Source organism: Cricetulus griseus, chromosome 2, assembly GCF_003668045.3.
Source record: "Cricetulus griseus strain 17A/GY chromosome 2, alternate assembly CriGri-PICRH-1.0, whole genome shotgun sequence".
NCBI classification, from domain to species: Eukaryota; Metazoa; Chordata; class Mammalia; order Rodentia; family Cricetidae; genus Cricetulus; species Cricetulus griseus.
The window spans coordinates 434,847,701-434,956,028 of record NC_048595.1 but is presented as its reverse complement, the minus strand read 5'-3'; the positions used below and the strand labels follow the sequence as shown (position 1 = coordinate 434,956,028).

Genomic DNA, 108,328 nt, shown 5'->3' with positions numbered 1-108,328 from the left:
CATTCTCCTTTTTTTCTTGTTTCTTTTTTTATTTAAATTAGAAACAAGCTTCTTTTACATGTCAATCCCAGTTCCCTCTCCCTTCCCTCCTCCCCTGCCTCCCACCAACCCTATATCCCAACCCTTTTCTGCTCCCCAGGGAGGGTGAGGCCTTCCATGGAGGAATCTACAAAGTCTTTCATATCATTTGGAGCAGGGCCTAGGCCCTCCCCCATGTGTCTAGGCTGAGAGAGTATCCTTCTATGTGGAGTGGGCTCTCAAAGTCCATTCGTGTACTAGGGATAAATAATGATCCATTACCAGAAGTCCCATAGATTGCTCAGGCCTTCAAACTGACATCCTCATTAAGGGGGTCTGGAAAAGTCCTATGCTGGTTTCCCAGCTATCAGTCTGGGGTCCATAAGCAATCCCTTGTTCAGATCAGCTGTTTCTGTGGGTTTCTCCAGCTTGGTCTTGACCCCTTTGCTCATCACTCCTCCCTCTGCAACTGGATTCCAGGAGTTCAGTTCAGTGTTAGCTATGGGTGTCTGTTTCTGCTTCCATCAGCTACTGGATGTAGGCTCTAGAATGGCATATAAGGTAGTCATCAATCTCATTATCGGAGAAGGGCATTTAAGGTAGCCTCTTGAGTATTGCTTAGCTTGTTAGTTGGGGTCAACCTTGTAGATTTCTGGTCATTTCCCTAGTGCCAGAATTCTCTTTAAACCTCTAATGGCTCCCTCTATTATGGTATCTCTTTTCTTCCTCTCCTCTATTCTTCCCCTGACTAGATCTTTTTGCTCTCTCATGTCCTCCTCTCCCTTCCCCTTCTCCCCTTCTCAATCTCCTAACTCCCTTCCCCCTCCCACCAAGCTCCCAATTAGCTCAGGAGATCTTGTCCCTTTCCTCTTCTTTGGGGGACCATGTATGTCTCTCTTAGGGTCCTCCTTATTTCCTAACTTCTCTGGAGGTGTGGATTGTAGGCTGGTACTCCTTTGCTCTGTATCTAAAATCCATATATGAGTGAGCACATACCATTTTTGTCTTTTTTTGTGACTGGGTTACCTCACTCAGGATGGTTTCTTCTAGTTCCATCCATTTTCCTTCGAATTTCAAGATTCCATTGTTTTTCCTGCTGAGTAGTACTCAATTGTGTAAATGTATCACATTTTCTCTATCCATTCTTCAGTTGAGGGGCATCTAGGTTGCTTCCAGGTTCTGTACAGCACACCCCTTAAACAACCATAATATTATCACATCAATAACTAAGAACAAGGTCTTGTGATAAGCATCTAAATGCCACAAATGTATCAGTTAGTGCAAACTCAGCTGCCAGCACATTGGTGGCCTGTTAGCTGATGTTCAGCACTGAAGGAAATGCCCAGATTCCATGAAGGACCAGGGGGTATTCAGATGTCACTGTTTTCTTATCCAAGTTCTGAATTCCATTTCCCTTCCCCCTCAGATTGTAGATTGAGAGGGGGAATCTTCCATGACGTATAACCGTGGCTGTACCTTAGAATCTCCTGATAAATATCTAGAAGTTCCAATACCCAGTGAATTCCAAGTCAGTTATATCAGACTCTCCATAGAACAAACTTACTGGTGCATGGCAGAGCCTCTTGCATATTCTTTGTGTAAATATGCTTTGTAGTCACTGTATTATTTTATTATTGTTTTATTCTTCTCTCTCATATATTACATCCCAACCACAGTCATTTTGGCAAACTGCACAGAATTAGTAGAATAATAAGGCATACATTGAAGTCTTTATTGAGACTTAGGGACATTATGGAGTTTGTGCCCAGATCATAAATGTAATTTGCCACATAGTGGCTTCAGGAAAGTTCTTGAGGGAACTTCTGCCATCTTCGAGAATGGCAGGAACTCTGTTGATGAAGTGACCCGAGACGCCTAGGGTTATCTTTTACAAACTGATATTGTTTCTTGAGAACAAATCAAAATCTCAGTCCTGATATTAAATGCTCCCCCTCCCCTTTGCAGGGTTACAGGAAATTTGAATTTTAAATGGATGTTTTTGAGGCCCTGTTGTTTCTTTATTGCTTTCTCTCCATGTGTGATGTATTCGTGTGTGCATGTTCATGTGTGTGCCTATTCTTGTGTGGGTGATCAATAGCCACAGAATGTGTGTGATGACATCCCTGAGTGTGGGTCTTCACCTTCCACCTTGCCTGGGAAAGGGCCTCTTACTCTTTCAGCTTCTGTACTTCCAGGGATTCTTCTATCTACAAATCCCGTCTCACTTTTGGAGTGCTGGGATTACACATATACACACCTGGCTCCTCATGCGTCCCAGGGATCCAAACTCAGATCCTCACACTTCCACAGCAGGTGCTTTCCCACTGAGCTGGACCCTCAGCCCAGCTCCCTGGATTTTGATGGGAGAATAGACTGGGGTCTATCAGCACTGGAGAGTAAAGCAGTCGGTGGGATGATGTTTCTGACCCAGCAGCAGAAGGGAACAGGACATGATACAAGAAGGAGGAGGCAGATCTCCTGAGCCTGACATCTCGTTCACCCCCTGGATCTGGAATCCTTTTGTGCTTCACTGGTGTGGATTAACTTCTCCAGGGTGAACTCTTACCCTCTATAACATCCGACTAATCCTGGTACCAGCCTCAGGGAATTGTAGGAATCTGGTAATCCATCAGAAGTCTCTTGTTACAAGATCTTCATGTAACCACCACGTGCTGTGTTCTGACTAGACTTGCATAAGGAGTACAGATGGACACAACGAGAAATGGTGGCATGGTTCAAAGCGGCTCTTCTGAGCTCAATACTAATGAAGAAGAACCAAGCGCAGCGCCATATTGCGCTCAGGTCGGTGTACTTTCAAGGCACCTCAAAGGCTTCCCTGGCCTTCACAAGACCAGCAGCTTTGGCACAGCCAGGAACTGTTAGGACGTGGGATCTCAGCAGCTACCCAGACTCAGCAAAACAGCATGTGATTGCCCAAGATCCAAGATCTCTAGCTGATGCTCTTGCACGTGAAACCTGGAGATGCGGCTTGTTTGAAAGCCAAATTTAAGCACGTGCCCGTATTCTGAGGCCAGAAGAAGATGCCAAGTGTCCTGCTCTATCATGTTCAACTTTATCCCCTTGAGACAGCATCTATCACCAAACTTGGACAAGGTTGGAGCCTAGAAAACCCCAGGAATTCTGTTTCTGATTTTAACAGTATTGGGGTTGCAGGTGTAGGTGTCCAACCTGGCTTTTATGTGGGTGTGAGGGATTTGAACTCAAGTCCTCAGTCTTGTCAGCAGGTTGTTTTTAAAACTTATTAAACAATGTCACTAGCCCTGGTTATAAAATATGTGTGTCTGCTTTGCCAATTTTCAATGTAAGCCCCACTAGGGAGGAGTCCTTTTGGGGGCTGTGCCGTTTCCCCTTAGTGAAATAGATGATTAAATGTGAACAGCTTATCAAGTCCACATAGCATTCACTCTCAGGTCTACTTCTTCGGAAGTCCATAAACTTCCATGGTCTCTACTGCACACACAAGCATATGCTTCTGCTTTTGATGAGACACATGGAGTTGGGTTGCCCATGGCTCCTCTAATTTCCCCAGCTCCCCTCTTAGTCAATTCTTATCATCAGTTAGACTATGGGTGTGTGTGGGGGGGGTTAGAATCCCAGAGTCATGGCCCCTTATGCCAGTTCTTGCCCCTAACTTCTCTGCTGTCCTTTTAAGGCCACAGCTTCTGCCCAGTAGAACTGGGTTCCCAGTTCTATTATCCAGAGACTACGGTTGCCTTCTGGCTGATTTCTTTCCTTATAAGTTCTCTGAAATCCACCTTTGATGCTATTGTCAGAATTGCCATTTAAAATTGCACACAGGGTTGGGAGATGGCTCAGCTGGTTAAAATGTTTGCTATGTGAGCATGAGGACTGGAGTTTAGATTCCCTGGAGCCCACATAGCAGCCAGTGAATATATCAGTCTGCCTGTGCTCCTAACACATGGGAAGTGAGTACACAGATTCCCTGGCTAGCAGACTAGCCCCAACTTCACCAAAATGAGTGAGCTCTTGTTCAACAAGGGATCCTGCTCCCATATATAGGGTAGAGACGCAATTGCAACCTTGGGCCTGCAAATGCTCCTACACACATACAAATATGCACACACATGTGCCACACACATATTAAAAATTATAAAATATAATAGCCACAGATGATAGACAAACAGTAATGATAGTTACTTCAATAAATCAGTTATGTTTTTCTTCATCATCTGTAGCATGAGTTAGTGCAAACAAGAGTCAAGTAGATATTTCTTGAGTTAATAACCATAGATATTTACCTAGTACATAAAACATATGCTGATGACACCAGAAATAAATACTTCATCAATGCCAACCAAATTTATAGAAAGTTACCTCATATTTTAATGATTTATTATATTTAATGAGTTTAATATACAAGTCATTCTTCATTCTTGTTGTGTATATAAACTAAATTTAGTATTTTGTTCTTATACTATTTATTTTTATTGCAAATGTGCAATATAGACTTCTTTCTAGCTTTATTTTTTGATTTTACCCCCAATCCTTTATTTTCAAAGTTCATAACCAAGGAACAAGCTTTCTTTAATTATAATTATGGAACTCTTTTCTAGTGACATTTTCAACTGCCAATTATTTTGGCCATGCTGTCCACTTGTGCATATATTGATCATGCCCTTGACTCTCTTCAGCAATGACCATTGTGTGTGGTTCATACTGAATGTGTTGCTAAGGTGCACAGTGAACTATGGGAAGCCTACGACTCTGAACTCTAGGGTTTTATTTTAATCTATCTTTTACATGTATGTATTGGGGGGGTGGTGAGCCGAAGTACCTGTGTCGAGGCCAGAGGACAAGTTGCCAAGTGTTCTCCTCTTCCACCATGGGGGCTCCAGAGATCAAACTCAGGTCATCAGGCTTAGTAGGCAGCTCATTTATCTAGTACGATGTCTCCATCCCTGAAGCCCAAGATTGAGCTATGCCCTTAAATTTCTTGTTACATTCCTGAGTGGCCAAGCCATTCAATGTGGAGTGCCTTCCCAGGTCTCTTCCTTAAAGAAGAGACCTGTAAGGAGATCCCAGGCTCCTGGGATGAACTCCTACAGGAAGCCAGGATAACTTAGAAGCAGGGAGAAGATCGGGTACAGCCATAGGAAAAAGACATAATGGAGTTCCTAGGAAAGAAAAGATCTTGCACGAGCCCCGTTATTCCTCCCCAAGAAAAAGCTCTCCTACTGTCCAGAGATGGCCATTTACCCCACCTCAGCATTTCTGCCTAAACTTAAGAGTGCTTTCGGACACATTTTATAAAGTCTTTCTTTTGGCTTAAGCACTTGACTATTGCCCTCCTCCTTGTTTTATTTATAGAGTGCCTTTTGACCTCTAAAATATTCATATTCCTAGACTTGAATTCCAAATGCAAAGACTTCTGCAGGAGAACTCCGGCTTTCTGAGAACCACAGGGAACAGACTGTGTTTGTGGCACTGTGCCACTCCATTTATAATTGGTTTTCTGTGTTCCAGAACTCTTTTCCTTCCAGAGAGCAACTTCCCGAAACTCACTCACAAAGTTTCACAAAAGATACGAAGTCTTCACAAAGCCCCTGGACTAGAACTTACTGCACCGTTAGCCTCTGTAATCGTGATAACTACTATTTGTTATAATGGGAAGGTTAAGAGTCATGAGAAATAAAAGAGGAGGGAAGGTAGAGGGAGAAGAAGAAAGAAGAGGAGGAGGGGGAGAGGGTAACAGGAGACGATGGGGGAGGGCAGAGAGGTCCCTTGCCTCTTACCAAGTGTTTCCTTTGTGTTTTCAGGATGAGCATGAGTTACCTCTGTAATCCTACCCAGAGCTGCCCACAGTATGCTTCCACATTAAACGAAGAGTCACCCTTCTGTATAATTCCCTTTCCTTGATGTTTGAAAAGTTTCTAAGCCCCACCCACAGTACAAGCCCATAGGTCCAACTCTGAAGGAGGCAGAGACAGAAGGATTACATGATCTCAGGAGTTTGAGATCAGCCCTGGGCATCATAACAATACCACTAACTAACTAACTAACTAACTAACTAACTAACTAACTAACTAACTAACATCTCATCCCAAACTAACTAGCTTGCTAGCTACCCATCTCCCCCTCTCCCATCTAAAAGTCACTGTAACCCTTCCATTTTAAATCAAATAATCTCTTAATCTCTTATTCTGGCCAGCCTCACTTTCGAAATCTATAACCTTCTCCAACTGTTGGGAAGATTTTTTTTCTAGTTTCTATTTCTATTTAGGAAGGAAAGAAGGGAGTAGAGAAGGAAGGGAGGAAGAAAGGAATGGAGAAAGGGATGGGAGGGAAGAGTTATTGAACCAGACACTGGACGGGGCACTGGTTTAGACTCATTTTGGCTCCTCAGTTATTAATTTTCTATACTGAGAAATCTTGAGCTCAGAGGAATTATGGACTTACATAGGGCTATACTAACTGAACATATGTTTTAATTACTGAATGAATTGACTGTGTGATGGTAGTGAATTCCTGAATCCCAACCTTTCTAACTCTTATCCCCTAAACTATTAGATGCAAGGTCTGCATGGAGCAAAGGAGACTATACACAAGAACCATAGAGACTTTCCACTTGGGAAGTCAGCTTCCCACTGCCCTTGGTGACGGCCCTGCCTGAGGAATCAGCTGATGTTGTTGCCAGAGCTCATTCCACAGGCAGATCTCAAAAGTCTGAAAGCCCCAGAGAGCTCAGATAAGTGCAGTTTCATGGCCAGGAAGAAAACCCATAGATTCAGGGAAATCTGGAGGTTAGAACTTTGAACTAATGATGCCACTCTGATCTTGGAGGTCAGAGTCCAGTCTGGCTTAGACAATTAGCTGTGCCTTCTTATAACATGTACCATGTTGTTCCTAGATGTGGCACTGCTATGGTTACTGCCAAGTTTTCTGTTGATAGTGGGAGGTGGACCTCACAAAGGAAGTGATAATAGAAGGCCATGTTGCCAGAATAGTGGTTGAGCTGAGATAGGCTGCACTTGTCTCTGGCTTAACAGACCTAATGCCAGTGTCATTTAAGGACTGCAGCGTTCATACACTGCAACTAGGTCTACAGGGTAGGAGAGGTGGGGTGGGCTGGCTCTAGGCCAGGGGCATTCTGTTCCAGCTGGAATTGAGAGTAGCTCTCAAGAATTTCCTTGAGTAGATGTCAAGTTTTTCCCTTTCAGAGAACATGAAGCTGCAGCCACATTCCGAGGGTCTTTGGACCACACAGACTCATGACCCATATGAAAAATCGTGTGTGGAATGAGGTCGAAAGTTTTCACTAAAGAACTCAAATAAACCATGCTGTTTTTTTGTTTGTTTGTTTTTGAGGGGGTGTGTCTTGGAATAGAATCAGCTTAAATAAATGAAATCAATAGGACTGGATGGAGCTTGTTCTGTTAGGTAAAACAGGCCTGACAGAGAGATGCACACCAAGCTGTATGCCAATATATTTTGTGGGTATCATAGACACTAAGCACAGAAGATGGGGATGGGCAGAGGCTGGTCAGTGGGTGGTGGATCCTATTTGAGAAGAGTAAGAAGTTCTAATAGCCACATACAATAGTCTGTGTATGTAGAGACATCGCAACGATGTGTTTTTATACATCTGAACATTACACAATGCATGTGTGTACTAACACATGGCTCCCAATTGACACATATTACTTCCATGTTTCAAATGTATTAGTGGAAATAAATTTTAATTTAAAAATGATTACATTTTATTTATTTAACTGTGTGTGTATGTGTGTGTGTGCGTTGTGCAGGGGATGCCTTTGTATGCCTGTGGAGATTAGAAGACAGTTTTGGTGGGAGTCACTTCTCCCACCATGTCGTTCTTAGATTAAACTCAAGCTTTTAGGCTTGGCAACAAATGCCATTATCTACTGGACCATATTTCCAATCCTAGATTTTTTTGAAAGATGAAAACAGAAACAGGTGATTAACATGTATATTGGGAAATGGTTAACTCCATCCATCTATGCATCCATCCATCCATCCATCCATCCATCCATCCATCCATCCATCCATCCCCATCCATCTTGATTCAGGGCTTCATGTAGCCAGGCTGGCCTTGAAATCATCCTGCAATCAGGATGTACCTTGACCTTTTGGTCCTCCTGCCTCTATGTTCAATGTACTGCGATTCCGGGAATGCACTATTACATCCTACTTATGTTAGGCAAGCACTCTGCCAATTGAACTACATTCCCAGCACTGATCAAATTAGCACTTAACGGGGGAGGTCTAGGCCATGAAAGGAAGTTCTCTAGTAGACTGAGGTTAATAAGGCTCCCCTACACATAACTAAGAGTGTTTTCCTACTCTTTGAGAACTTCTTTTAATTCCAAAATATTATGTGTATGGGTGTTTGCCTAAATGTATGCCTGTAAAATACATGAATGCAGTGCCTGAAGAGGCCAGAAGAGGGTATCAGATCCCCGGCACTAGAGATAGAGCTGGTTGTAGGTCACTGTGTGGGTCCTGAGAGTTGAACCCCAATCTTCAACTTCAAAAGAGCAGCCAGTGCTCTTAACCACCAAGCAACCTCTTCGGCACCACCCTCACCCCTTTTAGATAAAAGCTCAAGCATTGAAGATTCTAGTTTGGAAAAAGGAAAAATAGTTGTTCACACAATCAGAATGGTTAATCGCCAGAAAGAAACTTCTGACAGTCATCGCATCGGGTGGAAAGTACATGTACTCAATGAGTAAACAGGAAATTATCTCACAGAGAGAACAAAGCCGGGGCACTTAACAGAACTCACAAATTTAGTGTCACCAATGGAGGAAAAGACATAAACTCCTATAAGCATTTTGTGAGTAGAAAAGTCCAAGCCTTAGCTCCTTGTTCATCTGGTTCTCAACCTTGGCTACTCGCCCACATTGATGAGAGCGCAGCAGGGTATTGTTCCAACTCAAGAGCCTGTTGCAGAGAAAACAAATTTCCCATGGTGCAACTCATGGAAATCTGGAAGATCTTGGATCTGGTTCCCAAGTTTGGAGCATTTGGAAAACATTGAGCAGAGACTCGTAAGGCGTCCCAGGGGAGCTGGAAACCAAGAAGTCCTATTTAAAAACAAATGAATTGGAGTTAATAATCACAAGGAGTTAGCAAGATAACATGGTGGCATTTGCTGATGGCACATGCTGAACGGACTTTTGTTTCTATTTGGAGGCGGGGGAGCCTGGAGACATATCAGGGGTCTGCAGTAAGCTGGTGTTTGGAAACGGATTTAAGTGCTGATATGCAATCTCTGTCTTGGAGGGCAAGCAAGCCTCCTACGAGAGTGGAATAGCCTTAGAACCTTCAGGAAGGAGAGGGCTTTCCATTCAGCTTGTTGGCACAGGCCCAAGAAATCACCTGGACACAGGAAACCGGCAATAAGACTACCGGAAGGAGGGGGGCAGCTTCCTTCCTCTCAGGAGATCATCGACTCTTGTTGCATCTTCCTCTCCAACAGCTTTTTGTGACTTCTTAGCAGATTTGTTTCCTCTGAATTCGGGGTTACTCTTCACCTGGGCTGTACCCTGGGCCATCTCTTGATGCATCTTCCTTCCTCCACTTCTTTTCTTCTTAGTGTGTTTGTTTCTGCTCTTCCACAGATCTTTCTCTGTAGTATATTCCCCAGCCTGGAGTCTGGGTTCTCTGTCACAGAGGCACGTTTTGGGTTGGGTTACCTTGAGTCCAGGGTTTATAGTGATCCTTCCCATAGGGCCGAGGAAGTGGAATCAGATAATAGAAAACCTGACCATGCTTTCATGTGGTGGGGATGAAAGTGGGACCCCGATGCCACCGTGGTGAGTGTGCCTTTTATCAGCAACAGTCAACAATGGCAAAGCATTTTGGTCAAAAGACATGGTAACTTCTGCAGAAATTGACCATGTAGAGGATCAGCTAACATTGTTTGCATATATACTAGTGTCATAGCATTTCAGGCTGTTTGAGTTATGGTCTTTGCAGCAGCAATAAATTCAAACATAAACATAGTGTCTCATCTAGTGCCACATAATATCAGCCATTAATGTAGGATGTTAAGTTAGGGGGCGGCTGTTTTGAGAGACAGGTAATTGTTTCTATGTATTTGGAAGCTGGACCAAATACTTTAATGTGCTTTACAATGGATATATATATATATATATATATATATATATATATATATATATATATATCCATGAAGACAGAAAGTCTTTGTGTAGTGCATTTGTGCACAGGTAAGTGTACACCTATCCACGATCTGCTCCTGGTAGAAAGACAACTTCTTCCCTTTGGCAGCTCACTTAGAACAGGTCTTCACACAGAAGCACATATATCCCAGGGAAACAAAAACTACTTCAGATTTATGATGTAACTCTTTTTGTGGCAAATAAAAAGAATCAATATCTGGATTCTCAGCTGTGGTACGTATGTATTCTTCCTCAGAGCCCTTCTGTCTTTGATCAAGATTCTCACCTCTCTTTTCACAATTTTCTGTCTTATACTTTTCAAGAGAAGAACACACTGTCTGGGCTAGTTAGTTTTAACCTTAAGCCAAGCACAACCTAGAATCACCCAATATGATGGTTTCTTTTGAGGAATTGCCTAGGTCATGTTGGCCTGTATAAAAGTCTGTGGGGGACTATCTTTATTGTTAGTTGATGTAGGAAGACCAAGCCCACTGAGAGGTGCACCATTCCTTAGGTGGGAAATCTTATCAGGAAAGAGTTTAATGACAGCAAGCAGGAAGCATGAGTACATCCATTGTCTTTGCTCTTGACTGCTTCTGTGACTTCTCTGCAGTGATGAACCATATTCTGGAATTGTAAGTGTAATAAACCCTTCTCCTCAATGGTTGTTTTGTCAAGGTATTTGATCACATCAACAGAAAAGAAACTGGGTTACTCTCATCCCTGGGCCATCCCAGATATCCCTAGGGTTCACCAATCAGCCAGACAAGCCTGCTTGGGAAACTCCAGGCTAATGCTAAACTCTTTTTCAAGGAACAAGACTGATGGCACCCAAGGAACAACACCCGAGTTTGACCTGTGGCCTTCACATGCACACACATGTGCTGGTGCATATAAGGGTGAATGCTACATAAATATAATTTCATAATAAAAACTGAGCATTGTAAATTTCCATTAAATTTTCCATTAACATTTTTACCTGTTGGTGGTGAAAATTGGACTGTGGTGGCATTATAATGCACTGGGCATTTCTAAAATGATGCTGGAACAGTTTTATTTGGATGTCTCCAGAAATCATCCATCCAAGTGTATTGAGAAACTCCAGCTGTTACGACAGTAGTCAAACTCCAGATGTTAGGACAGTAACAGGCACAGGCATCCTTCTTCCGCATTTTAGTAGTATTACTCTATGAAAACTTTTTCACAGTGTGCCTAACTGACTGTGGAGATTAACTGCATCAATTATTTTTTAGAAATTATTTATTCATGTATTTTAAGGTACGAGTGTTCCATCTGCATGTATCCCTGAATGCCAGAAGAGGGCATCAGGTCCTCTATAGATGATGTGAGCCACCATTTGGGACTTGAACTCAGGAAGAATAATAGTCACTATTCCTAACTTCTGAGCCATCTCGCCAGGCCCTGCACCAATTATTTTTAATTTAAATATAAATATCTTTGTTTTTTTCATAGTTTTGGGCAATTTCCAACTTGTTTACAATATTGAGTATAATTAAAATGATTCAAATCAATTTGTATTTTCTTTCTGAAATAATAAGTCATTTAATTGAGATTCATTTCTAGAATGTAACTTTAAATCAAAAGCTATCTAAAACAAGCAGTTTGGGGATGGGAAAGATCTATGTATTCTCCATAATTGTATTTCTACTTGGTTTTGAAACTATCATGGAATACAGTTCCCCCACCCACCAGGGACACTGGTCTTCAGTTGACACTGTGGATTTATTTGCCCAGCTTTCATCCAGAAATTGAAAAATAGCCTTTGATATCAGACGTGCCTGATTCCCTTCTCCTTACCAGTTCCCACAAGGACAGGAGCTTAGAGGGGCCAAACTTTTAAAAATGAGACATCTCCATTCTTTGAGATTTTTAGATTCAAAGAGATTTTAGATCAAAGTCAAGAGTTCTTCAGGTTAACTTTAAAAATATGTCTTCTCTTGTTCACAAATAAAATTCAAAAAGCAAGCCCACCATTCTAACTCATCTAAAGTGTATCACTGAGTAGACCCAGATAAAGTCATGAGGCATACCATGACCATTCTCTAATACCAGAACATTGCTGTCATCTCCAAGGCAACCCTGTACACCACAACTTTCCACTTGCTCCTACCCATGACACTTGCTAATCTATTTTCTGCCTCTGTGGATTTACCCACAGAGGGAGCACATTTGTCTATGTGCTTTTGACATTCACAATGATTTCAAGGTTTGTCCATGAAGCAGCACAAATCCATGAATAATTCTTTTATTATTGTGTAATAATATTCCATTGCATTATGTGATATTTTGCTTTTCCATTAATCAATCATTTTTTTCAGTTTTGGTTGTTATGGATATTCATGTATAAGTATACCATGAAATATGTTCTCACAAATCTTTTCCATTTTTCAAAAATTATTACATATAGAGGACTGGAGAATAATTCAATTTCTATTTTATTTCTTTTTATCTTTTAAAGTTAGTTTACAAGGGGTTGAAGAGATCACTCAATGGTTAAGAGCACTAACTACTCTTTCAGAGGACCTGAATTCAATTCCCAGAACCCACATGGTGGTTGGTAACTGTTTCTGACTCCAGCTCCGGGGGATCAGATGCCCTCTTCTGGCCTCCTTGGACACTGCATGCACATGGTGCACAGACCTAAGTGTAGGCAAAACACCCATACACATAAAACAAAAACAAAGGACAAACCTTTTGTAAAGATAGCCTACAAAGTCACTGGTTTCTTTATGGTATTTTCATGCATTCCTCATCTTCACCCTTCACCCTTCCCTGTTCCTCTTTTCTATGTCTCTGCCCCTCCCCACCATACCCTCTTGCCCCTGGTAGGATATTTTAATCTCTAAGGATGTTTATTCAGTATGACAAGCACTAAGAAAAGATTGCTATGTCAACAGATGTTGGGGTTGTTTAGAAAATGTTTTCATCACTGACAGAATAATGGAAGTCGTTACTCTCAATTTTATTGCACCCTGTTGTTATGAGAGACATATTTGTATTTCAAACGTGCAGATTCTAACACAGGACACAGACTCCCCACTTTCCATGAGAGTCTTCTGGCAGAGAGGAGAAGACTGGAGAAGTATTTTGGACCCAGAGGTCACCAGGGAAGGTACCTGTGCTCCAGGTCTTCATGAGGTGCTTTTTCAGATGGACCAAGCCCTCAGTCACAGGCCCCTGGTGAGTATCCTTGGTGTGAGCATGTCTTTACGGAATAAGTTCTGCTGCCATTTAAGACACATCCTGACTTTTAAATACCAACATCTTTCCCCAAATGCACCCACATCATGACAGAACATAAAGCTGTACTATATAACCAAAAGCCCCTGCTATCCTACTTGCTGGATTTGAACAGCAAATGCATTAAATGTCCAGAACTTGAGAGTTCCTGAAGCCAGTGGAGTGAGGACAAAGCATTTTCATGAATGCAACCAGCAGGTTCATGACCTCAAAGATGTATACATCCTAATTGTTATTAATATGTCATTTATACGAGAAGAGGAATTTATAGTTGCAAATGGAATTAGGTGATCTTGAGTGGGAGAGGGGATCTTGAACTATTCAGATGGACCCAATGTCATCACAAGGATTCTTAGATGTGATAGGAGGAGGGAGACCAGCATCAGTGAACAAGACATCACAGCAGAAGCAGAGACCACAGAGCACTAGCTTTGGAGATGGAAGGAACCGTGAGTCAAAGAAGATGGACACTTCTAGAGTCTGAAAAGGGAAAGAACCAGACTCTCCATGTTCAGGAACACAGGCAGCAAAGACCTTGATTTGAGTCAGTGAGATGCTCCAGCTTTGGTCTCTTAATCAGGATCACACTCAGATGAAGATAGAAGTTTCTGTCTCACCAGGTCCTGCAGCCCTTTAGTCCCAAATAAACACACAGAGGGTTATATTAATTATAAACTGTTTGACCTATGGCTCAGGCTTCTTATTGGCTAGCTCTCTCTTAATTATTAACCCATTTCTATTAAACTATGTATTGCCATGAGACTGTGGCTTACCTGTAAATGCTCCAGTATGTTGCTCTTTTGGCAGCTACATGGGAGGGTAGTGAGTGAGTCTCCCTGGTGACTCACTCCTGGTCCCTCGTCCTAGAATTCTCCTAGTCTGGTATCCCTGCCTATACTTCCTTCCTGGATACTGGTCATTCAGCATTTATTTATCAACCAATAAGAGAAACACATATTCACAGCATACAGAAGGACATCCCCCATCACCCAGACACAATGCTTTGTTGTTGCCTATAGTATTTCTGTTACTCCACGAGAAAGAACTAGAGTGTGGAGAAAGTAGGTTCACTGTTCACTTAGCACATGATTCCAAAGGGGGAAAGGCTACATGAGCCCAAGCCCAAGGCCTGGTTCCAGTTCTCCTGCCACCAAGGGTGGAGGTGGGGATAGTATAGTACGGCCAGGAGCACAAACTCACCACAGATGCTCAAGAACCAAATGAAATAATGTGCACTGAAGGCCTTTGATGGAAAGATGGACACCCCAGCAAACATTTGCTTGGCCTCTCTCCATCATGTCCTCCCTCTTGTTAGCATTTGTTTGTAAATAGCAACAAAGACCTGGGGGGGTGGCTGTGGACCACCTCCACCTCACTTTTCTTAATAATTCCACATTATTCCCACTCACCCCAGGCATTGTTCTCATTCAGGCAGCTTTCCATCTACCACTCCTCCTTGCAAGGGTCCCATTAAATGACTACTCAGATACACTGGTCTCGGGTATGTTCCCAACCACAGCTGCCTCCCTCTCTCTTTCCTCTAGCTTTCCAGAGAGTCATCTCAACTCCATTCATTCAGGCCTCAATCTCACCCTGGGTACCCCTATGGAGTCCAGCATCAGGAACTTCAAAATATCCACACCAAAGGTCTTTAAACATGTTTTCCCTGACTGATAAGAGAGGCGAGGCAATGATGTCAGCCAGAGAGATTATGACATTGACTGTGTTGAATGGTAGCAGTTAGGAGTGAGAACCAGCCTTCTGGGAGATGGTGACATTGACTGTGTTGAATGGTAACAGTTAGGAGTGAGAACCAGCCCTCTGGAGTTAATACTGTTTAGCTTGTTTCCCATTAAAGCAAACACTTACTCTATATTTTTGCTTTTTCACAGGTCACTAATATTTATTCTCTTTACCATACGATATGAATATGGGGTAAGTATATGAATTCATTCAGTACATGGAAAATTTACTTTGTTGAATATATGATTCTTTGCATGGACATATGATTTATATGTTTTTAGAGTTTTTTAAACTAGTCAGTCTCTGGGGCTCAGCTTTCATATCTGTGAAATGGATGTTGAGATAAGACACAGCCCTGGGCCACTTTGATATTTTTCCAATCAAAGCTGCTTATAAAATTGCCTGGGTGTTGGAGAGGTCTTTATCTTAAAATAACCATAGCCCTTCCTTAAATTCTTTTTTATTTGGAACAGAAAAGAAGTAGCTGGGCCATTTCAAGATTTAACCAAGAAATAAAAGATTCAGTCTGGATGTTTTTTAGCTGCAGAGAAAGGCCAGCCTGTAACCAGCCCTCTTTCTTCTGCTCCCTTGGGAAAGAATCAAATTATGAACCCAACCTCAAAGGTTTCAGGGGTGTCCTGTTAAGGGATGCCTGCCATTTGGGTCAAAGACCACTGGAGTGACCGAGATCTGCCCTACGAAAGTCCCTTGATTACCACAGACTTTTGTAAAGTAACTCAAATAGAAAATTATCTCTACTCCCCTTTTCCCAACCTGGGTCAAGGAATGAGAAGCCCTTGGTTCTTGGTTCTCCCAAGTTACTTACTCTTTAACCCAGCTAAGACTTAGTCCCAGTCCTGTGTTAAGCAGAGAGAGTGAGACTTGTCCAGTTTAGTTAATGCACATTTGAGAATGCCCCCTGTGATGCTATCTTGGGAGCATTTTTTTCTAGTTAATCTTACCTGAGTCTTCCAAGCTTATTTTTGTGTTGCATGTACTTAATTTTCTATTATGAAAGTTTGCATCATCCTAAAATTCACTCCCCTTGCTCCTTATATTCTTGTGAGTGAATGTGATTCCCCAACCAAAGATAGTACAAGCCTGGACTCTCCCATCAGCTTGTGGTGCAGGGAGATTCTTGAGTCTTCACACAGGGAGCAGAAAGATAACTTGGATTTAAAGGGAAGTTGTGAATTGACACAGTACCTGTGGAAAACAGTTTGCATTATCTACCAGTATTTCAAATGTACATTCTTTGGGAGGCAGGGATGCATTTTATAAATCTGTCACATATTTGTATTCTGTCATGTGCAAAGATGAATGCACACGAGTATTGACTGCAGGGTGCTGCTCTGCAGCTGAGGAAGGGCATAGCCTAAGTATTTACCAGCAGGGAGTGGGTGCTGCATGAGTTGGACAGCGGCGAGAACATGTCAAAATGAATGAGAAAACAGTGACTATGTGAAAATGGCCAGGTACTAGGCAGCCTGCCACTCGAGTATCAATGAAACAATCCAAATCACCAACAGTGGGGGTGCATGTGGTTGAATAAGCTTATTAATACCTAGATAGCAATGTAAAGAGATGGATCCTCGGAGGGTAGGAAACTTGAGGCCAGGACATAAAGACAAAATGTTCTCTAATATGGTATGCTTTTCTACAGCTTGATGTTTTGGTTTTATATCTGTTATTTTTTTTCCAAAAAAAGAAGGTGGGTACAAATACCGGGTAGAGTTAATTTTTTAGAAGTTAATGCTTTCCTTTCTTTGATCTTTTCTATGCATTAAGCATATGTTTTATGACATCTGAGGTAGAGAAGGGTGACTTCTCTGGTTTGGGGTTTTTTTTGTTTGTTTGTTTTTTGTTTTCCCTTCGAAGAAAAATAAGTTGGCTTGGGTGTAGGTGTATTCCCATTGAGTTTATGATTGTAGGTGTGCTCCCAGTGAGTGTGTGAGTGTATGATCCCAGTGAGTGTGTGAGTGTGTGTTCCCAGTGAGTGTGTAAGTATAGGTGTGTTCCCAGTGAGGTTTTAAGTATGGGTATTGTCTTAGGGTTTCTGTTGCTGAGACGAAACACCATAACCAAAAAAGCAAGTTAGGGAGGAAAGGTTTAGTTGGCTCATACTTCCATATCACTGTTCATCACTGAAGGAAGTCAGGACAGGAACTCAAATGGGGCAGGATCTCAGAGGGAGGAGCTGTTACAGAGGCCATGGAGGGGAGCTGTCTACTGATTTGCTTCCCGTGACTTGCTCAACCCAACTTCTTATAGAACCCAGGACCAGCAGTCCAGAGATGGCACCACCCACCATGGTCTGGGCCCTCCCTCATTCATCACTAATTGAGAAAATGCCTTACAACTGGATCTCACTGAGGTATTTCTTCAACTGAGGCTCCTTCCTCTGATAACTCTAGCTTGTGTCAAGTTGACACACAAAACCAGCCAGTGCAAGTATATTCTTAGCCATTGTGGTTCAGGCTATGAATGTTTAATTGCCTGTGGTATTTATTGGTAAATGAGTCTTCCATGATTATCCCCAACTCAGTAGAAAACCATGCTTTACGCTGTGTGTGTGTGTGTGTGTGTGTGTGTGTGTGTGTGTGTGTGTGTGTGTGTGTGTGTTTGCTGAGTATGGAGGCCAGTAGACAAATTCAGATGCTGTTCTTTAGTCATCACCCACTTCTATTTCTTTTCATTTATTTTGGAGACAGGGTCTCTCCTTGTCCTGGAACTTGCCAAGTAGGTTAATATGGCTGCTTAGCAAGCCCTGGGGAATCTGCTAGTCTCTACCTCACCAGGACTGGAATCACAAGCCTCTACCACCACATGTTTTGTTTGTTTGTTTGTTTGTTTGTTTGTTTTTTGTTTTGTTTTTTACATGGAGTCTGAGTGTCACACTCTGTATCTCCTCATCCAGTACAACATCGTTGTGAAGTTCAGACTCTTCCTTTGCAAGGTCCCACTCCCCTTTCACGTGTCAGTGCATGTCTGTGGTGATATATTATTTGTGATTTATTGAAGCTTGCCTGAGGATTCAGAAAACAAAGTCAGCCACAAGCTATAGAGGTCAGGCAGTGGTGATACACACCTTTAATCCCAATAGCCATATTAGCTAGGCAGTGGTGGCACAAACCTTTAGTCCCAGGACTCAGGATTAAGAGGTAGATGGATCTCTGTTAGTTTAAGGCCACACTGACTACACGAAATTGATCCAGTCCTGAAAGAAACAGCTCACACAAAGGTGATCTCAATACCTGGGATCACAGGCCTTTAATCCCGGCACTATGGAGGTGGAGACAGGAGTGATACAGTTGGGAAGAGAAAGAAATAAAAGCAGGAGGAGATAGGAACTAAGAGCTTTTGCCTTTGAGGATTTGTGGAAACAGAATTGTCCTTTCACCTGGGTAGAGGTAAGATCTACTGGCTTGGCTGCTTTGCTTCTCTGATCTTCAAGGTGAGCTTTAATAAATCATAAATAATATCACCACAGGTGTCTCTTTGTTAGAATCTGCTTATCTATTTTAAAATGACTCCTGAAAAGTAATCCTGCCTCACATATTTCAGTGATGCTTGGCAAAAATAAGCAAATATCAAATAAATATCCTGCCTTGGTTATCAAGGCATCTAATCTACTGACTCCATTTTTCATTATTATTTTGGTATTTCACTGAAGACAATAATGAATTCTGACCTTAAATGAATCCAAATACTCAGACTAGCTACTGTGCTTGCATGGTGTCTCAGCCAAGCCTGGGCATTTCATTCCTAACCTTTCAGAATTTTGAATTCATGCATTTACAGATAACAATGGTAATTAAAACTCAAGAGTCATACATTCCTGAAATTTCAATCTCATTTATTTATGTGTGGTTTATGTGGTGTGTGTGTGTGTGTGTGTGTGTGTGTGTGTGTGTGTGTGTGTGTGTGTGTGTGTGTTCATACACATGCCTGGGGAGGATAAAGGTCAGTGCTGAGTGTATTATTTCTATTATTCTCCACCATTAATTATCAATCTGGAGCTCACTAATTTAGCCATATACCTGTCCAACAAGCCTCAGGGATCCCCCTGTCTACACCCCCTCGGCACTGGGATTGCAGGCCTGCACTGCTGTGCCAGCCTTGTACATGGGAGAGAGAAACCAGAACCCAAGTCCTCATGCCCACGTGACAGGCACTTAAAGACTGGCCTGTCTCTTAGCCCCTCAAACCCTCAGATTATTCAATGCTTTTAATGACCCACAAGACCTTTGTTCATAAAGATGTCTTTTTCCTTTAATGCTTGAAGATACTGTCTCTTTGATTCTGACTGAAAATGTTCCTTTTTTGTCTTAGAGTTAGGGTTTCTATTCCTGTGAGATACCATGACCATGACAACTCTTATAAAGGAAAACATTTAATGGGGGCTCATTTACAGGTCCAGAGGTTTAGTCCATTATCATCACGGTAAGAACCGTGGCAGCATGCACACAGACATTATGTTAGAAAGGTAGCTGAGAATTCTATATTTAGTTTGGCAGGCAGCAGGAAAAGAGAAACACTGGGTCTGTCTTGAACATTTGAAACTTCAAAACCCACCCTCATTGTTACACTTCCTCCAGCAAGGCCACATGTCCTAATCCTTTCAAATAATGCTACTCCCTATGTGCCTATGGGGGCCACTTTTATTCAAACCACCTCACTGCCCCTTAAAGGAAGTTGAGATTGAGTGATTAAAAAAAAAAAAAACCCTCTTGTGTAGACACTTTGTCTTTTATCACTCTTACCCATGTTTATGGACATATACATGTATTTGTTTGTGCTTATGTGCATATTTATAAGTAATATGCATAGTAACATGCTTGTATTCCACCTACTTACTGGTCTTCTACCAGGATTGTAACTATTGGCTTAGTGGCTTTCTTCCTTTTTTCCTTTCTTCCTTTCTTCCTTTCTTCCTTCCTTCCTTCCTTCCTTCCTTCCTTCCTTCCTTCCTTCCTTCCTTCCTTTCCTTCCTTCCTTCCTTCCTTTCTTCTTTCTTTTTTTGGGGGACAGTGTGTCATATAACCTAGGCTGGCCTTGAACTTGACCTGATCCTCTGGCCTCTACCTCCAGAATGCTGTGGTTAGAGATTAGCTAATCTCTATTTCTTTCATTTTATGTTAGTGTGTGTTCAATGACTTAAGCTTAAAAGGTGTATCAGTTATGCAAGCAAGCAAGGTTGGCATAGACAAAGTTTGTCTCTGTGCTTTCTTGATAGTCTTATTTCTGCCACTACCATCTAACTCCCCTTTCCCACCTGAGCCACAGCCTTGGTGGGTGACAGCAGGCACTTGAAGCTTGCTGGTTTTGTAAAGACTGCACATATGGAAATAGTAGTTCTTGGACTACACTTAGTACTGACGTGGCTGATGATGCTGGGGCTAGATAATGTGGACGTGCAATGGACGACAAGGTGCTATGTATCACAAAGGGCAGGGACATGCTTGTGTGAAGGTGTGTGTGTGTGTGTGTGTGTGTGTGTGTGTGTGTGTGTGTTGACTTTTAGAGAGAGTTAAAGTCCATTAAAGCAGGAAAAGGCCCAAATGACTCAGGTTCAGGAGCTTGTGACTGAGGGACACATTAGAGGAGCCACCTTGGAGAACCAGAAAATTGCAGGAAGGAAAATTTACATCCACATTGCAAGACTTATTGGAGAATTGTCCTAGGAAGGATTCTTTTGGTGAGGATCCCTTACCCTGGCTGATCTTGGAGACACAAGGGGGCTGTGAGGAGAAAGCCAAGCTTCCCATTGAAACTAGACTTTGTCTGTGCGCAGCTTGCCTGACTGCGTATTTACACCCTTAGACTGTTTGCAGCTTGGTACTGAAGTCTTCACAGGAGAGAAAGCCTCTAGATGATTCTGGCTCTGGTGGCTTCTGAATAAGGTTCCTTTTTCTCCAGTGTCTCCAGGGTTGGAGGGTCTGACCCATGCTATAGTACCCCAAGGATTGTACCATGGTGCAGGTGCTCCTCCTTTTTGTGTGCCAGTACTACTGACTGAAGCCAGGTGTGATAGTGTGCTGGTGAAGCTGAGGCAGGAGAATCAAAAGTCAGAGGGCAGCCTGGCTCCGTAGTGACAACCTGTCTCAGAATAAATCCATTAATATTTGATTTTCCTGGATCGAAAGGTAAGAAATGCCCCCTGGGGTTTGTACATGTTGGGATTGTGGTATTGTGTACTCTATGAACTGAGATGAGGACAGATAGACTGAACAAGTGGCTTCACTTTCCAGAGTGGCAAGAAATATGGCAGCCCTTGTGGAGGAAGAAACTGCTCTGTCTGCCAGTGTTTTCCTGAAAAGGGATCGCGGGTGAGTGATGCAGAAATCAACACTGACAGCCTTGATTTCACACCATTCTGAATATTTCCACAGCCTCGGAGCCTTAGCACATGTTAGTAGCCAGGGGTGCATATCTTCTACCGTGAATGGTTCTTCACGTTCTTAGAAAAGTTTACAATTCATTTAGACTATGTGTGATGCTGGACAGTCTGGGCAGTGCAATTCACCCCGTATTTTCTACAACACTAGGGTCATGAATTGTCCTATGAAGAAAAGTCTATAGTGTCTGTCCCTCTAGGTCACCTCCTCCAAGGTTTATTGTTTATCAGTGTTTTAAAGGCTCTGAGAAGTGTGTGCAATAAAAAATAAAAAACACTGTTTAATTTGGGTTAAAGTCATCTTTCCAGATATTTGACCATAATTCCCTTGCATTCATAGCACCCTACTGAAACTCAATATTCAAGCCAAGGCAATAGCTATACATTTCATGCTCCATACTTGCCAGGGACTATTCTACGTGCTCAGAATGCCTCCCTTAGCTCATCAATCCTTACCTTATATGCACCAGTTGTGCTGTGCAGAAGATTGAACCAGAGGCCAGTTTCTAGCTTAAAGCTACTCATGATAGTTCCAACTGTACTCTTATCTATTTTGTAAAGCATGAGTCCACCTTGGCCTCTGCCTTTCACATCTCAGGAACATTTCCCTGTACACTGACAGCTGTGAATTCATGCATGCTGAGGTTCAGATGAAGCAACCCTTTGCTTCAAAACCCTCATGTTATTTTTTTGTGGACTGTAATATAACTCTTTACATCTTAGACACACATAGCTGTGTATTATTTAAATATGAAGGGATCGGGTTGGCTGTCTTCCATAAACTTTGGATACTTTTGAGGCTGAGTCAGTGATTTGGATGTAGTAGTCTTCATGCATTCCGGCTACTGAAACAGATATAGGGCACTGGGGCCTCAATCAACTTAAATCTGTTTCTCACAGTTCTGGAGGCTGAGAATCCAAGATCAAGGTTCTACTAGTGAGAGCCATTTCTTGGCTTGAGGATGGTGTCCTTGTGGATTGGAGCGAGAGAGAGAGAGAGAGAGAGAGAGAGAGAGAGAGAGAGAGAGAGAGAGAGAGAGAGAGAGAGAGAGCACTCTCTCGGGTCTTCTCAGAAGGGCTTGATGTTGATGATCAGGTCATCTCCCAGACATTCCATCTCCTACTCTAGACGTACTGGAGCTTGGGATTTCAACACGTGAATAATAAGGGGCCTAAGCAAACATTCAGTCCAAATGACGTCCATGTCAGTCCCACAGGGGTAGTCATGGCACTCAGAGCATGCCAGTCTTTAGGGCAAAATATTTTCTTTCTCTCATTCCAAGGCTTTATTGCTGTACTCATTGGTCTTTAGAAATCTGAGTCCACTTAATTCTGTGGTTCTTTATTGGGGACCATCTTGTTTCACCCACCTTTCTGGGGACATGTTTTAGTTATCACTGCCGGGTGAATGGGGGCTACTGGGGTCTAATTGTTGAGACCTACAGCATGGCTCAGCTTCTTGCAGTGCAGGGTCCATTCTACACCAGAGGTTGATCCCCAACACCAGCAGTGCACACCTAGAGATGTCCTGCTCTCAACTCAACAGCTCAGTGGGATGGGTGTGGTTGTTTTTGTTTCCATCTGACAGTATAAAGAACCCAGATCAGAGCCAACAAACCACGGCCAGGTGCCTGGCGTCACCTCCAGCACTGGCTCCACAGGCATGGAAAGGTTATTGCACTTAGGTTCCAACACCTGGGTCTACTGTCATTTTATGAGCTCAAGTGGGTCCTTCCTGAGATCAGCCTTTTTGCATGTGCTGCCTGGCTCCTGATTCCATTTCTTAAGTGTCTCCATGATCACAAGCCAGTGACTATGTACAGAGTGTGCTTTTAAGCCTCCCCCAACCCCCACAGCTGTGTGTGGATTGTGAGGGTTCCCGAGGCTGAGTTGTACTCTGCTCTGTGTGTGTCCCTGGTAGTGGGTGGCCAAGGGGACTGTGTGTGCAGCCCCTGCAACCTTGGCCTCACTGGGTGGCTGGAATCTTCCTGTGAGGGCTTCAGGTGTGGGTGACATTATTCCAGCAGAGACCGTGGGAGGAAGGAAGATATGTCAGTGGGGGGATGGAGACGTAGCCACCCGGTTCTTAGCATCCAGCCAGGCTCTTGAGCTACAGTGGCAGCTCCAGGTGGAATGACACAGAATTCCAGGGGCTGGAAGTGTCTCACTGAGACTACTCATCCCATCTAGGGAAAAGCTGGCACCCCCAAGAAGGAAACTGTTCCTCTCCTGTGGGCTCACTGGGTGGTTTGTTCAAACCCTACCCTAGAATGGTTTGATCTGAAGTAATTTTTTTTTTTTTTTTACTCCTTGATAATACATGTATATAATGAATTCTGGTCACGTTAGTCACCATCCTATGCCATCACACCAATCACCCCATTCTCTCTTTCTCCCCCCTCTCTCTCATGTGTGTTTTTAATGTGTGTGTTTCACATAAGTGATTCATTGGACTTGATTAGGGTTTCTCGTATGAGTGTGGGTGGAAGATCAGTGGTTATATCACTGAAGAAAATGACTCCTTCCCAGCAACCATCAATTACCATGAGTTCCTTAGAGAGGAGTAGTGGCATCATGAGCTCTTCCCATCCTTATTCAACAACTTTTTGTTGTTGTTGTTGTTTTGTTTCAAGACAGGGTTTCATTGTGTAGCCTGGCTGTTCTGGAATTCATTTTGTAGATCAGGCTGGCCTTGAACTCACAAACATCCACCTGCTACTGCCTCCTGAGTGCTGGGATTAAAGGTGTGCAACATTACCACCCAGCTTTGGTCAACATCTTGTATCATAGGTTTTCATTCCATAACTATGGCTTCTGGAGGAACATTATTCACCCATACAGGGTGCTAAAGCAATTCTTGATAAGCAAAATTGGCATCTTGGCAAAAGAGTTGTTGTTAGCTCTTTGAATCTGGAGCTACAGTGAGGTAAACCAGGGACAGATAGGTGCAGTGGTCCAGAGACCATGGCCTAGCCTCTTGTCTCAATCAGTTTGAGTATGGCTGTGGCTGAACCCCTTCATTATATCCTAAGTATGTACTTGTCATAGGGTCATGAAAACAGCCTCTTGACTCACATCACACACCTTAGAGGGACAAGTTGTTGCTCATTGGTTCCCCTTCAGAGTAAGAGTATTCTGTTGCACTGCTTTGAGCACATTACAGTAGGCAGTCTACAGGTACCAATCAACAGATTAAAACGCAGACTCCGATACAGAGAGAATTCAGGAGCTACGCTGGCACACTGTGGATCCATATGGAACCCTGTTGTTTTCATGTTAACAGTGACTCTCTCTTCTGCACCTAGACTTCTTATCTCACATACAGGCACTGCTTTGAAGTATGTAAACTTTCACAGTACAAATCCCTGTAAACTTCAGCTGTGGCCAGAGATGAGCATCTTCATAGCAAGGTGACTCTGACCACTGTGGCTCTAGGAACTCCCCAGGCCTGTGGTATTGGATGGGGGTGGGAGATGGGGGTACACCCACCTGATGGATGGCTTGCAGGTTCAAGCTAGGAGAAAAAGGTTTGTCTAGAGGGTTAAAGTCATCCCTTAGGGTGATGGTATCCCCTGGTTCTGGGATGTCAGGTGTGACTGGAGAGCTATTGAGTTATTTCCTTACATGATCTACAATTCTTGCCCATCTCCTCTCCAAACTTTCTGTTAATCTCTGTAAGGAGGCAAATGATATAGAATTGGACAGGATTTTAACTTAGCCCTTGTCACTCTGAAGGGAAGCAGTGCATGTACTTAGTGGTTGCCTGTTGCTAAGGAAGATGAAGTCATGTCCTTACAAACCAGGATGGGACCTTTTATGAGTTCTGGGTTAGTGACATGGATGGTAATATTAATAGTTTATCTTTCTGTAGCTTATTTAAAAAATAGGTGAATGTGTTTTCTCATCTGAGGGAGTCAAGTAGTCGTGAAACCAACAAAGCTTTGTGATGTGGTTTTTGGTACAGGGGGCAAGTGGCCTTAAACTCACACTGTCTTTAAGTTTTGTAGTTTGAAACCCTAATCAAATATTAATGAGTTTCTCTTTCCTCTGGATTGTAAACACTGAATATGTTCAGTACAACATATCCTTACACTGTCACCGATCCATCCCTTATATTTTTATCAGCCTGCATCCTAAAAAGTAGAATCTCCTTGGGGAGTTTCAATTATTGTTAGTATTTCTCATGTCAGTAACTTATTTGCACACACAGTTCTAACCCTCAGACTCTTTGTCATTCACATGGCTGCATTTAGGACACTAATTTAGAACACCGCCCGACAAATGGTTCAGAGTAGTGATTTCATGTCTCTAAATCCCCAGTAGTCAGTTACGGTGTTGTGTTTTCAGCCAGTGGCAGCTGGAATTTGATAAAGCTAGTTGTCCCCATTGCCTTTGTTGCTGCTTTCTTGGCATGCTACACCCCATTCCTTCAAGAACTCTCTGTCTCACTTTGCCATCACAGAAAATCCAGGGATCATTGATAAATATGATGCACATGGCTTTAGGGGACAGCAGGTAACCTGGGGTCAGAAGGCTGGAACCATTCTCAATGATAAACACCAGGTGTTAGATCATGCCTTTGTCCTGCAAAGGCACAAAGATCCAGAATTTTTCTGAAAACCTTGTGCCCACATATTACACGTGTTTCCTGGTGGATTGCAGCTGCCACACTCGATGTCACACCGTTGGCTTAGCTTGCTCAAGTGTTTGTTTCAGAGATGGTAACGTGGTTTTTGAACACCAGAACACTTGCAGAAGCTGAAGGGTTATATTTCCAGATTTGAATTTGCTGAGTATAGGGGTTGAGTATTTCTGAGAAGAGCTTTGCAAGCCTATGGTTAGCAGAGGGGCTGCCTACAGCGTTGACACAACAGCAATAGTTGGCATCTATCTGAAGAGTTGCTGCAGGTAACTAGCATCAATTTCAGTATGCTGGCAAGTCTCCTTGATACCTGGCATTCATGTATGTGTGAGAAGGAAGAGGGATATTTGTTCCCTGCACTGTACGATGTTCCACGTGTTTCCCACCATGCCAAGTGTGCATGTGGTTCTAACATAACAGAACTTCTACCAGGACTCCGTTGTAGTGTGGTTTGGTGGTGGGTTTCATTGCGTCTACTTATGCCAACCATCTCTTTCAGTGCAGTGATTTCTAGTGGGCTTCAGGTCTCCCTGTGCGGAGTTCAAGTTCTTATTTGGTCACTTTGTTATGCTGTCTTACCTGCAATCAATAGTAATGCTTTCCTATTTATTCAACAAATAACCATCAAATCCTTGCCAGCCAAAGGGCAAGACCAAGAAGAAAGTCCCTGTGGCTGGGACATCTCACAGCCCTTAGTCTCCTTAGACAGATGAGCATCATCCTCCAGCCACTATTTCTGATTCCCTGGTCAGTGCCAGGCACTTTCTGAGTCCTTGATGGTGCCTCGTGGAAAAGAAGAGACGAGAGAGGCCCTGGATTCTCCCTGGGTGCCTAAGTTGGTTTCCTGAGCTGGCTCTGTGTGGGAGCGTGTGGGCATTGGGCACAGAATGCTGGATATGCCCTCAAGATTAGACCTGCTGCAGTTGGAGAGCAGCGAGCCCCAGCGTGGAGGAGGGGTCACATTAACAGCCACAGCTTCGGTGACAAATTAGCACATGCTTGGTGGCTGACTGCACCGCAAGTATGCTCTTCACTTGAGACCAGATGTTCAAAGGCAGTCAGTTGGCACTGCCAGGCTCCTGCTGGAGAATCTGCTTCCACCTCTGTGGTTTTTGAGAGTGCTTAACATTCCTTGGTCCTGGATGCGTTGCCCCAGCTTGCAGCCCCGCCTCTCTTCACGTTGCTTTATTCTCTGTGGTCTGTGTGGGATCTCACCCACAGCCTTCTTATAAGGAGTCGTGTGAGGGCAGCTAGAGCTCCCCAACCCCAGGGCAACCTGCCGTAACCTATCCTAGGATACGACTCTAACCACATCATGTCTCTTGTCATCTTGTAAGTGTAATGAGGATGGGTGGTGGATAGATGTATCTAAGCCAGAAAAGGTATCATTGGCAAAGGAGGAAAAGTCACAGGAGCAGAGTGCAAGGACGTTGATGTCCTAGGTCTCTAGAGTGCAGAGAAGATGCCAGGCTGTTCCCAACATACTAATACTGCAAAATGGGAGAGCCGCTCATCGGGGACTGGTCCAAGAGGTGACTTTCCTGTCCAGTGTCTAAGATTTCTCCTCTGCTTCTCTGTGCAGGGTCTTTCTACTGCATTTGCTTACTGCCTCCTGAGAGCATAGTCCCTAGTGCTCCCCAAGGTGGACTGATCAATGCACCCCAAGCTCACTGTGAACAGGGGAGGCAATCTTAAGGTACAGGAATATTCTTCGCTACTGCACTCCAGGCTTCTTGGATGGATCACCATGTTTTCATTTCATTCTTCCGTTCTGAAACTCTTCCTGCTGTCCAGACTCCTCCCTCCCCCAATAATATGGAAGGACTCTGAAGGCACTGTGCTTGGAGGATTGGGGTTTCAGTGGCTGCCTGGTTCGAGGGTGTTTGTGATATTGTAGCGACACCTAATGGCGTGCTCTCTGAATTACACTTCCACATTAAAAGGGCATTAAAGGGAATGCCAGTAATAAAATGATAATAATAAATAGATGTAGCAAAGGGAGAGGTGAACTAGACATAATGTTTACTTGTAAGCTTTAGTTATGGAAGTATTTATTCAGTGTGAGCACACATTTAACATTTGTACACTTGAGACAGTGGCCAAATGTCTGTGATGAGAATGGATCTCTCTGGTCCCAAATTCATTCTAAAGGACATTGTCTAAACAAATACTAAGGAATATTCACAAAACATAAATGAATTATGGGTGGTGAATCTGGGCATTATTTTCAGGTAGACATGATGGTTGGTGAGATTTGGGATGAAAAGGCGGCAGACACATTGGTCTCAAAAGGTCTGGGTTCAGAACCACTTCCCCAGGTTTTGGCTGTGTGGCCTCAAGCAAACATCTCTCTGATGTTTAGAGTACTCCTTGGGGAATGAGGAAGTGTTCAAGGGTGGCTTTTGGCTTTCTGTGGCTGCAAAGAGCCCATGAGAATGAAGCAGAACACCCCACTGAGCTGAGGGCAGATGAAGAGCCCAGACATGTGGCATACCAGGTGGCATGGTAATCAATGTCACTGCCATCAACATCAACATTGTCAGGAGGATGGGAGGGTTTGAGTGACAGATGAAGAAAGACTATTGTCATCTCTTCGAAACAAGTGTGAACGAAGCATAAATACCTGGTCACAGGGACTGGTAGGCTGGGGTGGTGGAGGGCACATTGTGCCATCAGAGGTAAGACTATGACCCAAGGAAAGGACAGTTTGAAGGGAGCTAACAGCTAAGATGGGGAGAAAACTGGAATCAAGGAAGTGAGGTAGACTGACAGTTGGATAGCCTGTGCTACAGATGACGTGACCCTGCCCTGGACTTTTCAGTGAGATGAAGATGAACTTGACATATGGCAGATACCGAGTTAAAAGGAAGACATGTCAGATGTGGTCATGGGAGGGAGAGACAGTGAGTCCAAAATGGATGACAGTATGCTGAGTGTACATCAGTCATCACTGCAGGTATAGGGATGGAGCTTGGGAGAGATGAGCTCTGCTTTGACGTGGTGAGTGTGAATTAGGAGAAACATACCCAAGAGAGTATCTAGAAGACATCTGGGAACCAGGGCTGGCACTAGAAGATGATACTGAGGCCCACAGGAAGAGAAGTCTGCAGTAAATTAAGTTCAATGCTGTTCCTCAGGGAAGCTCTATAAAGAAACAGGGCGTTCGCTCAGATAGTTTCACAAGACACAGCAGAGCTCAGTGGGAGAGTGCTTGCCTAGCATTCCTCGAGGACTTGAGTTCCTGTTTGTGCCCCCAAAGTGAGTGAAGAATACATGTAAAACACAGATTATAGCTGGGAGTGCTGGCATATGCCTGTAGCCCTGGCACCAGGGGCTGGGGGTGAGCAGAGGCAAGAGGTTACCATACATTCAACACTAGGCTACATAGAGAGTTAGAGCCAGCTTGGGTCACACAGTGAAACCCTGCCCCCATGAACCGATGATGCTGCCGAGAAGGAAGAGGAAACCCAGAATGGTCACTACAGATACCATAGGAATTCGTGGGACCCTGAACTATGCCACTAAAGTAGTGGGAGGCAAATTTCGTAGACATAGTAGGAATGCTGTAGACCATTGTTCTTCCATCTCAACGTCAGTTGCAGGGTTCCTTGTGGAACCTGTTTTAATCACCTCATGGATGGTTTGTGGGGACCAGGGGTTAGGATCAAGTATGATTTTAAAAAAATACTTCTTTTAATGATAAAAATACTTGTGATTGATTCTGTAGTTACAAAAATAACTTTCATGAACTGTTATTTTTCTCTATTCACTCTGTAATTAATTCTATGATAGCCTTAGAGATAACCAAGCTTAGATATTTACTTATAAGGAGTTTCTTTTTTCTGACCCCATTTTTATGTGAACTGATTTGATGTAAATAGAAATTCTTTCTGGTTTACTGTAGATAAATTATTTATTCTAGTAGAATGGACTGTCAGACCACTATTTCAAAGACTAATGTTTGGGAGATCTTTGTGAGCAGGAGCTTTTAGACAAATTTGGTACAGGTACCCAAGGTTTAATGTGTTTCTTTTAAAATTTTTATCATTTAACAAAATAACTAATAATATTAAAAAGCAGTAAAGTGAAGCCATAAAGTTCATAGTCTTCAAAGGGAGACATCTCAAATTTTATGTGAGTTTTCCACTTACAATGATGCTGTTTAGGGTGGTTGAAATCAAACGTAATGACGTTTATGCTACATTTTGGTAAGACTCCTTGAGGCCTGCAAGTCTGCTCACTGCTCAGCAGGGGGCGTGGACCTCTAACCAGTCTGGTGGAAGGGCCTCAACATTTGTTATTTGCTTTCTTATTCTATGTGTCTTTACATCAGGTATCTTGATCCCATTCATTTCCCCTGCCCTCCGCATCTGCCCTCTGTCCTTGCAACACCCCCCAAATTAAAAGAAAAAATTTAAGAGAAAAAAAAAGGAAAAATACCATAAAAAGGGAAAAACTTAAAATCTCATCATGGAAGCTGCAGTATGATTTCATGAGTCACACAGTAAACCCCTTTGTCCACATGTCTTTACTTACAAGTGTTCATTGCATAGAGTCATTGGTCTGGTTCAAGGCATCTGGTTTCTACAACACTATCGATGCTGGGCCCTCACTGAGATTCTTCTTGGATATCCTGTTGTTGCCCTGGTTGTGGAGGTCCTGCAGATTTGGGCCTGCAGGTCAGGCCCCTTCACGGGCTCCATCAGATCATACATGGGGTGGATGATGGGGCGGCCAAGTCATATCATTGGGTCTGGGCCTGACAGCTGTAGGGTTGGTCTGCCAGATGTGAAATGGGGACAGCTCTCCCATGCTCACAATTTCTGGGCTGGCTCAGCCACACCTGAGCTAACAGGGTTGGCTCTATTGTGCTCCCTGGGGAGGTGCGGGTCCTGCTCTCCTGGTGGGGGGCAGGAACTGTTCTTCTGGGGCTTAGAATTTTAGGGGCTTTAAGGGATCGTTTGCACCTGTCTCTCCTTGAGGTGGGGCAGGGTTCTGCCTATTTTGAGAAGCCTTAATTGTTCTCTGCAGTTACGGTTTGAGTGTGCTCTGTTTCCTCCAAACAGGGGCTCAATCCTTAAAGTCACGTGTTAGTGGTATTAAGGGGTATTAGATGGCATCAAGAAAGCTATGATTACCATAATGCTTAGGGGTGGGGCCTCTGTGGAATGGAATACGGTATCAGAGTGGACCCCCATGATTGAATCAGGTGGCTTTACAAGGATAGGGGAGAAACTACACCTTCCCACCCCGGCATACACACTTTCTCCCAGCACTATGTGGTTAACTTCCTGGGCTGTGGCCAGAGCCTGTACCATATCATTTTGTACCCTGCATGTACTTCCAGAACTATAAGCCCAAGTGCATTTCTTTTCTGTCATTAATTATTATTATTGTAATTATTATTATTATTATTTGTGATACTGGGAATTGGGCCTAGGTCCTCATGCATACTAGGTATATGCTCTACCACTGAGCTATATTCTCAGCCCAGCTCTTTTCTTTATAATCAGTCAGTCTGCTTCTGGATTGTTTCATTATAGTAATGAAGGTTGACCAGCACATCTTTCCTGCCAGCATGGCCTTGGGCGCCTATGTTCTGTCTTCCCAGAGCTCATGGTTCAGTGAGTATAGGGTTCGGGGAGAGCGCAGGTGAAAAGGAGATGGTGCAAATAGGTGAAAAGTGTTCTTTTGGCATCTTGGAGAGGCATCTTATTCTCAGGGCAAGGGCAGTAAGTCAGGGTGAAGAGTTCTTCCCATGGGAACTTAGAGAGACTGTCAACCAAGGGCGGGAAGGGAGGGCCCTTGTGAGTCAGGACAGACTGTCAACCAGGGACAGGAAGGTGTATGTGTGTGGGGTGGCTTGTGAGTCATGGCAGTATACTCAGAGCTCTGAAGACAAGAGCTTCCAGACATGACAGAAGTTACTGTGCATGCCAAGGGCAGGGGCCGGGGGAGGGGATCCTGCAGGAAGGTTTGGTTTCCTTCAATAATACAGCGCATTTCTGCTCTACTGTTTCTTTCTAAAGTATTTTTATGGTTCTTTCTCTCATCAGGATCCATTTCTACAGCGTACTAAATGGAATTCTATCAGTTTTACCACTGTGTTAAACATTTCCATTCCCCCTTTCTCTGAAAAGTTCCATTAGCTTACTGGATTTAGGATTGCATGTCTGAAATGAAATGCATTAAAGAGATTTATGACCAGTTAATTGGCTGCCTCTTTCTTAGTTTTCCTTTTATATGTGAGAGTTCATCATGCTGTGTCTCCAAATAACACATTCTTGTAAAGTACTGTATTCACAGAAGACAATTTAGGGAGTTGGTGTACAAATTGCTTTCGCGATGAAAAGATAATTCCAAACTTAATAAAAGAGCAGTTGTAGCTGGGCATGGTGGTGCACCCTTTAATCCTAGCACTTGAGAGGCAGAGGCAGACAGCTCTCTGTGAGTTCGAGGCCAACTTGGTCAATAGCGTGGGTTCCAGAACAGCCAGGATTGTTTCACAGAGAAATGCTCTCAAAAAGCAAAACAAAACAAAAAAAAAAACAAACAAACAAAAAAGAAAGAAAAAATGGCAGTTATTTTCTGGCTTTCATATTTAGAAAGCAAGGGAACTTTTAAATGTATGTCAATTAATCTCATTTAAAAGGTTAGTAGCAGATATAAGATTAATCAACATAGGGTAAGAAAGTCTTCTGAAGTCATCATTATTCCTTTTAGGTTGTAGTCGAAAATGCACTTGCTATCTATCCATTGCACATTGATCTACTTTCCCCATGTGGTCAAGGTCTCAGCTCTGCTTTATCATTGCTATCTGGTAATGCATACACACACACACACACACACACACACACACACATATATATCAAAATGTCCAATCTTTTAGAACTCTCAAGTAACTATAGCCATTATGCTAAGGATAAACAAGCATGAAGAAAAAGGGAAAGACATATGAAGCATAGTTTTGATTTGCAGTCTGGGCAGATGTTAAAGATTGTAAGTAATGCCTATGGAGTCAGTGACTTAGTGGTGACACAGAAATGGCAACGTGGCTTTATCACAAGGGTCACAGTGGCTGATTGATTATAAGCTGCACAAGAAGGGGATTGTGAAATTCTCCTGGCTTGTACCTTCCCTCCCACCATGGCTTGCACAGCATTCTGGAAGCCTTCATTTGTAAATATACAGTCAGCAAAAGGCTCTGTCCTGGTTCTTGAGGGTTGGAGCATATGATGCACTGTTCTGGGGCTTCTTTTTGTCATTTACACATTTGTCGTAATAGTCCATAATAACGGTGATTAACATTTATCATGACAGGTAGTCTCTAAAACAACTCTACAGGTTTTATTCTTTTTTTTTTTAATGGCCCTAAGCCATTGTCAGATGAAGATGCTGAGCGTGAGAGAGGCTCAAGATACAGTCCACAAATGTCACAATGAGGCCCATTATCATGTACAATTAATATATGCTAATGGTTTTTTTTTTTTTTTAGAAGAAAATATGTACTCAAGCACACACAGCTAGGAAGTGTGGCTTTGAGCTTTGAGCGCAGGGACTGAACCTTGAGCCTGGGCCCTCAGTCATTGTCTTCCTCTTCCTTGTGTTCTCTGCAGCCAGGATGGCTCTTTGTTGCTTTCTCTAATGGCTGTTTGCAAATGCTGTCAATTCACCCCATTCTCCTCAGACTCTCACTGCAGACTCACATTTGCTCAGTGGAGCTTAGCTGTCCCCATCTGCATTTCTCGGTCAACATCCCAGCCTCAGAGGGGAGTGCTTTGTCTCTCTCAGGCCCAGGCCTTCCTGTCAGGGGCTCCTCTAGGTATCCATGGAGATGACTGACTTGGTTTCCCTTCTTCCTGGGCAGTGTTCTTGCCTTCACTCTCTTGTTCTTTTACCTCTGCCACCTTTTCTGGCTGCTTGTCTTTCCTGTTTTGGGGGTACTTAGTACTGTGGTACTCAGTAACTCAGGAGGGTGAGACTACATGGTGCTTTGTGGTGAGAAATCACACAATGTGTTCACCCCATCTCAGACTAGTAGGCTTTCACACGTCTCCTTTTCCTCTTTACGGCAAATGATATTGCACTCAATCATCTTGCATTATTGCTAATGGTCCCTTCATTAGTACCCAGTTTAAGCCTTTATGTCATTTCCTCTGCAAGGCTGGGACTGGCTGAGGCCAGAACTACTATCTAAACAGAATCCAAGTGTGGTAATGGTTGGGTTTCAGTTGTCACTTATTCCCACTGAAGTGTTCTTCTGTATAAAAGGGACCATGGTGAGGTATTCTGGCCTCATGATTATATGCTGGTCTGGGGGGAAAGCCTGTCTATTGCACTGATTTCAGGGGAATATCTGTCTATCAGAACCCTTCCAATTGCTGGCACACTGTACTTCCTTCATGTCATCACACAAGAGTAGGTACCCAAAAGAAATCGGACTGACACCTTGGTTTGAGGTATCTCAGAGTTTTATACAGGTAGAACTCTGCAAGAAATATTTTTTCCAACGACCCTGTACATCTCATAGACCATCCTGTATTTGTTCTAAAAATTTAAGAATCTGATTTGAGGAGATAGCTCCTGAAATTCATCAAACATTTCTGTCCAAATAGCAAGGCGTATTCATTCATCAAATGCAGTTACTGAGCAGTGAGATGGCTCAGTGTTAAGTCATTTGCCATTAAGCTTGATGATCTGAGTTCTGTCTCAAGGACCCATATGGTAGACTCGGAGAACTGACTCCGGCCTCTGTACACATCGCCGGTGGAGTGTGTGTGCCTTCATGCTTACATAAAGCGTGTGTGTGTGTGTGTGTGTGTGTGTGTGTGTGTGTGTGTGTGTGTGCACAGATACACACACAATGCACTGAAACAATTTAAAAACTCTCATTTTTAAAAGATGCAGTTATGAGTATTGTTGGGAGCAAGAGGTTATAAACTATCTTTTTTCTTTCTTTATTTCTTTTTTTTTAATTTTTTTTTTGAGACAGGGTCCCTCTGTGTAGCTCAAGCTGGCCTTTGTAGCCCAAGCTGGCCTCGAACTCACAGAGTTCTGCCTGCCTCTGCCTCCTGAGTACTGGGATTAAAGGTGTGTGCTACCATCGCCAGGCATAAAGTATTTTTTTCTTAATGGATTTTGGGGAATCACAGAGGCTCACAGACCAACTTTGAGTGACTTTGAGGGGTGTTTTCAAACTCTGATGAGGCATAACACATGCTGAAATATGTTGGGAAAACAAGATGAATGTAGATGGAAGTTTCTATCCTGCCCTTTTTCCCAGAGCCATTTAGTCCCGAGTAAAAACACAGAGGCTTACATTAATTATAAACTGTTTGGCTGATGGCTCAGGCTTCTTAAAGGCTATCTCTCTCTTAATTATTAACCCATTTCTATTAATCTATGTATCTCCTCGTGGTCTTGGCTTACTGGAGAATGCCCAGGTGCCCTTCCTTCCAGGTAGCTACATGGCATCTCCTTGGTGATTCACTTTCTGCATTCCTCTTCCCAGAATTCTCCTAGTCAGGTAGCCCCACCTATACTTCCTGCCGGGCTACATCTCGCCTTCCCATTGGTTGAAACAGCTTTATTAATTAGTCAATACAAGAAACATACATTCACAGCATACAGAAGGACATTCCCCATCTGCTGATCGTATTTGCCACTGCAGTGTGTGACAGAACACCCTGGATTGGGAACAGCCATATTACTTCACAGCTCATGGCAAACTTCTTTCTGTCTACTGTTAGAATTGTAGCCCAAGACAGCAAAGCAAGTTATTAAACGTAATAATTGAGTCAAATACACTTTCTACCCACGTCCAATTCTAGACATGGACAGAATGTTGAGACATGGTCATTTGGGCAAGCTGATTCTATATTTCTGAGTCCATTCAAATAGCCTTTTTTTGTTGCCATAGGTTAATTACTGTACAAAGAAATAAACAAACTTGAATTTCTGCATATCGAAATTATGGTTTTTTTAAATATTTTATTTATCAGGTATACAGTGTTCTGCCTACATCTATGCCTGCACACAAGAAGTGAGCATCAGATCACATTGTAGGTGGTTGTGAGCTACCATGTGGTTGCTGGAAATTGAACACACACACACACACACACACACACACACACACACACACACACACTAATACAAGTTTATCCCAGAGCTTAAAATCAGCATGAAAAGGCAATGCAATGGCTCCTTCTTGTATTAGCCAGTCATTTGTGTTTCTATTACAATTTGCTCAATTCTAGTGTTATGATTTTTCTATATTCCCAGGGAAGTGCCTACATAGGCAAACGTCACTCTTCTTTTGCCCTCCTTTCCATTTCAGGGTCAACCAGGATCACTGGGACCACAAGGACCAATAGGGCCCTTGGGACCCCCAGGACCCATTGGGATTCCAGGCGAGAAAGGACTGAGAGGTGACAGTGGCCTGCCTGGAGCAGCAGGAGAGAAAGGAGACAAGGTGTGTCAGTTAACATCTTTTGTTTGTTTGCTTAAAAGCCCGAGGAAAATCTTAGTAGTATTTAAAAGAAAACTCCCCTGGATAGGCAAGTGAAGGAGGAGACTAGAGGAGAGAAGGGGAAAAACCTACACAGTTTAAGCTGGCATGGAGACCTGGAGCATGGAGGTGAGACACAGGACAGACAGACAAGCAGCCACGTGACAAGCAGGAGAACTTCATAAAAAGAGTAAGGAAGCCTAAAACACCGGGGAAGCCCAGAGTGTTAGGGGAAGCTTGCTGAGAGAGGAGAAACCCAGAAAGCCAAATTCACACTCTTCTGAATAATTTAACCCAGTGGGCAGCTTTGTGATGCTGCATGCCTGTAGCCTGGTAAGCTGCTGCGCTGTAGGTGGGGATTCTGGGAAGGAAAAGTGTATTATCTCATTAAAGGTATATTATCTCATTAAAGGCCACAATGTTCCACCCACCTCTTTACAGCACGTAGGCTCAGGAATACTGCATATCTGGTCAAAAACCAAAACACAGGTCTCTATGGTAGCTGTTTTTTTTTTTTTTTTTTTCCTCAGCCCTTCTCCCTGGGGCAAGCCCTTGTAGAACATTTCCCTGATCTGTAAATGTGCACACAGAGGACTGGCATCGTTCATGTGCTTTCCGAACAACCCAAACGAAGCATTATGTGTGTCAAGATGAAGTTTTCATTTCCTAGTCAATAATGTCCCAGAAATCTTATGTTAATTTCTTAACCCACATTTATTTCTTGAAAAATGCCAAGGAATATGCCATCCTGTGTGTAAAACCATAGCTTATTTCCTGTTGATGAAATTCTTTTGCAACCGGTATAGTGCCAGGGCATGGGCGTGAGCCCATCAATTGCTGTTGTTCGCTTTAAGAGTTTCTTGTCCTGGGAAGGGTTCTGAGGGCTGGAGTTGGACAGCATGATGAACATTTGTTTTGGGTTTCTTCTGCCAAGTTGCCTTCCTAGGTCCATACAACAGAGTTTGAAAAGATGCTTCTTACATGTTGAGATTTATACCAATCAATGTAAAAACAAGTGGCAATGATTGCTAAGGCTTTTTAATTTGGGGTCAGTAACTCTTCATAGTTTCAAATAAACACACTTGCCAATCTAATAATCTAGTCATTTTCACATCTTTGTTTCATATTTTGATATAGGGTCCAACTGGTGTCCCTGGATTTCCAGGTTTGGAGGGCGTACCGGTGAGTGTCCCTGAGTTTTCTCCATTATCTTAAGAAAGGAGTAAAAACAGTCATTAGATCTTAAAGTGAAGCAGAGTGTGGTGGTACACATTTGTCATCTGAGTGGTCGGGAGGCTGAGGCAGGAGGATTATGAGTTTGAGGCGATCCTAGTTTAAATAATGAGAACCTGTCTTAAAGAAGAAAAAAAGAAAACAAAATCCCTGAAAAACATATATTCAAAAAAGATGAGTGGTTAGTTCTTTAAAGACTGCTTACGCTTCAATTTTGTGCAATAATTTTCAAACTAAAACATTTTACCCAAAGAGCAAAGTCTTCAAACACATTAAAGAAAAAAACAAATCCAGAATAGATGCTAGATATATCTGCCAAGTTATGTTCAGTGCTGTGGAATGAAACGTGTGCCCACGACAGAAGCCTCATTTTCTGGTGTGTCCCAGCTTTGCAAGTGGCACTGAGGGTCATACAGTACGGAAGCCTGGTGGGAGAAGAAAGTGGGACTTGGGGAACTTTACAATGCAGCGGAGTCTCGGGATTGCAAGGAAGGCTTCCTCCAAAACTGGAGAATAAATCAGGCTTGATTAACTTACCATGGACATAGTGCATTTTAAGATTGTAATTTCACTATCCAGCACTTTTAGGAAGCGTCAAGTGGAACAAGTAAACAAGTGAGTCATAAGTTCTGTTGTTCGGGGTTCATGTTGCACAGCTTTTGTGTTAGGTTTTTCTTGCCCAAATATTTCACTCATGTTTTGTCCTCCGCAGGGTCATCCAGGACCCCCCGGACCCAGAGGCAAACCAGGAATGGATGGTTTCAGTGGCTCAAGAGGTGATCCAGGATTTCCAGGAGAAAGAGGAGCTCCTGGTCCAGGAGGCCCCCCTGTAAGAGACCATTAGCACAACCTAGAGTGATCCTAACTGAAAAGACCATAGCAGGAACCAGCTTGGTGTGTTAGGGAAGAGGAGTCAGTGAAACTTTGCCTGCAGCATAGTTCGCTAAACTGGGTGACTGGGGAGGGGGATGACAATGGGGGTGGAACCAGAATGTAGGGGCTTCATAGGCTGTGGAAAGAAACTAGATTTTCTTTTCTATGCCACAAGAAGATGCTGAGTGGCATTAAGAAGGGTTGTGATCTAACTGGTTTCATTAAGCTTTTTCTATTTCCTGCACAAAGACTGGATAGTTTAAAGAGGAAGGGGTGGGTAGCTAACCAAAACTTACACTCCCACCATTGAGGGTGAATTTGTATTTAAATGTAGCTTCAGCAAGGGCATTCTTTTGATTCTCACCACCTACCTTTCTCACTTAAGTAAGAATCAGACAAAATGCATTATAGGAAATTCTCAAAGAACTAATAAAAATTGAGAAAAATTTTAGTAAATAAATAAATGATTTCCCTTAAGAAAAAGTTGACTTTCTATGTATGGCTGCCTTTCAGCCTTTCACCTTTGCTAATTAAATAGCTCTTCTCAAGTCCTCCCAAGAAGTTTCTTATTGGCACGACCAGAGCCATCCATTTTCTCTTCATTCATCTTTCCTGTGCTCTAGACTGAAGAAGAGCTACTCTGAATGTAGAACTCTGAAGGAATTCCAGGCTGGCAGCTTTCTTGGTATCATATAAAAATCATCTTGGGTGTGAAAGTTCTCAGTCAAGCACTCCGCTCTAGTCTCAGCCACTTGACAATGCAGTGAGCTGAATGTGCACATCCCAAGCTCTTCTAGCTGGGCCAGACCTCATCCTACTGAATCAGGCATTTCAGGGAGCAGGAGCTCTCAGTGGTATTTTCCATAGCTAGCAGTACTGACCACAGTGTTGGAATGTCACAACAGTTCCTTTGTTAAGCAGTGTTTTTTCATTGTTCCCTTTGTTTCTTCTGACCACCCTACCTATAAAGGGAATCTGTCCAAGAATGCCAAAGCTTCCCAAAGCAACCTCAGCCATGGTTGGGAAAAGTTACTATTGTCTTGTGACCTTTTAAGTGTGTCATTCAACCATTAGACATTCTCTTACTGTCACATAAATACATAGAGAAACGAAAAAATAGAACTACTATTTATGTAGTACTTGTAATTTTAAACATTGAGAATCAAAGTATTAAGTTCTGTAAAACATTTTCAAGTTTGTTCTCAACAGTGCCTTCCTTTCTCATTTCATATAATATATGGTACAAAATTAACCCTTTTCCATCTTGTGACAAAATGTCACACTCTTTCTATGTGTGGGTCAGTTTTCATCATTGAGAAATAGCTACCAAAGTTTCTTCCATGTGAAGTTGTTGTCTGAGTCGCTGTCTTTGCATCACAGCCACTGTGGTCTGGGTTCTGGCGGCCATGTTTTCTCCAACTCCACTTACACTCTGAGTTTCACTGGGTAATGCTTCTCTTGTGTTTGTTTCCCTTTCATCTTGGAAGACTAATTCCCTCTCTCATGTCGACACTTTTGTAAAATGTCACTTGGGTTTATCTCTAAGGAAGTTCTAAGGAAGCAACATACCTATGTGTTTTGCTGTGCTGTATTCTCTCTCTCTCTCTCTCTCTCTCTCTCTCTCTCTCTCTCTCTGTCTGTCTGTCTGTCTCTCTCTCCCTCCTGTAGACAAACTTCCACCCATGTTCCTCTAGATAAACTAAATGAAACTCACTGGGTCACAAAAAGTCACAAAAGTAGAAGGGACACAAATTGGGAAGAGGGAATCAACCGAAATGGGAGGGGACAAGAGAGAGTAACAGGGTGACTATGAATGAGATACATGTATGAAAATGTCACAACGAAACCCCTTATTAGATATAATAAGTATATTCTAGTAATACATTAAAATAAAAAAGAAATAAGAAATGGACAAAGATTTGCAGTGATCAATCTTGGAAGTCTCATGTGACCAATCACAACAAGCTGTGACACACATGACATCATACTGATCACGGCCAGTCATTCATGTAGTGACTTGTGGACCAAGGAGCTAGTAATACAGTGAAGTTGTTTCAATTTGGGGATCAAACCCAAGACCTTGGGTTTTCAGCTCTAGCCTGTGTGCAGCTGTTCAATTGATTTCCATTACTATAACTGACTTAACTCAATGTGGAACTGAAATTCATGCAGACTGGAACTGTAGGAAGCCACAACTGCCTGTAGAGGCAAAACTGATTCCTCAAGGGAGAAGTTGATGTGACTTAGCAGAAAGCCATTGAGGGTCTCCCACTGGAAACAAAGTCACCGGCTCTTGTGTGTGGAATCAACTTGGAAAGTTACACTCCTTTACAGAGCTTGATAATATGAAGAAGGCAGATATTCTGTGTGATAATCAAGTTCATGTGTATAAGATATTAACTGGGACTTTCAGTTGTTATATAGGAAAATTAGAATGGAATTCATTGAGCTATTTCATTTACTGTTTTAAAAAATGATCTAAGCAGCTGGGTATAGTGGCACAGGCTTTTAATCCCAGTACTTGGGAAGTTAATGCAGGCAGATCTCTGAATTGCTGATAGGAACTCAGCTACAATGTAATGCCTTGTCTCAAAAACCAGCCACCCAACCAGCCAATCCACCAACCAACCAATCAACTAACAAGACAACCAACCAACCAGCCAATCAGCCAACTAACCAAACAACCAAACAACCAGCCAGCCACCCAGCCACCCAGCCAGCCAACCAACCAACCAACAAAACAATCAATTTCTCTAGGCAAGCTAGCAGCTTCACAAAAGGGAAGATGCTGTCAATTTTGAAAACCAGTCTTTACAGGTCATATAAGCTTTATTTTGAAAGCAAATACTGAAATTGGTCAAGTAAATGTTCTTAAAAATTGTTTCTATGTCATAAATTAAATTGCAAAATTATTTAAGAATATGTCCTTATGCTATATTATCAGAATATTGCAGTCTTTCTGCCTCATAATTAGTAACTTTCCATTGATGAGGAGTCTTCCTTAAGGACAGCCTTATAGACTCTAACTGAAGGGCTGAGATGTGTATGCAAACCTTAGAACAGTAAAATCAGGGAGACAATTAATCCACTCCAGTGAGATGGCTACAATGCTTTTTTATTGGTGACTAGTATTTCATATAGAAGAGAAAATATTGGAATGGTAGTCTACTTTTTCCTAAGTAAATCTTTCCTTTTCAGGGTCACCCTGGGGAAAATGGAGAAAAAGGAAGGTCAGTGTTCATTTCAGGTGGTGTTAAAGGTGTTCAGGTGAGTTTTATAGCTAACATGGGTTTAACAAAGACATTTTCCTAACAGAGAATGCATGGGCAGGGGTTTCTTACACAGTATTTTATAATGTACTGATTTTTTTTGTTATTAGCCTGAAAGAACAAGATGACTCAGCTCCACTTGTATGAGGCATTAGTCTCTATGGCTGTCCTTGCTGTCTACACATTCTGAATTATAAGGACATATTCATTTCAGAGTCCCCCAGGTTCATCACTTTTGTTATTTGGGCCAGGTAGTCAATGTTGAGGACTGACCTGAGAATCACAGGGTACTGAGAACCCCAAGGTGGCCTTGGCTGAACAGGAATGCGAAATTAACACCACAGAAGTAACTAGACCATATGTGGTTAAAGTCTGAAATTGTACTTTAAGTCAAACTTGAGTTCAGAAAGAGCCTGTGTCCAGGAGCATTTGTACACTCTGATCATCTCACAAAGCAATCAAATCTCAGCACAAAGTCCAGGGCTAGATCTGGATGTCGCAGCAGTGAGGGACTCTCTCCTCGAGGTCCTTTCCTGTCACTCTAGACCAGTGGTTTTCAACCTTCCTGAGGCTGCAACCCTTTAATACTGTTCCTCGTGTTGTAGTGACCCTCAACCATAAAATTATTTTCATTGCTGTTTTATAACTGCAATTTTGCTGTTATGAACAGTAATGTAAATATCTGATATGCAACCCAGAGGGGTCACAAACAGGTTGAGAACCACTGCTCTACAGCAAGGCCACTAGATCAGAGATAGGTATATTGTGAAGAAACAGGACTTTCAGATACAAATTCTAGTGTAAGATGAACAGAGGACAACACACATCTCTCTTTTATGTTGTCTTGACTGTAAGCACTGCAGCTCAGCTGGAAAGGCATCCTAGCAGTCAGGAGCCAAGGAATACCTCAAACAACAGTGTAACAGCCTACAGTTCTGCTCTAGAAAAAGGTTTCACCAATGAAAGCATAATGACTATGCTCTGCTAGGGGAAAGTTTCCTCAGCAGTTCTGCTCCACTCAACATTGCTCTGGCTCTTGGGAAAGTTGTTACACTTCCCCTCCTGAGAAAATGTCACACCGCACAACAAACCTCACTCAAGAGATTTATTGGGAAGGAAACATCCAGGAGAGTGGCTGCCTCTAGGGTGAAAAGCAGTAGCAAAGTGAACAGGGTACAGAGTTTATTTATATAGGGTTTCTTGGGGGTGGGACAGAGCTTTCCAGGGTGTCTTGGGATTGGTAGGATTCTGCAGTCTGACTCTCGGGCAAGCTTAGGGATTGGTGGGATTTCATGCTCAGGGATCTCAGGGATTGGTGGGATTCTGCAGCCTGATTTCCAGGGCAAGCTTAGGGATTGGTGGGATTCTGTGCTCAGGGATTGGCAGGATTCTGCAGCCTGACTCTTGGGGTAATCTCAGGGATTGGTAGGATTTCAAGCCCTGGTCCTAGGGTCAAGTCAGGGTCATGGTGTTTTTCCTTGACCCTTTTCACCCTACACTGCTCTCCAGTAGGTAGAAGGAAAAAAAAATGGCAGAAATCCACTCTATGGAGTCTTTCTGTGGTTGTTTTCTCAATCCTGACAAAGTGACTCTGCTGCCTGCCTGGGCTAGTGCATCATTCTTGCTCCACTTCTCTTTCTGACTCATCTGTGTCCTAGAAAATGGTCCTCTTGTGAAACAGTATAATGTTGTCATTGCAGGGAGACCGAGGGGACCCAGGACAGCCCGGCTTACCAGTAAGTCTCCCGAGAAGACCATGGGCATCTATCTTCTCTTCAAATAGCTCTTTAGATTTTAAGTCCAGCGGGACCAGCCACAAAATGTGTGAGGCCAATGTAGTAAAAAATGTGATCCCTTGTCAGAATGAAGGATTTCATAGTACTGATGGGGTGTGAGTCCATGGGTGACGCCCCAGTTCACCCATCAGAAAGTAGTCACTGAACTGCAAAAAGCTGCCTATTAACCACCACCCCCCATTGTCTGGTCATGATTGTTTCTCATTGTTAGGCATTCATTTATCTTTTGTACATTAACTTTTAGAAACACACACATACACACACATACACACACACACACACACACACACACACACACACACACACACACACACGGCCTCCTACATAAATATAGCAAATGGAATTTGTTCCACTTATGTAACATTTTGCCTGCTAAATTAATAACTGTTTATTGCAATTTTGCCCCACTTTACTCTTCCCATAGTTTGAAATTCAACGATCATATTAGCCTTTCAGTCTACCACTGTCTACAAGATTGAAACTGAAAGCAATTTTACCTCCCAGTAACTAACCTGTAATTCTCCTTTGCAGCTTCTAGCTATCCACAGAATTGCATTCCCAGGCCAGTTGATTCCCTAACTGTGCAGAAGCTCAATTCCATGTAGCAAACCAGTTGCTTTTGATGTCACTGTTAAGATAAATGCCAGCTCATCCTCCTGAAGAGGGCAGATCTTCACACTCTTAAGTCATTTGATGTGAGCTGTAGAGCAGGGGCCTGATCAGCCATCTCTGCCATCTGACAGTGTGTGAGCCATGATGCTGGCAACTTACATGATGCAGAACACTGCTTATGTCTGTACCATCTCGATCCTGAGCTGGGGACAGTATTTCTGTTCATTTTGGTCTTCTAGGCCACGTTTCAAGAGTATTAAAAATATAAATATTTAAATATGTGGCATGAGAGATGGCTCTGAGATTAAGGGCACTGGCTAGTCTTGCAGAGGACCTGGTCTTGGTTCCCAGCACCCACATGGAGTCTTACTAGTGCCTGTAACTCTAGGTCTAAGGCAGTAGTTCTCAACCTGTGAGTCTTGACCCCTTTGGAGGAAGCATAGCAGATATCCTGCATACCAGTCACTTACATTATGATCCATAACAGTAGTAAAATTACAGTTATGAAGTAGCAATGAAAATAACTTTATGGTTGGGGTCCCTGCCACACGAGGAACAGTATTAAAGGGTCACAGCATTGGGAAGATTGAGAACCATTGCTCTAGGGGAATCCCTCTCTGGCCCCTGTAGGCACGTGGTACATAGACAAATATTCATAGGCCTAAATAAAAAATATCTTTAAATATGAATGCTACCCAAGACAATATGAAGAGACATCTTGATGCGTATAAAGTTGCATTGGAATTAGAAGAGCTAAGGCAGATCTTTTGTCTCTGACTTTTATTATTACAAGATTTGTTTGTAAGATGTCGATTGTTCTCATGACCTGAAGGAAACCCTAGTGTCGAGTGTATCACCCTTACAGGAATGCTGTTTCCATCTCTGCGGAAGGTGCTATCACTGAGCATATGTGTGCATGCATGTGTGTGTGTGTGTGTGTGTGTGTGTGTGTGTGTGTGTGTGTGTGTGTGGAGGGGGCAGCTGCTTTGCAGGTTTATATCTGCTGGGTCTTACATGCCACCCTTTCTGTGAGAGATAACTGAGGTTTTCACAGTAAATGTATTGATCATTCTCTCTCTCTAGGGATCCAGGGGTGCCCAAGGATCAACAGGACCCATGGGGTATCCTGGTGCACCAGGGCCAACAGTAAGTATAGCCCTGCCGATGCTGTCCCTCTGTAGGTAACAGTGCAGCAGTGAGAACAAAGCTGAATTCCTGAGTCAGGCTGATGGACCACCCTTATTTATTGGCAGGAACCCATCTTGATGCACAGGTCCCCCATCAGAAGCCATACTCTACACAGAAAAAGAGCCCATCCATGTTCAAAAGTCCCCCCCTCTCTCTCTCTCTCTTCTCTCTCTCTCTCTCTCTCTCTCTCTCTCTCTCTCTCTCTGTTTTTTCAAGACAGGGTTTCTCTGAGTAACACCCTGGTTATCCTGGAACTCATTTGTAGACCACGCTGGACTCAAACTCAGAGATCTGCCTGCCTCTTTTGGAGTGCTTGGGATAAAAGGCAGGCACTATTTTAAATGACACATAGGTGTGCACACAGGGCTACAGAGACAGTTTTCCACATGAGCCTGAGGACTTGAGTTCTAACCCAGCACTCACATAAAGAGTCAAGCATGCTTCTTGACTCTGGACATAAAGGTGGCACATGCTTCTAATCCCAGTGCTGGGCAGATGGATGTAAGTGGAAATCTGGGGCTCCCTGACTATCTGGCCCAGCCTACTTAGTGAACTCCAGATTTCTGTGGGAGACACTGTCTCTAGAAATAAGATATGACATCTGAGATGGATCCTGGTCTCCACATGCACTACACACACATGCACCTATATGCACATGAGCACAGACATACTTGTACACACATGAACAGTTTTATGTATTCATGGGGTGTAACATGATATTTGGATACACGCAGCAATCGAATCAGGATAATTAGCACATCCCTCACCTGTAACATTCATTATTGCTTTCACTGGAAGTATTTAAAATCTTCGGTGGCCATTTTGGGGTGTATATTAAATGACAGTTGACTGTCATTTCACCGTACTGTAGACCACCAGAACTCAATCCTTTCAGTTAACTGTGTCTTCATTCTCATTGGCTAGCTCTGCTTTCATTCACTTCTTCCTGTCCAGCCTTCCCAGACTCTTGTAACCACTATTTTTTTCTTAGGTACATGAGATCAAATTTTTATCTTCCTCATAAGAATGAAAGCAGTGGCATGAACAATTTATAAAAATCAAGGGTGTTCCCTAGTTGAAACTTGGGGTGAGCAAGAAAGACATTCTGATGACTATAACTGATCATAATCTTTTCCCATTGATTTAGGGACCTATAGGTCTTCCTGGGAGCCCTGGGTTGAAGGTAAGTTCTGAATAGAACACATCATCAGAGCCTGCCCTCAGTGAGGTAACTGGCCATTGGCACTCATCACAATCACCTCTTTTTTTTCATTAGACCTGCCATTTAAATAAACATTAATGAGATGCAGGGCTAGACGTCTTAATTGCTCTTAATTGCCTTTTTAAAATTAAAAAGCAATTAGATTTATTTTTCTTTTCCTTTCAGGGAAACCCTGCTGTGGGAATAAAAGGGCAAAGGGGAGAGCCGGTAAGGATTCCTTGCACTGAAGAGCAGTCATGAAGATGTGTGCCTTCTCTAGTAATGGAGCCTGTTGTGAGCATTTGTGTTCAGTGTGTAATCACTGTCCAACTTTGTAGCTCATAACTTCTCTTTGCTAACTTACTTTACCTTTAGCTGTAAAACGACAAAATGTAGTACTGGGGCTAGGAAGTAGTTTCATGGATAAGAAACTCTAAGAAAGTGACTTAAGGTGGCTTCTCTGAATGTCCAACAGGGGTAGGGTGCTCTTTCACCACACAGGAGAAATAGCTCTTGAACATCTACTCCATGGCAGGGTAGGTTTAACATAGCGAGACGGACCTGTTCCCTGCTGACATAGAGTTCCAGGGTAGTTAAGTTACAATACGTTTGGTTAACAAGAGTCAGAAATACGTATGAAGACTTCATGACGATGGAAATGCCAATGATATACTGTTGAACGTAAAGGCCAGGTCACAGAACTAGAACAAGTTTGCAAAAGTAATAACAAAGGACACCAGTGTCAGGTATGATGATGCATGCCTGCAATCCCAGCCCTTAGGAGGGTGAAACCGAAACCTACACACACACACACACACACACACACACACACACACGCCTCCTCTTGGAAGAGTTGCTCAAGATGGTGCATACCTATAGTCCCAGCACAGGGAAGGCAGGGATAGGAGTAGGACTTCAGAACCATTTTTTTTTTTTTTTTTGGCTGCCTGACAAGTTTGAGGCCAGTTGGGCGACACGAAACATTATCTAAAAACAAAAATTAAAAACAAAATAATAAAAATGAAAACACCGCCCTCCATGTTTGTCACTAAGTGTTGCTGGGTCTTTTGTGTTTTATTCTTCAGGCTTTTCTTTATATGTTTGACTATGCTTGCTATATGATACTTTTTATAATATGCAAAAATGGTAGCATGGCCCCTCTTTGAAGACACTATTATAGCTCTTTTTTTTTGGTTGTGTATAGATTTTTTTGTTGGTCTGTATAAGCCATATTTGGACTATGAGCAGAAGAGTGGTCATCATTATCAGTACATATTGCCCAGTCCTGTGCTGTTTGGGTATTTGCAGTCCTCCATTTACAAAATGTATGTAGTAGTCAACACATCAACACCGTTAGCTAATAGGATGTGAGGAAAAGCTTGCACTATCCCTAACTTCTGAGGTCTTCGGTGCCTCTCTGGTCTGTGCAGAGACTGGATCCTTAGTTACACTGTTTTCAGTAAACTTGAAATAATATCCTTCATGAAGAAATAACACCCATCAGAAACACACACACACTATTCAGTCCATGCTAGCTCCAAATTTGTGATTCTCCTGACTCGTCTCTTATCTGCCAGGAGTAAAGATATATAATATTTAGCTTGATTAGAGTTCTAAGGTTTCATTTAACAAGACACTCTTCACATGTATGTGAACAGACATGTATGTATGCATGTATGTGCACACATTGTGTGCATGCCATAAACAAACACAACAACAAAATACTACATCAAATGTCTTCAATAGACTGTCTCCAGGTAGTAACATTATACAACATTTTTATTTTTATTCTTAAAATTTGTTTTGTTATATCTTCACAAGAAACAATAAAAAATTTATATTACACGATACATTTCCCATGATTTTTATTTTAAGTCTGGGGTTCACAGGATTGGAAACATTATATGTTCCTGGGTGAAAGTTTTCTTTGCTTCAAAATGTAAGATAAAATGAAATTCCTATTTTCTTGATGTTAAAGGGTGAAGTTGGCCAGCGAGGTCCTCCTGGGCCTACCCTGTTTGTACAGCCTCCTGATTTGACTCTGTATAAAGGAGAAAAGGTAAGTCCCACTTACCGCCTAGGTCATCTTGTGAAGCAGGACTGGGAAACCTTCAGGGTACAGGTACAGGGCTGGCCTGCTCTGCACCATCACATGAATCTCAAAGCTGCCTCAGTTGCCTGGAGTTCTTGTTAGCCTGATTATGAAGGGTTAAATGCTGAGGCTCAGAGCCTTACAATGTTCTCAGGTCCACTCAGCCACTGAGCAGAGCCTCACACTGGGCATGTTCTGATTGCTGACAGCAGAGATCATGGGGAATCCAGTTGTCCTTTCAAGGTCAGAGAAGGGTTTTGCGTTTTGATAGCTGAAAAGTAACAAATGCATAGAGCTGGATGCATCTTAGACTTTGGAAGAACATTGATTCATCTGTCCACGGGTAATTCGTCTGTCTAACACAGGTATTCCCAATGCCAGATGCACAGTCTGTAGTTCTTTTTTAATTATGCATAAAATTCTCCCAGCCTACCACAACAAGCCAGTACTCCCAATAGCTAAGTTCCCAACCTCCAATCTGCAGACTGGTTCCATAGCTCTCCCCTATGCCCTATATGCTTCTCATGCTCATCCAAATAATACCAGAGATATAAATGTACTTAGGTCTAGTTGTTAATTTGATCCCTTACTTTAAAAAAAAAGCCTGATGAGAAACATTAGGTTGTCAAAATAATGATTTATGAAGTATATAGAATTTGGTGAACACTATATAATCACATTATATCAATCATACTTTTTAGGGCATAAAAGGAATTCCCGGAATGATTGGACCTCCAGGACCTCCAGGACGCAAGGTAATTTAAATTCCTTTCATGTATTTATGTGAGACAATATTTTCATCTAATTTTTATGCAGATTTCTCATTACTTTAACTGCCAGCATTTACTATGGGAAATTTTCATTATCTTACTATAATCTTAGGAGCCTCCATTGTAAAGGAGTTGCTGTCACTAAGCTGTTGCCATTGTTTTTGTTTCTGTTTCTCATTTTGTTGTTGCTTTCCAAATGAAGGAAGTGTTGTTGATTAAAGCCTTCTAATGTTGTCATCTTTTAAAGGGAGAGCCTGGTATTGGGACAAAAGGAGAGAAAGGTATTCCTGGGTTCCCAGGACCCCGGGTAAGGATCATTAGTCATAAACCTCAATGAGTTTGGAAGCATTGTTTCCATACATTTGTGACACTCTGTCTGTATTCCCATGAGCTAGCACAAGAGCTGAGGTGTTCCCATCCATCTATGTTATTTTGATACTACAGACATGTACAACAGTGGAAAGCCGGGACCGGGCCGGGGGTGGGGGCAGGATTGTAGCTGATCTTGTTGGCTCAGTGTCAGCATGATAGGTACCTGTTCTGGTTAGTTTAAATGCATTTCATCAATTAAGGTGTCCGTGTAAGGGTGCCTCAAAGGAAAACACTGGGTCAGCTCCTAGACATCGCCTCACATGTATCAGGAATCACTGCAGAAGCCAGTTTCCAGTAGGCTTAGATCACTCGAGTGTTGGTACTGAATGGTTCAGGATTGACTTCTGTGTCATTTTTATTGCTGAAGTTGCACAGAGTGACTATTCATTTCCATGCAAATGAATGTACTGTAGAGATTATTATGCTAAATAATTTAAATTGGAACAGTAGAAACAGCAAAAGCATACATACTCTTAATTAAACACGGGCAATGGTGTGAAATTTCCTGAACAAGACTAAATAAAGATCAAGTAGAACGCCTATTGGCATAAACACATAGGATCTGTTTTATGCTATTTCACTGTATTGTGCTGCATACCAAGACTACATAGCAATACAACAACGTTAACAAAGATAAGGCATCATGACTTATGTTTGAATTTTGCTTGTTGATTTTCTATAACTATTAGGGTGAGCCTGGTTCCCATGGATCTCCAGGTTTTCCAGGATTCAAGGCAAGTGTATATCCCAGCAGAGCTGAAGAATTGTGTTTAAGTCGTACTGTTGTGTGTGAACTATGACAGGAACTGGAAAGGCAGATGGATTGTTGTTGTTGTTCTTTTAGGTCTTAAGTTTATTTTACATTTAGTGTGTGTGTGTGTGTGTGTGTGTATGACTTTGTATATGCATGGAGCTCAGAGGACATTTTGAGGGCGTCTGTTCTCTTCTCCCACTCTGGGTTCTGGAGATTGAACCTCAGGTTTCATGGAAAGAACTTTAACCTGCCGAGTCATTTTGCCCCCAACCACATATTTTACGTTGTTTTAATTTTTTTAAAGATTTATTTTATTTTAGTTACATATTTAAATTATTTCTATCTTATAGACTATATTATATTTTACATTGTATTTATATAATTTAAAATTTCATCATATATCTAAATATGTATTTATATAATTTGAAAGTATATGCAGTTATATGTACATGTGAGTACAGGGGCCTATAGAGTCCAAGGGACATCAGCAGTTGAGAGCCACCCAACATGGGTGCGGGGAAGTCAACCCCAGCCCTCTGCAGAGTAATACATGCTCCATACCGTCACACTGTCTCTCCAGTTCCCTTTTTGGGAGCTTAAAAGAGATAGGGTTTCACATAGTTCAGGCTGGCCTTGAACCTACTACCTAACCATGTAAATGAGGTTGGCCTTGAACCCCTGACCCACTTATCCTATTGCCTTTTCATATTAAGTGCTAGGATTACAAGTGTGTGCTACATACCTAGCTCAGATACCTACATTTTATGAATTGCACAGCAGTTCTCAACCTGGTATTGTGACCTCTTTGGTGAACCTCTATCTCCAAAAATATTTACATTATTATTCATAACAGTATCAAAATTATAATTAAGAAGTAGCAACAAAAATAATTTTATGGTTGGGGGTCACTACAACATGAGGAACTGCATTAAAATGTCACAGCTTTAGAAGGGTTATGAACCACTGAATTACAGGACTGTGCTGTTGGTTTTGAAAACTGAGTTACAAAACTGATACAGTCCAATAGTGGCTAAGACTGCCCTGACTCTGTGAGTATGCACTGTTCACCTTAGGAAGGAGTGAGGTGATGTCAGCCCAACACAGTCAGCTGTTTGAAATTTGTCTGTGGTTGTTTGTAGGGGGAGCAAGGAGTGCCTGGAGAGCCTGGGCTGTTCGGATTTCTTGGTCCAAAGGTAAAAACACAAGCCCATGTCAGAGAAGATTTTAGATCATTCTGTTATCAACTTAAGGTTTTAGAATATTTTAAATAATCAAACAATGTAACTTTTGAAAGAGACAGGTGTGATCCTATAAATATTTTAAAACAGGTTGTGTAGTATTAAGTAGTATATTTTCAAACCATTGTCATTAATTACTTGAAGTACAGTTACACTTATATTTGAGAAGCAATTCTTTGGAAAGTGAATGATAATAAGAGTTTCAAAACTCATGAGATCATCTGCTTTTGTAGCTCTGTAGTGCTTTTTCCTTTGTTTTGTAACTTCTTTTGTAAAAACAGCCAGTGCTTGTCTAGGGCAAGCCCAGCCACATCAGGGGACACAATTAAGGGAGAGACAGTATTTTGCTGCTATAATGAAATGCAGATTCAGGTCTTGCTAGGTGACTAAACTGTTTATCCTGGAATGCTCCATTAGATACTAATGTTCAAAGTCTACCTAAGAAACTTAGTGACTTGAGTGATATTTACTTTATGGCCACACAGTAGAATTTTGCTACAGTTAATCTTTTTGCTTTTGTTATAGCTTTGTCCATTCATTGTTTTCTCCTGAGTGTAGGTGAGAGGCCAGATGCCTGTTAGTTCTTCCTGAAGGCCTTGGCTGACTCACTTCTCTAGCCAGTCAGCTATCTTTACTTCCCTGATGAATGTGCCCATGGCCTTCTAACCTTTGCTTAATGCTAGGAAGTGTTGTTATTTCCAAGAAAACTAAATGAATGGATGATTTCAGGGGGATCCTGGAGATCGAGGGTACCCAGGACCACCGGGCATTTTGGTAACTCCCTCTCCTCCACTCAAAGGTTTGTGTTCAATTTAATTCTTCCATAATTTATACAGAGATGGACTAGATGGGTCCAGTATTCCTGTAGCATGCACAGCAGGGAAGATTAAAACATGAATATCCATATTTAGTTACTTTTCTCATTGCTGTGACAAAATACCCAAGAGAAATGTGAGGGGGGGGTTCTTTGAGGTCAGGGTTTCAGGATGCTGGGGAAGGTGTGGTCCATACACTCTGGGGTGGAACAGATTTGGACAGAGGTTTGCTTGGGACAGCCATACTGGGAAGCTAGCAGATACTAACTGGAACCAGGCGCAGGATGTGTACAACTTTCAAAGTTCCTTCCCATTATAATTTTAAAAAGCAGCTCGAGGGAAAAGACACCATGAGACAGAGTTCAAGCAGAGGGGTATTTTTATTAGGAGAAAAGAATCATAATGGGGGGAAAGGGGAGGGGGAGAATGGCCTCTGGGGACAGGAGCAGTAGGAGAGAGGAAAGACAGGCAGAGAGAGAGAGAGAGAGAGAGAGAGAGAGAGACAGAGAGAGAGAGAGAGAGAGAGACAGAGAGAAAGAGATACAGAAGAACAGACAGAGGGAAAGAAAGAGAGAGAGGGATGAGAGGTGGGCAGGGCCTCTTTGAAAGGGAACATAGTGAATAGGCACAGGTGGTGGTCTTAGTGGCAGCAGCTAAGGGTGTATCCTGTTAGAACTCCAAAGGCAGGCCAGTACACATGCCTAAATACTAACACTTCCCTATTGCCTTACTTCCACCATCTTGACCTCACCTCTTCAAGACTCTATATAACCTCCAAAACCAGTGGCACCAACTGGCACTGGAATGGTCAAAGTCATGAGGGACATTCCAGCTTCAAGTCATAACAGTTACTGTGACTATGTGATGTTCAATGTGCAGGGAAAACTTTGCACCCTGGTTCATGTCCCATTGGCATAAGACATCAAATTTTATTTCAGAATGTAAATATGTGGTGGGTTTTTTATTATTTAAACTTTAAGAAAATAGTTTTTCTTTAACTGTTGAAAAAAATGTGTGAGGTTATTTGACTAACATCTACAAGATGCCTGTGAAAGGAGAAGCCTAAATCAGTCAGAGAACTCTGCTCAAGTCTTATGTATCTGCAGAGGAGAGACAGCTGGAAAAGACTCAGCTTGATATATCCCATTTAAAATGTGTCAAGAAACTGCAAAATGTCCTACTTACATGTTACCAAGCCTCACAGACTCCTGAGTTTCAAGACATGTATGAATATTTGTCTTATTACATCTATTGTTGCCTTTGTCAGGTCCTCCAGGGGACCCAGGACCCCCTGGCCGCCATGGAGAAATTGGAGACATTGGACTACCAGGTCCTCCTGGGCCCCCAGGACTCCCAGGGGAAACTTGTGCAGGTATTAATCTACCGTATGGTACAGTGGATTTCCTATATCATATCCATACCAGTTTAATTCCATACATCCTTAATTCTGGCTGATGTGGAAGTTGCCTTAAGAGTATTTAATTGCTGAAACCCACAGAAACAACTGACCTGAACATGGGGGACTCTTGCTCCCCAGACTGATAGCTGGGATACCAGCATGGGACTGATCCAGACCCCAGGAACATGGATTTCATTGAGGAAATCTTGGAAATCTACAGGACCTCCTGTAGTAGTTCAGTACTTATCCCTAGCATAGGTGTGGACTTTGAGATCCCATTCCACATAGAGGAATACTCCCTGAGCCAAGACACACAGGGGTAGGCCTAGGCCCTATCCCAAAGGGTATGATAGACTCTGATAACACCCTATGGAAGGCCTCACCATCCAGGGGGAGTAGAAAGGATATGTGATAGGTAGGGTTTTAGTTGGGGGGGGTAGGGGCGGACAGGAGGGAGAAGGGAGCTAGGATTGTCATGTAAAACAATCTTGTTTCTAATTCAAATAAAAAAATCTGAAAAAAAAGAGTATTTAAGAAAGACAGGCCTAGAATTGTAAACACTGTATTATAGCAACAGCCCTGGGTTTCTAGTGTCCCCAAATTCAAGTCAATCAGGGGGAGTGATATAGGTTCCTTTACACACACACACACACACACACACACACACACACACACACACACACACACACACACACACATTTATATAATGCTATATCATATATTATATATCATATATATCATATAATATATGATATACATTATATATTTTTTCTCAGCCAACCAGAGCTGTTGGAGGAGTATATTTGTGTGACAGGCCTTCCATCAGATTTCCACTTGCAGAGAAGATTTGAAACTTCTGCCAGAGCTAAAGTATTTACTGAGTTGTACTACCATTCTGGTAGATTCTTCCAGCTCACATGTACTCATAAGACCCCATCCATCTACCCAGGTCTCAGTAGTCTATGTGAGATGTACAAATAAACATAATGATTTAAAAAACCTTTTACTTAAAGTGAAGGGCTCCTCCTGCCCCACCCCAAAGAAAAAGAGAATTGAGGAAATGGCAGCCCACATGACCTTTGACAGAAGCCTAGGGAAGAGTCTTGCTGCCATAGGACCAAGGGCCCCTCTGGGAGCTCTGCTGCTCAATATTCCAGTAAGATAGGGACTAGGAGTTGGAAGCCTATTTGTAATCTGTGAACCCAGGAGAACAGATGAAACCTAGCAGGAAAAAAAAATCTTGAGTAAATATTTTGCCCAGCCTGTGTCTCTTTGTACTTACTGAGGAAGTTTGGTGAGCTACTCAGCCACTGACTGCCAAGTTCCTGTTCACTTCTCCCCAAGCCCAGCTTCTTTCTCCTGACACCAGCAATGTCAACAAGATTTTTGTGGTGCAGTCAGTCTTTGGAGGCTGCAGTATGAGTTTAATTGACCCAGGATTATATAAATAAGAAAGAATACTCTCTTGGTCAGAAACCATTGGACTCTGGCTTTAGCTTTCTCCTTTGGGGCTTGTTTATAATGAAATCATACCTCCAGTGGATTGAAATAAAAACCCAGTGGGAGCAACATATTCAAATACAAAGGAAGGCTCTAAATTTCTTTTAAAAATAGTTAATCCTAGCCAGGCATTGGTGGCACACACCTTTAATCCCAGCACTCGGGAGGCAGAGGCAGGTGGATCTCTATGAGTTCAAGGCCAGCCTGGTCTACAGAGTGAGTGCCAGGACAGGCTACAAAGCAATACAGAGAAATCCTGTCTCAAAAACAAAATAAAACAAACCAAAAATAGTTATTCCTGTTCTGGGAAGATGGCTCACTCAGTAATTGCTTCCCACACAACCATGGGGACCTGAGTTCAATCTATGAGCTCTTACTACTACTATGGATTCCATCTGTGCCGGCTATGAAATAGGCATACACAATGAAGAGATCCCTGTAATCCAGCAGATGAAAACATTAATCACACACACAGTCATTATTTGTGCATGCGTGCCAAGAAGAAAAATGTAAAGATATCTCCTGCATACATGATTGAGAGCACATATTTTATCCACTAGATGTGCCAATAGGTTTGTTTGAATTAATTCTGTGAGTTAATGGGATGGAAAGATTGAAGAATACAATACTTTCAAATAGGTGAAGTAGTCTGTGCCAATAAACTTAATGTGGAGAAGTAAGAAAACGCAATCACCCAGATCTGTATGCCTCCACTTGTAGCTCTTCCTTTCAATGACAGTGATGCATTTTGGCATATGGGATTGTCAAGTTTCACGTGGTTTTTATTTATTTATTTTCATGGGAATGTGTGAGTGTGCATGCCATGGAGTACTGATGTTCTCAGAGGCCAGAAGAGGATGTTGGATACCTGGATCTGGAGTTGGGGGTATTTGTGAGTCACCTGATACGGGTGCTGGAAACTGAACTGTGGTCCCTGGAAGAGCAGCAAGTGCTCTTAACCAAAACTTTCCATTGACCTAAAATTGTGTCCATGTGAAGCATACAACTCGATGTTCTGCACACAGCAAGGTGCTCACCACTGTCTAGTGGAATATCACACCAGCCATGCCTGCATCATCAGAATTGGTTTGTGTGCATGTGTGCCTGAATAAGAATTTTTATTTAACTCTTTCCTCTTAGCAACTTCAAGTATAAATTGTGTCTTGTCAACTGCCCTCTTCATACTGTACATTGGACCTCCAGAATTTATTCATCCCCCCAAAAAAACTTTGTCCTCTTGATCAATTTCTCCATACTCCTTCTCCCCAACAATGGCCACTCTACTCTTCCTTCTATGAGTTGGGCTGTTAGAGTCCACTTGTGAGTGAGGTCTCCAGCTCTAGCCATTTCCCTTTAAATGTGCTGATCTGTGGTTTCTGTAGAAGCATTATTCTTGAGAACACGTGTAATTTCTATTCTTAATATTTCTTGCAGACACGGTGGGACCTCCTGGACCATCAGGGATTCCTGGTCCCCCAGGATTTCCAGGGGAAGCTGGTGTTTCTAGAAGACTTGACTGTACCCCAGGAAAACCAGGGAATCCAGGACCACCTGGCCTGCCTGGAGCACCAGGACCACAGGGACCCCCTGGATCAGATGGTAAAATATTCCTCATCTATCTTTATTAGCTCTTACGCAAAAGTTCATTATTTACACGTTCATTCAGAAAGTAGTACAGTTTTCTAAATACCTAAAAACTTGTATAACAGTTCCTAAGTCAAATTGGTAATAGTAAACTATTTTTATAAATATGGAAAATGACATTGAGCTATCAATTAAAATATGTGCAATTTATTAGTTGTGAGTTTAAGTGTGAAAGATAGCATTTCATAATTTGATAGATTTTTGTTTCATCAACATGGTTTTTATTTTTATTGGACTTATATGTGAGCTTGGTTTAAAAATTGAGCTATTCTACAGAGCCTGCTATGCAGAAAAGCAATGCCAGGCTTTGTCTTTTTCTGTTCCTTCCTCCTCAGAGACAGCTGTTTCCATACACATAGCTGGATCTTTTAGTATTTGTCTCTGTACTGTCATCCAGCACACTTGTATTTCTATTACTGAAGTTTTTACTTTGTTCATTGGCTTTTGACTTCTTACAGAATTAACCATAGTTCACCACATCCCATTCTATATGTACACATTTTCCATCCCCATTGACTACTGAAAGTGATATAGTCATAACTGGGTTTATAGAAATATTTGATTTCCATGGAATGTTTTATAAGTGCTATATACCAGCTCAGTCTGTAATGATACATTTACTATTTACAGAAACAGTTGGTAAATTGTCTTTTGTGAATGTGTGTGTGTCCATGTTTGATTGACTTTCAATGTAGCTATTTAAAATTAACCTCAATCCTCCCCGAGTTTTTATCTGTCATTATGACACTGTTAACTCATTAAATAGCATAAAGTATTACCTCCAGACAAATGTTTCCTAGAGCTTTTTTTTACTTTATTCAAATTAGTAAGGGTGCACTTTTGATTTATTGCTGAGATTCTTGGAGTTTTTCTTTCACAGTTATGTTTTAAAATCTTTTTAGTATCTAATACCATTTAAACACACTATTGTAGAAATATTGATTGGGCCAGAGAGATTACTCATTGGTTAAGAACACTGACTGCTCTTCCAGAGGACCCAGGTTTGATTCCTAGAAATAATGATAAGAAAAATGTACATGTTCATATGTGATTGATCTCTTTGTTGTCCTTTCCCTCTTCCTCCTTCTCTGCTGAGCCCTTCCTCCTGCAATGATCTCCCTCCCTTTTCCACATCTCATATGCTCCAGTGCCCTCCCATGCCTTCAGTATAGGCCTCTTTCCCTCTCTTATAACCTCTTTCTATTCTCTTGGATCCTCTCCTCACTTTCTCCCACTTAAATACACATATTTAACCTTTGAAATCTAGGGTCCACATGTGTTCTTCTTAGTCTGGGTTGCCTCAGTATTACATTTTCTATTTCTACCCATTTTACTGACAGTTTAATAATTTCATTGTTCTTAAACATAGAATAAAATTCCATTGTATACATAAACAATATGTTCATGGTCCATTTATGTGTTGATGGACATCTAGGCTGATTCTGTTTTGTTGCAACTGTGAAAAGAGCAGTGTAAACATGAATGATCATTCAGTGTTACTCCCTCTGCATCTCTCTTGCTCTTTACTTTCCACTAGTTAGATATTTTTCCAATTGTTTACTCACACACTAGGCTTCCAGAGAAAGATTATCGATAAGAGAATAAAGCTGAGGATCACACTTATCTGAAAATACCTTTGCTCAACTGGGTTGTCTGTTGAATAGTTTAGCTGAGTATAAAAAAAAACTGAACTGGAAATCTTTCTTCTCAGGATCATTTCTAGCCTCCAGTGAGACCACTGAAAACATCTACACTGTCTGGTCATATGTTTGAAATCTATTTCCATTTTTGGAAGCTTTTTTGAAATTTTCTTCCACCTCATCTTCCAGCTCTTACTGAATTTATAGATTTTTTGGCTGCCATATTATTGTGTATATTTTTATTTATGAGTTTAGTTTATGCTGTTGTTCTCTTTCAGTGGTTGGTTTTTTTTTTTTTTTTTTTGCAGCAGGTTGTTCATTTATCCAGTGTAAAATAGTGCCCCCTCTCTACTGTCTTAATTATGTCTTTTTTTTTTACATTGTTTTCCTTGAAACTTTGTTTCCTCCATTTTTGAAGGGCTGTTTTATCTTCCGCAAAACATTTTTTGAGAGGGGTCTTCCCATCTAAATATTTCATTACCAAATCATTGTTTTGAGCCTCATTGTCATTCTACCCCCTTAAACTCCAGGGGAGATTCTGGTGTGAAATCTTCATTTTAATTTTTTCATTTCTTGTTTCCCTTGTCATTTCCATTGGTGATTTATCTCAGTATCGTTAAGGTCTTCTGGATTTTTTAACCTTCTATTGTTGTTGTTTTACTGTCTTTTATCCTACTGGAACACTGGCAAAATGTAGAGTGTATCATTTGCAGTTTATCTGTCATCTTTAACCAGATGTGCCAAAATTTTTCCTTTTGCAAGTCATTATTTGTGTTTTCTTCATAATCTGGTAATCCGTAGATGAAGGGTAAAAGATAATAATTCTGACTCTAGCTTTTGTTGTTTGCGATTTATTTTGCTTTGGTATTTGTTGTTGTCATCTATTATCTTATTCCACAGCCCAGTAAACTAGGACTGGCATTAAGGGTGTTTTTGTCAATGGTTATGGTAGTGGAAACATGTTATGAAAATTGCATGGTCTGTATGTGCAGAGAGAAAGAGAGAATGAGGGGAGAGGGGGACGGGAGGGGGAGACAGAGAGAGGGAGAGGAAGAGGAGGATGGGAAATCATGAAATACAACATGGCATGAGATAGGAGACAGAAGAAGAGACTTAGTGAACCACACTGGTGCCGTCCACCGGACTTTAACTAAAATCATGTGATCTGTCTGCCATCCTCTTGCCTCCAAACAGTTATATATTGCCACCCTGGGTGCGCTGGACCAATGGGGGAAAAGGGAAAAATGGGTCCCCCAGGAAGAAGTGGAGCCAAAGGAGAAAAAGGCAAGTGGGCGCCTAAGGTGGAATGCGTGCCTTACGGCCACAGATGGAGGACCGGGCAAGGGTATCTATTAGAGGGGCAACCTGGCATGTCAGTCAAGTTTATTCTTCACCTTTGTTACTTCCCATGAGGACTGCATGCCAGTGGGTGTTCTGGTGTGAATAAGTCACCACAACTCAAGTTCTTCTGTCAGGCAAGAGCTTCTTACACTTTATCACTCATGACCCATCTTCACCTGAGAAGTTTTGTGCAGCTTGGGCTGTATGGGTATATATAATAGGTATACAAATCAAACCTGTACTGATAACAAGTAATCAAGAATTTTTAAAAATAATTCTTCAGCGCATGTAAGTACTATTTATTAAATTTAGAAGCAAGTTCGCATACTCATGAGACAAAGGTGTTTATATTTATGGAAAGAATTAAATCTTGCATGAATGTTTAATGCTGCAGGATATAGACCATCTTCAATGCTTTTTTAGAGTGAGATGATATCTTGATTTTATAATCAATGCTAAGAACATTGCTTTGCATTAATACAAAGCCTAAAACAACAGAAGTACATATAAGTTCATTTTAGGAAATTCTATCCTAATCCCAAGCCAAAATTTGTAACAACTATTTTTTAAGTCATGTCAGAAACTCCAAAGAAATTTTAAACATTGTTTTCTGGACTGGCTAAAGCCCATGGCTCTGTCCTAACCCCACCCAACTCTAACTTGTCAGGGCCTTTTGAACAACTGAGTCAGACAGATAAAAGTATAAACACAAATCAATTTGACTTTCCCAAGCTTTATTTTTCATACTGAAAGTCCTGATCATTGGGGAATGTTTTGTATTGAATTAGCAATTGTAATGTTCCACCTCAATCAATAATCCCTTCTGCATTGTAGTTCCTTGATTATTCAGGGTCATGCCATAATTAATTTATCTATATATTTTGTGTAATTTATTTAATTTCGTTTCCTCAGTAACAGATTTTTTAAAAAAAAAAAAAACTTTCCATTATTCACCAGAATTTTAGGTTAGGCTTGGGTGAGTTTAAGGCACAAAAGGTGATTTATTTGGAAATTGTGTGCGTGTCCATTGGCAATAGACCATGCCACAGATGCATCCACCCCATGCCCAGGGCTTCATTTCAGCCCTCGTGTAACATGCTCTCACCCCACATAGACAATGCTGTCTACCCCTCTACCATGCTCCATGCTTGACTCTAGCCCCAGTCACATTGTCTCATCCTGCATAGGCCATGCCACAGACTCCAGCCCCCTACACGCTGCAGCCAGCCTCTTACCACATGGTCTCGTTCCACATAGCCCATGCTACAGACCCCATCCTGTCACACACTGCATTCCAGTCACATGTCACACAGTCTCTGTTTTCTGTGAGATGAACTGTGCAGTGCAGATCTTCTCCTTTTCTGGTCACACTATCTTTTGTGGTAAAAAGCTTACTGGGGATTTTGTCAGGAGCTATGTCAAAGCTGACTTTCTACTTCTGCCTAGGAAATGAGGGACTCTGTACCTGTCCACATGGTCCCATGGGACCCCCTGGCCCTCCAGGACTTCCTGGAAGACAAGGAAGTAAAGGAGACTTAGGGCTTCCTGGCTGGCCTGGAGAGAAGGGTGATCCAGGCCAGCCTGGTGCTGAAGGACCTCCGGGGCCACCAGTAAGTAACTCCTCCTGATCATAATCTCTTCAGTTAAACAAGACAGACGCAGAGAGAATTTAGTGTGTCCCTTTCTAACTTAATGTGTGATATATATTTTGTGTTTTGAACCTATAAACATTGTAATGACTAAATGACTTAATGACTTCCTTGTATCTATCCATTCGTTTATTTAACTAATTACCATTTATTAAGTGTCTACTATATACCAGACATGATTCTAATTTTATAGGGTCTTAAGAGCCACTATGTGGGTGCTGCTAGCCAAACGTATATTCCCTGCAAAAGCAGCAAGTGTTCTTAAGCACTGAACTCCTTAATTGTAGTAAACTGCTAAGATAAAAGGGGCAGTGAGACATTTCTGCTAAGATACAGACTTTACAAAGACTTTCAGCACCAAGAACTTAGGGTTTTATACACTAGAACCATCCTGAAAGGTGAGAAATGGGTAAAATGAAGAGTTCTAAGCCAAGACCTCTAAACAAGAGCTTTAGAGGTGAGAAGAAGGCATAGGACAGACAAGAATATCAATGGCCTTTTCCCTATAAGAATTAACCTAATGCACTGCTCTTAATTTTTTCTTCACCAAGGGAAAACCTGGTGCCTTGGGGCCTCCTGGCCACAAAGGGGCAAAGGGTGACATGGTCACATCAACAGTGAAAGGTGAGCATGACTGATCACTTAGCCCTCTGACACTTTATGAATGATCTATGGTCATCCACTTGCATTGATTTCCCCAGTGACTGCAGATCAATTGTATATAATTTAGGATTGTTGAGATTGCCCAAAGAGCATCTTCTGCCCTTCATAGAAGGTGTGGTTATTGAGTACCGAATCTCCTGCCTCTTATTTGAGAACATGAATGTCCCTTTAGTGACATACACGGATCTTCATTGTGATAAACTTGAGTTTGGAGCAAAATTCCCCTTTGACTTGCCTCTGCTTGCTCACTGTGCTATAGTGTCCTCTATTAGTCAATAGCATTCATATGACAAGTAACAGATGCCTATCTTGAAGTCATTTAGGGAAATCATATAATTTATTGTCCTACTAGACAGAACATGAAAATCTAGGAGCAGGGTTCACATTGGAACAAACAGATCTACAGCCTTGCATGGCATCATGAAGCTCTCTTGGTATCCTTTATGTCTCAGTGGTTCATGTCTATTTGTTCCCACATGCCTGTCTTCGTCTGGGCTATGTGCCCCAGGAATACCGTGCATAAGTCCTTGAAATCAGAGATGCTCTGTCAACTGTAGGTAGAGGAATAACTTCTGAAAGGACAGTAGAGTTGGGGCAATAATCTTACTGTGAACTCTCCCATCCACCAAGACCAGGAATAAAAAGTTACATGCACTGTCACTAAGGCAGGAAGTTCCCATGACATCCCTCCACAGATCACCTCTTTGCTAAAATAGGAAAAGGAAAATTTCCCAAATAAAGAGAGCCAGTAGTTTTGTAACTGCCACTCTTCCCTTTGTTTTTATAATGGTTTGGGTGACTTTGGGCAACTGAGTCACTCAGGGAATTTGACCAATCCTCCCAGAGTGAAACTCCATTACACTTAATCTGAGTCCTTTCCTTTCTTCTTTTTCACTCCCCATGTATGAGAACTTACAGGTCTTTTGCCTCCTTTTCCCAGGGCAAAAAGGAGAAAGAGGACATGGTGGGCCACCAGGATTTCCCGGGCCACATGGACAAGATGGTCAGGATGGACGAGCTGGAGAGAGAGGGGATCCTGGACCCCAAGTATGTGCAGTTCTGCTGTAGAATTTCATTTTCTGATATGTTCATACAAGCAAAGCAGGCAACTATAGGTCAGACTCACATGCAATAGGAATAAACATTCATTGTATTTTTACCCAAAGACATGGGGGATGATGGAGCCTATCTGGGTATCTTCTCATAAAGACGTAAGAAGTCAATTTCATACAAAAACCTTACTTGAGTTTCTCATTTGTGTGTGGACCTGCCACATCACTTGTTTATATGTTATATCTGCTGTTAATGGTTCTGCATACAAGTTCTTATTCTGTACCTAAGGTATAACACAATTTCTGTATTTGAGGCACATCATATACATCCATATCACATATATGTATGTAAATATGCAAAGTATGAATATAAAATATCAGGAAAATCTAAATCGATTCTTTTAAGTCACACTTACTTCAGAGCTACTGTCTTTTGAAATCTGGGCTTTTAAACATGCAAACTTCTTTGAGTTTATAGGCTTTGGAAGATCAATAAGAGGTGTGTGACCTAACATTTCCAGGGTGACCACAAGGATGCGATCCCAGGAGAGAGAGGGCTTCCCGGACTGCCAGGTCCTCCAGGGAAAGCAGGACCTGTGGGGCCTCCAGGACTGGGATTTCCAGGCCCACCAGGAGAGAGAGGCCAACCAGGAGAGCCGGGGCGTCCAGGCATGAGGGGCTTTGATGGCATGAAGGGGCAGAAAGGTAACTTTGAGTATTTGTATGATAGTTTATTAATTGAAATCATAAAGGGAATTTTTGTTGGGCAGGCTGGCTAAATGGATTCCATCCAGGTGCTGTGGACATCTTGCAGGTTGTATGGCAACTATTGTATAACCAATATTTAGAACAAGTCCCCCAAATGCTACTCTCCTTGTTGCTATATTTGTTGTCACATCTAAACTGCTTTTTTTTAATTTCTCCCTATCAACAGAGTCCCACTGTATTTAAGTCACTCATATGGATTCAAAGCATAGATTTTTAGACTTTTTTGAGATAACATGATATATTTGAATAAAAGACACACTAGTAGTTCATTTAAAAATTTATTGTCCATGAAAACACACTTGTAAGCATTTTAGGGAGAGGAAAAATGATGACATTTTAAACATATTTGACAGCTATATGAACTTCAAAAAATTACTTCCAAGGTTATGGTTTATTTAAAAATATTTTTTTCTTTTGTAACATGTATTACACCTTACCTATACGGTTAACTGTGAAGTTTGGGGATAAAATACTGGTTTTGGCTCATTTTGACAACATATTAAAAGCAACTACCTTTATATTTGATAAGAAGCAAGTTTGTGGTATGTGACTTAGAAAAATGTAGTATTATTTTTCTTTATGTCTCACGCACTTTTCAGTTTGAAAGCACATGATGTAACAAACCATGAGTTATTGTTATAAAAGTAAAAGTTTAGGTTTTAGTAGAACATGAGGACTCAGAGGCACAAGCTTTGAGTTTCTTTGCCAATTATGCTGGGGATGACAGTACCTTCATCGCTGAGTCACTGGAAAAATGACACAATCTATCTTAAGAACCTGCCCCATAGAAATCTCATTTTGGTGAGATTTGGTTAATGATGGTGGCCATCATTAACACCACCACAACCTCTTCATCAGTGTCCAAACCAAGAGCAAAATTAGCTGAACTCAGTGCCAAGTCCCATGGCTTCTTCATGGCCTGTCAACATTTTCTATCCATTCCACTGGCATCTGTGGGCTTACAAACTCTCATTGATATTAATAATTTACACTCTCCCAGGTTATTAGACCAGATACTTCTTAGACTCAGTGCTTTTCTCATACTGCTTGTAACTGCTCTGACAGCTGAGATGTGGGTTTAAGGAGAGATCTGGAAAGCTGGTCCAACGATGCCCCGACAGTTCTCTTCCTGGGCACGCCAATGCACTGTGTGGGATAGCTTCAAAGAATTGTCACAGGGACTCACAGTGCATTCAGTGGTGCTCGGTTATCTGAATGTCACTCTTCTTTTTCTCCCCAGGCGACACTGTTTTTTATAATGTAACCTACCCAGGGAATCCAGGCCCTCCAGGTTTTGATGGACCTCCAGGTATCGCCAGTGCAACATTCTTGTCCTCCACACTTTCCAGAGAAAAAGAAACAAAATGAAAAAGAACAAAGACGATAGATAAGCTCGCATCAAGTCCTCCCAGCCAGAGTACTTCTGAAATTAGTGTAAGGTCTTGAGGGTCAGGAGGAGACCAGGAGAAATGTTACAGTCAATAGTTCCTGCGCCTCCCCCCACCCCCGGGTTTGAGTTCTTCCTATGGGCTTTTCTAGACTCTGCACAACACGATTTACCTTGGCTTGATCACCTGTCAGTTAACATGTCTGCTCTTGAGAATTTGAAAGCTATATCTTTTATCTCTCCCTATGTCCAGGAGTGGGAAATGCCACCTACCTGGAGACTGTATCTTCCAAGGGGGACAGATTCTGACTAGACAGAGCCTGAAAGTGCTCCTGTAGCAACCTCCCTGAATACAGGTCCATGCAGCTATCCTATTGGAGTCAATCCCTTGTGTTTAGCTGAATCAAACCACAAATCCATGTTTATGTCTTTAAAGTTGATTTTAACTTTAAACTGTCGGTACCAGGATTGTTAGTAAACATGGCCTTTCTTGTCCTACACAAGGATAGAACTGAATAACAAGAATAACGCCTGTTATTCCCATGCTATAGACCCATGTGGTTGTACCTCCTCCAAACCTCACAATTCAGAAGTTATGTTAGCTGTGCTAACAGGAGGAAATTGGAGACTTAAGGTAGAATCTTGATTATTTATAGTAGTAGGTACTCTATCTATGCTTTGTATAATTTAGAGCTCCTTTTGTACTTTGTCAGCAGGGTGGGCTCTGGTCACCACCTTGTCCTTCTAAAGAACAGGCTAGGCCCATGGTTTTGTGTTCCAGGTCTTCCATGAAAGACACAAAAATTTATGTGAATGGTGGTGCATGCATGAAAAGCTCTCAGGGGGAATTCCTCATAGTACAGGTTGTGAGAAAATACCCTGAAACACTTACCTGGAACAATGGCTACAGAATGTTTGTGTAAACTATGATGGATAACAGTTTTATGTCCATAAAATTGACATACTCCAGAAGATAATTAACCCAGACATTCCAAAATCCCTTTTTTGTTGTTCCTATCTAGTTTGTTTCTGTGCAATTGAATCTTTGCTTTATTTTTTTTCTTGCTTAGGTCTGAAGGGGTTTCCAGGCCCCCCTGGTGCTCCAGGTGTGAGATGTCCAGAAGGGCAGAAAGGCCAACAGGGCAGACCAGGAAGGCCTGGAGTTCCAGGTCCACCTGGTGAGTGAAGGCTTTCTCTCCACTTTGGGAGCATTTGCACCAGGAATTTTTATATATTCCTTAAGATGAGCACCCTTAAGGGGATGACAGAAGATGTGGAGATACCGGAGGAGATCTGGACATATTGGAGGAGCGGTTCTTGGGGGGGGGGAGGGGTGAGATAGATCTCAGATGTGCTGTGACATCTTGTAGATGAACAGAATTCTGTGCAGCTGAGACTGCTTCCAGAGGGAACCTCAGCTGCTGGCAGTCACACGTTCACTGTGTGCTTGAATCCACTCAATCCAGAGCAGGGGCTGCCAGAGGAGGAAAGTGGCTAGGAGGCTGTCATAGGGGCACTCACCTGTAATCCCAGCACTCCAGATGTGGAGGCAGGAGAATCACCTTGAGTTTTAGGCCATCCTGAGATATGTACAATAGTCCAGGGCAGCTTCGGCTATAGAGCGAGACCCTGTCTCAAAAATATGAACAAATAAATGTTAAAAAAATTTTAAGGGGGATGGCAGGATGTTTCAGTCAGTAAAATTTGCTTGCCCCCAAGTCTGATGACTAGAGTTCTATCCCTGGAATTCTCATAAGTTGTCCTCTGACCTCCATGTGTGCACCTGCCTGCCTCCACAAATAAACAAATAAATTTAACTTTTAATGTATTTTTTATTCATTTTATATACCAACTACAGTTCCCCCTACCCCCATCTCCCTCCAGCCTACCCCCATCCACTCCTCAGAAAGGGTAAGGCCTCCCATAGGGAGTCAACAAAAGCCTGGCACATTCACTTGAGGCAGGACCAATCCCCCCCCACACCTCCGCATCAAGGCTCAGCAAGGTATCCCACCATATGGATTGGGCTTCATAAAGGCAGCTCATGCACTAGGGATAGATCCTGGTTCCACTGCCAGGGATCCCCCAAACAGACCAGGCTACAACACTGTGGCCTACATGCAGAGGGTCTAGTTTGGTCCCATGTGGTCACCCCAGCTGTCAGTCTGGAGTCTATGAGCTCCCACAAGTTCAGGACTTGTGGGTTTCCATCATGATCTTGACACACACACACCCTTATATAATCCCTCCTCCCTCTCTTCGACTGGACTTCTGTAGCTTGGCCTGGTGTTTGGATGAAAATCTCTTCATCTGCTTCCATCAGTTACTTGATAAAGATTCTGTCTTAAAAGACAAAACAGCAACAATAAATGGCAGTTGGTGTCACTTACAGACTGGCAAAAGAATATTACCTATTGATTCTCTAAAGTCATAGAAATGTTACCTGTTAAGTACCTCTGAAGCATGCCCATGGTTTTCAGCCAAAGTATTGTCCTTATATTATTGGTCCTGTTCAGACATATAACAGCAGTTTTGTTATTGTTGTCAAATAGGTTTTCGTGGTGACATGGGAGATCCAGGAATTGGAGGTGAAAAGGGGACCTCCCCTATAGGACCCCCGGGTCCACCTGGGTCTCCTGGAATGGATGGTCAGAGAGGAATCCCAGGAGACCCTGCATTTGGTGACCCAGGACCCCCTGGAGAAAGGGGTCTTCCAGGAGCTCCAGGCATGAAAGGACACAAAGGTTACCCAGGATGCCCAGGGGCTGAAGGTATGAAGTCTTTGCTTTGTCTTTGTTCAGGATGTCTGCTCAGCTTTGGCCTGATCCAGAAAGAATGTTTATTCTATAGTACTTGGGGCAGCAAGTCCATGTACATTTCATGATTACAAATAGGCACTGGTCACATCAGATAAACCTGCACCCACTGTTTCCGGTGCCCTTTACTGCTTACTTGCAAATGCAGGGCCACAGTGGCTTAGTTCACTCAGCTCTATCCAGGTTATGTGTTTTCTCTAAAAGCCACCAACAGCAAGGGTTGAGTAACTTGTCACTGCTAGTGCCAAACTGAAGCAGTTAGCCAGACTGTGTGAGGTCTAGCCACTCAGGGCCTTGATAGTGAGGCTTGGGGTTTAGCAGGCTCCAAGGGAGTCCAATAGAAATTTGATAGGCTAACTGATAATACCTCCCACCAAATGTGAATTCATGCAGCATTCATTGGGTATATCGTATATATCTGGGTGTAAATCTGTGGCAGAGGTGGAGGATGATAGATTGAAGAAAGCCTATGATCTCTTGCTTGCCTAGGTAACCTGCTTGTCATTCATAAGCATATCAGGCAGCTCCCTTAGCAAGGCATGGTTTACACACTCAGTTGGAGCTGTCTCTATGATATGAAAATCCATATCCAATTCTGAGTTTTAGCTCTTGGAGCCCAGAGTCAGAATCAAGTCGTTTATTTCTGGAATTGACATGCATGAGTGAGGTCATAGGCCATCTATACAGTGTTAACCCATGAATGTCCCTAATGCGTCTTCATTTCAGGTCCACCTGGCATCCCTGGATCTCCAGGTCTCAAAGGTCCTAAAGGCAGAGAAGGAAGTCCCGGGTTTCCAGGGATCCCAGGGCCCCCTGGCCACTCCTGTGAAAGAGGTGTTCCAGGGATCCCAGGACAACCAGGACTTCCTGGAGCTCCTGGTAGTCCAGGTAAGTGCCAGCAGGGTGTCAAAACTTGAAGTGTCTGGGCATTTCCAACTTACGGTTGGAAAGCTTATCTCTTGCTTATGTATGGATGTCAGCAGAAGCACTAATACCAAAAGAACCTTTTATTCATGAGTTTCATATTGGACTATGTCATTTCCTCAAATTCTAGACAGGCAGCATGTCTGGCTGGAGGCTGCACACAGGCTGGGTTGTATTATATTCGAGTTTAGGAAACACCACTTCTTAGCAGTCTTCAAGCAGGCCTGCCTCTCATACTGAGGAAGGAGCAGCAGCAGCTGTTAAAATCATTCCTGTAAATTTGGCCTTGGGAGATGCCCCAGGTGAAGGTTGGGACCTGCCATTCTTGGTACAAGAATGTATCATCTCATACAGGTGCTCAGGGGCTCCTCCAGTCCACCGGGCTAATTTATAAGCAACAGAAATTGATTAGTAGGAGGCTAGAAAGTCCAAGATCAAGAATACCAGGAATTTTGATATCTGGCGAGGACCTCTACCACATAGATGACACCTTCTAGTGTCCTTATACAAGCTACCACAAACCCCTCTTATGCTCACACTTAATCATCTTCAAAACTCTCCATTTCTTAATCCTCTCACATTGGTGGTTAAGATTCAGCATAACAACTCTGGGGAGACACATTCAGTCTGTAGCAGGAGCTATCTCCTCTTGTTGGATTTAATTTTCACTCTTTACTCTTTGGGTGCCTGCCGCCTAATAAATACACGGAGACTTATTCTTATGTATGAATGTCTTGCCTTAGCTTGGCTTGTTGCTAGCCAGCCTTTCTTAAATTATCCCATTTACCTTTTGCCTCTGGGCTTTTACCCTTTTCTGTCCTATATTCCTTTCTTTCCTTCTTACTCCACTGCTGGCTGTGTTGCTGGGTGGCTGGCTCCTGGTGTTCTCTCTCCTCCTCTTCTCACTTCTCCCCCTTCTTCCCCTTCTATTTATTCTCTCTGTCTGTCCTTTCTCCTGCCTTGCTATTGGCTGTTCTGCTCTTTAGCAGACCAATAAGGTATTTTAGACAGGCAATAATACAGCTACACAGAGCTAAACAAATACAACATAAAAGAATGCAACAGGGGGCTGGAGAGATGGCTCAAAGGTTAAGAGCACCGACTGCTCTTCCAGAGGTCCTGAGTTCAATTCCCAGCAACCACATGGTGGCTCACAACAATTTGTAATGAGATCTGGTGCCCTCTTCTGGTGTGCAGATAAACATGGAAGCAGAATGTTGTATACATAATAAATAAATAAAATCTTAAAAAAAAAGAATGCAACATATCTTTGCATCATTAAACAAATATTCGACAGCATAAATGAATATAGCACATCTTAAAAATAACAGTCTGCAACAACCTCCAGTGTGCTCTTTCATCGCTGAGGTCATTCATTCTGAAATGCATCTGTTGCTGCTTTTGTCCCAATGCAAGATGCACACTTGAAAAAACAGGCATGTTTGGGACAGAATTTGCTACTACAGTCTCATTCAAGCACCAATAATTCTGGCTGTTGTGATTTGTACAAATCTTTCATCACAGTTAACTGCCTAGCTGAAAGTACCGGGAAACTCTTCTTCTTCTTCTTCTTCTTCTTCTTCTTCTTCTTCTTCTTCTTCTTCTTCTTCTTCTTCTTCTTCTTCTTCTTCCTCCTCCTCCTCCTCCTCCTCCTCCTCCTCCTCCACCTTCTTTCCTTCCTCCTCCTCTTCTCTATATAGAACATATATAAGTACAGTTTTTGATTTTCATCTCTGTGTCTTCATATTTTTTTAAAAAGCAAACTGTATAATCTTCATTCATTCTTACAGGGGGATAAATATTAGATGATCTATCCCCTCTTTTTACAGCATCTAGAAAAATATATTCTTAGGCAGAAGCAAAGTTGCTCCTGTCACTAGCTGATAGTTTTATTTTTGTTTAATGTGCCATGGATACCTAGTTTAAGCTCTGTGGAATGTGCTTTCCCTGTGAATGGTTGAAGGAAGTTTTAAGTTTTCCAGCCTCATGGTTGTTGTGCTTTGTCTCAGGTGCCCCAGGTTGGAAAGGCCAGCCAGGAGACATGGGGCCTTCTGGACCATCTGGGATGAAGGGCCTCCCTGGCCTTCCAGGCCTCCCAGGAGCAGATGGTCTCCGAGGGCTTCCTGGGATTCCAGGCCCCACTGGGGAAGATGGCCTACCTGGTCTTCCAGGCCCAAAGGGTGAGTAGTGGTCTCCCAATAATTCTCCTGGTTTTCATAAACTCAAAATCAACTGTCAAACAAAACTTGTTACTCGAGGCTTACACTAATAGAAAATATTACTTAGCTTAATTTTGCTCTCTCCTTTCAGATGTAGCCTATCCTCTCTCTGTTATCCTTTCTAGTGACAGAATGTTCTGGTGTCAATAAATTAGCAAAAGGCCTTGGAATGTTGGGTTCATGGGACAAGGACACCTTAGCTCACAGGGCCAGGCTGCACCGATGATATCATTAGGTCAGGGCTAACACATTTCACTTTGGATGGGCCCTCTGCCTTCATCTTTTCTCTTAGTGCTCTTACAACATGATGTGGTCAGGACCCCACCCCCACCCCCAAACAGCAGTGTTTATATGTTAGGTCTATAGGTCGGGAAATTAGTAATGGGTGAAAAAACAAAGATATTTTAAGATCACAATCAGGTACAAATGAATGACTTACTTTCAGCATGAAGTGTTACGTAGGAATTTGTATCACGGAATGACCAGAAACATGAAAGAACCACTCTATCTGTTGTGGATGTCGAGGGGTGGGTGAGGGTTAAACAGGCCTGTTGAAAGAAAACTCACAGACACTTTAAGTGTGAATTTAGCCATTGTGGCTACAGGGGACCTCAGCTTCAAGCTGAGGGCAAGTTCCCTATGCCCAGGGCATTTTTATTTTTCTCTATATTTACACTTTAACCAGTTGATTATCATATTTCAGAACAATTTGAATGAGGCTTCCAAAAAGACAATGCCATATCCAAAGACTCATTTCATAGGTACCACTGTTTTCTGGGGTTTCCTGAACCAAGTTTTGCATTGATCATTGTCTTCTTGGAAAATTCCCATACAAAGTTCACATAGGGGGACAAAAGGTATCCAGTCAGTGGGGAGGATGGGAGGGAGAGGGTACTGGGATTAATATAAGTACTGGGATTAATAAGTAAAATAAGACTGTTTCTAATTTAAGTAAATAAAGGTATCCCGGTCATCAAAGAACACATTAATCTAAGTGCTAGCTCCCCGGAGCTAGGCCAGCTAGGCTAGATGCTATCACCCCGGTGCCAGGCCAGCAGGAGACCACAACAGCTAGCCTTCAAGTGCTTTTCTTCCTAATACTCCATGTTCTCATTTTATCAGGACACCCAGGGCTGCCTGGCTACCCTGGTTTTCCAGGAGATAGAGGAAGGTCAGGCCCAGATGGACAACCTGGAAGAAAGGGAGAAATTGGAGAGAAGGGCTGGCCTGGCTCACGGGGAGACCTGGGAGAGAGAGGAGCCAAAGGCAAGTGGGTTCAAATGGGGGTGGGGGTTGCTGCATGAGCTTGTCCCTAGTGTTTGATCAAATATGTTTCTGGATTTCTGTGGTTCTTTGATATCTTAGCAATTCATTTTCCTTGCCTTTCCATCATATTACATGTAACTAAGGTAATTGGCTCACTCTAATGATGGAGATGCTAAAAAAAGGTCCTTAATGCATTGATTTATAGATACAGGGCTTCAGAGACCTTGCTCACTGGTAGTACACATCTGTAAAGAAGGTTTCAGGCATTGGAGGCCAAATGGCCTCTGTAACAATAATACACCTTGGCCTTGGCACATGAAAACCACCAGAGACAACACACAAGAAAGATAAAATTAAAAGTTGGAACAAAATTTTACTTGTGGACATGGGATTTGATTTACATATAATTTTCACAAGTTTTTAATTTCCATAAAATATTGTTTGGGGTTTTATATTTTGAATCACACCCCCACCTTTACAGTATAGATGTTTTCTTTGGTCTATCAGCTGCCAATACAGGAGAGAAAGCAGCATTTCTAGCAATAAAATCAATGTCCAACAGTCTTTAGAAGGTTTGTTTTTAAATCTTAAAGCTCTCTGGGAAAATGGCCTCCAATTTTATTCAAATGACCTTTTCTTCTCAGTTCTCCAGTCCCATAGTTAATTTTTTGCTTGTTTTATCAGCTTATACACTATTTACACAGAATTAAGGAACTTAAAATGATGCAGATCAAAAATCTCTTTGCTACATAAGACAATTGATGTTTGCAGATAATTTATCTTGTACTACCAAGCAGTCATTCCACTGAGAATTAGTAATTGTATCAATGCTAACATTGCAGTTGTCAACTCTCCCAAAATGCTCATTGAGGAAAATCCTAGCACTGACAGTGTTTGCCAATGACAACTGTGTAAATATGCCCCCAGTACCACAAACATTCTCACTACTGCTGACATCAAACTACTAATGCCATTGGTTCACCAAATTCTCTTTCAACAAGCAGCTCTCATCACCTTGTTCTGCTAAGCCTATCTCAGATCAATGCTTGTTTGGGGCAGTGTTTCCAAATAAGCTGGAATATGTTGCACATTTCCTACATTTTGGAAGTTCATATGTGGAGAACCAGATTGAAATATGTGTTTGTTCCTTTAATATAAGGAGACAAGAAAAAGGGTGCTGAGGGAGAAAGGTATGGAACACTGGACTGTGTGATGGAAGATTCAGATTCTATAAGATAAGCAAACAGTCTTGTGGATGATAGCATTACAAAAGTCTTTAACTCATGGGGAAATGAGTTAATGGGTTGAATACATCAAATTTACTCTGTGCACCAACTGCATCTCTGTCCCAGGGGTGGACAAGTGGTGACATGAAGGGAATGTTCAGTCTCTGGTACTGATAATAAGGGACCCAATAATACAGCCTAGTGGAGTTAGATGAGATTTATAAATGAGGTGAAATGCAAGCAAAGATGAGTTACGTATGTAGCATGTATATGTCTGTGTTTGTCTCATATAAGTAACATTTACAGGAGACAGAGGACCTCCCGGAGATGCAGGAGAAATACCCATCATTTTGAAAAGGGGAGATCCTGGGGAAGTTGGGCCTCCAGGAAGTGATGGGTTCCCGGGACAGAGAGGTAAATGCTTGAAGCTGTTCAACTTATCAAATGAGTTTGCGTTTTATAGCTCATTCAGACAAGCCCAGATATCAGGCTTATCACATCCAACAGAGAAGTAAGAAAGGCCATTTCTTAACTGTAATTACACTCTGCTAAGTTTTCCAGCAACGTTTTGGCTTTTCCATGCTAAAAATAGTTGGAGTTCATATGCATTTATAATTTTTGATATTCCAAACTAGGACCAAGATAAGGTATACATAAATTACTGTCTCCAGGCTTAAAGCCACTCTGTTTGGGAAGCTATTGGGAATATCTGGGGCTGCCTGTGTCGTTTTGACCAGTCCCTCTCTAACAAGAGTGTGTATATAAATCACCTAGGAATCTTGTTTAATTACAGACACCAAATCTGCAGATCTCGGGTTACGAGGGACCCTATTTTTCCTGAAAAGCATCCCAATGACATGTTGCTAGTCTTCTGAAACATGCAGGGCAAGGATTATGACAACTTAATTTGTGCTTATTCTAGAGTTCAGAGTTGATCTTCTTGGGCTACATCCTGGGTTTCCCTTTAGCTGGCCATTAGGAGAAAATATTCTAACCTCTCTGGGTTGACTTCTTCTTCATTTGTAAGGTGTGCATGCTGGAGCAAATGACCTTAGCTGCTCCCAGCTTCCACCCATGGCTTCAGTCTATGCCTGTCTGCTGCTTTCATAGTGAGGCTGCCAAAGACAGAAACCACAGACATGGCTTTGGACAGAAGCTAACATCCCCAATTCCATCGCCTCTGTCTTTTACAAGTAGAACTGAGCCATTCAGTATTGTCTTCACTTAGTCTAAGATTTCAGCCAAGGAGTTTGTAACACTTTGAACCTCAACAGGTGATAAAGGAAGCCCAGGGATGCACGGGGGCAGAGGAGATCCTGGAAGAGATGGACCACCTGGACTGCACAAAGGGCAGCCTGGGATAAATGGGCATCCTGGGCCTCCAGGCCCCCCTGGCCCTCCAGGCACACCTGGACCAAGGGGATTTATTGGTTTTCCGGGCTTCCCAGGTGACCAGGTGAGGAGCTGTTCTTATAAGAAGGGAGAAATAAACTCTTTCTGCTCCCGGGTTCCCACAAAAATTCAGAATTTGCCAGTATGCGCCTTGTCATTTACTGGTTATTTAAAAGTAAGAGGTAGCATGAAGAAAGAAAGGCACCTTCTGGAAGGTTATGACACAACTGAAATTTTCAGCTAGTGCTCAGAACTGGCTGTCCTGCTGGAGATGAGCAAGTCACGTGATTCACACACTCCAGCCCAGGGCTAAATAACTCATAGATAGTAGAGACTTGCCTCTTGACTGCTGTTTTCTTTATTAGTACAGAAAAAAAAAAATCATCCTGAACACTACCCAAATTCTGGTTTCCAAGCCTTCCCATCTGTTTGAAGATTTCATATATTTGACTTTAAATGCACTTGGCCCTCATAATTTCGGGTAACATTCCCCTTGAGAAACCAGAAAATATAATGTAGTAACTTGTAACATACTTCTGGAAAATGTGTAAAGTGGTTGGCTTTCCATCTTTTGAAATAAAATGGATCTTTAAAATTTATGCTACAACAACACATCTTTCAATATTTTGTTTTACGTCAACTGGTTTGATCAAACTGTAAATTCAAATTGTATGACATGGTTATTCTTTGATAATCATGTATAGAGAATTCTGTGTTTCCTGCTGAGATGGATAGCTCTAATTCTGTAGGAGTTTTACCAGCTCGTAAAACACAGGTACAGTTAGTAGTATTCTTAAAGGACATTAACAATTACAAACACCAAGTTGGCCACAGAAATCTGTAGCATGTTTGTGCTATTGTAGGGAAAACCCAACTATGGTCTTATTTTTGTTCCATTAATTGCCAGGGTGATGCAGGTTCTCCAGGTCCCCCTGGGTTCCCAGGAGATGACGGAGCAAGAGGACCTAAAGGTATGGGCTTGAAAATGTTCACGGCCCTCAAGCTCAGAGTTCTGGGAGTCATAACCCTGCGAGTGAGCATCTTTTTAGCGATAAAATGCATCACACAAGTTAGAACTCAGCAGCAACTCTTCATGACAGTGGAACACTGACGCTTCAAAGGGTTCTCACTGTCTTCCAGGTACCTAAATGGGATGCAGCATGCCTGCAGGCTCATTATGACTTCCTCTCCACGAAAGTCTCTGAAGCTTCCCATGTAGTGACCATAGCTTCTCAAATTGCAGCTGGTGCAACTGGCCAGATCCACATCTCTAGAGTGTCCACTTTGAGTCAGAAACCCCGTGTTCCATAGGAACCAGTGACTCAGTTAAGGAGTCCCTCTCTTCAGCTATTGGGATTCTTCTTGTAAGAATCTTAGAACGTAAAATCCCTACCAGATGTTAATTGTTTACTTCAGAATTCTCAAGCCAGATGTAACTTATAATTGAATTATTTTTATCCTTAATTAAAGATAAGAAGTTTCTTTTTTTCCCTAATGGGCGATAGCATGCTTTTTTTTCTTGTGGGGCATAGTTTCAGCCATAACTACTCAGCAGCATCCCAATAAAATTTCATTTGTAAAACAGCTGCAGACTGGCCCAATAGACCTGAGCCTATCTTGTGCCCGTAACCATATTTTTTGTAAATACAACTGAAATTATATTCTTCACAAGTCAAGATCCTTTAAAAAAAAAAAAAAGCTAAGTTTTATTTACCTTTTGGACAGACAAACAAACAAATACATTGAAATCATAGTATCTTCAGTGTTCAAAAGTTTGACTGCCTTGGTAACCTTCACAGGCACCAGGCACTCACATGGCATACATGTACACATACAGGCCAAACACTCATACACATGGAATAAACTTTTTAAAAATCATAAATCATATCTTCTATCTCTATTTTCATTATTCTTTAGGAACAAAAATAGTTTTTTTTTAAATCTTCTGGAAAATCCAACATTAGATTATGAAGACAAATACCATGGGAGTTACTTATATGAGACCAAACAATATTTTCCTAACTAATGCTCTTGTATTATATCACACACAGGAAACAAAGGCGACCCTGCCAGTCAGCATGGTCCACCTGGTCCAAAGGGTGAACCGGGTATCCCTGGATACCAAGGTATAGATCCACATTTTTCCTTTTACAAGAAAGACTTAGTTTGAAATAAAATGTAATTATTCTTACAGTTATCACTGGAAATGATCCTATCAATATTTTCTTTACCATTTGCTCACTGATGTATGTATCAAAATGACTCTGTGTAGTATTGTTGTAGCATTCTTCACCCAGAAGGATGTCAGGACCAGGCACTAAGGACTCTCAATATATTCCTACAATGGCCCCTGTGACCAATAGCATTGGTACAGTAATACACTCCCTTCTGCTTACTCATATTGACTACTTAATTTTTCAAAGTGAATATTCAAGCAATTAAAATTCAGATTATTTTGCCATCTCTGTCATTTTAAGATGACTAAAGCTATACTGGAAGCCACTTTTCTCCCACTGATAGCAAGGAGCTTACATGTAAACAAGGTGCATTCAAATTTGCACTTTGGTTTAGGTCCTGCAGAAAAATGCACCAACATTTAAAATATGCTTGTTCCTTCACACAACAATTCTTCTGCTAGGAACATATCTGAAGTTAATAATCAGGAAAGTGCAAATAGATACATGCACAGGATAAACACTGCACAGACAGTGTAAACATCTACCCACAGATGGCTGGTTATGTCACTTAGGCCCAAATGTAATCAGTCAGTAATGACTGGACTTAAATCTAGGTTTGGATTGACACAGTTTCCTTGTAAATTAAGACTTTGTATTTGGAACACCTTTGTCATATTTTGTTTTCCATTGCTGTGACAAACACCATGATTAAAAGCAACTTGAGGAGGAAAGGGTTTATTTCATCTTATAGCTTTTAGAGTCCATCATGAAAAGAAGTCAGGGTAGGAACTCAAGGCAGGGACCTGGAGGCAGGAACTGAAGCAAAGGTCATAGAGGAGTGCTGCTTACTGGCTTGCTTCCCATCATTTGCTCAGCCTGCTTTCTTCTAGAACCCAGAACCACCAGCCCAGGGGACAGCACCACCCATGGTGGTCTGGGTTCTACCACCACATCAATCATCAATCAAGAAAATGTCCCCACAGGCTTGCCTATAGACCAGTCTTATGAAGACTCTCAATTGAAATTCCCTCTTCCCAGATGACAAAAGAAAACAAAAATCCTAACCAGAACATCCATGCATCACCTTTTAGTTTCATTTGACAGGAGCCATGTTTCGTTTCCCAAAATAGAATGACTAATCAGAACGTCCAATGAAAGTCACTTGTACATGGAAAACACCACACACAGCATCAGCATGGCTGACTTTACTATTGTGAAGTCAGCCAAACAGTAAGAGATGTTCTTGTGCTTATGAGTATTTTTTTTTGTCATAAACCCTGATGATATAAAAATTTCCAGGCTCAAAGTAGAATAAACTGGAGGCATTTTGTGTTACCTAGTATTTTAAGTTGAAAGCCGTAAGTCTGAGGTTGATTTATACCGAGTCAGGCTTTTCCAGTGAATCTGCCTTGCCCTGCTTGATCTGGGGGGCCTGTGGTCATCAGTGTTTAAATTGCTCTGGTCTCTTGTTTACTGTGGCTTCAGCTTTGAGGTTTTAAAAAAATGTTCTGTTATTCATCAGCACAGAGTTTTGATACCCTATTTTCCTTGGCTAGAACTTCCTGCACTGCACTAGTGTGAACTTAGTGAGGATGTATAGCGCATAGCTTGCTCCAGGACTATGTAAGATTGGACGGAGTCAACCCTAACCCCATCCATACACTTCAGTTCTTAGGGAAATATAGTGCAAATTACTCCTGAAATCCTGTTCTCAACACAACCATACTTTTGGGATGCAGTTGTGAACGCCTGCTTTGGCAACTGGAGGTGACAATGATGATGCCATGTGCCCTTTGCAGGAAGGTGTTTGGGATTAATCAGATAATACAGAGCAGGGCTGGAGGATAGTAAATTCCATCAGTTAACAGTCACAGGCATCAGTTAGTGTAGTGTTGTAATGAATGATATCCCTCTACGGATTTGGAGATACAAAGGTTTGTATTTTATTTGAAGATTCAGCCATTGGTTTTTCAGCACAGACTATTAGTTTATGACAAATTTCAATTAAAGTTACATATGTAAATAAGCATATGGAAAAATAACCATCTTTCTAGCAATAAAATAAATATAATTTAAAGCACAATCAGGGCTCTCTAGGGAAAAAGAATCAGCGAATTGAATGTTACATATGCTGTAATGCAATACAAATGTATTATATACATAATATAATAACATGTATTACAAAAGGGGATTTATTTGATTGGTTTACACAGGAGTGGGTGGGTAGTCTATCAGTCTGATCACTGGAGAATCTGAGAATTCAGTAGCTGCTCAGTCAATGAACCTAGAAGCCTAGGGAGTCCCAATATGATGATGAGGGCCTAGAGGCTGCTTGGAGAACTCCTGTGCATCTGCTCTGCATACTCAATTGAAGAGGAAACCCCTTCCTGATAGAGAGGACTGCTAGAATCTCCAGAATAATTGCATATTACCCAAAACAAGGCTACCAACCCCAAGTCTTCAGTGAGAACATGGCTCATTCTCAGGGTGTTGTTTGTGGAGCTGTGGGTAGGTAACACATGGGGTGGTGGCTGCAGGTGCAGTACTTCCTCCCAAACACAGGCAACCTGTGTCAAGAAGCAAATGCAGAATGGCCTATTCTAGAAGGCCTAGAGGGCAGCTAAGCTCTTATCCATAGGTAGTCATGAGAAAAGGATCGTTAGAGACCTTAAAGTTTTACTTATTATTTTAATAATAATAAAAGCATACCCATTGGGCACAATGCACAGTTCTGGGGTAGAATTTAGTGGGTGGGGGTTGCTACAAGGACAACAGAATGGGAGTAGACTTTGAGTCTAGGGTGAGCATTAGATGATCTTTGGGACTGTTGTTAATTTTCTTGGCTGCCACAATGTTATGTCAGCAACATAGGAAGATTTAGTTTTTTGGGCTTACCTCCTGAAGCATTTTGGGATGAAGTTCCATAGTGGTATGTTTAAGATCCTTTAGCATTTAAAAAAATGCATTTTAGGCTAAGCCCAAATGTCACATTATTTACCAAGAAATTCTGTTCGTGGGACTTTCTCCTAAGGAAATAGTTCAAAAGGAGAGAGCATAGTGAAAGGTCCATAAACAAGAGCGTGATGGGGAGTGGGTGAGTGTGATCAGTGCACACACATGTGAAATTGTCAAGGAATAAATCAAAGGTAATATATGTACATAAAGATTGTTATGCCTAAAAGCAAAATGAATTTGAAGTACTTGATTGGTCAGCAGTAGGGGAAATTATATTGATTAGTTTAAATAAGATTGAATCAAGAAGCTATCATTTGAAAATGATAAATGATGACAAACTTGGAAAACTGCTACTGATACAGTACTAGTCTTAAAAAGAGAAAATGAAATCATGGGCATTGATTGTATGTATGTGTACAAATGCAAATCTGTGGTAAGGTGTCAGGAGGATTATGAGTATTTTATCATCAAATTTTCTTCAATCATGTCTTCTCTATCAATAGAAAAGAGTCTAAATACAACAACAACAACAACAACAACAACAACAACAAACAAACAAGCAAACCCACAACAGCATGAGGCTTGAAGTCAACTGTTAGAGAGCCACCATTTCCAAGAGCAAACTATCACTAACGGGATTTTGATCCTTCTTTCCCTAGGACATCCTGGAGCCTCTGGAGAGCAAGGCTTTCCTGGAGGTGAAGGATATAGAGGACCACCAGGCAGACCTGGACAGTCTGGTTCTTCTGGACCACCAGGGTATCCAGGTAAGAAAGCCTGGAAGATGCCCGAGCAGTCATGTAATTTGGTGGACCAGAAGATCTGTTCTTCTCTTAGAGCCCCTCTCCCTCCTGAAACGTGCCCCGGCACAGGGCATGCGCACTTCTTCATCACCCAAGGCCAGTCTGACTTCACAGGGTTGCACTAATGACTTTACCTCAAGCTGCGTTGGCAAAGTGCCAGCTCTGCACTGGGCACAGAAGGTGGCTGACAGCACAGGCCATTTCTTCTTATCCCTCTGTCATTTTTGAGGCTGTCCTCCCTTCCCTAAAGCCATATCACATATACAGCTCTGGGCTTTCATCCTTTTCCTTTCAAGTCAGGGAGGGAAACAAAAAAAAAACAGTTAAAATCATGACTGGAAACTTCAACTGTTTGAAAATGTCTCTTTCTGAAATTAAGCATTTGTCTCCTCATGCAAGAAAAAATATGTAGAAAGAAAAAGTAATAAAACTGTGCCCCCGGTTACTTGGATATTAAGAACATAGATGACCTTACCAGGGAATGTTGTTCACATTTCACTGTCTGAAAATTTTCTCTCCTGTCCCCAGGTGATCCAGGGATGCCTGGGCCGAAGGGCTATCCTGGAGAAATAGGAGACCCTGGGCCAAGAGGTTCCCCAGGAGATTTAGGAAGGCCAGGTCCTCCTGGAGTAAAAGGTATGTGGGGAGAATGCCCAGGCTTTCAGAGAGCTCCAGCTCATTGTGGGCAAAGTCACAGCTCCTTTCCTGGGCTTGCATCTCTGCTTGATCAGCAGTCTCTCAAGGATTTCACCAGTAGCTCTGCCCCCGCACAGCAGGGGGTAAGGCCACACCCATCTTCACTTGCCTTCCATCGGGGAATACCCTGGAGCTTGGTGTTTCCATCCTGTAGCTTTCGATGGCATGTTGCTTGTGTCTGTCATGATGTTCATGTGTGTCCATTTGCCTACACTGATAATGGAACTCCTTTTATGCCCTAGATTCTGTGTTAGGTGGTGGGTGTCATTTTAAAGAAAATATACATGATTCCAGACTATTTCATAAAAGAGACAGGTACAGTGCTAACACCATAGCAGTTGGATTTAGCTTCTACCCTCTTAATGCCTAACATGTGAGTTATATTTTCACAAATGGACCCTTGGGAGACACAACCCATGTCCAAACCATAGCACCAGAGCTGGCAAGCATTTGAACCCTACAGATTGGTAAGGAAGGCATTAGGTAGGGATCTCTGGCATCCCCAAGAATAAATTTCAGAACTAAAGGCATGCTTGTCTGTATTCAGTTATTATAAACATCTTCATAATAAATAAACAAAAGTGAAAACAAAACATCTTTAAATCAGCCTTGAACTCTATGGGTAAATCACTTGCTGGACAGAGCAGAGCCACTGAGTGTTGGAGAGATAGAAGGAGAATCTTCCAGAAGCCCTGGAGTCACTCATCTAAACCCAATAAGGGCATGGTAGTCACACAAGGGAAGGAGTGTAGCACTAGGGTTCCCGGGTATACTTTAACCAGCAGAAACAGCTTGGTAGTCATTCAGCATTTCAGGTATTGGTTACCATTAGAAACTTAGAATTGCAGGAATGCCTATTTCTTGAGTTGTAGGATGCCATAAACGCTCTCTGTCCATTGTGTTTACAGAGCATATAGGGCATGGCTTTTAACCTGGCTAGTACGTTATAAAAGCACAGTGAAAATAATAAAAATGTTTCCAACACTGAGGGTATTAAGAAAATGTTCAGAAATAGAGGAGAGGTGGACCACTGAAGAGGGTGGCAGACTTTAAGGTATTTGTATGCGTCAGTACATGTATATTGATTGTGGGAAGGGATGAGGAGACAGGAGGGCTTTCCACAGAACGAATACCCTTTGAATTACATTCACTTCCTTTGCTAGATACAGAAACACTTGTTGTGGCTGTAGTTTTTGGATTTTAGAGGTAATAGTGGTCTGATTATCTTTCTAGGTATAATATAACAAGGTACAGCAAAGAATGCTTACTATTAATATATATTCAAGTGTAGGTAGAATTTTTCATCAGTACCAAATAACTGACACAGAGACTTAATATAAATTATAAATGTGTGGCCAATAGCTCAGGCTTATTAATCTATTCCCATTAATCTATGTATTGCCATGTGGCTTGTGACTTTACTTGTCCTCCAGCATGTCTTGCTCCCTCCTGGTGGCCTTCTCTGACTCTGCCCTTTTTCCCAGTATTCTCTCTACCCCTAAAATCCTGCCCAGCTATTGGCCAATCAGGTTTTTATTAACAATGAAAACAACACTTTTTTTTTTTTCGGTATACAGAAGGATTATTCCACAGCATTCATGCCCTTACATTCATCTGCCTCCCCTCCTCATTGGTCCATTTCTCCTGTTCTAGACAAATGCCTATTCTGTGTGCTCTGTACATATCTCTAGCACAACACCTGCGTAGGACTTTCTTGTTACATAAATCTTTCCGCCAAAGCAGCCCGAGCCCCACCGTCATGTGGGCAGACTCCGCCAGCCTCCCGAATTCTGCCCGCTGCATGGATGAACAAAATAATACAGAGATATATTAGGTACAAAGCTGCTTGGCCAATGACTAGGATTCTCATCTGCTAGCTCAGTCTTAATTATCATAAATCTATATATTGTATAAGACTTATCTTATAGAGGATGCCTTTCGCTGGTGCCCTCTCTTGCTGGTGGCTCAGCGGACACTTCCTGTTTCTCCTTGCTTAAATGAGTCTCCTTGCTATGTCACTTCCTGTCTGGAACATCATTTCTCTACTACATTTCCCAGAATCCTCTTTGACTCCTAGTCCTACCTAACTTGCTGCCTCATTGGCCAAACAGTATTATATTTATCATCCAGTAAGACAAACACACAGAAGCACTTCCCCATCACTTTCTTACCAATGGAAGATATTTTTTTCAAAACTAAGACCTTTGGAAAAATACAACAAGTATTTTTGGTTGGTGAATTGGCAGTTATGAAGTCAGGGTTCTATAGTACAAACAGCCGGCGAGGGACAAGCTTTCCTGGTCATACCCTGATGACTTAGTTACCTCTGCCTCTCTGCCTCCCCTTTTCTTCCTGTAGCTCAGCTGTTGTCAGGCCAGTGGCTTATACACATAAATGAAGTGCTAGTAAAAATCAAAGTTCTTCCTCTTAGAACAGTTAGAAACCACTTCTGAATTAAATGCTTCATTGTTTTGAAAATCCAAATTCTGTTTTTTTTTTTTTTGTCCTTTCTGCTCCTCACTCCTTAGCTTTCCAAGGTCCCCAGGGCTTCAACAAGCAGTAGTGTGGTGTGTTTGTCTTGGTGCAATGCTGCAGACAGGGGAAGTCCTCCTTTGGAAGTTTCCAGTACACTCAAGCATTTGCTGGCAAGCAAATAACGTGATGGGAGAGGTTATTGTTAGAACATGTAATCTCTTGATGCCTTCTCCATCTTCACTGACGTTTGTAGTAATGAGAAAACCAGACTTGTGGCAAGTTTAAAGTTTCACACAAAATGATGCTGTTGTTGTTCTGAGTTTTTCCTCTGGTGACTGTGGACATTTGCTGCCTCTGGCAACCCTTGCAGACCTCCTGGGCTCCTCTTTGACTTCAACATTCTTCTAGTCTGGAAGGATTTGGTAAGGATCCAAAAAGAAAACATTTAACATTGTGAAGGCTCTCTCTCCACAGCCTTCCAGTTCCACACAACAGGGAGAGTTTCTGAGTGCCTGCAGGTGGTTGTAATATATCCTTCCTTTTTGAACATTTATCAAATGCCTTCAGTATGACATTGCTTTCAAAAAAAACAACACAAAACAAAACAAACACCTAGTAGGCGTGAACTTGGTCCATAAATAAATTACTTTAAAAGTTATTTCTAATTGCCACCCAATGTTGTGCATTGAGAGGCCTTGAAAGGAAACAGTCAAAGGGCATTTTACTCCCAATGCAGACCCTTGCTGCAGTGCTCCTTTGCTACCACTCGGGGAGGCTGTTTCACTTCACACGGCCCAGCAAATGATCCAGCCAAACAAAACAAAACAAACCAGTGGGATACATTGTTAAAACCTAAAACATCACAGCAGAAATCCGTTGTTGCAGTTCTCTTTATGGATGTAAAAATGAAGCAGGACCCAGCAGAAACACTTTGAACTGAGAAACTGAATATTCAAAGTATGTGCTGAGGAAAGTCGGGGACCAACTCTTCCGTTTGAACAAAGCAGCTGCTGAGCACTGATTTCTTTGCTCTGCTCACACAGACTGTGTGGATCTCTGAGTCCTGTTTGAGGCCAGTCAGAATTAAACTTTTAACTTAGACACATGATACAAGTGGCTTGACCGCTCGTTTTTATGTTTCTAAGTACATACACTCTCTAAAAGGAAAACACCCCATGTCTAGTTCTTTATTCACACAAGATGAGAATGACAGAACCCTACTGAGAACTACCTGTTTTGTGGCAATCCTACATGTGGATTGGGTATCTGGGCTAGTGGCAAGTAAAATGGTTCACTTTTGTGTTTATAGAGGGGGGTATGCATACATGTCCATGTACACTTGTGCCTGTTGGGGATGGTGGAGGTCAGAGGTCAATGTTGGGTGTCTTCCTCAATTGTTTTCCACTTTATTTATTTATTTATTTATTTATTTATTTATTTATTAAGACAGTGTCTTTTACTCTCAATTGAAGTTCTTCTTCCCAGGTTGATTCCAGCTTGTGTCAGGTTGACAAAACTGGGACACTCACTAAGTCTGAAGCACAGTGAGGGTTAGATTGGGCTAGAATAGCTGGGATCTGCCTGTCTCAGCTCCCCCAGTGCTGGGTTACAGATATGCACCCAGAATTTTTTTTTAATATGGTTCTGGGGATGAAATGTAGTCCTTCATACTTATGTGGCAAGCCTTCATTGACTGTGCCACCTTCCTAGCCCCAGGAGTTCACTTTTAGAAGGTGATTTCAAATGTCTTTGATGAGGAAGAAAATGCCTTCCATCAGTGAGCTATGACAATCGGAGCAACACTCTCCCTGAGCTCCTGTAAGTAAATTATCTTCCTGTCTCCCACCCCAGCACTTAGCAAACTGGATGTCATTGCTTCTTTGTCCTGTCAGGTCAGGGATTACGTCTTTCTTATGTCTCATTGTCTCTTCAGTACCTGTCATGAGATATGCTCTTGGGGGATGGAGCTCTGCATTAGGAAGTCATAGTTATCCTTTCAGTAGGCACTCATGTATTTGCTAGAAAAATATACTTTTAATTTAAATCTTACTTTCGAATCTGTTCTTGATAAGGGTTCTCAACCTTTGCCTTTGGTTGTGAAGATTTCTCTTTCCCATCATCTTTACAGTTAGTGTGGCCAGCTACCTCATTTTTGGGGGACTGTCTTAGGATGTAGAATTCCAATGCCAAAGGTCCTAGTCAAACAAGGGCACACTGGTCACCCCCATTAAAATGTAAGCCCTGCCAGTGTCCTGGGATACAGAGTAGCATTTTTCTGGCTTTAGAACAAAAATCTAACCCAGGAGTTGGGACTCTGTCCCCAAGTGTAGACTGTCTAACACAGAGAGAAGGCACAATGTGCTGGGGTGGAGGTTAGATTCACTGACTAGAGGAAGAGCGTACTGGCCTCTGAGTGCAGCCGGGTGCAGCCTTAAATGGTGGTTGTTAAACAGAAGGACTATCAGAGAGGTGAATAAAAAATTCCTCATTACCCAGGAATGTGCTTTGTTAGCCTAATTGCCCTTCATCTGCACTGTATATATTTTATGCATGAACAACTTTCTGATTTAGAGATGGGATTGATAAAAGCTTTCAGTAAAAGGGGAAAATTACGCTTAAAACCCTGCCCAGATGTAGCTGCATTCAATTTAGAAAGATAACATTGGGTCACATAAGGGTCGGCCAGTTCAACAATGGCAAGGGGCTGGGCTGTGACAGCCCAGGATCTGGATGGGTTGATGCGACAATGGAGAGTTGGCAGAGGCTAGGACAGCCTCCTTTAGCCAAGTCCCTAAGCCATCAATCTTGGTGGCTAACACTGGAGATCAAAACACGTAGAAAAAGCAAAGTGGTCTCAAAAAATTTATTATCATTTTAGATAGATTGCAATAAATATCCAGATTTGGCAGACAAAGAAGGCCGTTGTGTTCTTTTGGTGCAAACTTGAAATACTAGCTCATAAAATAGGAAAGAAGATTGGAAAATAAACTAAGCCAGGACTGTGAAGAGCAGTTAGAAAAAAAGAGACTTAGGGAAAGTAAGGACACATTCCCCCATTTTTTTTCAGTGCAAGAAAATATGGCACATTTGAATCAATCTAAATTTGGCATCTTAAAAAGAGACTCCTGTTGTCCCTTTGAAGTACTGATGTTAAATAGAATGGAGCCAATAACTATGTTATCCTCCAATCAGTATTCTCTGTGAGAACCTGCTTTACTGAACAGGAATATAACTAGCACAGGAATTATTTACCCATTGGTAAATATCTCTAACTTCTCAGAATCGTATTTGTTTCACAAATGTATTAGAAAAAAAAAGTGCATGCAAGCAGAAACTGCGGTCTACTCTGTAAATACAGCTCTCTCTTCATGTCTTCAACCCCCACATTCCTTCACTTTTTATAATACACTCGAGTCAACAAGCATCTGTTTGATCCTTGTGAGGGTTGAACTATGAGGTGTAGGAACTATGTTCAGTGTGGGGACAGAAAGATTAGTAGGGCCTTCTGGTGGGCTCTGATTTATCCTTGAGCCAGGGAGGCCACTACCCAAAGTCACGGTTGTTGTACAAACTTGGTAGATGCAATCCATCCAGGGAGCTCTATGGGGGTACCTTGGGCACTGCAGCGGCCACTTCCTGTGCTCTTGGTCACAAGAGATGAGTGTGGTTTTGTCATGAACCAATAGAATGCTAATGGGGTGAATGGGCTGTGTGGAGGATGGCTTACTTCTGGGTGGGAAAGGACAGCTAGCAGATGGAAAGTCCAGCAATGAACTAGGAATGTCATTGGGTTTAGCCAAAGGCTGAGCAAAGCTTTCTTCCAAGAATCACACAGTGGGACAACAAGACATGTGGAGTGCATGTAGCTGGGCTCTGCACTCTTGAGGGATTCCACGATAATTGTTACCTGCCTGCTCCCTCACTCTGTTCCCCTCAACTTTGTGTTGCCCTGTTAGAAAACTCTCATTTGAAAACGTTCGACAGAACCCAGCATCTACTAATGGAGTAAGGAAAAATTCTCACTGGATGTGTTCAATGGCAACTTACGTAAAGCCGGGCTGCTAGCTGTCTCTTTAGACAACTCTAGAATGCCTTTTTGGTTAGTCTAATTCCACGTGTACTGACATCAGTGGGGGGCATAAAGTCTATTTCAGAGCCTGAGGTTTGAATTCAGAGACCCCTACAAAGTCAGTTCATTTGCTGTAAGAAGGTACCAAGACAATTCTGGAAGAAGTAGCTGCAGAGAATTAGCTATAGTTGAGCTTGACCCACAGGTCTTGTTTTCCAGTGTAGTACAGTGCCTAACACAAAAGCAAAGAGAACAAGTAGTCCCCACACACCACAGCAGGAATCATCCTGTTGTTTTGCTTTGTTACCATGACTACATCTGGAATGAGTTAGGACCAGCACACCCTGGTGGGAAGGGAAGACTCAAACTGGGAAGCAGAAAGCTGGGATTTACTGACATCTAATCTCTATCCTTGCCTAGAGATTTTATCATCATCAAATCCATGGTCACTTCCTGCATGCAAATGTGGCAATTCTAGACTGTCTCCCATCATGAGTTAGTTACAAAACAAGCCTAAGAAATATATTTATTAAGTCTTCTTGTCAGAAAACCTTCAACAAATGAATGTGCTGATCAACTCTCAGTCTGTATTCTGGCCCCTATGATGACGTCCAGTGAGATCTGTCTGCCTTCCTCCCTTTGACTCACTCTCCCCTGGTGTAGGCATCGTATTGCAGCCAGACTGGGAATCAATAGCTGGTCTAACCTTTGAGACACAGAACCTATGTTGTGTTTCAGGGCCCCCTGGGTCTTCTGGTCTGAATGGCTTGCATGGTCTCAAGGGTGAGAAAGGAGTCAAAGGTACCTCAGGTAAGACGGATCTATTGATCAAACTTTGATCCATGGACCTAGGGATGAAGTAGAATCTTTCCCTGGTATTTCCTCAAGTCATGAGAATTAGGGGTGAATACAAAAGAATGATATGGGGTAGAGACAGTGTTGGAACCATTTCTAGATCTGCAGATGGTTTATAGAAAAAAAGACATTTAAGAAAAATTGATGCAAAAGAGTGGTAGTTAATAGTACTTTTCTTTTTAACGCTTAAGTCTGTCTACTGAATTCTTGATAAAATGGGACCAGATTTCAAGATGTTATGAAAAATAAATAGCCTTCTTAATTAAAAAAAAATACACTGATTTTTGTTTTTGGAAAGTATAGCAATGGCTGGTACAATCACATTAATCTAATTAGTAGTGCTGGCATCCCTTTACTGTGACTGCCAAGATAAATTACTTGAATAACTTCCCATTAGTTTTTTTAAGGCCCATTTTTATAATTTTCAATTATGTGTCTATGTGGGGGTTATATGCATGTGAGCACAAGTGCCAGGAGAGCTGGAGTTCTTGGTTCTCCTCGGAGCTGGAGTTACAGGCAATTATTATGAGTGGTACAATTTGGGTGCTTCCAATCAAATTTGGGCCCTTTAGAAAAGCAGCAAGTGCTCTTAATTGCTGAGTCATCTCTCCAGCTCTCATCCTGCCCTTAATTTTGATGTCACAGACAGGTTAACCTTCAACCACCATGCCATAGCCTATTCCAGTTTTAAAAAAGTCTAGTGTATTTTTTTCCAATTGAAACAGCCTACATCAGACATAGTAGCTGAACCCAACTTATAAATTTGAATACCTATCAGAAAAAAAGATTTTACAGTGAAACATTACTCTCGTCTTGGAGAGAGATGAAATCTTTATGGATTTGGGATATTCAGAAAGTAACTTAGTCACTTAAGATTTGTTTGGTGGCTCTTTCAATGGGTCTTATTAAATATATAACCCTTCCTAGAAACCAAAGATAGTCTCTCCCCTTTTAATGGGAAGCTCCAAAATATGGTAGACCAGTCTCTGCCCAGGTTTCTAAGCAATTTGTTCACAGGTATAGTCATCTCCTTTGTTTGTTTTTTGGTTTTTTTGTTGTTGATTTTTGTTTTTTGCTTTGTGAAATGGTTCCTAAACTAATATTTCTTAAAATTTGGGACATAATCCCAACAGAAACCAAATCTGTGGTTGGTTGGTGTGATGGGTAATAAGCAAGAGGAGCACCAATGCATCCAGAATGGGTCCCTCTGCAGAACCAGCCACTTCCTCTGCCGTATTCCTGCTGTGGGGTGGGCCCCTTTCAGGTTCTGTGACAGGGGTGAGTTCAAAGATGCAATACTGCTGCTGTTTTTCTCATTAAGGTTTGCATGAAATGGGTCCACCTGGGCCAATGGGAGTTCCTGGACTAAAGGGAGAGAGAGGTGACCCTGGGAGCCCAGGAATTTCTCCCCCAGGCCTTTCTGGAGAAAAAGGCCTCCCAGGACCCCCAGGTAAGAAGCTGCATGTTTGATCTTTCCTCAAGAACTAGTTCCAAACATTTCAGACAGGATGGGGCTAACATATAAACCTGTGATTCCACAGGGAGACCAGGACCACCTGGTCCCCCCGGTGCCCCAGGAAGAGCTGCTAAAGGTGACATTCCTGATCCAGGTCCACCTGGAGACTGGGGACTTCCCGGCCCTGATGGCCCAAGAGGTATGATGGCATGGTGACAGAAGGTTTCTTGCTTAGAAACTACCAGCTGGGTATGGCTGTAGGATCTCCCAGAGAATCGCCAAAGTGGCTCTACCAACTCAGCAGGTGGATTAAGTGAGATGCACCTGCATGGGGAGTATAGGTAGCAGTATCCAAGGCCCAGGCCTAGAATATAGCCACCTTACTCCTCTGTATCGGCTGCAACAGACTCCTGCTGCTGCTCAGGTACACACAGAGGTGAAACACACATTTCTCATCACTAGACTGACACTACCTGTCGGGGGTGTCCGGTAGGAAAGAGTTGTGCTCTCCTTGTTCTCTAGCACCTACCCACTGGCCTAGGGGGCAGGTCTCCAGCCTGTCACGTACACAGGAAGTCTCCACATGGGCTGCTAGCAGTGCCTGTTGCCTCTTTCACAGTTGCACAAAGTGCAGAGAAAAATTCTCAAAGTTGCTAACAGCTAAAACAAAACAAAACAAAACAAAACAAAAAAAAACAGTGATAAACTAGGTGGGTCTAGGTGTCAGGTGAAGAGCATATGAGAGTCATGGGTTCTTCCTTAATTTTAGCCACATTCACACTGGCTCATAGAACTCTTATGTGGAGACACATAAGAGAAAATAAAGGCAATAAAAACTGTGCTAGGAAGTACAGAATTTAAGTAAGAATAAAGTTGGGGTCAGCTTACTTCTATGTATAGATATTTGTTTTAAAATAAGATTATAATTTTGAGAGCACATTCATTCCTCATGAGCTATATTTTATTAAAACTTCATCCTTCCATCTGCCCACCATTCATCCATCCAAGCTTCAACCTATATATCCATTCATTCATTCAACCGTACATTTATCCACCCACTCATTCACCTAACCAGCCACCCATTCCCTCACTCACTGAACCACCAGTACACACACTCATCCATCCACACACACCCATCCATTTAATCACCCACCTACCTACCCTCCCACCCACCCATCCTTCCATCCACTCATTCATCTACCATCCACCATCCATCCATCCATCCATCCATCCATCCATCCATCCATCCAACCCATTAAAACAATGAGATGATTGAAGACACAAACCATTAGCTGATACTTTCCAAATGGTTCAGAAGGGAAAGAGGTCTATTTATTTAACATTTACTAAGCTAACTTTTCTCACCTTGGACCCTATAGCACAGATTTTGTATTTCACTTCTGATACTGTTGATTTTCTTGTACTTCTATTTCTCTATTCCCTTGTTGGCAAATCACTGTGCTTCATTACCTGAGAAGCTCTCAAACCACCAATACTCAGTTTTGTCTTTGACTGAATGTTTTTGCCTTCTCTCTGTGTCAGGAGCACCTGGGCCTCCAGGTTCCCCTGGGAGTGTTGACCTTCTGAAAGGGGATCCAGGTGACCCTGGTTTGCCTGGACCACCTGGTTCCCGAGGCCCACCAGGCCCTCCAGGGTGTCAGGGTGCCCCAGGATGTGATGGCAAAGATGGCCAGAAAGGTATGCATGTTGGCTGTTCTTTTGGTGGTGTGTGAAGACCTTCCTCACCTTACTCTAAGAGTCTGGGGTACTGTCTTCCTTGGCATGATGTCATTCCTATTTCTTGTGGAAATGGTGATGTCATTTCTAAAATGCCCTGGCTTCACCTAAAAAGTCCTCAAGTTGGAATAAAAATTGAAAGAAGGACACACAGAGATTGGAACTGGTAGAATGTTCATAATTCTAAGCTATATAGTGAGTTTTAGGCTAGCCTAGGGTACCTGAGATCTGTCTTAAATAAATAGCTAAGCTGGAAAAGAAAAAGAATGAGTCTTATGGACTAGACTGAGTAACAGAAATATAAGCAACCTTGCCCATGTGATTTTAAAGTGTAGAAGCCACCTTTAAGGAGTAAAACTAGCCAGGCAGGGTGGCTCATGTGTGCTATCCCAACATATGGGGGGCTGACACATGAGAACTGCCACGAGCTGCATAGTGCCTCCCAGAACAACCTGAGCCATAGAGTAGGACTGTGTCTCAAAAATGACCACTCCCCATACAATTTTTAAATAAACAAGTAGAACTAAGTCTTATACTTTACTCAATAAAATGTGTTTAAATATTATTGTTTTTAACATATAACCAGTATAAAACTACCAAGGAGCTATATATTTCAGTTTATTGTTCCAAACTCAGAGCCTTTCCCCAGTTTGCCACACCCCTGCCTGCCACTGAAACTCAGGATGTTTCCAGTCCAGGTTGGAAGGACCACATTTTGTATGCTCACCAGTTATATGTAGCTAGGAAAGAATAGTTGTCTCCTGGAACATTTTTTGTCCAAAAGAGTCTAATCTGTATTTTTTTCAACTTCCTTATTTTATAAGGGGGGCGGGTATCAAAAAAAACCAAAAAACAAAAAACCCTACCTCTGAAAATTCCAAAAAAGGGCCCAGAAATTACCACCTTGCCTTACTTCTGAACCTAGTATGAGACAGCAAAAGATTAAGGCAAAGAGGAGACACAAATTATTCCGAGGCTTCAATAGCCACAGTGCAAAGGCTGGGGGATTGAGTAGTGCATGTTTACACAACAGTAGGCAGAAACCTCTTTATCTCTATTTTAATAAAATCAGCTGTGATGCTGTAGCTTGCATCTGCAAGCTTATGAGCATCCACTCATATCAGAATAAGACAGATGTACCAATGCTCCAGGCATTAAGAAAAGAAAGGAAGCTGACAATTCCAGAGCATGCATCTTCACCTGGACATAAGCTTCAGAGCTGGGGAAATAGCAAGCCAAGCTAATTGAAGGACCTAGCCGAGGGCAGAGAGGATGCTAGGAATAGTGGCAGATGAGGCTGGTGAGATGCCTCAGTGACTGCAAACACTCTTGCCGTGGAAGCATGAAGAACTCCGTTTAATCCCATGAACTAGAAGACTGACTTCACCAATGTATCCTCTGACCTCCACACATGCCCTGTAGCATGCACATGCTCTCCATTACACACACACACACACACACACACACACACACACACACACACACACACACACACACGCATGCACGCACACATGAGTGGGCCTCACTATAAAATGGTGAAGAAAACAGTGGTAGGACCTTCAGCCATGCAGACACCTTACCCCTAGGTACTACTCTTTCCTTCCCACCCCGTTCTAATCCTTTGCTGTCCCCAGAGAAAGTTCAGGATATGAGGCTTTGCTTTTCTGTGTAGATTCAGCTTGCTAGCCCTTCTCATTGACCACTGGGGTTCTTTTGCAGAGGTACTTCTTCTTAACCCTCCAGAATGAGTCAAAGTGCCTCCCTCCCACCAGCTCCGCCCTGCTTGTTCTTGGAGAATAACTCTACAGACGCTAATCCAGTTATAGTCACTGTAAAGTCCATTCTGTGCCCTCTTCCTTATCTTTTCTTTAGGACCAATGGGATTCCCAGGGCCTCCAGGGCCACCTGGCTTTCCTGGGGAACCTGGAGAGAAGGGATTGCCTGGCCCTCCAGGCAGAAAAGGACCCATAGGTCCTCCAGGTGAGCTTGATGGTCGTATGTCCTAAGGCATGCCCGTACAACCTCCTATTTAGGTAGTTACTATGAGGGCCACCTTTCAGGAACCATCGCTACATACTTGTAAGTTAAGCTCTCCCAATATAAATAGTGTATTTGTTTCAGACTGTCCCATCAAATCTCATGTCTGATAAACTGTTAGAACAAATACAATTAAGAATTAAGAACTGATGTCACATATAGTATTTCAAAAGGAATAAATATCTGTGTGTTTCTCACCCATGAGACAGAGGAGGATTTGACTACTGTTAGGATTGTGTGTTTACTTCTTGCCCCCACATTTCAATAGATGTCTATATTCTGAAATAGTACATTAGCTCCTATAGGATAGGAGGCTATTTAAACTAATTATTATGTAGCCAAAATTTTTTAACCACAAGAATGAATTGGGAAGACAGAGGACATACAGACATATGCATGTAAGGGTAGTAGAAATCTCAAACAGTATCATAAATAATGCAGTGATAATTCAGAATGTTTTGCAATGTTTGTGACACTCTAATCCAAGGAACAAATGTAGCACACTGCTTCATCAGGGGTCATAGTACAGCATGACAGAGGGTTGGTACTTGGATTCTTTTTGCTTCCTTTCTGTGCATATAATCTATGAAACATGACAAATTAATACAGAATTTTCAGAAGCCCTTAAGTGCCATAATTCCTATACACACTCATTCAGGACACATTCACCATAGAAAATCAGCTAGAATTGTCAGTTTCTCAAGAGAGTTTCATTCCAAGTCCTTGTAAAGATAAAAACTCCATTAGTACAAAAATCATAACTGCTTCTGTCAATCACAATGATGCAAATGCCTTATGTAAATACACCGTTGTCACTCTGCTTGTCACCCGATGCTCCCTCAAATTATTATTTATGTTCTCAGCCATTGGTTTCACTTTTGTCCTCACTCACAAATTTAAATGTTCTTTCCACCGCGTGAAAACCGTCACCTCATTTTGCATTTCGGCGGTGGATCTCTTCAGGCTGCAGAGGTAAGAGTTACAGTGGGATGGATAATTTCCTCTGACTCTATTTGCTCATCATTTCTGCTCTTACCCTTTCCATTGTGTTTGTTAAACTGCTGCATTTTTGCATAGATGGGGTTTTTGGAGTCATTGTAGGCCTTAATGTCTTGGCTTCTTTGCTGCAGCAATAGTAACCTCATATTAGTGTACTGGTGGTGGCCGTCATTAACAGCTGTCGAGGTGCGATAGTCACGCAACTCACAGAACTTCAGTTCGGTATAAGTGCTCTTATTGTTGGATGCCACAACCCACGATAGTGTAGCTCCTTTTAGGATTCCCACAATGTAAACATAGACAGCATCTCCAAATTGATCAACATCAACATTACTAAAAGACAGGCCCTTATACCAAATAAGAGGCAAGTCCATTTTCAAGAACAAATTTATTTGTATGTTAAAAAGAAAATGTTGTATAGCCGGGCATTGGTGGCGCACACCTTTAATCCCAGCACTTGGGAGGCAGAGGCCAGTGGATCTTTGTGTGTTCAAGGCCAGTTCCAAGAGCTAGTTCCAGGACAGCCTCCAAAGCCACAGAGAAACCCTGTCTCAAAAAAAAATAATAAAAATAAATAAAAAATAAAATGTTCACACAACAGTTTGCTATGCAAAACAATGTGTAATTTTGTATCTGACATTTTCAAAGAGAATAAAAAAAATGTTCTCAAGAGTTAAAAAGCAGGCATGTGTAGTGGTTCATGTAAGTAATCCCAGCATTGGGAAGCTGAGGCAAGAGGACTTGCTGTGTCTTCACAGGCTAGCCTAGACTACAGACAGAGACCTTTTCTCAAACGGGGGCTGCAGAAAGGGCTGCTAAGATCACTGGCTGCTCTTCCAGAGGACCAGGGTTTGATTCCCAGCAACCACATGGCAGCTCACAATTGTTTATAACTGTAATTCTGGGGGATATAATGCTCTTTCTGGCAACCACAGGCATGAGGCATGTACATGACTCGCAGATGACATACATGAAATCAAATACCACACACATGCAATTAAAAGAAAATTGTAAACCCACCCACCCCACCACACAAAACAAAAAGAGGAAAAAGAAATAAATTATGAAGGTGTGCATTTATTCTCTCCAGGTATTTGTTATTACCCTAAAGAAAATTACCCTGAAAACAGATTCATAAATTACTTTTAGGGATTTTAGAAGAGACATTTTTATCTATTTTCTTTTAGCTCCTACATTATTAAAAGGTAAAGAAAAACAGGATGAAAATTTTAAAAACTCATACTATTTTACATATTCATAATTCAAAATTAGCTGAGATGTTGAATAGATTTTTATTTCTTCCCTCTTTGTGTGATAAGTTGAAATTCATTTAAAGATAATATCACAGTCTTTGCCTAAAGTCCAACTAAAATGGGAGAGGTGTCACACCTCTGTAATACTAACATGTGGTGGACTGAAGCAGGAAGATTATTTGATCCAAACTGCCATGGGCTATGTAGTGAGACACTACCTCAAAAAGTCAAAAAACAAAAAACAAAAACAAAAACAAAAAACAGACAACAAAACAGCCAAGCTCCCCCAATTTGGCCTCTTCTTGGAAAGGTCCAGTTTATCTGGGAAAACAAGAGACATTCCTTTGTATCTCCCTCAGTTGCCTTACAGAAAAGTCCAATTTTACACTAAACTGGACATATTGTGAAAAGTTCTCTGGGTCTGTATTGCTTATAATCTCATGCCATGTTTTATGAAAGGTTCAATTCCAAGCAGCTTACAGACTTCAGGTCCATCTGGCAAAAGGATGGGAAGTTATTGTGGGATTGGATACTCTGTGGTCATGGCTGAGTTTCTCTGATTGCTTTGATCCTTCATTATTGACATCTAAATCATTATGAACATTTGCCTGAACTTTGAGACAACCATAACTCACCAAGTGGTGTGTTTTTAAACATCTCTTCTCTTAGAATTTATCACATACATATGAAGAGTTTTTTTGGCTGTGGATGTAGCTCAATGGTAGAGCATTCAATGGTAGAGCATGAGTACCCATGGGTCCCATCCACACCACACACACACACACACAGAGAGAGAGAGAGAGAGAGAGAGAGAGAGAGAGAGAGAGAGACAGAGACAGAGACAGAGACAGAGACAGAGAGACAGAGATAGAGACAGAGATAGACACCCAGAGAGACAATAGATACAGAGACAAAGACACAGACAGGGACACAGAGAAATAGAGAGACAAGAGCAAGCTTGAGGCAATATGAAATGATGACATGAGGTGAGGAAGGTGCATTTGGAACCAGAGCCTTCTGGTTTGTAATCTGGACTCCACAGTGTTTGGGCTGTGTAACTACAAATATATAATGTATCCCTTGGGTTTTCTAACCTGAGATATTCTGAAAATACAGTACATAGCATGGTTGTCTGGAGAGTGGAGTGATGAAGCACTTCGCACAGGCCCTGGTACACAAGAAGACCTTTAGCATCTCTTCACTATTCTTGGTACTGCGCAGGGGTATTCTTAGCCCCTGTGGGATGTTTAAGAGTGACTGACTGACACTTTGGGAAGCAGCCTGTCTTGATGAGAATACAAGCAGTATGTTAGGAGTGTCAGCCCCTCAGTGTGGTAGTCCTCAAGGTCGGGCAGCCTAGTTAGTGCTATGCACGTCAAGATTGGGAACAGATTAGACGTGCACACCTCAGATCCTACTTCAGACCTCCTGTTATGATAAATCTTTCTACCAAAAGCCGCAGCGCCCCACCGCCGTGTGTGTGCTCTACACCAGCTGCCCGCCTGAGTTAGGGCCCAAATAAATACACAGAAACTTCAAACACAGGTTTAAAGCTGCTTGGCCAATGATTAGGACTTCTCATCTGTTAGCCCAGTCTTAATTATCATAAATCTATATATTTTATAAGACTTATCAGACGCCTTATTGGCGTCACTCCTTGCCGGTGGATCATATTGTGCCGCAGGAGCAGAGGGGAAAAGAGGCATACTTCCTGTTTCCTCGCTTAGATATGAGTCTCCTTGCCTTGTCATTTCCTGCCTGGATCATCACTTCTCTACTACATTTCCCAGAATCCTCTTTGACTCCTAGTCCTTGCTTGCCATTGGTCAAACAGTATTTTATTCAACAATCAATAAGAGAAACATACAAAGAAGTACATTCCCCATCAACCTCCCGATTCAGAAATTGCTTTCTCACCAGCTGGCTGATGACTCTAATGTGCGGGTCTGAACTCAGCTCTGCATTGGCTCTTCCCAGCACTGGCTGACACTGGAGCCACCTGAAGAAGTAAAATCATACCCAGCCTTGCGGTTCACCTCAGAAATTCCCAGGTGTCTCAGCAGCCAAACGTTTGAAAATCTCTTGTAGCTCGATTTATCAAGCCCTAAGTTGAGGGTACAGTTGAGACTACCAAGTACCACAGTATTCCGAGGAGATGGTGTGGCAGTGGAGGGAGGAGACAGGTAACAGCCTAGCTTTTTGACCTCTGTAGATCATCCCAACATTCATTCCAAATTGAAAAACCACAGCACGAGATCCCCTGGCCATCTTGAATTGTTACACAGGAGAAGCTGATACTAGGCAAATCCACCTGGTTCCGGAATGATTAGGAACACAGTAAGCCCAGCTTTAGGGACCCGTAGTTTCTCTTGCAGTGATGCCAATGCCTAGCTCACTATTAAAAAAAAAAAAATAGCACAAAGGTTGGAAATCCCTTGCAGGGCATCAAAGTATTGTTACCTCCACCAGGAGTGATTAATGTCTATTTCTGCTTTCACTGGCTGTCCATCTCTCATTTCAGCAATCAGTCACTTAAGCCACAAAGCCTTTCTAGAAGGTTTGCGTGTGTCCCTGCAAGGGGCAAGGCAAGATCCCACCATTGAGAAACTTACACTAGACTGTTGAAGATTCTTGTTAAGATTTCAGCACTGTGTCAGGAATCCTCCCTCCCTCCCGGAGAATGTAGAGGGAGCTGGTCCATAAGGATGTGAACCCATTTATACAGCAGTGACTCCAACCACAGGTGAACCCGGCCCTCCTGTGGATGTGGATTCCTGTCCTCGGATCCCAGGACTTCCTGGAGTGCCAGGCCCCAGAGGACCAGAAGGAGCAGTGGGGCTCCCTGGACAGAGAGGCCCCCCTGGACCAGGTATGAGCACCTCTGAGCTCACTGTTGAAATAAACATCTATGTGTTTTGTGATACTGTTTTTCAAGAGGAATCTAAATAACTCACCGTGGCGAAAATGTGAAAAAAAATCCTTCTTTTACATTTTTTTTGTGTGTGTCAACACAAAGGGAATCCGATTCTAGATTCACAATCCTTTCTATTCTTCTGTTGAACTCCTATTTAAACCTTTAGATTTGCCCAGCTCTTGGAGGGTATGTTTGCAAACCCCACAGTACATCAGAGGATGTGGCTTGGTTTTGAACATTAGCAACAACTAAAATTAAAATAATAACAATAATAATAATAATAATAATAATAATAATAATAATAATGATGATGATGATGATGATAAACAACCAAAACCAGACAAAAATGGTTGAATTGGGAACCAGTGGAGCAGAAACAGAGAAGAGAGAAGGACAGGAGCCACTTAGAAGAGGGAGAATGAGAAGATGGCAAGTGGATCTGAATTTTGGCAATGGCTGCATTGTTCCTGGAATGGACCCGATGAGCACTGGTCAGTCACTGTCAGGGTGGGAGGACCCTGGTTAGCACACCAACCAAATTGTCCTGGCAAAAAAGTATTCTCCACGTAGTTTATTTTCTTCCTGCACATCCTGCCACATTGGGTAATTTATGCTGAGCTAAGGAGTGCTGGGCGTCTGGATAGCACAGACCAATTGTGATGCCTCTGAGTTCAGCATCTGTGTGCAGAGCATCAGAGGGGAGGCTGGGGCCAGCCCCTCTCTTACATCCTCCACCGCCTGGCTGTTCTTTTAAGTGCAGTGCCAAAGGATGTGGAAGGAGAATGGAATCTTGTATCACTTGTTTTGCTACCTCCCTACAGACCATAGCAGCCTTCCAGCAGGATTCTCATTGCTCATTGTTGGATCTCCACAGGGTTCTGGGTTACAGGAGGTGTCTGCTAAATACTTGATGAAGGAATACATGATGCCCTGAGTACAAGCTGTAGTGTAGGGCTGCTTTTCTCACCCTAGTGCTGTTGACTGTGGAGCCAGGCAATCTGTTCTGCGAAGGGCCACTCACTTTGGGGTGTTATGTAGTGTCACTGGCCTTTCCTCACTAGACATGAATACTGGAGCCCTATCTTGTGATGGCCAGAAATACTTCCAGATGTTAACACATGGCCCCTGGTGGACAGAAACACTTGACACTGAGAACTGTTTGTGAGGGGGAAGTATGGGAGGTTATGAGAAGTGATAGTAGCATCAGCCTAAAGGGAAGCTAAAACACAAACAAACAAAAACCCCAAACTTCATTGTGGGGTTGCAGAGATGATTTGGCTTCCTTCCTTCCTTCCTTCTTTTCTTCCTTCCTTCTTCCCTCTCTCCTTCTTTCCTAATTCTTACTTTTTTTTTGAAACAAAGTTTCTCTATGTAGCTCTGGCTGCCCTGGAACTCTCTTTGTAGACCAGGGCCACCTTGAACTCTGGGACCCACTTGTCTCTGCCCCCCAGAGCGCTGTGATGAAAAGCAGAAGCTGCAACCATATCCTCTTGCTGAGTACTTTGTGCATTAGCATCAGGACTGAATTCCAGGCCCCAGGACTCAAGTCAAAGAGGTGGTGCAGTTCATGTGCCTATAGTCCCAGGGCTGGGAAGGTAGACACAGTAGGCACTCTTGGGCTTGCTACGCAGCCAGGCTAGGATAAGTCAGTGAGCATCAGGTTCCATGAGACTTTGTCTAAAAACAACGTGGAGGGTGATTGAGGAAGACACCTGACTCCAACCTCTGGTTTGTACATGAACGTACACACACACACACACACACACACACACACACACACACACACACCAACAGTCAAGTGTACATGAACACACATATACCTGCACACACTCACACACCCCTACACACAAATATACATGAACACACACACACCTACACACACCTACACACAAGTGTAGGTGAAGACACATACACATATAACTACCCCCCCACACACAAACATTATAGGAGTTTAAACAAAAAGAAAAACAAAGACAGTAAACACAGCTTTAAAAAAGCACAGCTGGTTGTATATCTGACGACTGTTATTTCTGCACATGTTTTTAAAGCGTCCGTCCTACCACACTGTTTTGCAAACTGCTGTTCTTAACATGCCATTAGTTCTGTGTCATTACATATTTTCCAACAATATTGTCTGTGGTGGCTGCAGAATATTGCATTATTTGATTGGGCCATAATTCATTTAACCACCACTTTCATGAATTATTTATCGATTGTTTTGATGCCAACATTCTGCAAGAAATAAATGAATCCAACAAGGCCCTGCTCTTGAATCAACAGAAAAGGAAAACAGAAGGTACTCTAACGACTGGGATTTCAAGCCTTCTGGGCCTTCTGAATCCCTTCCTTCACCCCTCCTTCCTGGAGATCTTTTTAAAACACACATTGCTGGCCTCAGCCTAGACTTCCTGGCTTGTCAAGTGCTAAGACGGCTTTGAGATTCATTTTTCTAAGAGTTCTGAGTGCTGCTACTGTACTGGGTCACCTTAAATGCATTTAAGGTGGTCTCACCTTCTCATTCTGAGAAGCAGCTCCTAAAGCATGTCTGTCTGGGTGATGATTATTTCATAATTAAGCATCACTGATTATACCAGAGAGGAAGTGTGATGGTTAGGAAGGGACACTCTGAAACTTGACTACAATTACTCTCTGGCACTCAGTTTCCTCTTGTCAAAGAGGCTGATTAGGAGACCTACAGGTTAACTGTCATTGATGGTCTGACCTCATGAAGTAACAGAATAAGCAGTAAATCTGTTTGCTATAGTCACTGCAGGTATTGTTTCCTTAATATAAGCTCCTTGAGTGCCATTTCTGGTGTTAAGAGTTGGAGAGATGATTTAGTGGTTGAGAGTGCTTGATGCTCAGTTATGAGGATCAGGGTTCTGATCCTGGCATCCACTTTGGGCAGCTCACCTACACCTGTAACTCCAGCTCTGAGGGATCCATGCACTCTTCTGCGGAAACCTGAATATGGATGTACACACTCATGAACACTAACATGCCTGCAAATGCACACACACACACACACACACACACACACACACACACACACACACGGGTGTAAAACTTTAAATAAAATTAGTTTATAGGAAAAAAGAATAGGCAGAAATAACAAAAAACTAAAAAGGAGAGGGAAAAACAGCAAATAGGCAGAAATATGGGTTTTTCAAAATATGCCACCAAGTTCCTTGCCAGAATGAGCTGTAAACATCAAAGTCCAGAGCAGTAGTTACCAAAATGTGGTCCCCACTACCAGCACCATAAGCCCCATGTGGGAACTTAGCTGAAATGTGGATTCTCTGGACCTGGGCCAACTGATGGGTAGATTCAATGTCATCAAAGTGGGGAGGCATCCCAGAGTCAGTTCATGGGATGTACATGCTGTAGTTTTCACTACCATCATCACGAACTTTCCCCACAGGGTGCAAAGGAGGGCCTGGGCTGGATGGCAGGCGGGGTCAGGATGGCATCCCTGGATCTCCTGGGCCTCCAGGACACACAGGTGACACTGGAGAGGCTGGCTACCCCGGAGCACCAGGTAGAGTTTTTCTTTCTTCCCTGTTCTATGACATTAGTCTTGACTCTCGCTTCTAAAGTGCATGTACAAATAGACTTGCCTTGGATACCAGTTCTGCAAGTCTTGAGAGGGATTTCCATGTTTTCTGTTTTATACCAATATATCCCAGTCACCCAGGACATGTTTTTATCCTTAGTAACCATTTGGGAGGGGTTTCTAAGACACTCCTCCTCCACACAGAGGAGTTGCAGGTTCTTGTGTTCTATGGACAGACTAGGGGTGGGGTCCTGAGAGGCAGGCTGTGTCCTATTTCCTTCTGTTCCCTGATGCTGAGCATGACACTGAAAGAGAGAAACTAAAAATTCTTGTTAAATGGAATGCTCTAAATTGTGGGCTTCATTTTCTTTCTTTCTGCAGGCCCTCCTGGTCCTACTGGTGATCCTGGGCCCAAGGGGTTTGGCCCTGGATACCTCAGTGGCTCCCTCCTTGTTCTCCACAGTCAGACAGATCAAGAACCTGCCTGCCCTGTGGGTATGCCTCGGCTTTGGACCGGATACAGCCTGTTATACATGGAAGGGCAGGAGAAGGCACACAATCAAGATCTTGGTATGGATACAGCAAGTCAGAATGTGTCGTGTGCTTTACAGGGCCATGCACACAATGGCTCAGACAGCAAACCCTGGGGTTAACCTGACAGCTTCATCAACATCTTAGCCACTAACTCCCATGGTATTAATACTTATAACAAAACAAATCTCTCGTGCTAATTCCCACGATCCTGTTAGATTCCACAAAGTCTTATTCTGGTGACTGGTTATTATCTACTTATTATTATTATTTTTTTTTAGACACATAGTTTCACTTGTAGCCCTGGTTGACCTGGAACTGTGTAAATCAGGCTAGCTTCAAACTCACCAATACCCACCTGTCTCTGCTTCCTAAGTGCTGAAATTAAAGATGCGGGCCAGCACAGGCACAGATTACCCCAGTTACGGGTCACCACAGGCATGGGCCTTGATTCTTCTTTTTTTAAAAATTTTTCCAGTATCCTTCTGCAACAGGATAAACATAACCTTGTTACCGAGGGCAACCCTTTGGTACTAAATGTGCATTATTTAATTGGGCATACTGAGATCCCGGGTTTATGTATGGACTGGCTGAAAGCAGAGCTTGCTGGGCACATGCTATAGCATTGGCCAGTGCCAACTCTCAGGCCTGTTCTGTTCCATTTGGGGAATCGCAGGACTTTAGGCATCAGCCCTCCATGCTCCTTCCTATCTTCCAACAGCAGATTTATAAGCAGCAGGACCCGATGTCAAGGCACATGATGACACTGGCAGGGATGGATGGTGGATGCAGGAAGTGTAGGGGCAGTTGACAGGTGGTTCTTACTGCCTTCACCTGCGGCAGGCCTATGGGTGGCAGCTGTTAGATGGCCATCTTTATTTTCCTCTTGGTACCGCCACGTCACTTCCTTCTTTAGATGCCTAGGTTCTTCAAGGACAAGGAAAAGATGGGGGAATGCTTATCTTGAAGCTGCTTTCTCTTCTTTCTAATATTGGGTCCTTCTCCTGCCCTGGTGGAGCTGAAGCGCCAGTCTTAAGGTTCTGTAGAACCCCCTGGGCAAAATCCAAGCCCCTTAACAAGACTGCCAAAGCCCACATCCTATGGTCTGAATTATTTCCAGATACCCAGAGATGAAGTCATGCAGATGCATTTTCCTTGGCTCCCACAAGCCTCCACTGAGCTCTGAGCCCAGTGCTCTGTGCCTCTGGCCCTCTCCATCTCAGCATCTTCTCCTTTGAATGGTTACCACTCTCTCCAGTTCCCAAATTTTCATATTGGGTATTCCAGCTTAGAATGAAGTTCCAGTCATTCCACTGGGAGTTTTGGGAAATCCGCACCTTTCACCCTCAGGGCTTCTCTGGATCATCTGTTACCTTCTGTTTGCTCATTTATATTGAGAAGATAGATGTATCTGTGCTCATCTCTAGCCCTTTGTGGGTTGTTGGTCTCCAAAGAGAAGGATGAATGGATGGAGGCTGGTCCACAGATCAGAGAGATGGCCAAAGTGGCAATGGGTTCTGGCATTGTTCTCCATAGGTCATAGCTGGCGTCTATAAATGCCACACATGGGTGCCACTGCCTGCTTGCACACAACAGGATGCTCATATACTGCATATCTTCTTTCCAAGGTTTGGCAGGGTCTTGTCTTCCTGTGTTCAGCACACTGCCCTTTGCTTACTGCAACATCCACCAAGTGTGCCACTATGCCCAGAGAAATGACAGGTCCTACTGGCTGTCCAGTGGGGCTCCACTTCCTATGATGCCACTCTCGGAGGAAGAGATCCGCCCTTACATCAGCCGCTGCGCAGTGTGCGAGGCTCCAGCCCAGGCAGTGGCTGTCCACAGTCAGGACCAATCCATCCCACCGTGTCCACGGGCGTGGAGGAGCCTCTGGATCGGGTACTCATTTCTGATGGTGAGAATCCTACCCTCGAGCCTTATTCCTGTCTAGATGGTAGTTCTGTCTGTGTACTGTGTAGCTACCAGAGGACCCAAGATCAGCCAGGCCAGTGCAGACTACAGTCTGCTGAAATATGGGGCCATCATGATTGCTGTTATGATAAAGCTCGAGGGACCTTGCGTGTGGAACCTTGTGTGAGGGACCTTGGTGGATTTCATGGCGAGGGTGACCGAGGCGGAGGGACAAACATGCCAGGCAGACAGAGCTTAAGTGAGAAGTTTTATTAGAAAGAGGATGGAAGGGGGAAGGAAAGAGAAGAGAGGTAAAGAGACACAGAGACAGAGACAGGACAGAAGAGAAGAGGGAGACAGGAAGGAAAAGTCCTGTCTGCCCCACGGGAACAGCGGGGGGGGGGAGGAGTGGGAAAGAGAAGAGTAGGAAAGAGAGAAGCGGACAAAGAGCTTGAAAAGAGAGGGCAAAAAGAGAGTGGGGAGTACGGAAAGAGAGCATAAGTGGGCAGGGGGGGGTCTTTCTTTTAAAGGGGTCCTTTGCACCTGTGTGCAGACTCCATGGAACCCTGGGCTGACCAGGGTACTGCCTGAGTGCATTCTGCCAGGTGACAGGGGCAGGCCAGCATAATTGCCGGAATCCTTACAATTGTTTCTAGTTTCTTTCTCATCAGGCATTCTTTGGTTAGTTTCTTAGAAGATGGATTTACTTCAACCATAGGTGACATTGGTTTCATTTTGCATAGACACCCCAAACAGCTCTTACTTGCTCCTCAGCACACTTAAGTTGTTTTTTTATGGAATGACTTAAAGGAAACCTAGTCATGGGCAGGTCACTGATTCGATCTGGGTGGTCTGGAGTGGCTGAGCCTTAATGCTTCATTTTTGTCTGGGTAGCACACTGGAGCTGGGGACCAAGGAGGAGGGCAGGCGCTCATGTCGCCTGGCAGCTGCCTAGAGGACTTCAGGGCTGCACCGTTCCTTGAATGCCAAGGCCGGCAGGGAACCTGCCACTTTTTTGCAAATGAATACAGCTTCTGGCTGACCACCGTGAACCCAGATCTGCAGTTTTCCTCTGGCCCTTCACCTGACACCTTGAAAGACTTGCAGGCCCAGCGCCAGAAAATCAGCAGGTGCCAGGTCTGCATGAAGTACAGCTAGAGAATTCAAAACACGCCCACTGGCATCAAGAGATACATCCCAGAGAGGAAAAGATTCCCCAGCTATTCCAGCACATTCGGTGGTGCTCGCTCCCTTCTCTGTCAGCCATGCCTTGTCTCAGCGTGGTTACCCCAGGAGTCCTTCTCCTCCAGTCAGATCAAGCAAACTTTGCACACGTGGATTTGTTTGGCCCCCGCCAATCTAGATGAAACCCACATATTCTCTCTTTATTGAGATGATGGAAGAACAGGCTTTATTTGAGCATGTGTTAATTCCCAGAAAAGAAAGTGAATGACAAAGGCCAGATTATAAATGCCTGAAAACTCCATTCATTGGTTGATAGCGTCTCGAACAACTGAAGTCAATTATGCTGTAATCCATTGGGCTTCTGGCTAGATTTTTACAGGAACAATATAAATAGGCCAACAAATGAAGCTATGAAGGAGAGATTTTCAATGTCTCAAAATGATTTCCTTTATAATCTATTTTTCTTAAACCACGCACTTTAAATAATTGTGGGACCATGGCCCAAAGAGGTTTTTGAAAAGGAGGAAGAAAAGAAAAACAGCCTCTCCTCTCTGCCAGCATTAGCAGTTCATTTTGCCAGGAAGGCCTGCAGTCCTGTATTTCAGGGCCTCGACATTAGCATAAACACTTCACAGATGAATATAAAACATTACGTTCTCTTCTGCATTTCACATAGAATGGAAATGCCTACTTTGGCAACCCTTTTGAAAAGTAGCAATTAGTGGAAAAATATATTCAATAAGGGATTAGGGGCCTAAAAGCTATTAATGAATATTAAGGTACTGATTCACAAAAATTGACTCCCCGTCCCAGGGAACCTGCAAACAGACCACTTTTCCCCAGTCGGGGGCCAGCGTGTCCTCCTGCTAAT

At 42.5% G+C, this 108,328-nt stretch overlaps 1 protein-coding gene across 1 annotated transcript; it reads left to right on the top strand.

The window, feature by feature from the left end:
• Positions 1-13,356: 13,356 nt before the first annotated feature.
• LOC100756006 (collagen alpha-4(IV) chain) lies at positions 13,357-107,676 on the top strand. The gene is made up of 47 exons (XM_035439257.1): positions 13,357-13,403; positions 15,356-15,398; positions 21,458-21,535; positions 36,582-36,716; positions 37,890-37,934; positions 38,698-38,814; positions 42,057-42,125; positions 43,828-43,863; positions 45,619-45,681; positions 46,871-46,906; positions 47,111-47,152; positions 48,903-48,983; positions 49,718-49,771; positions 50,034-50,093; positions 50,848-50,892; positions 52,052-52,105; positions 52,880-52,949; positions 54,233-54,337; positions 57,299-57,463; positions 60,343-60,432; positions 61,936-62,099; positions 62,690-62,762; positions 63,742-63,848; positions 64,375-64,558; positions 65,862-65,930; positions 67,079-67,186; positions 68,561-68,779; positions 69,551-69,712; positions 71,758-71,928; positions 73,090-73,233; positions 74,766-74,873; positions 75,734-75,915; positions 76,759-76,822; positions 77,903-77,977; positions 81,643-81,750; positions 82,315-82,422; positions 89,765-89,836; positions 91,203-91,331; positions 91,423-91,536; positions 92,880-93,035; positions 94,947-95,054; positions 96,075-96,083; positions 100,107-100,232; positions 103,699-103,815; positions 104,212-104,400; positions 105,990-106,276; positions 107,167-107,676. Exons 1-47 carry the CDS (start codon positions 13,357-13,359, stop codon positions 107,428-107,430), a joined length of 5,052 nt encoding a protein of 1,683 aa, XP_035295148.1. The 3' UTR covers positions 107,431-107,676.
• The last annotated feature ends 652 nt before the right edge of the window (positions 107,677-108,328 follow it).

Coding starts and splice junctions, on each gene's coding strand:
- LOC100756006 (XM_035439257.1), top strand. CDS start 13,357: ATGAGGTGCTTTTTCAGATGGACCAAGCCCTCAGTCACAGGCCCCTG. Junction 21,536..36,581: donor TTCCTGAAAAGGGATCGCGG/GTGAGTGATGCA, acceptor TTTCCATTTCAG/GGTCAACCAGGATCACTGGG. Junction 52,950..54,232: donor TCCCTCTCCTCCACTCAAAG/GTTTGTGTTCAA, acceptor TGCCTTTGTCAG/GTCCTCCAGGGGACCCAGGA.